The sequence below is a fragment of the Camarhynchus parvulus genome, chromosome 11 (assembly GCF_901933205.1).
Source record: "Camarhynchus parvulus chromosome 11, STF_HiC, whole genome shotgun sequence".
Classification (NCBI taxonomy): Eukaryota; Metazoa; Chordata; class Aves; order Passeriformes; family Thraupidae; genus Camarhynchus; species Camarhynchus parvulus.
Window position 1 is genome coordinate 2,962,190 of NC_044581.1, and position 143,791 is coordinate 3,105,980.

At 44.5% G+C, this 143,791-nt stretch overlaps 3 protein-coding genes across 4 annotated transcripts; 1 reads left to right on the forward strand and 2 right to left on the reverse strand.

Annotated features, from left to right (window-relative positions):
• Nucleotides 1–38,367: 38,367 nt before the first annotated feature.
• On the reverse strand, nt 38,368–46,621 carry LOC115907911. Its single transcript, XM_030956138.1, has 11 exons — nt 46,415–46,621; nt 45,592–45,726; nt 44,691–44,815; nt 44,358–44,426; nt 44,062–44,175; nt 43,251–43,366; nt 42,852–42,907; nt 41,439–41,491; nt 40,601–40,728; nt 39,903–40,059; nt 38,368–38,846 (listed from the first exon to the last, which is right to left on the reverse strand). Exons 1-11 carry the CDS (start codon nt 46,613–46,615, stop codon nt 38,759–38,761), a joined length of 1,242 nt encoding a protein of 413 aa, XP_030811998.1. The 5' UTR covers nt 46,616–46,621; the 3' UTR covers nt 38,368–38,758.
• A 4,355-nt stretch (nt 46,622–50,976) lies between these two features.
• Nucleotides 50,977–70,939, forward strand: ZDHHC7 (zinc finger DHHC-type containing 7). The gene is given in 9 exon segments (XM_030956183.1): nt 50,977–51,049; nt 56,411–56,496; nt 58,712–59,040; nt 61,635–61,759; nt 66,166–66,262; nt 66,517–66,598; nt 67,717–67,847; nt 68,848–68,889; nt 68,891–70,939. Coding segments are annotated over 7 exon segments (924 nt in total). The 5' UTR covers nt 50,977–51,049; nt 56,411–56,496; nt 58,712–58,728; the 3' UTR covers nt 69,026–70,939.
• A 3,667-nt stretch (nt 70,940–74,606) lies between these two features.
• On the reverse strand, nt 74,607–100,321 carry LOC115907872 (hepatocyte nuclear factor 4-beta-like). 2 transcript variants are annotated; one of them, XM_030956062.1, is made up of 10 exons: nt 100,207–100,321; nt 93,361–93,532; nt 91,423–91,517; nt 83,799–83,905; nt 82,642–82,797; nt 81,993–82,080; nt 80,937–81,089; nt 77,848–78,084; nt 75,804–75,917; nt 74,607–74,740 (listed from the first exon to the last, which is right to left on the reverse strand). In XM_030956062.1, the coding sequence occupies exons 1-10, from the start codon at nt 100,319–100,321 to the stop codon at nt 74,607–74,609; spliced, it is 1,371 nt and encodes a 456-aa protein (XP_030811922.1). The 2 variants fall into 2 exon arrangements, with proteins under 2 accessions (XP_030811922.1, XP_030811921.1); XM_030956061.1 differs by having other exon boundaries at nt 93,361–93,565.
• Nucleotides 100,322–143,791: the final 43,470 nt, after the last annotated feature.

The following is a 143,791-nucleotide window of genomic DNA, read 5'->3' on the forward strand; positions in this document are numbered from 1 at the left end:
ACAAAGCTGAGAACCTTCAACTGGGAACCTTCAGCTTTTTGGGGCCAAGCAGGCTGGAAGGTGAAGCAAGGCTTCCAAAGGGTCGTGAACATTGATTGAGTAGCTACATCCAAGCTGGGAGATGGAGGATTGACCAGGTGATCCAGCCACAGACTTTTGGGGTTGGATATATTGACTCGAGACATCCTCAAATATCTGAGGCACCTCCAAGGGGATGACAGATTCCACAGAGGATCTGTGAGAGACCCTTATCCCAAATAACATTAAACAGCCACGTATTGCTTGAGCCCTTTAATCACCCTCTGACCAAAGGCTGGCTGGAAATGTGGGGACTCAAAAAACCCCTAATGAAGGAGACAAACAGAAAAGACATGTGTCCACTGCTCAAAAGAGGAAAATGCAAAGGAGACACAGAGGCAGGAGGTGTTTGCTGTCACCAGCCATGGGGAAGGCTCCTCAGAGCAGTGAGGACCCTGGTAAGAGCTGTTTTGCTCAGTCCTCATTCAGCAGAAGCCTGCAGCTCCTCTGCCCTGCCTCAGAACGAGCCCTTTGCTTTGGAGCAGATACAACCCAAAACCCAAATTCCTCCTTCTATTTTCACGTCTGTCTGAAGAAATAATTTGAACCACAGCTACAAAAACGCTCTGGAGAAGTGGGCAAAGCAGCTGAGGAGCCTCTGGAGGATCTCTGCTGGCTTTGGGATGTCTCATGTCTGAGCTGTGACACGTTGCATCAGAAGGGACACCTTAGGCAATGAGTTCCTGTCCCTCCCCATTGGTCCTGTCCCCAAGCACTCCCTGGCCACGGGCAGGGATGGATGGATGGATGGATGGATGGATGGATGGATGGATGGATGGATGGATGGATGGATGGATGGATGGATGGATGGATGGACGGACTCTGGGCAGCAGATGTCAGGGTGTGAGAAAGTCTCCATTTGTCCAGCCAGCCTTTGAGGAAGCTTCTTGCTCATCCCACCCTTTCCACAACTCTGTTTGGACACAAACATGATTTTTGTGTAGGAATAATTCCTTCATAGCCAGGAAACAAGGCGTGAATGAGATCTTCTTTTGAAAAAAAAATATTTTTTTTTCTTTTTAGATCCTCGAGGCTGGGAATAGTCTCTTATTTCCCAGGCAGGGCTGTGAGGCTGGCATGTGCTCTGCATTTGCTCGAGGAGTTGGGCTCCTTGTGTGTGAGCAGGACTGAGCCCTGCAGGTTCAATTTACAGACCTTGGAAATGCACCAAGGCCTGACAATTCCCGGGCTTGTTTCAAGGGAAGGAAGGTGGCTTTTGGAGGAGAGCTGGACCTGCCAGGGTCTGAACACAGCTGGGACACACAGTGAGAGCCTGAAAAGTCTGGAACCTGTGCTCTGATGGCTGCTGAGCCAAGAAGTCCCATGGCTGGGACAATAAAAAAGCAGGAATGGGCTGTGCAGATGAATGCCTCGTCTTTGGGTTGTAAAATCCAAATGCTTCCCAAGTCACAAGCCCCAGCATTTAGCTCAGAGGTCTTTAATGAAAGGGATGAACAGAAAGCAGCTTCACAAAACAAGAAAAAATGGGATTTATATTAAAAGAAATACATCCAACAGCGCTTTTCAAATTTTTAAGGGCTAATTAATTTAAAAAATATTTTCATTACTATTTTCAGCTAATTACCATCTTAAGCTAATAAAGACCTTGGCTTCTGGGATCAAAGGCTGGTGCTTCAAACTAGGGCAAACTCCCTTGAAATCACAGTTCCCAAACACACAGAAGGCCAGGAAAGGTGAGCACCAGGAGAGCTGATGGGGGACACAGACCCATCCCCACCCCCTTCGCCTTCACCTGGAATGTGGGCATGCTCCACTCTGGTTTCCACCATCCAGATCCAGAAGAAATTCGAGGCTCTTTGCTGGCTGCTGTCAGCTGGACATTACTGCTCCCATCCTCCTCGTTAAGTCTCTGTATTTTGGCTCCCCAGGTCAGAGTGAAACATCCTTGGCTGCTGATGGTTGGTGACTAATTTGAGGTAAAAAGTCCTGAATAAGGAGTTTTCCACCCAACAACCTAAATTCCCCACTCTGGCACTGCTTCTTTTAGAAGTCCACTTAAAAACTAGATTTTGGGTTGAATCAACCGAGCAAGAGATAAAACTGGCCTGCCAGCTGGATATTTAATTGTTGTATCTGTGAAAGCAGTAAAGGACTAGGAGGGGGCAGGCAACGAGGGAGGAACAGAAATATCCTGGGATGGCTGGGAAATGCACCATTTTTTTTTATTTATCGACTCTGTTTACTTTAAAACACATCCAACTGGAACGCTAGGTGCAGACATAAAAATTAAAATAGAAAACATCCTGGGCCAGCCTCTTGGAGGATGCAAATTGGCATGGGAGTTCCCATGGCTTCCAGCACAGTCTGGGAACAGCTGCACTCCCGGTGAAGGCAAAAAAAAAGTCAACTCCACCACTGATTTTGTGAGGAGAGGGAAAGGAGGGAGATGAGGTCTCTAAGTGCTAAATTACGAGAGGCATGGTGGCTCTGAAGGAGAGCAGAAAGGAAGGGGAAGCCAAGGCAGGTCAAGGAGCACAGGTGGGCTCCAGATCCGAGCCGTGCCACGGCTTGCTGCCATTCCTGGGTGGTCCAAAGGTGCAGCCCCACCGAGGGCTCGTTGCTGTAAACCAAGCCCTCGCCTCCTGGACGTGCCATGGACCCCGGGGAAGCGAGTTCAAGTGGGGTCAGCAGAAAGAATACGGTCGTTGAGTGGTAACAATGCGCGCAAATTACCGACAGATCGTGAAAGGCGGCCCCAGTCTGGGAAAATGCTGGAAATGAGGGGGGAAAAGTACAGTTAAACTTCATCTGCACCAAAGGGGGTGTTGAGGACTTGTTTAAGTCTGTGTGATGCTCGTTGTTGATAGGAATAATCCCATGTTTTCTCGCTGCGCGGATTAATCCTTTCTGGAAAGGTCAGAATGGCTGGTGCAGGCTCTGATGGAGCTCTGAGGGGCACCAAAGACTCTTCAGATCCATGGGAGTGACTGCAAATGATCAGATCTGCAGCTGAAATTATGTTTTCCCTCTCCTCGACAGGCAGGAATCTCCAGGGAGATTGGAGGTGCAGAAAGATGCTTCTTTTTCTGCAGGAGCCTGGAGTGTAAATCATGGTTTAGTCCCATCTGGGCAATCCCCTCAATTTCTAAATAATTTCCTTTCTCCTAGCAAGTACTTCATGCTTGCTGTGGGGTGCTGGAGAGCTTTTTTCCCAGTGAATACATGGATTTTCCCAGGTACACACAATCCCATAGGTGCAAGACTGTGAAGAACCGACACCCAAAGTTCCTTTCCCAACTGGAGCCCCTCTGGTTTTTATGTTGGAAAAGCAGCAGATAAACATTTAAAATAGAACAAAAGATGTAAGAAATAGAATATTTACTTCAAAAAAAATCTCAAATGAAATTAGAATCAGCTCACATTTGATCAATTTTTCCTTTTTAACACACCTTTATTAGCTGAAGAGAAGAGCCAGGCGACTGCCTTGGCAATAATACTGTCACAGAAACACGCCCCAGTGAACCCTCCCTGAGATAACATCTTCAATAATCTTTCCACTGTTAAACAAACAGCCAGAAAGGAAAACAAGAGTGAATCCAAATATTCATTTCTCCCTAGCAGTTGTGTTTTTGGGAGTGGAATGGTTCTGGATGGAGGATCCTACATATGGCTTAGTTAATGGGTCGTGAGAGGAGCGAAAACCTTCCTAAAGAGGAATTTAAAGATGAGGGCTCAGAGAAGAGCCTTTCTTGTCATAATTTATGGGCTGAGTGCTGGCTTAAGGAATGCAAACAATCCCCAACAGACATGGCTGACATCCACTGACATCCATGGGAGATTTCTTTGGGCTGCCCAGAGAGAAATGCAGCAGCATCTGGTAGTGCCTTTAAGGAAACCATGAGCTGAGGAAGCGATTCACATTTCTCTGATTTTATTAGTATTGGCCAAATCTGGGAGTTCTCACCTAGACTTTAATTGGCCAAAATGTCTCTTGAAGGCAGCTGGAATTTGCCTGGGTTAGGAGTTCCATTCCAGCTGAAAAAGGTCTTCAGGACTGAACCCCACTGCCCTTTCTTGTACCAGGTGTCAAGAAGCCCCCACAAGGCTGTTCATAGCCAAGAGCAGGGCTCAAAGCTGAACAAGCACTGTGGCTGACAGGGAACAATATTTTCCCTTGCATCTGACCACAATTAGAGAGAGAAAAGAAGACCGAACCATTCCTAAAAAAGTGAAGCACAAGCAGAAATTTAGATGGAGACATCGCTGGGCCTGCCAACACCATTAAGAGCACAGATTCTGCTGTTTTATCTCAATTTCTACCACTTTATGGGATTAGGGAATGGTTTGGGTTGGAAGGGACCTCAAAGCTCATCTCATTCCAACCCCCTGCCATGGGCAGGGACACCTTGTGTCTATCCCAGGCTACTCCAAGCCCCAATGTCCAACCTGGCCTTGGACACTTCCAGGGATCCAGGGCCAGCTAAAACTTCTCTGGGCACCTGTGCCACGGCCTCACCACCCTCACAGCGGAGATTTTTTTCTTAATTTTCCACAAAACAGAATTTTGACTTATTTTGGTCCTGGAAGTAGCTGTAGTTTGGTGTCCTCCTGGAATCTCGCCTGAGATTTGGGGGCTATGGAAAATGGTCAGTAATGATTTCAATTTGATAAAATTTAGAAAGAAAAGGTTTTGGATGCTTTTTGGACTCACAATTGATGTTTTTAAAGACCTTTAAAATAATGATGAGTGCAGTCTCAGCTGCACTGAGCTTATTTCACTTCAAAGCTTGACCTAAACAACTCTTTGATGGCTTAGACTTCAGAATCATTTATTCACCCCCTATTTTTTTTCATTTCCCTATAGATTTTTATTACAAAAACACCAATGTATGTGTTTTGATTTAAACAGCTAAAACACTGGTTAACATTCATTATTTTAAATGGTTGAGGCTTGTTTTGCTAGGTTGAACTTCCCCTTTCTATGGAAAATTGTAGGAAATTAATAAAATGGTCATAATTTAGGCTGTCTAAGCTTATAAATATTGAGATTTGGGTGGCGGTTGTGTATGAGTGTGTAGGCACATTGGATGGATGGATGGATGGATGGATGGATGGATGGATGGATGGATGGATGGATGGATGGATGGATAGAGGAATGTGTGGGAATGGAGAAGAACCTTGGACACACTGGGAATTTCCTAGCAGCACAAGTGATAGGCCATTTTTCTTAAGAGTTTTATTGGGACTTTTTTTTTTTTTTGGCTTAGCTGTGAAAATTGGCAGCTCGCTGCATTTTCTGACGGACTGCTGAAGATTGGCTAATTAGAAATCATGTCTAATTCCAAGTCAAACAAGCTGAGGCCACTAAATCTTCATGGGATGTTTGTCTGAAATGTTTCAGTGAGCGCTAACGTTTGCAGAAAGAACAATATTGTCGATCCATGTTCACAAGTCCAACCCACCACTTGCTATAAAGCAAAAATAGTATAAAATTCTCTTTCTGTGAGTGATCAGTCTTCACACTCCTTCCAGGCAGGAAGTAGAGCCCAAACCATACGATTTGTTTGTTATTTGTGTAAGTGATAACACTGATTTAAGTGCAGAGCTGGCTTTTTAGCAAAGGTTTGGTGGTTTATTCAGTTTCCCAGCTGGGGTGATTAAAGGATTTCCCAAAGGCCCCAAAATTCAGTGATGCACCAGCCCCTGTAGAAGCCCCCCATCCTCCTCCTTGTCATTCAACAGGCTCCTCTGCATTTTAACAAGCACCACACCGGGGAGGCTGAGGACAGAATTTTGGCCTCGTTTCCTCAAGCTTATTAATTTCAGAGTGCTCTTTTACTAAATACACACCGTGGGCTTCACGAATCCACATTCCAGCCCCAGAGACCTGGTAGACAGTGAAATAATTTTCCCCAAAGATGTGCTGGGAGCTCCATAACTCAAACCAGGCAGAATCAGGTCTGACAAAGCCCGGGTGAGCACGTTGGTGCAAACAGAGTTCCTCTGGCAGTCAGAGCAGAGGACTCAACGTGCTCTCGTGCACCATTACTCACCCTGTGGTCTGGGAACCACTGGTGGTCCATGAGGCATCAGAACATGGCCCCAGAGATGATGGAAATGTCTTTGTTGTGTTTTTGTTTTTAATAAAAAAGGCACATTCTGAAACAAAAATAAATGAAAGGGGAGAAAATGTAAGCCCAGAGCACTTAAAACTACCCTCATTTTTATTTGGTTATAAAGGAAAGGCCTCACAGCAGCACCACACAGGAGGAGCCTTGGATTTTACATCCTGCAGTAGTGAGGTTGTCTGTGGATTAAAAGATCATGGAATCATGGAATATCTTGGGTTGGAAGGGACCTTAAACATCATCTCATTTCAGCTCCCTGCAGGGACAGGGAACAGGCTGCTGAAAAACACTCAGGCAGCAGGTGAGGATGAAGACTGGAATGCCAGAAGCCTTCTCCTTCTGGGAATGATGGCAAGCTTTCCAAATGAATAGGTGATACCATTCCTCATTCCTGAGTCCTATCAGATGTTGATTGTGACCCCATCTCCACTTTGGGGTTCAGGAGCTCTGCTTTCTTCCCACCACAGCTGCCCTTCCTTGCCCTGTCACTCTAGGTGACTTCTTTTGCCTCTGCTTGTAGTAAAATCAGGCCTTTTTAACTGAGAGTCACATTCTTCTACTGTTTTGGGGACTGACTAAATCATCCAAACCATCTGCAAATGCCTGAGATGCTGCTGGAAGGTCTCTTCCAATCCTGCTGCCTGAATCTCCCATCCAACACAGCCCTCAACAAAATAAATGCTGCTGGTTGAGAGGTTTGTGGTGAAATTCTGGATTTGGTGGGCAAGGTATGGTGAGATTATTGTGAAAACCAGCTTTGACAATTTGCATTTTCCTACAAGGAGACAAAATAATAATTTCATCAATTGTGACACTACCTGGATTCAAAATGGCACCACAGAGGGGGTTATCCTAAAACATTTTAAGGATGAAAAAAGGCTTTGGGTGAAAGCAAAGAGGGCAATTCTTTGCCTCTGAAATCAGCTATTTTTATTCCATGTGGAGACTGAATCCACAGAGAAAAAAACATCTTTATTTTCCGCCTGTGAACAGTTTGCCAGAATATTGGGAATATCACCCATTGTCTCACACCAGAACTGCTGGATTCCTTAGGCTTTGAACATCAGCATGACTTGAAAATGAGAGTAAAACGTCTGGGATTTCACGGCCACCACGGGGCCATGCTGAGGTGGCCTCGGAGCCCATCCACATTCCCAAGATGTGTGGTCTGTACCATGCTGGCTTGGGAATGCTCTTCGTGGTCCAAAATTTAGCCCTGAGCCTGTTTTATTTATCCTGACCATTTAAACCACTATCTCTTTTTGAGCGTGGCCGTTTTTTATTGATTGTGGAGATCATTATTTGCACAGTTAACTGCTCTCCCTTTCGTCCTTAGCTGTTTTTCTTATATACATATGAAGTGCTTTGGATCCAGCAGAGTTCATAGAGTACAAAGACTTGTGCTGCAAAAAAATATTTGCATTTCGCTCGTGTTCGAGAGAAAGGTCAATAAAATAAAGCAAGATGAGAAATCGTGGGGTGAAACACTGGCCCCACCATAGTCAATGGGAGTCTTGCCATTGCCTTCAGTGGTGGCCAGAATTTCACCCGTGTTGCCTCAGACATGGTGAATGACTCCTTTTTGTCCACATTTTTCAAGCCTTAGGAGGCAAATGGAACAGAAATAAATCAATATCCCAGCAGAAATGCAGATTTCACCTTGTCCTCTCTGTTTCTGAATCCATAAAACATAAATTCTGGGCAAACTTTGATCTGCGTGTTTGACTTGGATTTTTTGTTATTCCTTCGTTTTTCAGGAAGGCTGGCTTTGCAGAGGCTGCCTGGATGGGCTCTCTAGGTGGAACAACCTGAAATGCACAGAATTCTTAGGAGATGAAAGCATCCCTCATATAGATCCAGGAGTGGACAGGCTGTCTGCTGCACACAGTAACAAAGCCTGAAACCAGGTTGGCCCGGTGCCTGACACAACACTCAGATCTTCCCTGTGGCTTTTTACTCCCAGGGAGAGAGAGCAAAGGAACCAGCAGGGAGACCAGTGGAAATCATGGTTTGACAACATCAAAGAGCAGCTTGGACCCTGTCCTTCCAGAGAGAAAAAGGTTGCCAGCATCCCATGAGTTGGCTGACTAATAAGTGAAGTGCTGCCAATGCTCCCATTCAGGATGACTTGGGGGTGACCCACTGAGTGATGGCCACTGCCAGTGGAAGAAGTTAACAGAGGAAAAGCAGGGAGATAAAGAAAAATACTCAAGCAAACAGAGGGATTTGGAATGCATAGGAGCATGGGGGGAATCTGTCTCTTGGATCAGAGCTGTCTGTGTGAGTAGTGAGGTCAGCAGTGACTCCCTGAGAAGGCATTTGCAGCTTCTGTCCCCTGACAGAGACACTGGGGTGTGGTGCCATTTGTCTTGTCCACACTGGTCAGGGTAGAGGGACAACACTGGGGGAAGGAGGAAAAAACATAATTTATAAACCAGGAAACACATAATTTATAAACAAGGAAATACATAATTTATAAACCAGGATGGCCAGAGGTACATTTGCACTGGGGCTCACTAGGGTCAGCCCCTGCTCATTATTATAAATGATCTGGGGTTCCTTTATGGACACCAAGTCCCCAGGGAGGGCTGAGTGATTTGACTTTCAGGGCTGTGAGAGACAGCAATGACAGCTTGGGACAGCCCAGGACACCCTGGACAAGGAGGAGGGACAGGCAGCTGCTTTTGGGCAAGAAAAGATTTGGCGGCTGCTTTTTGGGTCAAGAACTGCTCACAGTGGATAGAAAACATTTTCTAGTTCTCCAGAGTTTGAATAATCCATAAAATGGTTGAAAAGTGTTGTAATCTTGAAGTTAATTTTCCAAAATGAGATGTTCAGAGGGATGTGATGATCAGGGTGGCTCCTGGGCTGCTGCAAACCGTTTTTCCTTCTGCTAGAGGTCAATGTAGAACCAAGGAATCATTAAGGCTGGAAAAGACCTCCAAGACCCAACCTTAGAGCTATCACCAGCCTGCCAACTCAGCCACAACACTCTGTGCTGTGCCTTTGAACACTCCCAGGGATGGCGACTCCACCACCTCCCTGGGGACCCTTTCCCATATGCTCTGTGCCCCCTGAATTTCAGCTCACTCTGAACAGCATTGCCAGACCTTGTTGTCTGCAAGCACAGCATTAAAGTCAACACCTATAAAAGAGGAATTATTTTAGCCACAGCCACACCTGTGGCAGCTGGGTCTTGTCTTTAGCTGGACCACTGGGTGACCAAAGCAATGGGGAAGGGGAGCTGCTTCCAGCTTCGCTGGATTTTTGGCAAATCACCTCCCTGTATTTCCATACCTCAAATTTTTGCCTTGCCTGTTTACACTGTCAGCTCTTCAGAGGGTTTTATGCAGCACCTTCTGCAACAGGACCCTGATCTCTGCAAAAGCCTCTGAACACCACAGGAACACAAATAGAGCGAGAGCATTTATCAAAACTTACAAAGGCGACTCTCTGTGCTTTGATTTAAAGCGTGTAAAATGAGTCTTGGAAAACATTCCTCCCAAGGAGCTGAGGATTCATGAACAGCAGGGCGGTGCTGGGATCCCTCAGCACCCACTGACTTCCAGCAGGATTGGCTTTCACCAAGAGGGCTGCACACAGGCATCTCACAGGACACCACAGATCTCCTTGCTTTCACTGGGTTTGCTTTTCTGCACCAAAAAAAAAATCAAAAATTAAGGGGCACAAAATGCTGAGATATTTAAAGAGATGATGATGGAATAGTTCAGCATCTTTAAAGGCTTGAAGTGCTTGTGGCTAAACTTAAATCTCCTCCTGCCTATTGGATCAAAACAGCCTTCAAATCTGAAATCAATGAATCAATTTGAATCAATGAATCTCCTCGTGGATTGAGAAGCTGCTCACAGGGGTTCAGCTCTGTCCCATGATTTTTCCACCACAGGTCCACAGGGAGCCACACTGATCTGTGGGGAGGTCAGGTGCTGAGAGCCAAGTTTCCAAACCCATTTGCTCTGAATTTCTCTGTCAAAGCTACAGAATCATGGAATCACAGAATGGTTTGGATGGGAAAGGCCCTTAAAACTCATCTGCCATGGGCAGGGACAACTTCCACCATCCCAGGTTTCCCCAAATCCTGTCCAGCCTGGCCTTGGACACTTCCAGGGATGAGGCATCACAGCCTCACCTCTGCAGGGCCTCACCACGATCACAGGAATGAATTTCTCTTCAATATCCCACCAAAATCTACCCTCTTTCATCTTAAAGCCAAGCTGGAGCTCACTGTCTCAGCTGGCTCAAATTGCAGAGCACAAGAAGGGAGAATGGCTTTCCAGCTTTTAAGCCAGGATAATTTGCTTGCTTTATTTTTATTTTATTTTATTGCAAAAACGGTTTAAATCAATCAAGTCACTCTTCAGAGTTATAGGCCTGCAATAAATCCTGGTCTGTTTGGACTCAATTTCTTATTAATTTTTTTGCCAAGCACCCCAATAAAAATGGATTAATTTAAAGCTATGTGGAGAAAATATATATAGAATTTTACAGCAGCTATTTCTTTAGCTGGACTATGGTTTTCTTGTATGCATGTTCGAATCATTAGAATGGCAATAAAAAGAACTGGTAATTGCACTGCCTGTAAAAAGTCATTAGACAGGAATGGAAATTTATAAAATCCCACAATTAATGGTAGATGAGTCCATACACACCACACATACACAGATGTGCTTGAAAAAGTATTAATATAGAGGATAATTTGGGATTTGGGCAAGGAAGGGGGCTTCTGTGAGGTTTAAATGAGTTATCTTCTAGCAGCCTTGAGTTGCCTAAGAGTCATTAAAAACTAAATTCTCACTGTACCATCACCAGACACATCCCTGCAGGAGATTCCTGGGCCAGGAGGAACGTGGGGTGTTTTGGGGTGTGGAAAAAGGGGTGCCCCACTCACGTGTGGAACATCCCACCCTGCAAAACCTGCTGGGTGGGAACTCCCACACCCACAGCAGATCCTAAAAGATGGATGGAGGAGTCACAGTTAGGGGGGGCTGTGCCATTTCTGTAGCCAGCCATAAAAACAATTTCTAATTTCTCTAAAATGCCCTAATTTCTCAAATTAACTTTGTAATAATAATGAATGCCAGGGCTTGACATTCATTGTCCACAGTCCTGAGCACTGGCTCGAAGAAGGGACAGCAAATAAACACTCCAGGCTTGGGACAATCCCTGTCTGCAGAGACCTGGGAGCATTTCTGACCCCCAGCGTGACAGCTGCTGCCCACACGGGCAAAAATCATCCCCTGGATAATCTGGGAGCAAACACCCCCTGGTCCAGGCTTTTGCAGCCTCAGGGGAATGATTTTTGTGCAGTGATGCTGCAGCAGGACCTCGCTGAGCCTCTGCCACAGGGAATTGCTGGAATCCTGCAGGGGCAGGTGATGGGAAACCGGGAGCAGCCACCCCTGGCCTGGGAGGGGAAAGGTGGGAGTTGAGCTGTGGGAAAGAAGAACCAGTGTCATCCCTGTTTAAACCCTCAGCTTCCACCTTTTCCCTGCTCAGGAAGGACAGGGATATACATTTCAGGGGAGCAGAGATGGGGTCCCGTCACCTCGGGGTTACACCACACACAGGAGGTCTGGGCTGGCCTTGATGAATGCGTGGGAAACAAAAAGGAAAACAAAAATCATCCCTCCTTCACTCAACCATCACAGTACAAAAGGATCGTTCTTAAGCTTGTGATTTAAAGGCATTGCCAATCCTTGAGGTCAGTTGTTAAATTTTAAAAGGAGAAGCAGCAGATGCTCGAAAGCTGAACAAGGGGGATCATTTACATGCTCAATTCAAAGGAAATTTAACCAAAAAAAGAAATCACACTTCAAGAAAAATAATCTCAGACAAGTGAGATATCCTTGCCAAATTCATTCAAAGGATATTTCTCCCCCTCCTATCAGCTGCTCTTGTATCCAAGGACAGCGATCTCTTCCCCTTTTCAGAAAAGCTTTGGACTGACATTTGTTTATAATATCTTATTAGAAATTACTAAAGTATTTTCAGCATAAGACCCAGGGCACCAACTCATCTTTCCTCACTGAAGCAATAAGCAGCCACTAAGGCTCGACGTGTTGGGCTTCCTGTTTACATCCCCAGATGGCAAATTAATGTCTGCTCATTCCTCCCGTGGATTAATCTCTCATTTTCCCACATAATCTGCAAATGAAGCCCAGATGGAAAGAATTAGCTGGAAATCTCCCCCTCCTCCTGACCACCCTCCCTGAAAAAATGTTGGGAGAGGGGTTTTGGTAGCACTGATTACATTGCAAAGTTGTTCAGTGATTCCTTAAGTCTATTGGAATCTCCCAGTAGAAATACAGGATTATTCTGCTGGTGTAACACAGCACATGATATATTAGGCTGTTCTCTGCTCACAAGAGCAGGGGTATTGAAAAGAAGCCATTGGAAATGTAGAAAACAAGTAGCTTGAGACTAAGAGACACTAATCCCAGCTCAGTGAATGCAGGGAAGAGACTTCCCAAGAGCAGACAGGGGACTAAACCTCTGCACCAAGCCCAGCCTGTGCAGACCATCAGCTCTTACACTGTTTAAATGTTTTTCACACTGGTCTGGCTGGATATGAGTTCACACTTGTGGGATTAAGTTTTTTCTGGTCTAGAGATGGGGTAATTGGGAGGTGTTTTAAAAACTTTTATTTTATTTTTAGTCTTATCTGAAGGGTGAGACAATACAGATGTTATAATTCACACTATCACAAACAGAAGCTATTTCCTAATAACAATACACTATTAGTGTTTTTAATTTGTCAACTTTTACTACACCATGTTATAAATACCTTAAAACAGATATAAAATTATCCCTTATACATCTTACTATAATACATCTTTTATAATTCTATTTCTCTAAAATATTTAATCTTTCTTTACAAAACCATCTTTTAAAACTTATTTCTATTTCCATTTCTCTCACAGCAACATCTATGCTATTCCATAACATCTCTAAATCAACGTTTCTTATATCATACAAATACATACTATATAAACCTTCTATCAAATTTTAAACATTTTCTACAAATCAGCAATATTCATACCTGCCTTATCAGCAATATTCACCACTTCCCGTGCTTGAAGCACATACCTGGATCTCTGAAGATAATGGAAAACGGCCTCAAGTTGTGCCAGTGGAGTTTCAGGTTGGATAATAAGAACAATTTCATCACTGGAAGAGTAATTAGGCAGTGGAAGAAGCTCCTTAGGGATGGAGACACCATCCCTGAAAAGGTTCAAAAAATGAGTAAAGTGGCACTTGGTGGCACAGTTTAGTGGGAATGGTGGTTTTTGTTGGAAGGTTGGACTGGATGATCCTGGAGGTCATTTCCAACCCTAATGATTCCATGATTTCATGATTCTTGGTGCCCTTTTCCATCATCCCCAGCTCCAGAGATGTTGTGTTGATCAAATCTTTAAGGCTGGGGATGTCCCACATTACGAGTTTTCTGCAATCCCAATTTTTCATGACCAGCTCCTGATCATCCCTTTGGGAAAAGCTGAGGCTCTGCTTCCAGAAGGACTTTCCCACCTGACAGTGGATTTTTCCCTGACTTGTGCATGGGAAAAACTCATCAAAGGGAATTAATGAATTAATTAACTGGAATTAATGGTCCAGCCTCCCCTCCATCCCATTCTACTGAAAGCCAAACCACAGGTACACTTATTTTAATCCTCAATTATGAAATTGCTCAAAGGAGTTGCTGGCACTGGAGAACTCTGAAACATTTCAGACACGTTGCCAACAATTTATTTTAAATTTATTTATTTATTTTATTTTTATTTTTATTTTATTTTATTTGCATGCTGCCACATGCTCTGAACTGCTCATGAACCTTCCCAAATCCCAGGCCATGCAGCAGCAGAGCAGAGTTTGGATCCCAAGTGGAAGAAATCCATGTGCCAGGGATTGAGCTGAGAGGAATTAAGCCAAGAACCCAAAAAGGTGGGTTTGGGTTTTATCCCATCATATTCTTCCTGCAGAAGTTGGTAAATTCCATGGGGAAATGGTTCTTTAATGACCAGGAAAAGCTGGAAGATCAGAGTTAATTGTCATGAAAATTATACTGTTTTTAAAAGCTTTTTATGTGGGTGATTTTGGAGTTATTTGGATTTTTTTATTTTATTTTATGAGCATTTTAATAATTAAAAATGTTATTTCTCTCTTTGAGTGCAAGTGGTTTATGTCAAAACAATTTCTTACCTTCAGAAACACCCCACTGTGAGGAAATAGACAAATCCCTGCGGGCAATGAGGAAAACAGATCTGAGCTGAAAACCAAATGAAAAATGAGAAAATGAAAATTATCCAAAATATAGACATAAAACCAATTTAATAATTATCAGTGACCTTTAATATTTTAAAAAAAGGAGAAAATAGCTAGAAAATGATAATGTTTGCAAGAAAATTTGCAATAAAAAGTCATCTCTCTCCCACTAAACATCAAGGTAGGACCCAGTGGAGAGTTCATTATTTCCCACCCACAAATGCTTTTTAAAAAAGGATAATAATAATAAAAAAAAAGAGTTACACAACTTCAGTGTGAGCTAATTGTTCAAGGAAACAGAGTTTCCTCCAAGACTGATAAATCCCACAGGCTATTTCAAACAACTGGGCAGTAAATCACAGAGAAGTGCTGGTACATTACACAATGAAATCAAAGTGATTTGCAGAACCCTAAATGTTTCTTCATTACCCTTAATCCTACACCATTAAAGTAACAAGGAACTCTGATAAGGTTTTCAGACAGTGACAAGGCAACAGGAAAATTATGGGCATTTTTATTTAAGGCATTTTCTCTTAGTGCTTTTGGTTTAAAACATAATGAAATATTGTAAATACTTTTATGAGGCTGTCATAAAAAACCTTAATGAACCTAAAACTGTGAGCTTTGTTAGAAGTTGAGAGCAGGACTGAGTCATGCTGCTACCCTGGATTTAAAACAAAAACAAAAACAAAACCAAAATGAAAAACAGAAGAATATTTTATATCTAATATGATTTTTGCATTTAGAAAATTTAAAAAAATAACAAGCCATTACTGTTCAGTGGCAGAGGGAACATATGCAGAATTTAGAGAACTAAAAACTAAGGGTTTGTAGTCAGTACAAAGAAGTGGAAAAAGAGTTATTTCCTTAAATCCCTGATGTCATTAGGACTTTTTGGCATAATATATAATATAATATATAATATACAATATATAATATACCATATACAATATACAATATACAATATATAATATATAATATATAATATAGTATATAGTATATAACATATAACATATATAATATATAGTATATATTATATTATATATAATATATAATATATAACATATACTACATAATATATAATAAATATATAACATATAATATAAATATAGGTTATACCAAACCTCTATGATATATAGACACGTACAGAATAATTTATAATGTGGGGGATGTGCTGGCAGAGAGATCATCCCTGGTTTTATATGACCTGTGTGTATGGATGTGGTGAGAATAAACATTTGTTGTGATCACTTTATGCTGCAGAATTAATGACATCTGAGCCAACATTTGCATCTGTGTGGAAGCACAGAAGCCCAGATTGGATTGGGTTGGAAAGGACCTTAAAGATCATCCCAGGCCATGGGCAGGGACACCTTCCACCATCCTTGGACATTCCAGGGATCCAGGGGCTTCTCCAGCCTATGTCACAGGGGAGAATTCCCTCCCAAAATCCCACCTAACTCTTCCCTCCGGCTGTTTGAAGCCATTCCCCTTTGTCCTGGCTCTCCATCCCTTGTCCCAAGTCCCTCTCCAGCCTGTTTAGTCTGAAAATGTGACACTGAGAATGTGTCAGTACCCGCAGGGAGCCATGGAGAGAAATTCTGAGCACCAGGCATGACTGAATGAAGCTGCTGGTTTGGAATGTTCACTTGCTGGTTTATTGGGGGATTTAACAGCTCCTGTGCTGCCATTTGCTCCCAGAAAACTGCTCACTTGGGGTGACGCTCGTTCCTCTGAGCCCAGCTGCTTATGGAGCGGCTGAGAGCAGCTTCCCTTTCAGCTGGGCAGGGTTTAAAGGTTTCTCTGCTAAAACGGAGTTTTTCAGGAGTGTGGGTGATTTTCTGCATTGGCAGGGGCTGCCCCAGGGGGGTTTGGTGTCCCCATGCCTGGAGGTGTCCAAGGATGGCCTGGATGTGGCACTCAGGGCTCTGGGCTGGGGACAAGGTGTGAGTTGATATTCTTGGAGGTTTTCTCCAAGCCCACTGATCCTGGGATTCTGTGCTGAGGTCTGAGCATCTCCTCCACATCAGGGCACCTCTGACCAGCCCTTGGGCAGAGCTTTACCTGCACAGTTTACCCAGCACCCCACTCGCAGAGCTGGGAACACTGCTGGAATTCTGCAGGACTGGATGAAAGGGCCCCAGTGCTGGTGAGGGGTGGCTGTGAGTGCAGCTGCTGCACACAGCCATAACTCACTGCTACCACTGAGCTCGCTGCTATTTATTTACTGAGTTCAGCCAGCAGACTCCAAAGTGATTTAGATGTTCCTCCAGATAAAAACAGCAGAGTAGTCGGGGTTTTTTTGGATTTTTTTTTACAAATCCAGCATTACATCAGCAACAGAAAGGGAGCAGAAATGGCTTGGGTGTCACTGGGCACGGTTTGGTCTTTCTGCTGAGCAAAGAGCAGGAGGTTTTACTGCTCCTCAGGCATATCTTTGGTTTGGTTTTAGCACAGAAAAGCAGACAATATAGGCATGAAGGGACAGGGGAGCACACTGGTGGGATGGTGACAGTTCTCTGAGGTGCCAAATAAAAAAAAAGTAATAAATGAGAGCAATCAAAACAAGGCAGGCTCTGGGGAGAGGCAAAAAAATCAATTACTAAAGGGAATAAAAAGATCACTGTCAGAGGATGACAGGAATTCCTGATATGAGGGATTTAGCAGTAAAGGACAGATTCCTTTGGTTTCTTCTTTTACTTGAAGGCAAAACATACGTTCAGTCTGATGAGAATTTTTGAACTTTGAACTCTGTGACCTTTAAAGCCTCTGAAAGAAATCAGAAGAAATGGCAACAAACAGCAGAGTTGGTCCCTTGGGTGCCTTTGGTCACACACCCACGGCATCCTTTGGCTGCATCCAGCACCAGTGGTGGCAGCAGCTCCTGGGGACAGACAGACAGACAGACAGACAGACAGACAGACAGCGGCCAAACTCTGCTCCCGTGCCCCCAGAGTCTGGGGGTGCAAAAACCCTCGTGGATTTTTAGAGGATTATCCTGGCATTCTGGCAGGGCTGATGGAATTAGGCTGGGGAGGCAGAGTGTGCTTTACAACAGACACCAGAAAAGTCACATTTTGCCCCAATTTGCAATTTTGGTTCCTCCTCCAGTTTGCCCAAGCGAGGTTACAACACTGAATGAACAACAGAGTGGTTTATGCCAAGGTCTAAAGCACCCAGAGCCATTTTACATTAGAGAAACCTTTAAATCCTGCCCAGCTGAAAGGAAAGCTGCTCTCAGTCACTCCACAAGCAGCTGGGCCCAGAGGAATGAAAGTGTCACCCCAACTGAGCCATTTTCTGGGGAAATGAGACCACAGGCCATGGTTTGGAGTGACAGGATTATTTTCTGAGCAGGGTTGGCTCCAGATATTCAATAATCACATGGAGGCATCCCTGCCTTAGCATCCCCATAACTGTAAGTGACAGAGATCTCCTTAAACCTTAATTTCTGCCAAAGGCTCAGCACAAGGAAAGGGAAGAGAGGAAATCAGAGAGAGCAAAGCCCTCACCTCTTCTGCTCTGGTCCTGGTGGAGCATTTTTGCATGGAGGAAGGAAATTGTGTTCACAACTTCTCTGGAGCTTGTCTGCTTCTCCCTACCTGTCCTGGGGCCTCATACAGTATAAAATAGTGCCATCTACTGAGATGTGTTAGCAGCTCCTGGGTACTCAGAAAAGCTGATTTTACTGCTTCCAATGTACTCATTTTACCTTGAAAGCTGATTTTTCTATCCCTTCATCACTGTATTAACTCTCCAACCAGGACCTGCTACTCCAAAGGTACTAAAGCAGCTGCAAACTCACCCTGGAAGAAATTATCCCAATGTTAGCAGGGCATTAAACCTACTGGTGTCAATGGGAAGTCCCTGATGAAAGGGCAAGGATACTGTGCAGGTCTGGATTTTCCTCTGTGGAGCACAGGGAGGTGTCCTGAGGAATGCAAAGAGGGTGAGCTGTCTGCAGCAGTGTTCAAAATCATGTTTTTGTTTTGTGAGATGCAGTGAAATCCTTTTTTTGGGGATTTCAGACACGAAGGAAACACCTGAAAGGAAGCACCAGACACAGAGAGATGCAGCTTGAGGTGCTCAGGTGAGATCTTAGAGGGAGGATAAAAAATCCTTCTTGGGAGCTGCAGAGCTGTGGAGGAGAGGCTGTGACATCTGTCAATTCAGGCATTTTAGAGAAAGCCACTTCACAGAGGAAATATTTCCCTGCTAGCTTAAAAACAGGGGGAAGAGAGAGTGATTTCCCTGGTTTGGAGATCTGTGGTTGGAATCTGCCAGTGTTGATATCGTTGGTTTTGGATCACACCAAACTTAGGGGTGTGAAAAACGAGACTAGCCCCAAGGGTAGAAATACTCAGAATATTTTCACATTGTTTAAAACTCACAAAAGCCAAACATGGGAGCAAACCAATGTGCACCGGCAGGCTGGGAGAGCTGGGGGTGTTCAGCCTGAAAAAGGCTCTGGAGAGACCTCAGAGCCCTTCCAGGGCCTAAAGGGGCTGCAGGAGAGCTGGAGAGGGACTGGGGACAAGGGATGGAGGGACAGGACACAGAGGACAGGGATGGATGGGAGATTGGGCAGGAATTCCTGGCTGGGACAGTGGTGAGGGGCTGGGATGGAATTCCCAGAGCAGCTGTGGCTGCCCCTGGATCCCTGGCAGTGCCCAAGGCCAGGCTGGATGGGGCTTGGAGCACCTGGGACAGTGGAAGGTGTCCCTGCCTGTGGAAACCCAGAGCACACAGGGAATATTTCTCTGTCTGCTCTGGGGTGCCCTGACCCCCAGGGCAGCACTGACTTTGACCCTCATCCATGGAGAAAGTTTCCCAGACTTCAAGATAGACTAAAATCCACAAAAGTGTGAAATAGATTATAGAGAGTAGTGTAGGTGTATCACTTGGTGAGAAATTGAGGTTTTGGGATTTTTAGTGTGTTGTGGATGGAAGCAAGATGGAGGGCACAGGGTGTTGCCCTGAGTTTCTTCTTCATGCTTCTTCTTCCTCCTTCTCCGTGGATTTGGGTGCCCAATTTTGTAATTGGTCAGAAAAGTCTGCGTTGCAGCTCTTTGGGATCAGTTATTGGGTTAAACGGGAACATAATTTAGGTGTCCTTTCTTAACTGGATAGTTCAATCTTTAAAAGACCTCGTAACAAGAGACAGTTGGCAATTTTGTGCCTTGCTAATGAAAGGCTGCAGAACTCATGGTTGTGAGACTGTTTTACTGATAAGAAATGATAAATACTTGAGTTTGAACATGAACTACTGTCTCAAGTGCCTTCAATCCAGACCCAGAGAAACCCACAACTGGGACCCCCACACCTGCCCATGGCAGGGATGGAATGGGATGAGTTTTGAGGTTCATTCCAACCCAGACCTCTCTGTGGCTCTCCATGGCTGCAGATCCCTGCTCCCCCACCCCAGCAGGCTGCGCCTCCCTGTCCAGACATCCCCGAGTGACAAATGGACCCCTGTAACTTTCCACTTGCCAGCCTCCTCCAGGAGGATGTGCCAGCGCTTGATTGCAGCCCGTTATCAGATCCCAGCGCTGGGATTTTCCCCTCTCCTGTTGTTTTTACGAGCAGGAGAAGTTGTTACAACCTTTATTTTACAAGGCAGCGCTGGCGGCCCGGCCCGGCTGAGCGGGGTCGCTGATTGCCCTGACTTCCCTGCAGGTATAAAGCTGCTGATTTATGGCAGGGGAAATTCGTATTAACCATAAATATCTTAATAAGTGGCCATCTGGGAGAGAGGGCAGGCTTTGGATCCAGCAAGGACTAATTGCTGTTTAATGGGCAGCATCTCCAGCACTGTGTAAAACAAAGCTTTTGGCAGGGGGTGTTGCTGAGGTTACAGAAAAGGCTTTTCATCTGCCAGGGGAAATGTGGCTGCTGCTCTCAGCTCAGTCCTGCTGGCCCCTGTCCCACAGGAGATGGTTGTCCCAAATTAAACACAGAGATTCAGGCCCCACCCTCAGCCATGTTCAGACATCACCTGGTTTTCCATCAGCACTCCTATGATGCTTTAAGTTTTGGCTTTTCTATTTTTCACATTCTGTGCTGCTTTAGTGCACAGTTCTGAGCTTCATTTTAGGGGATGGTGAACTCTGTGCACAGAGCAGGGAGACAAAACAATTCCTGCTCCAGCTGGGCACCAAGGACAAATGATCCAAATCTCAGCCCCAAGAGCACAAACACCGTGGGCTGGAGAGAGAAAAACAAGCAGGGTGGGACTGCCTGGGCTAAAGCTGGAATGGGACAATGAACTGCAAGGTGCAAATGGAGCAGAACTGATCCAAGGGAGAGACCCGCCGCATTTTGGGGCCATTTTGGTTCATCTTGGGTTCATTTTGGGGCCATTTTGGTTCATCTTGGGTTCATTTTGGGACCATTTTGGTTCATCTTGGGTGCAGCCCTGGCTGGGCTCTTGTGCTGCCCAAGGTGGATCCATGGAGGAGATCCTTTTAATAAATCCCTGCTTTGTTCTGTAGCTCTGCCCAGCCTCTGCTCTAGGGCAGCCTTCACAAGGCATCATCTGAGCCCTCCTTCCAGGTTCCAGGTGCCCAAAAGGAACCTCCCATCTCCCAGTTTCAGCATGGGAATGGAAACTGATAAAGCCTTGCTGATTTTTTGACATTTTGTGTCTCCCTGCTGCAGGGAGGCTCACAGGTTGTGTGATGCCAAGTTGGCACAGAAGGTGGAAGGTGGGCACTGGGATCCTGTGGGTTTTTACCCAAGCTTCCTGCAGAAAATGGGAATTCTGGAGACTTCTTGGATCTGTGTGACCCCTGTCCAAAAGGAGATGCTTCTCACCAGCTCACCCATTGCTTCTGCATTCCAACAGAAACCACTCCTTGGCCAATGTTTTATCCCAGATATCGACCTCCCTCCCCCTCCTCTCTTGAATCAGACTTCAAAGCCACCAAATCTCAGCAGCGCTTGCACTGCAGGGGGAGATAAATGACCCCGAGGATAATTCTCATTTTTTCACACAAACTCCATGGTTTTTGGTTCACAGGGAGGTTCCATCTGTGCTGCAGCCTCTGCAGAGCCCTGAGCCAAGGGAGCCCCTCAGGGTTTAGGTATCAATGATGATAATAATAATAATAATAATAATAATAATAATAATAATAATAATAATAATAATAATAATAATAATAATGAATCTGCCTCGATGTGGGAGCATTCCCAAGGATTTTGGGAGCAGCTGAGGCCTGGCAGGCAGCACTGCTCAGGTGTGAGCTGTGTCTCCTGCCTTTCTGTTCCAGATCATGATTAGGATCCTGTGCAGATGTGAGTGATGAGGAGACACAAAAGCAGTTCAAAGGTCTGGCCATTTCCCTGCTCAGCCAGGATATTTGATGGAGTGTAGCTGAAAACTTTATTAAAGAACTCAGCTGGTTTAGCACAACTCTTCAGAACTCTCTGAACCAAGGTGAAAACAGCTTTCTGCTGATCTTCCCTTTCCTCACTTCTGATTAACTTAAAAGCAAGAGCTATGAAATACTCGCTATAAATTTTTTTTTTTAAACCTCAAATTTAGTCTAAAGTTCTGGAAATAGATTACAAAAATATGGTTTGGGTTACTCATGGTACATGAGCAGTAGACACTGACAGAATTAAATCCTGGGAAAATTCCCTGTTAGTGGAAAAAAAAGGAAAAAAAATAATGTGGAGAGCAGAACATGGACAAGGCATCAGGTTTCTTTAAGGTAGTGGCCAAACACCAAGGAATAGGGCAGCTGGTGAGCTCTTGTGGAAGGTGACAAACACTTGCTGAGCTGTATTTATCCCCCAGCCCTGCTCCTGTTTCCCTCTCAGCTGTGCTGAGGCCAGGCAGGCTCCTGGAGGCTCCATCCCCAAACACCCCAGGGCAATGAACAAAAATTCCCTCAGGGTGTGGGGGGCTGCCCCTCCTGTTCCATGTCTCCTTTTTTCACTGCTTGTCACTCAATCCTCACTCGGCACTTCTGACTGGAGTATCAGTACTGACACATCAGTGTGTTGGCTGCAGATAATTGGAAGTGTTTGGGTGTTTAAATCCCCCCAGCATCACCCAGAAGAGTTTAACCTGTCAGAAGCTGATGGGGAAATTGCTTCATTCATCACCACGAGGTGCAGAACCAGCCTCTTCCTCAGCCACCTGGAAAAATAAACCCCAGAGCCACCGTGCCTGGCCCAAATCAGCATTTCCTGCAGGAATAGCAGTGCCTCACGCTGCACTCTGCAGCTCTGCTGGCTGGCATGGAGTAAAAAGCAGCTTTTTCACCTCTTCTGGATTCAGGATGCAATGCAGAACGTCAGCAAGCTTTGGCTCCTCTGAGTGTGGTGATTTTATGCTGAAGATGATTTACCTGCGTCAACAACCATCCCTTGGATGTCATCTTTTGGAACTGGAAGTGAGCACCTCACTTCTCTGCCTGGAATTTCTCCAGTGCACTTGCACATTTGCCTTTGGCAAGCAAAGCCACTGTGAGAGCACCAAGAAGAGAAATAAATCCCCCAAAGTGTGCAGGGTCCTGCTTCACGGCGCCCACACTTGTGAAAAACCAATTTCTGCATTTGTTGGGAAGGATGAAAGTTTGACAAGAAAGCCTCACAGATGTGTGTGCTTAGCAGAAAGATTTTTGAATGTAGAGTCTGATGAAGGAATAGAGATGGAAGCAAGTTTTGATATAGAAGAAAAGAATTGCTGAGCCAGTCTTACTGGATAACCAAGGAGGCAAAGGGTGTGTTAGTTAGAAGGGGTTTTAAGGCTTAGAGCAAAGATAAACCCAACCCAAACAAGATTTTTTTACTAAGCAGGAAGATAGCACAGGCAAACAAGTCAGCAAATGTTGCAAGTAGAAAAAAGGTCTCAGAATTTTCCACTGCAAGAAAAATGAAAAACATCTTCTAGCTTAAACTGTAATGTACCAACTTTTAGTGATTGGAGAACAGTAACATGAATATGGTAATTACAGAAGTTATGATAGGCTGTAGATAATAGTTAAGGTATGGATTGGTTCTGCTGTATTAAGATGCTCAGCAAAGAAAAGTATAGAATGCATTGTAACCTAAAGAAAAGTCTATAATGCATTGTAACCAAAACCAAAGGGTCTCCAGGTTTGCCTGCAGCTGGAGCTGACAGCTGTAGGCACAGGCTCTGTCACCCACAACCCTGGACTGCTGTAACATCTTGGATACAATAAACTGCATTTGGAAGAGCTGCCTGGAGTCCCCCATCTCTCATTCAGGGTCTCACATGCTCTGTTTCCAGCAGCACATTCCCAGTTGTTTCTGTGGGGGTCTGGGGGCAGAGGATCCCCCAGGGGACACACACACACACAGAGCCCATCGTGTGCTGGCACAGGGATTGGGGAAATGGAGGAGGAGGAGCTGGGACTGGGCAGAGGGAAATGGGTTTCACAAACAGGTGAGGAGAGGTGAAGCTCCAGCGGTGCTGCCTCTGAGCTCCACCTTGGACATGGACCAGGCTCCAGCACGGCTGAGTTTGCTGCCCAGAAACTCTGAATTTTCTCATTCTGTTGTGGTTTGCAGTGGGACAGAAAGTGGAAAACCACCTTGCCCAGCCAAGACAGAAACTGAGGGGTGGAGGTTTCCAAGCTGCTCTTAGATACATCCCCAAATCCATATCTCAGCCGAGCTGGAGGCAGCTTTTCCACACACGGCCTGGATTTACAGTTCTCTCCAGCAGCCTCTCCTCAACCCTGCAAGCCAGAAATGCCCAAGGCCCACCCAGCTGTGCCTTCACCTCCTCTGCAAACCTCACCACGCGTGCAGCCCTCTCCTTATTCTCCTCCTGGAAATAAATCTGACCTGAGGAATTGCAATGATAAATGAACGAGCAGATTCACTCCTAGGAGGAGTGGGAAGGGCTCAGCTTGGCAGGAAAACCCCGGGCAGTTGGCACATAAATCTCTCCCGAGTGTGGAGATGAGTGGCAGGCAGTGTCAGGGGCATTAACACCTCCCATCAGGCGTAATTATTCCAGGCTGTTCCCAGTCTGGGGGTCGAGGGGCATTTCAAAAACTCAGAGAGAAATCAAAGCCTGGGAGGTCTGTGGGAGCCATTTCAGGAGGCTGTAAATTTGATTTTAAAAGGAAGAATTTGGAATTGCATAAACAGCCAACCTTTATCCTAACAAAGAGTGGGCAGTTTTACATCAGCTTTTGCCAGTGATCAAATCACTTCTTGTATTAAAATAATGGTGAAATTCAAAATTATACGCACATTCCAGAGGAAAAAAAAACCCTTGGTAAGATTAAACTCTAACAGAGAATGTCTCTTCCCACATAAAAGCTCATCCCTTGAAACACAGTGAGTGGATTTTGATAAAGCCCATTTGCAGATGCTTTATTCAGACAAATCAGAAATGTTATCCACACAACAGACCCTTCCCTGCTCGTGGCCAGCAGGGAATTCAGAAGCAGCCAGCTCATGGAAGAGTCTCCCAAATAACAGCAAGGAGCAAAAGTCAGCAGCAGGGAAAGCTCAGCTGACAGCTGAGGGGGAATTGTCTGCACTGGATGTCCCCAGTTGAGGACAGGGCTCTGCTGCCAGGGTCCTGCACTCCTGCCTTACACCTGCACGTAGGGCAGAGCTCAGGGCAGGCTCCCAGGCCCCTCTGAGGTTTTGGGAAAGGTGTTCTGGGGTTCAGCTAAGGATAGCTCAAAACTGGCACCACTCCAGCCAAATACAATCCAATACAATCCTCATAAAGTCAGATATAATCAAGGACCTTTGTGGCTGTGATCTTGGAGGATGTGAGCTTCCATATGTTGGAAAACAGAGAAATGCCCTTGGGAAATCCCATTTTCAATGCCACCTTCTTCCTTCTCCTTTCATTGGTTTTTCTGGTGTTTAAAATTTGTCAAGACTGGGGATATTTCCTGCCAGATTACAGTTGACTTTATGAGAACATTCTGCCAAGGTGTGCAGGGAAGAGGGACTGGATGTCCATGAGAGCAATGGAAAATAATTTGCTTTATCCAGAAAAAAAATGGAAAATGGAAACAATTCTTTGCTCTGAAGGATTTGAAGGATGATTTCTGAAGAAGTTTCTATTGAGAGGTGACACAAAACCTGTTAGGGATAGGAGTGAAGTACAGGAGCTCCAGGCAGCAATTTAACCAGTGTTTAATAAATACACACCAAATAATGGCTGGTGCTCAGACATAAATGTTTAGATATAGGATTTAAAAAATAAATCTGTTTTTATTCCTCTTTTTTCAATTTGCAATAAGAACAAAAAGCAAACCCACCATGATGCCTTTGGTGCAAGAACACTGCCCCTCTCTGCTCTAACAACAACCTCTGTACACACCAGGGGAAATCCATCTGTTCCCTCAAAATCTTCCTGAGCTTTCTTCTCTTGGAGTGAGGAATGACAGAGAGGAGCCAGAGAAATCTCTGTCCTTCTGCAGGGCTCTTATCTCAGTTTCTTCACTTCGCTTCTGCCACATCTTTGCCTTTTGGCATCTGCAGCACCACCAGATACAAAAAATCTACATTTTTTAGTCTCCACATCCTAATTCCTCAATGCCAAACAAAACCCTACCCAGTTCAGAGACCACTTCTTCAACCACCAGCCTCCCCAGCTCTTGCTTTCTCCTCCCCAAGCCTAGGACAGCAATCTGGCTGCACTTAAAACACTTTGCTTCCCATCTTTTATCCCTTGGAAGGGAATGCAGGGGTTTATTACACTCTGTGATCTTATCACAGCCCTTGGCAGGGAATGGGGTGTCCCATGGAGGCTGGAATTGCACCATGGTATCAGTGCAAGGGCTCCCTTCCCATCAGGAGCAGATATTTATATTTATATTTATATTTATATTTATATTTATATTTATATTTATATTTATATTTATATTTATATTTATATTTATATTTATATTTATATTTATAGCTATATTTATATTTATATTTAGAGCTATATTTATATTTATATTGATAGCTATATTTATACCTATTTATATTTATATTTATATTAGTATTTATAGCTATATTTATTTTTATTTTTATTGTTATTTACTTATTAATTAATTAATTTGTTTATTTAATATATTTAGGATAGATAAATATTTATCCTAACTTTTTCAAGCCATGCTGGCAGTTGATTTCTGCACCAAATGGGAGATTTTCATGGAGTATTTATGAGGGTTTAAACCTACTTTGCCAAATTGAAGGTGATGTTAAAGCACACACTGAAAGCTCTTCCAGCCAAAGGCTGTTGGGCACTCGTAGAGCTCATGGCAGCTACAGCAAAAAGAAAATAATCTCATTTTTCAGTTATGTCTGTCATGAATTGCCCATGGGTTGGGTTGCCCTGTGTATCAGCCACCCATGAAATAGGTTTAAAGGCTGAAGAGCAATGCTGAGAAAGGAAAAAATGTGAAAGTTATCTTCTCTCAATGTGTTCAGCACTCCCAGGATCTGTTTATATGGGGGAGGACATAATTTCATGTTTTCCAGAGTACAAATTCACCAGGATTAAACACCATGAGCTGAACCCTTGTCTGAGGGAGGCCAACTCAACGCTGATTTACACCTGCCCAGGAGTTCATCCTCTGAACCAGCATTAAAGCCCTTTGAGAAAAATAAACCCAACAACAGCAACTTGTTCTATTAAATAATAACCATTTAAGAAAGAAGAAATAAATTAAATGATACATGGAGGGGGAGAAAATCTTCCAAAATCAAAGCTCGAGGGCAACGGCCAAAAAGAGCCGGTCTCATTTAGGGGCAGATGAAAGAACATGTGAGTTCAGCATGATGTCATGGCTGTTTATGCACTTAAATGGCCCTTTATCATCCAGCAGACACAAAATGACTTTCCAAGGCTCCCACTGGACGGATGGTCTCTCTCTGGAATAAATGTTGACAAGTTTTATATCAAACCGTCGATCGTTCCCAATTCCCGGCGCGGCCGTTCGAGCCCGTGATTAACAACCTCACAAATCTTATCTGCTCCAAAATGAGAGGAGCTGGGTTTGTTTCCTCCAGATTAGGGTCCAGGGCTTAACAACAGGAAAATTGCCTGCTGAGCTCACTCTGCTTTTGCAGAGTGGCACATGAAATTGCAGGGCCAGAAAACAGAACTTCAGAATGCGCTCAGCCTTCCTATCACAAAGCAAATAAGATACTCCAGGAGTGGTGATAACGCTGATTCCTGGAGCCTGGGAGCAAGGAATTGTTTGGTATCAGGCAGAATAGCTGTGAACAGAGAGATAGGCACTTGTAGGTTTCAATTCAAACACTAATTGGCTGATAAGATGTACCACGAAAAAATAATATCCAGCCTCAAACTTCCCGGTGGTTTGTCAAAAGTGGAATGAGAAAGTTTAGGGAGGGAGAGCAAAATGGGGTAAAGATTTGGGATTCCAGGTCTATGGTTGGCCTGGATACAGCTGATAGATAGTATTGAATAAAAATGGGAGAAAAAAGGGGAAAAAAAATTAAATCCAGATAGGCATTTGTAGGTTTCAATTCAAACACTAATTGGCTGATAAGATGTACCACGAAAAAATAATATCCAGCCTCAAACTTTCTGGTGGTTTGTCAAAAGTGGAATGAGAAAGTTTAGGGAGGGAGAGCAAAATTGGGCAAGGATTTGGGATTCCAGGTCTATGGTTGGTCTGAATAAAGCTGATAGGATTGAATAAAAATGGGAGAAAAAAGGGAAAAAAAATTAAATCCACCACTACCACATTTCTCCAGGCTTTCCCTGATGCCTGAAAATTATTTTTATTGTCATACTGGTTTGAAGACAGGACAAGGACAAGAACCAAACAAAAAGTGGTGTCAGAATTATGCAGGTCTTGAAGTTGAGCAGAGCAAGCAGCTGAAGAGAAAAAAATTCCTTTAAAATCTACTTCAAAATCCACTTAAAATCTGCACAATATGTAAAGTATTAAATAGGATATAAAGCATTCCTAGCACAGTTTGGGAAAACAAGAGCTCACCCTGAATGCAAACATCTTCATCCTTCTCTCCCCAGTTCCAACATTCCAACTTTGCACCTACAACCAAAACTACAAAGAATAATTTAAAAATATTGCCAGACCTTTCCCCTGCTGAAAAGGGGCAGAGAAGAATTAAAAAGGAATTTTTTCTTCCTGAAAAAATCAAAGAGTACTCAGCTGAAATACATTTGGTTTTCAGCACTCTGGCACATTGAAATTTTCCTGTGAAATCAAGCGCTGCTTGCCAAGATTTTAATTTATTTTTGAAATGTAGCTTTTTGTCCCAAATGGTCAGTGGATTTTCTCTTAAAAGAGCTCAGAGTTATTGCAATATTAAAAAGAAAAATTGCCTTTTTCTTGCACGTAGTGGGCTGCAGATAAGCACAGAGGGCTGAGCAACTCCTTAATTACCTCTCCTTAATATTAAATTCTTTGTCTGCCTTTAATTTCACAGCACTTTCATGCAAAGCCAGGGCGGTGGAGTAAACAGAAATTTTTCCTTATGCTTTTTGTTAAGTGAGAACATCAAGGGCCACCAATAACTCACCCAAGTGAGGAAAGGATGGAGCTGGAAAATGAGGCGGATCGTGGAAAAAATCGAATAATCTCTGTGGAAAAAGCAATTTATCCCCACACTGGCAGATGGCTACAGACAGGGGATTTGGGGATAAACCTCATCTCATAGGACTCACCTCCCAGGGCCTGGGCACAACCAGGTTTACATATTTCTCAGGGAAAAAAAATAGAGTTTTTTAATCAATAAATAAAAATTCAGTCGCTGATTTATTTCTTGTTTAAGAGTGGTGGGTGTGAACCACTGAACTCCCCCTGCCAGCCCCAGAAATGTTCAGAAAATCCCAGGTTTCTCTCTGGTTGATGGAAATTTTCTGCTTTGTGACAAAAAATGGGCATTAAAATTGAGGGGGAAAAGACTCAATAAATTGATGAATCTTAATAAGATGAGGAAAAAAACCTCCACATTCCAAATAATTTACAGTCAACGATAAATATACAGCAATGAAATGTAGTGCTGCTGGTTTAATTCTTCCTTTTCTAGCACCTTTGTTGTCTGAGAAGTCAAAATAGTAAAAAACCCAAATCCAATGTGAACTGAAATTATTTTTCGCTGCCAAACACCACTCCAGAATGCAAAAGTCCTAACAAAATATTAAATTGAGGACAAGGCAAAGGGGGTAAGTGGGTAAATATTTTCGATATTATTTGCTTGATCATCACTTGTAGGAGTGGAACCCATCTTTGTGTCACCATGGAATATATTCATAACCTGGAATGTAGTTATATTACATCCTATTATTATTCTATTATTAATACATTATATTACATGATATTATAGAAAGTAATTGCATTATGTTTTATTATATTGTATTTATACAATTTATATATTGTATTATATTGTATTGTATAATATGGTCTTATATAATATATGATATGATGCGATATATTAGTAATAATAATAATAATAATAATAATAATAATAATAATAATAATAATAGTAGTAGTAGTAAAAATTGTAATAAATTATTGGCAAATAAATACACTTATCCCTAAAACAGACATGTCACATGAAGGAAGGAAATGTTTGTCCACGAGAGGTCTCTAGAGCCCTGAAAATCACAGGCTATTTCCATGGATTTGGTGCTCCTGCTTTGAAATGACACGAATATTTGGAATTTCACGTCCCCTCACCATCTCATTGGGCTGTCCCCTCTGGATCTGGCACATTTTGGGCTTCCTCAGCCAGAGGAGGAGGAGGATAGATGTAGGCAAATGTCTCCAGGACACAAAAAATCCAAATTATCCCATGGCTGTGAGAGCTGATCAGGCAAAGAGCAGCCTGAATGGTTCTGGGATTTTGGGATTCTCCTGCTGTTCATCCCAGAGGGAAAAGGAATTTTCCCTGGTGAACACCCAGTGCCACTTCCTCCTGTCCCATCATTTGTCACCTGGGGGGAGAGGCCAACCCACACCTGGCTGCGCCCTCCTGCAACAGAGTAAATACAGAAATGACACTTTTACTCAGAACATTCCGAAATCACGTGAAATGCCATTTAGGTTGCATAATTAACAATATTTCTGTTTAAATCAGAAGCACAAGAATGTGCCAGATGTTTACAGCACAAACACTTTTATATGTAAATCCCATTTTAAGAAGACTTTATGAAACAAAGACAGTCTGGAAGCATTTATAGCCGATAATGGACACATTTGGAGACATCTTTGGAGAACCCATTCTCACAATTTCACAAATTTATATTTCTTGTCTAAACAATAAGCTGCAAACTGTTGGCCAGTCCCAATATTCCTGTGGGACATTGGCTCTTCAGTCTCAGTAACTTCACTTTTGAGCCCAGGTAAGATTAAATCCAGGCTCTGCATAGCATTGCCTCAAAATACAGCTCCTTGCTGAACAGCTGGAGCCTCCTCAGCTCCTGGGGATCCCTCTCGCTGCCCTCTCACCAAACACTAAAGCACAAGACACATTAAACAGCTCACCTAAAGGAAAAAGTAGAGTTTATTTATGGGAGTCTCCATTTCCCTGTGTTAGTGACTGGGAATTGCAGAGGGAATGAATGGAGAAGCTGAAGGGAAGATAAAAGTTGGAATATGCTGGGTTAATGCTGGGTTTACCACTTTTGAAAATTCCAGCCATCACTTTTGGCTTGGCCAGCCTTGGTGGCTCTTGAGCCTCATCAAAGGATGTCACGAGGAGAGCAGAATTCTATTTTAAAAAGAGGAATAAAATCAGTCGTTACCTCTCCTGACACACATTCCAGCAACCCCCTGCCACAAGCAGGGCATTAATCTCCATACCTAATACCTTGGCAGATTCCTCCTTGGAATTTTTGCTGCTTGCCTCCCAACCCAAGAATGGAAACATTTCCCTGAAAAACAAACAGAGAGAGCCTGAGAGCAGCAGGCCTGGCTGAGGGGGCTCCCAGAGCCCACCCCAGCACAGAATTCCTTGGATCTGCCCCCATGGAGCCTCCAGCAGCCCCAGGGATCTGGGCTTTGAACAATGAATGCCTTAAGTGTGGTTTTCAACTCTTTTTTTTTTTCTTTTCTGATTTGTGGACCATTAAAAATGTTCCAGCGGGGATACAGGATACCCTTTAAAATATGGAGATTTCTGTGTAGCACATGTGAACTCTTCTTCCTCACTCCCCTGTCATGGAGCCCCAGGGAGCTGCTGGAAATGCTGGCCCTGGGAGATCAAACAAACTGGGGGTCTGTGAATCAGACAGGAGAAACAAATCCAAGAGGCAAAGTCCTGGAGGAAACACCCTCTGGAGTCATTGGAGATGACAAATTGGAAGTGCTTGGTCTCAGGAGGCTGAAAGGGGAGAGACAGAGAAACATCCCAGATTCCTGGAAAGGGAAAGCAGCATCCTGGAGGTGAGGCCTCAGGTTTTGGCTTTTCTGTTTTTCACATTCTGTGCTGCTTTAGTGTGTGGGTCTGGGGTTCATATCAGGGGATGGTGAGCTCTGTGCACAGAGCAGGGAGACAAAACAATTCCTGCTCCAGCTGGGCACCAAGGACAAATGATCCAAATCTCAGCCCCAGGAGCACAAACACCGTGGGCTGGAGAGAGAAAAACAAGCAGGGTGGGACTGCAGGGGCTAAAGCTGGAATGGGACAATGAACTGCAAGGTGCAAATGGAGCAGAACTGATCCAAGGGAGAGACCCCGGGAGTGCTTGTGCATTTTGGGGCCATTTTGGTTCATCTTGGGTTCATCCTGGGACCATTTTGGTTCATCTTGGGTTCATCTTGGGACCATTTTTGTTCATCTTGGGTGCAGCCCTGGCTGGGCTCTTGTGCTGCCCAAGGTAGATCCATTGAGGAGATCCTTTTAATAAATCCCTGCTTTATTCTTTAACAGCCTCTGTTCCAGCTCAGCCTTCCCAAGGCATCAGTTCCAGCAGGGATGGGGATGGGGTGCTCTCTGCTGGGGTTTTGTTGTGTCAGCACAGCTCCAGCAAATGTGGGAGGCACAGAACACATCTGGGGCCTTTTCTGCTCCATTTGCACCTCAGCCTGCACAAAATCCTCACTCCTCAGTCAGTGGGAATTAATAAAGTGCCATGAATTACAGCTTTTCTAAGAAATATTGCTAAATAATGTTAGCAAATAGCATTGAAGTCAGATGGGGTGTGCGTGAGGATGGATTTAAGTAAAATAAAGAATCTCCAGCTTATGATTTGATATTTCTTCCTTGAGAAAGTTGGTCAAGTCCACGTAAAGCAGGGTGCAGAGTCACAGCTCATCAGTGACACTGGGAAAGCCTGAGGGACAAAGGGATGGTTAAAAATGGGTTTTCATTATCCAGTTTTTACCGACTGCAGAAGAGCCTCGAGAATCAGCAGAGCCTCAAATGTTCTCCAGAGCATCCCTAAAGTTACAGGAGCCTTTGAGGGGCTGAAATCAGGATCCAGCTGAAATCAAACTCAATAATCCCTCCCCAGAGCAGAAACATTTGGTGTTCTGGTTGAATCAGGACTGGTTATTCAAGGAAAACATTGTGTGAATGCAGATCCTGAGTCTTCTGTGAGCATCACTCTGTGTGCTTGAGTGGAGAGCTGGACTCCAGTGAAAATGTCCCACCCATGGCTGGGGTTGGAATGAGATGATTTTTAAGGTTCCTTCCAACCCAACCCATTCCATGGTCCTTTCCCTCTGAGACAAATGGAAAAAGTTGGAAATAATGTTTAAGGAACAATTTCTGCACAGTTCGTTAAGGTGAGGGATAACTGATCTAATCCTCACTCATTTCAGTGCTTTTCCATCCTCTGCAGAATACCAAATTATCCAGGAACAAGGTGCTCCACTGAATATCCATACAATGCTAACTGAGCAAATCCAGTTGAGACCACGAAACCCAAAGCCCAGCAGTGATGGCAGGGAAAACCTTGGCATTATCATCATGGCACATTCCTAATGTGCATGAAAACAGGATTCTTCATAGCCCAACACATCCAACATCATTTTTTGCAGTCACAGTTTTAACCATTTTACTGGGGGTGTTGCACAGCATTTACAAGGAGCATCTACGTGGGTCCTGCCAGGTTTCATTTACAGGTTTGACCATATTTGGGGTTTTTTTTGCAGAGTCTGCCCCCTTTTTTCACCTTGCCTGCTCTGTGTCCCACCCCAAGAAGCTTAAAGGCTGCTGTAGGTCTGGGCAGAGCCCAGGAGGGGCTGTGAGGAGCAGAGAGCAAGCTCTGGGGTTAACAGCTAAAGAATGCTGCTATGGAATTGGCCAGACAGCCTCTTCCCCAGAGCTTTCCCGTGGGTAAAAGGCAGATCATAGCTCTTCCTTCCCATGAAAGGCACTTTGATCTCCCTTGATGAAATGCTTGATGTATTTGGGGAGTTTAGTGTAATTGGCTGTGATGGCTCAGGGCTCTTCCCCATCCCCTGAGCTCTCTGTGCTGGGGTTTGTTCTGAGAGCCTCACACAGCACACGGCTCCTCCGAGTGCCCTGCAGAGCAAATTTATGGCTTTGGGAAAATCTCTGAAGAGATCAGTTCAAATCCTCCTCCTGCACCATGAAAAGCATTTTGTGGGGCTGCTCTGCCCTGCTGGGAGTCCAGCCCGTGTCGTCAGAAGCTGCCTGACATGTCCCATTATGAATTGCTCAGCAGTGTCTGCTGGGATCTATTCTCAGATATTTGGGCTGAGCGTTTTGTCAGCCCTGCTGTCACCACTGAGGGCTGCCAGCCCAGCAAAGCAGTGGTGTGGCACCAGTGTGACAGCAGAGCAGAACATTTCTCACCCACAGGGAGATGCACAGCTCTTACATCAGCATTTAGAAAAGAAACTCTTCTTTCCTCACCTCTCCATGAATTATGGCATTTATTCACAACGATTGTTTTGGTGTAGAAAGTCAGGTAAACAAGGCTATATCTGCAAAGTCACTTATTTTGCTAATGCAATAGGGGAAGGAAAACATTCCTGGCATTATGGTTTTATCAGCTTATAAACATGTGGGAGAAGCCTACGTGCCTTAGAATAACAGCAGGAACGGGAGTGGGAAAGGAAACACTGGGATCTGGATGCTTTAGTAAAGACAACCAGCAGCACAGCCCATTGGGTGACCTCACAGCTTTTCCCACTCCTCGCCTCTGCAAAACACGATTAAATATTCTTAAACCTGATTTTTATAATTAATTTTTTCATACTTTATCAACCACTTACCTAGCCCTCTCTCAAAGGGCGTTTAGGAGTGACAAAAGCAACAAAGAGTGGAATTTCCTGTGCTAAATCCAAAAGGTTAAAAAAGGTTGTTCGAAAGGTATCAAGTGTGCACAATTTGTGGCAGAAGTAAAAATTGAGAGCCATCATCTGGGTTTCCTTCTGAAAATCCATTTCTGACACCTACAGCAGCCAGCAGTGCCTTGCCAGTCTCTGATGTCCCAAGGGCTGTGACAAGGACTTCAGCCATGAACCCTCTCCAGGTTTATTGTGCCCAGGGCCATTCTGGCCTTCTTTGACCAAAGCACTTGGGGTCAGCACTTCAGACACGCTGTCCCATGCTCAGCTACCAAGAAATGCAAGAGGACATGCTGGCTGAGAATGTCACTCCGACTTTCCCTTCTTCATCTTTCTTGGAAAACGGGACAAAAACGTGACGTGCTGGGACATGTCAGATCTGCATCTCCACCCCCACCCCGTGGATGAAGGGAAAAAAAAATAATAATTCACCACTCAGCACATTTGGAAAGTCTCTCTGCACAGAGCAGACACCTCCAGATGTCTCCATCAGCGACGTTATTTATAAGAGCAGCTCGTTAGGCTAATTGCTCCTGGAGGGATTTAACTCCACTGAGGGAGCCTGAACAGGGCTCAACTGTTCCAGAGAATTTGCTGCCACTCCTCCCTTTGATTTACACCTCTCGTAAAATTTTATGGCCAGATTAGAATGAACTTCACTTGCACTATGGTTTAATAAAAGTTTTTTATGCTGAAGAAAAGCAAAAATCAATGTAGTAACTAATTACAGCTTCAACGAGGAGAGGAAAATACCTCAAAAGGGGGGACCCAAAAAGCTCCCCAGGACAGATCCCTTTGGAGACTTTGCTTCAGACACCTGAGCTCAGAGGCTGTTGGGAGAGCAACAGTAAAAAAGTCACATTTTAGGGAAGAGCAGTTTTGGATGGAGAAAGAGCAATGAGGGTTTTTATGGCAGATGTGAGGGAGTTGGGGTTCCAGTAAATGGGAGAAGGGAGTGAGCAGTTATCAGTCACTCTGGCTGGAATGTCTTTGAGTTATTTGGCTGCTGAGCACGTCCTTATGGAGGGAAAAGTCCACTTTGGAAATAATCAGTTGCTTTGCAGAGATAATTTGGCCATACAGTGCATTTCTGTTGATAAATTACAGAGCTCCCTGGGCTACACTTTGCTTCACCAACTGTAAAGCTGCAACATAAATCCAAACAGAAAAAAAGACTTTTTTTCTTCCTTTCTTTCTTTCTGCCAGTGAAATACAATGTCACTGAAAATGGCCTTTATAGCTGTGCTAGGAACACATGAAAAATTGCAAGAAGGAAGGAGAATAAATAAGCACGGTAAAATATTTACCATTCTAGACATCAGTAGCCAGGGCCAGATTGATGGGAAATGCTCAGTTTGGGGCTGACAGCCTTTAAATGACCTCTTTACAAGGCCTGAATCCTGAAATTCAACGTGCAGGGAGCTCCAGGGGGACGTGCAAGGCTTTGGTGGGAGCATTTTGCCGTGACAGCAGCAGGAATTACAGGTGCTCCCTCCTCCAGATGCTGGGAAAGCAGCTCATCCCAACCAGGCTCCAGCTGCCCCCCTTCATGCAGATCACATGCTGCATTTCACTTCTGGCCAGGGCTCACCTCCATTTATTGCTTTTTTGGCTCAAAATTAATGCTTTTGGGCTGCAGAAGCACTTCCCAAGATGGATTTTTCCGCTGAGAAAGGAGCCACAAGTGAAGGACCACTTCATATGGTCAAAGCGTGGGGCTTGGGAGATTTATTTTAAATTAAATAAGTTATTCCATCTGTCCTGGACACAGGCTTGCTCTAAAGCAATTTGAAATCCAGGGAGAAAACCCCCACAGTCAATTATTTCAAGTCCTTGGAGCTGAAATACCCTACCAGTAGTTCATCACCTGGCAAATAAACCTGCCAGCTCCAAACTTTATTAATCATTTTGCTGTACCCTGCTTGAACTTTTCCCAGCTGAACTCAGGAGTGCTCCAATTCTCCACCCACTGGTACCAAAAGAAACAAGAAGAGGACAAAAGGAGAGTGAGGAAGGCTTCATCTCTGCCTCGTCCACTGCAGGAACATGAACTTCCAGTAATTTGGGGAGACACCTGCCTTTTCCCCACAGCATCCCTACTTCTAAGCCCAATTTCTGGAATTTAGGAAATAGCCAGACCAATCCCTTCCTTGATGGGGTATTTTTTTTTAATTTTTGGCCTGGGCAGGGAATTATTTTTATAGTGATTTCCCAAACTGTGATTCCAGAGTCATAATTAACAATTTTTTCTCATAATCCACATGCTCTGACACCTCCAAAACCTTGCTTTATTATGTGCCTGTCTTCCACCTTCTAAATGTTAACATTTTAGCCTTGAAGAAATAAGTGAAAGGGAAAGAGATGACAAGAACTCCCGAGAAAAAAAGGAACAGATGTTCCTGAGATCATAGCAAAACAAGGCACACACTTAATAGGAACAAACTGTGATGTATAACATCATTATTTTCCTAACCTTTCTAAAATTACCTATTTGACTGATTTCTGAGGTGTAAAAAGAGGCATAAGGCCTTCCCTCCTGTCAAAGTACCATTGTCTGGAGAAATTTAGAAGCTCCCTGTTTCAGCACCTCGAGACCACGAGAGCCCAGACAGATTTAAGACATCTTTGAGTTTGTGCAAGGCTCACAAGAATGTGGCCATTAATACCACTGTAACTGGAGAAGGGTTTATGGAGGTGCAGCTACAATCCAAAGCTCTGAATCAGTGCCAATCCCAAAAGAAATGCACCCAGAAGTCAGCTTGGCTCATCCAGAGGTGCTTTGGGATGGAAGGAGGGGCACAGCACCTGCACCTGGTGGGCTGCAGCTCAAGGGCAGGAGTGCAGAACTGGGATCAGGTTAGAAATTAGGGAATTAATTAGGGAATGGGAATCTCTCACAGCTGCAGGAGGGTGCTGATAAAACCAGCCTGCCACAGCACATCAGGCTTGCAGCACCCCAGCCTTGTTCAGTGACACATCCCAAATTGGGACATGCATGTCATAAATGCAGGTGGAATAATTTTATATTCGTTTATCCATTCTGCAGAAAAAGCTGTTGTAGCAGTAAGCGTAGGAACTGCCTCAGAAAGGAAAAATTCTTTAAATTCTATTAAAATCTCTTCCTCTGTCAGCCTAAGCAGGGATTATAAAAACATACAGATGTGTACCCAGATTTCACTATTTTCTGAAATAGAATGGTGGTACTATTCTAATTATAAGGTGTCTTTCCTTAATTTCTCCTCTCCACACTTTCCACTTAACTTTTTTTTGTTGTTTTTACGTATTTTAAGTATGTTTAATTTTCAGTAATTAATGGCAAGTTGCATCTAGGCAGGGAATACCTATCTTGGGCCAGTGACTATTGTGGATGCTGTGGTTAATAAGGCACCTACAAGGAAATGATGAGGAATTCAGATCCCTTCCTAAACTGGATTACCAGACCCTGGCTTTCCTTCAGAGAAGGGAAAATCATGTTTGTGCCACTTATTTCACTGTCCATTAATGCTATTCCTAGAGGACACCTCATTTAGATGTGCTTGCTCCTGCTCCTTCCACTTCATGTTTTACACAGCCACAGACAAAACTATCAAATCAGTGCAGCTTCCTGTAACAGGTTTTTCCCACGTTTTAATGACTATAACAACCAGAGAGTTCAGAAATACACAGTTTTTATTTCAAAAACAAATCTGAGAGAAGAGAGGAGCTGCTAAATCGGGTCAGTGATCCACGTAGCCTGAGGTCCTGGTCGTCACGGTGGGGAGCAGCTGGAAGTTTAGGAAAAACACCAAGGACAGAGCATGGAATGATCCCTGCCAGTGCATTCCTCCTGCAATCAGACTTCCTTCAAATTGCCTCCAGACCACCCTGGTTAGCAACCACTGAAAGCTGCACTAATAAAAATAGATCTCATTTCTCTCCAAATCCTTTTATACCCTTGACCTCCCCAGCATCCTGTGACGAGCTCTACACTCAAACCAGTGCTGGTTTTTTGCAGGGAATTACATTTTTCTGGAAAGCTGCTGCTTGCTAACATTGCTGGGATGAGCCTGTAGATGATCACGAGGGAGAGGCAGCGGTGGCAGGGTCAGGTCCCTCTGTTCTGGAACCAAGCTGCAGATTTGGAACCGGCTGGGCGGCCTCGTCCCTGCGGGAAGAGCAGCAACGCTGAGCTGGTGTGTCGTGGAGAGGAGGAAGAACAACACCCCCACCCCTTCATTTGTCCCATGGGGTTGATTTGGGAGCAGATATGAGGTGGAGCCAACAGGAATTGTGTCAGCACTGCCAAGTGAAGGCTCCCTGGGGCAGCTCCAGAGCTGGTGGGGCTGTCTGGCCTTGTGGAACAAGCCCGGTTTGGGTTTTAGCTGAGGCTTTCCCTGCTGGGTCATTTCCTCCACCAAGTAGGTTTGGACAGCCCAAAAGGAGAGGGAGCAGAGACCTGGCAGCAGCTGCAGGTTCAAGTTCAGCCAGCAGGTATTTTGCACTTTTGGCCTGTTTGATGTGCTTTAAATATGTCTGGTTTTCGGAAGGAGCTGAGGTCTCCATCTGCTGAAAGTCATTTATGGCATTTCCCCTAGCAGCCAAGGATTAGTGTTTATTTTAAAAAGCAAACAAAATGTAAGCAACAAAATTTGCCTTTTTCTTTCATGAGAGCAAAGACTCCATATGGAAAAGGCTCCAGGGAAAGAGTGACAAACAGCACTTCACTGAAAAGGGAAGCATATTCTTTGTGGATGTAATTTTGTCCCTAACAGAGCCATTTCTGTGGGGATTTTCTGAACATTTATCTGTCCAAATAAATCCTTGAGTGAGCAAATTTCACCCTGTAAACTGCCTCAGTTTGGGGTGAGGACTCTATATTTTTATAATGGGACAGATTTTCTAAATAAAAGAGTGTCTAGAATGGACCATCCTACAACTCATAAACCTATATGGAGACCTATATAAAACCCATATAAACCTATATAACAAACAAATTATATGCTGCACCCATGAAGTGCTTCTGCAATTATTCCTTTTCAAATAATCTACAAGTGCTTCTCAACTTAATAAACACATTAAGCACTAAATGAGCAACGTTTTTTTACATCAGATAAAAAAAAATCAGTGCATTTATGCTTCAAATATCTGTGGAGTTGTAACCATACAAGTCAATATAGGAGGATAGGAGTTTTTTACCTCTTCTTGCCTGTCATTATTTTACCTGTAATAAAATTCAACCAGGCCCCAGCCTGGTGTTAACCCATTGAGTTGGAAATCTGCAATGCACTCGTGGAAAACTCCACTCCCTGTCAGGCCATTGTACACCACGGGGCAGGCCTGCTTATCCAGAGCTGCAGAAACATCAAAGCTCTTGCCACCTTGGAGAAGAGTGAAAAGGGAACAAAGTCACCAACTTTCAGTAGTATTTTATCTCAAAGCAATCCCAATATCTATTATTTTTGTTTATGGGGGTTTTTATGCTTTTCTGAAGAGTGATAGTTCTGTCTGCTTTGTAAATCAAATTAAATGATCAACTATATTTCCAGCTGAATCCACCTCATAAGATGTTCTGACGTCCCAAAAATGTGGAAATCCCTGTTTTGTGTGGACTGGCACAAACAGAATCTGTAACTCTCCCTCTGGAACCTGTGGCCCTGATCCTGCAGTGGACACATTTCACCCAGGACACACCACAACTATAATTTCATTTAAGCAGGGAAGAGCCCATGGCAGTAGGGTTGGAACCAGAGGATCTTCAAATCCCTTCCAACCCAAACCAAGATTTTACGGCTCTAAGTAGATTTCTCAGGGTGTAAGGTGATGCGTTCCCCAGGAATCTCACTGAACAGTCTTAACTCCACTGAAGGAAATGCAGGCCAAGAAATGAAGGCAGAGGCAGCTGGACTGTGTTGAGCTTACCAGCAGTAAAACTGACTCCATACTCCTCCTGGATGAGCCCATCCTCAGCCAGCTCAGCCAGGGAGGCGTTGGACCACTCAATGCCAGCCTTCCTCCCATCAGGAAAAAACACATAACCTACAGTGAGGCTGAAGGGGACAGGAATGCAGCAGGTTTCAAGTTCAACCAAAACTCAAATGCAGCAGAACAATGGCAGAGAGAATTGGGACTGCTCTGCCTGGAGAAGAGAAGGCTCTGGGGACTTCCAAGAGAGCTGCAGAGGGGCTTTGGAAAAGGCCATGGAGTGCCAGGATGAGGGGAAATGCTTCCCACTGCCAGAGGGCAGGGTTAGATGGGGTATTGGGAAGAAATTCTTCCCTGTGAGGATGGGGAAGCCCTGGCACAGGGTACCCAGAGAACCTGTGGGTGCCCCATCTCTGGAAGTGTCCAAGGCCAGGTTGGATGGGGCTTGGAGCAACCTTGGGGCCATGGACATTGCTCTTTAACCCTCTGGATGCAGAGAACACCTGTGAGCAAGGCAGGGCTCCTGTGAATCCCCCACTGCAGCTGGAGCCTTCTCAAACAGCTGGGAGTGCCCAGCTTGTACCTCTAAATCATCCAGACAGACAGACAGCTCCATCAGCCCGCAGCAGCCGAAGGGAAAGGAAGCAAGGGAAGGTGAAAGCTGTCCTTGTGACTAACTGCAAATGACAAACTGGGAGCAGGGAGCATGAGGGCATGGATGGAAATTGGGCCGTACAGGTTCAAAGCAGGAATTCACACACAGGTGTCCTGCAGAGCAGCTTTTGCCACCTCTGAGATGAGTGGTTTTAGCAACATAAAGTTCTTTGTCACTTACTGAGTTGTGGTAGCTGGCATGTTGATTACTGTTAAATGGGCTGCAGTCCCATCCTGCAAGAGAGAGAAAGAAAAAGCAGCCAGAGTTGTGCAGATTCATTTCTGAGGGTCCTTCACTGGCTGGACCAAGAAGACACTGGATAGAACTCAGCTTACGCAATGTGCTATGGCTTCATACTTTAAAATCCTCTGACTACACCTCCCATGAAAATCTGGCTGCAAACAAATCCAGGAATATAAACCAAACACATTTAGAACAAATTAAGGACAATGGGAACAACAGAAAGTCCACAGCAAGAGGACACAGGAGGGAAACAAAGCCTGCAAAGAAGTACAAAACTGGTTTACTATGACCACACTTTTCTGACCTGTATTCATCTATGTCTTGGAGCAGCAGATTGGGAAAATGTTTAGAAGGAACTGGAATCTCCTGGATTTACTAATTTCTCTTCCATCCTTAGGTCTGGACTCTTCATGCTCCACTTGGGCTGCTCTGAGGCAAATTTAAGCCTCCTCTGATGCTATAAATGTACAGACACTCAGGGTAAGAGGACTCCAAGCTTCAATCTGCAATAAACTTCTTAATGAAGTCAGCTGCCTTTTAATTAGGGGCAGAACAGCCACAGCCACTTTGAGTCTTGAAAAACTGGACAACAGGGAGAGGCTGGTTATACACATTGTGGTGCCAAAGCTCAGTCCTAGTAAAAGATACAGAGGCACAAGAAAAATCAGGATTTGTAGAGAATTGGGATTTTCCAAGCTGGGAGAAGAACTTTTATTCTGAATTTTATTCTGTAATGCTGCCTATAATAGAGAGTTTTGATTTATGCCTGGCTTGGCAAAGGAAATGCCTTTTCAGGAGCATCTGCTGGGCTTGGCTGGCAGCTGGCAGGGCCTGCCCTCAGCATGTCCCTGGGCTGTGTGCTCCCAAGCAGCCACAGCTCTGCCTCTCCCCCACGCAGCACAGCAGAGAATTATGGCTCAGCACAGGCAGAAATATTTGCTGACTGCTGTCATGAAGGCTTAGGATGCTTCAAACACCTCAGGCTTCCCATTAATGGGAATCAGCTCTGCAGCAACTCCAGGGAGTGCTGGGTACTTGCAGCAGCTGAGAATCTCTCCTGTAAAGCTGCCTGCCTAATTTTTCTTGAAAGAGCCAAAACAAACTGTTTCAAGTTATCAAACAAGTTTTGCTTCAATCAGTGTAGTAAAATCTCAGTTTTTACACACACAGCTCTGCTTTTGAGAGAGAACAAAGGCTCTCAACACTGATCTGGGTTAATGGTGCCACCAGTGAGAACTTTTGATGTGCACCATGGATGTCACCAAATCCTTATTTCTGGATACTTAAATATGCCTGAAAAGGTCAGAAAAAAAATCTGGTTAAATAGCACATTGCCATGTTAATACCTACTTCAAAGTGTGCCAAAATCATGACATAACGGCGAATCTCAGCCCAGTTCCGGACACCTGCAAAAAAAAAAAAACAAAATCCCCCAACCTGGAGTTTCACCATTCCTGGGAAATGTGAACTAACAGTACCTGACTTCACAATAACCTTCCTGGATAAAAAACATATCCAGTAATTGATAACATGGTAAGCAATGATGATCTTAGAGGTCTCTTCCAAGCTCATTATTCTATGATTCTGTAATGTATGTCCCCAAACCGGTGATGGTATTTCCTCTGGAATGTCTTCACTTCACGCCCAAGCATGGAACTGGTTATTTTAACAGGTAATCCTTCATCTCACTGCCCTGCCAGCTACACTGAGGGCATTCCCAAGGCAGGGAATTCTTTCCAGTGCTCTTACCATAGGAGTGGCTCCGAATGCCTTGCAGGGAAAGTTCAATTTTCCCAGAATTTTCTATTTCAATCTCTCCAACAGACCGGCCCCACTGCTCGTGTCGGAAATGCTGCTCCCTTTGTCTGGAAGAAAGAAAGAAAGGAGTGGGTCAGCACAGGCAAGAGCTCCAGCTCTCCTCAAGAAGACTCAATCTGATGGATTTATCTCCCAAAATGAAGGAAATTTCAGAGCATCTGGACAACGGCTATCCCAGGTTTTACACGTCACTTCTACATTTCCCAGTTACTGTTACATAATGAGACACCTGAGAATGAAAGAGCAGCAAATTCTCACCCTGACAGAATAGAAAATCACCCTTTGTTTGAAGAAGTGCTGGGCTGCCAAACAGCTGCTGCTTAGAACTCAGCAGGTATCACCAAAACACACACATTATTGATATACATAATTTCACACCACTGATTCTCATAATTTTAGCTCTCCAGAGCTTGTATAGTATTTTAAACACCCACTTCAGCTCCTTTCTCACAGGATTCTATTCATTTTCTTAGCTATATGTGGATCATTGACTTGGGAGCTGCCTAAATCAATGAAAACAGAAAGAATAAGAAATATTTCATGCTGAGGGTTTCACTCAGACATCTGTGTGTGCAGGATCCCCCAGGTGTGGTGTGGCACTGAAACCAAGAGCCACGTCCTTTATTAGAGCACTTCAAATTAAACCTACCTTCTAAATTCAACTATAACACACATCAGACCTTGAAGAGAACTGTAGAAAAAAATATTATTAACCCCAGAAGGTATTAATCTTGCCCCTCACTTTTTGACCCTCTGGAAGAGCTCGATGGTCCAAGGCTCCTGGGCTAAAGCACGAGCAAATGTGCTGGGGCTACTGTCAACATTAAAGTTAAAAACATCTGTGGAGTTCTCCCATCTAGAAAGAGAGAAGAAAAAAAAAAAAAGACATTATTAGCATTCAGCTCATACAAGGCCAAGTTGTGCACTTGCTACTTTGACAGAGGCAATCTTTGTATTTTATTGGAAAATTCTGATTTTTGCCATTTTAAATGAGCCATGAGCTTACTGTTCATCCCAAAGCAAAGATGAAAAACCTACTGCAAAGAGAATTTAACTGGTACAAGCTCTCCTTCCTCTTCACTCCACTGCTGTCTGTAGGATCCTTTCCTGCAAGGCAAAGCACTATAATTTTATATCACTCCTAAACAAACAACAAAATGTTTCTTGCATGTTTGGAATGGGAATAGAAGAATCTATAATACTCTACACCACCAGATGTATTTTCATTCCTTAAAAATCAGTGTTTTAGTTACCAATCAGCTTTTGGTTCAAGCTGGTTAAATTTAAAATAAATGAAATATATTTCCAGATAGTGCTGAAAAAGTCTCGGTTTTATGTGCAGATAAATGAAATTAGGGAGTGCTGCAGTACCTGAGTAATCCATCAAAATTTATCTTCCAGCACATTTGAGGCTCCAAGTATTCCATAGTGAGTCCTCCTCCACTCCAGATCTCTTTGGATTCATCTCTCACCATCATGTTTGGGTGCTGTGGGTGCTAAAAAGAGGAAACACTTTAGGAAAACATTTGCTTAATTCAATTGTGAGGATGCCACAAAGCAGTCTTGTTATTCTAAACATTACTAAAAACCCAGAATAATGCACATCAATCCTCTCCTTTTTTCCTCATATTCTCCAAATAGGATTTCTCCTGCTTTTTCTGGTCATGGCTACTTAGTGAAAGAGATTTGTGAATATAAAGAGAGTTGAGTGCAGAGGGATTTATGTCAGGTCTTCTCTCCTTCTTTACTATGTAGCCAGCTCTTAATAAAAAAAGAAAATCCTCAGGCAAGAATCTGATTAATGATATCTGATTAAGCTTTCTTTAAAGCAAGAATGAAGCAGATGTGCATAAAACTCCCTAAAAGCTTCTCCCTCCCTTTTAAAGAGGCAATTCCAAATGGTTTTATAGCATGAAAATTAAAAAAGGGGGGAAAACCAACCATAAGCAGAAAATGGAACTCATCAACCATGTGCTGCACCTGATTGGAAAGACTGGATGCTCAAATTCCTCCTGGGGGATTTAACAAGGCGCTTTTTAGAAACTGCTCTGCTTTGTGCACACTATGGGAAAGGGGAATGAGGGTCAGATCCTGCTGAAAAAGGGACATACCCAGTACTCTGACCAGTTCTACCACTGCCTTTAGACACAGCACTGGCGCCTTACTGGTGTGAAGATGCAGAGAACATACATTTTTGGCTTGGGATCCCATCAGAGGTTCAAGAAAGGAGTTAAGCACTGCTCCTGAACATCGCCCCACATCCAGCACTCACTTCAAACTCGCCTATCCCATCCAGCCTGAGGAAGAGCCACATCTCACAGAGGCCAGCGGGACGTCGGGCGAGGCGAGCAATCACAAAGCTCCTGTTGGTCTCTGCAAAGCCGGTGAAGTACAGGGAATCGAGAGCCTGGGGGAAGGGAAATGGATTTCAGCTCCAGCTGGGGGCAGGAAAGGGAGGGGACAAGGTCAGCAATCCTTTGTTTTCCATAGGCTTCTGCTCAGGGATCAAATTTTGCTTTCACTTTTTGTGTTTCATAGCAGGCACCCCAAGAACAAACAGGCAGCTTTAAAAGCAGCAGTGAAACCTTAGCCAAAAGAAAGGAGAGCTCAAAAAAAATGGGGTTGGGCACTGAGAAGTGCCAGGCACTGGGATGCAGGGAACGGGAGCAGCTGAGGGATTGCCAGGGGGATGCAAGGGCTGGAATGCAGAGGATGCAGTGGGGTGGAGGTGGTGTAGGGCCACGGAAGTTTGAGTCCAAAGGGGAAAAGGTGTTCTGGGGGAACGTGGGGATGCCGGGGATGGCAGTTCCAAAGCTGGGGGAATATGGGGATGCCAGAAATGGGAGCTCCAAAGCTAGAGGAACATGGGGATGCCGGGGATGGGAGATCCAAGACTGGGGGAACATGGAGAGGCTGGGGATGGGAGTTCCAAGACTGGGGGAACGTGGGGATGCAGGCGACGGAGCGCCAGGGGAACAAGGAGATGGGAGTGCCAGGGATGTGGGACACAGGGATGCCCGGCTATGAGAATAGGGTGTCGCAGAAGCGGGTCCCAGGGAAGGGGGTCTCAGCACCGGGGGTCCCGGGTCACTCACGTGGGGGTCGGCGCGGAGCGGGCGCGGCCGGCGCGGCTCGGCGGTGCCCGCGGCCGCTCGCTGCCGGCAGGCGCCGAGGCAGAGCAGGAGGCAGCCCAGGGCCCAGCGCTTCAGCGGCGCCCAGGAGCCGGGGGCGGCCGCTCGTCCGGCGCCGAGCAGCGCCAGCAGCGCCGCGGCCAGCAGCGCCAGCAGCGCCGGCATCGCGGGGAGCGGAGCGCGGGGAGCGGAGCGCGGGGAGCGGAGCGCGGTGCGGTGCGGGACGCGGTGCGGGACGCGGTGCGGGGCTGGCTCCGGCCGCCCCCAAACCCCGCCTCGGGGCCGCTCCCCGTCCCGGCTCGGATCGCGGTCATTTCCGCGAGGGGGAAGTTGGATTTGCTGGGTTTAGTTACTACGCACTCCAAGGGAAGTTCAGGCAGTTGTCCTGGAAGGACACTAGAGGAAAGCTTCTAGTGATGCGCAGCAGAAAAAGCGGGTGTTCGGCTCTCTTCCCGAACTCTTTGATGCAGATCGCTGAAGGACAGTCCGTTTAAGATTAAAGATATGAAATCAATGTTTGACAAGGGAGGGTGGTGAAGCACTGACACAGAGGTGGTGGATGCCCCATCCCTGGAAACATTTGGATGCAGCTTTAAGCAACCTGGTCTAGTTGAGGATGTCCATGGCAGAGGGGAGATGGACTAGATGACCTGCAAAAGGATGATTCCAAATCATATATTCTATGATTCTGTGGTTTCTGATCCTGTTTTATTGGGATCTTGGCATCAGTGGGTCCTTCTCTTGCTCCCAGTGCCAGCTTCAGCCAACAGGCAGCAGCCCATTTCACTCAAAGAACCAAAAACCCACCCACAGCAGGCACCTCAGCATCTCTTCAGGTACCACTGTAGGTACCATTTCTAGAAGCCATATTTTTGAAGGCTTTTGTCTAGCTGTGCAATAGATCTTTTTATTCCTTCTACAGTTAGCATTTAGTCTCATTTCCCTGCACTGAAACAAACCCAGCCTCTCAGGAGAGGCTGAAGTGCAGCCAATCTCACTTTGGAGAAAGCTGGGGCTCTCAGAACCTGGGCTTTCTTTGTCTCCTGGGTGTTTGGAGTCCCTGTTAGCTCTCCAAACTTCTCAGCAGATTCTCTGTTACTTGCAAAAACATTTATTGTGCATTTTTCTGCCTTGTTTCAACTGTGCCTCAGTTTGGTTTTATAACCACCTCTGCCCTGGTTTGTGTTTAATGGATCAGTGCTTATGGGTCTTTCGATTTTCTTCTCTGAATGTAACTTGTGTTTAATGACCTCCTGAGCTCTGCTGCTCCTTTTTGCCCTTTTCCCAGTTTGTCCTGATACTGATGTGCACTTACACTGCCTGTGTAAGTGATCATGTTTCTGTTGTTCCCTCAAAAGCTTTTAGCACTTTAGATGTTCCTTTTACCTTCTTAAAAAGGTTCCTCAGTTTTACACAGCTCCCCTTTTCTGAGACCAGGCACAGCTGTTCTGTGGTGCTTTATTGCTGTCCATGGGCCACATCAAATTAAAAGGAGAAGGGCAGAAGGCACCAGAGATTCAGACAATGAGGTTCAGAAATTAATTTCTGTAAACCACCAGTGCCTCAGCCAATATTGAAGGGGAACATCTTCAAGTTAAGCACCTAGAGCAGGCAGAGAGCCAATAAGGTTGTTTTCCAGAGGGTCAGAAGGATAATAAGGTTGTTTTCATACTCCAGGTTGTGCTGTGGAGGGATTGAGAACAGCCTGAGAGAAAGAGATGCGTCACAATGTTATCACCCTGCACCTGCAGCACGGCAGATGTGGCTCAGCCCACAGAAAGGCTGCAAAGGGAATGGATTATGAAAAACAGCTTTCCTTTTTCGCTAGAATCTGAACACATTATTGACACAAAGCAATAGTCAGTGGGGAAAGAGCCACACAAATGACAAACCTTTGGGACTTTACAAACATGCACAGAATTAAATCCTCCTCTGCCTGAGGTGGAAGGGGCTACAACAAATGACAGATTCTTCTAAACTCCTGTTTTCCCCAATGCAACCCATCAGCAGCTTTGCTGCATTTCCCCAAATTGCTGGAGTTCTCAAACAAATAATTTGAATTTCGATATTTGCATGTCTGAGGGGAGGAGAAATGTGAATATTTCATGCCTGATGTGTGAAGCATTCCCAGACTCCCCCTGAGTCTCCCCAGGCCACGGTGAAGGCATTGTGTGAATCTGTACCAGAGATAAGCTCCTTCCTTCCTCTCAGGACAGGACATGGAAACAATTTGTTTCGTGCCACCTTCTGTTTCCACATTTCTTAGGTAATTTGTTTGAGGGCTTGAAGTTATCTCTGGCAAACAATTTATCTTGGCAATATTATTTAATTGTGGTGGAAATGGGTTCCAAACCATCAGGACTTGCAGAAGAACCAAAGTCCTGGGGATGTTTTTAGGGTGACAACATCAGCTCTCTATGTATTGAAACAAGTCTAAGAGCTGCTCCACGTGTTCAGCAAAAATGTGAGGAGGAAAATACTCAACTGATTTGTTTTTAAGATCAGGAGGAAATCAGGAATCTGTGACTGATGCATGGTGCTAAAACACAAAGAAAAAGCAAGCTGAATTTAAGAATTTCTGATTAGCATAAATTTAAACTTCTGTATAAGGTCTTAAGCATCTGCAATATTGTTAAAAAAAGATGTCACAGGAGTTAACTTTTTTGTAATTCCTGGATAATTCTGGTACCTCATCCAGCCTGAGATAAAAAGGTAGTTTTCTCAAGGGCTACATTCACTGTAATTTAATAAAAAATAATAGGATATTATTTTGTTTTCATTTTTATTCCTGCATAAATAACATATTAGTTACATTAAGGAAAACACCGAGGGAGAAGGCAGATTTAGAAAACGATCAGCTCTTATGATTTTGTGTCTATAAATATTTACATAATTACATTTGAATAGCAGAGACATTGGCATAGACAAATTTCCTTTCGTATGTGCAACCAGCTGTTGGGAAATAGAAGAAAATATGCAAAATCAAGCTTTTCAGAAGTCCCCAATATTTCAGCACAGAAAAGGAGACAACCAGGCACATGAGCAGTTGTATTTTATTCACTTATCAGCATACAGCACCCTTGTGCACTGGCTGCCCGTGTCCCACTAGATGGTGGTCATGCTACAAGAAGAAAAAGGATGCAGGAGCCTGCCTGAGCTGTCATTCTTTCTGACATCCTTCAGCATTTTTAATTTGTTTTAAAAATCTCCTCAGCTCGCACACTGCACTGTTTGCTGCTTTGCCTGTACTTTTTGAGCCACCGGGTCTGTATTTTTCCTAATACACAGTGGGAAATCCTGGATGAGTGTCATATATTTCCATATCAATCAGTTTAACTATTGATGTTTAGGCACAGTGAACAACTGCTGAGCATGCTCTTGAATTAGGTGCCAAATCACATTCCCGAGGCTCTCAGGAGTGAAATCATAGAATCACAGATGGTTTGGGTGGGAAGGGATCTTAAAGCTCATCCCATTCCACCCCCTGCCCTGCGCAGGGACAGCTCCCACTGTCCCAGGCTGCTCCAAGCCCCATCCAACCTGGCCTTGGGCACTGCCAGGGATGAGGTACAAGTTAATGAGGGACTGTAATGGAATATGACCACGAAAATATGTGTAGACATAAAGCAAAAATTCTTCATGGAGAAACTGAATACCCACTGCCTCTGTGTTTGGCTCTTGCAGGGGCAGGCTGATGTCTCCAGCTGCAGAGCAGGGACCTGGAGCTGCTGCAGAGAGCCCAGAGGAGGCTCCAGGCTGATCAGAGGATGGAGCAGCTCTGCTGGAGGAAAGGCTGGCAGAGCTGGGATTGGAAAGGCTGGGAGAGCTGGGGTTGTTCACCTGGAAAAGTGAAACTTTAGTGTGACCTCATGGCAGCCTTGCAGCGCCTGAAGGGAGCCCAGAGGAAAGATGGAATGGGACGGTTTATAAGAGCCTGGAGTGACAGGATCAGAGGGAATGCCCTCAAACTGACAGAGTACGTTTGGATTAGATGTTAGGAGGAAATTCTCCCCTGTGAGGGCGGGAACACCCTGGCACGGATTGCCCAGCGAAGCTGCGGCTGCCCCATCCCTGGAAGCGTCCCACGCCGGGCCGGACCATGGCGCACCCTGGGACAGCGGGCGGTGTCCCTGCCGGTGGCCGGAGTGGGACAGGAGGATCGCTGCCCTCCGTGCCCACTCCATGAGCGCGCTGCAGGTGCGCCTGCGGGGGCAGGGGTGGGACAGGAGGATCGCTGCCCTCCGTGCCCACTCCATGAGGGCGCCGCAGGTGCGCCTGCGCCCTCCGTACGCGCTCCATGAGGGCGCTGCGGGTGTGCCCAGCCCCAGCCCCAGCCCCAGCCCCATCCCCAGCCCTGCCCTCAGGGCCGTGCCAAGGGCGCCCCGCCCGGCGCGCCTGCGCGGGGCCGCGTGCGCGTCCCTTCCGCCTCCCGCGGAAGCGCCGCCCCCGCCGCTTCCGGGATCCTGCGGCTCCTCGGGAGCCTCGGGAGCCGCGGGCGCGGTGGCGGCGGGCGCGGAGCTCCAGCGGCCGGGGCCCGGCCCCAGCGCCCCACCGCGCCAGGGCAGCGGCGCCGCCACCGCCGCTGCTGCTGCTGCCGAGGTAAATCCGCTGGCGGTCCCTCCCCGCGCCCCTGACGGGTCTCCGCGGCAGGGAGCGCGGTGGCCCCGGGAAGGGCGAGCGGGGAAGGTGAGCGGGGCTGAGCTGCCTCAGGCCGGGCTGAGCGCTGTGGGCGCAGTTCGTGGGGGGTTTCTGCGTCTCCTGTCGCTTTCCGCGTTATTTACACCCCCAAAAAAATAAAAAATTATCCCCCGGCAGCTGTGGGCAGGAGCGCGGCCGTGGCCCGGTGCCCCAGCGCGGGCGGTGCGGAGCCCGGGCCGCTGCCGGGGGAGGCTGAAGGGCAGCGGGCACCTCCCGTGTCTGCCTCGCTCCTTCCCGGCCGTGCCCTGCCGCTTGCCCCGGGGAGTTCCCCTGGTTTCTGTGCTTCTCCTTTGCCTCATTTCCAGGAGGGGAGAACGGCGCTTGCAGGAAGTGGGAATGCAAATAGCTCTCAAACGAGAAGGTGGGTTGGTGCAGCACGGCGTGTGTGTGAGCTGTGCCGTGAAAAAAAAAGGGATTGGGAAATCACTGGCTACTTTTTGTACTGAATATCCACTGGTGTGATGGTATCGGGATGCAGAATTACAGTGATGGAACTGTTTGCTTTGCTGGAGACATAATTAGGTTGAAGTCGCCGTGACTGTTCACATTAACAGACTTAAATTAGCTCTTTTGAAGTGAATACTCTCTGGCTTTGAAAATTTGCAGATAAAAAGGAGCCGTACTGGTTCATTAGGAGATGAAGCTGATGTGAAATTTTAGTGGTTTGAGATTAGAGTTAAATAGCTGAGATCTCTTTGTGGCTGAAAGGAATTGGTAATACTTTTATTCTCTCTAAATACTCTATCTCCCTTCTTGGTTTTCCTTTAGCATAGTATATTTTGTATCATACAGATCTGATGATTTCGTTTTTTATGCCTTTTATGAGGGCAGAGAACTTTTAAGGAAAGTGAATTGATGGAATTTTGCAGTGGTTGAATGGCTGAACATGAAGAACATAGAGGAAATATGAGGAACAATTGAAACAAAGGGTTGAGCATTCCTCTAATGAATATTGGAAGTTGCAAGTGAATATAGTTTGACCAATAACATTATTTTTTGTAACCTGGGAAGAAGAATCACATGGACATGGATGTGAATATAATAACTAAGATAAAAATGTGCTTGCCAGGTTGATGTCACAGAGCAATCACTGTGTGTGATACCTGAGCTCTCTTCAGTGGAGTGTGAGGACAGAGCATGCGCTGATAAATGCAAAAATTAGAAATAAAAAAATCACTCTCTCAGGTAGGATGTGATCCATGCAATTGCTGTTGGCAAAAAGGTAAAACTTTTTGCTTTCACATGCCAATGTTGATATTGGTGTGAGCCTGCAGCCTTGTGGGGTCTAATCTGAATTTGAGCCTGTGGCCCCGTTCCAGAAGAGGCAGAAATCAAAGCCCAGCCACAGATTGTGTTCGTGTCCTTCTCGGGTGAAGGTTGTTTCATCCAGGAGCCTTTTGTCCTTGCTGCTGTACCCGGTGAACTCTTGGTGGATCAGATAGTGTTCTTTGCTGGGCAGCAAAGTCCTGTGTAATTTGTTTTCTTTGACTTTCACATCTCAGGGTGAAAGATGTGTTATTGAATATATATCCTCTTGAACATCTCTGGTGTTACTTTGTGCTTTTGTTAAAGTGATTTGGTATCATAAATCTATTCCATGTCTGATAACAAAGCTTTGTAATACTTCATATAAACATGTGTTCTGAATCCGTGCATCAGGGTGTTTTCTTGCATTTTTAACAACTTCTTTTACTGTGAATTCTCATTTCTGGGTTTTGAGGATGTTTATAAAGATGCTGCTGGCATAAATCATAGAAATGGTTTGGTTGGAAGGGACTTTAAAGATCATCTTGTTCCCAGCCCCTGTGGGAACATCTTTAACCAGATGGGATTGCTCAGAGCTCCATCCATCCTGGCTTTGAACAATTCCAGGGATGCAGGGGCAGCCACAGCTTCTCTGGGCACCTGTGCCAGGGCCTGCCCACCCTCATAGGGAGCAATTAATTTTGGATATCTAAACTAAATTTCTTCTCTTTCAGTTTAAAAGCAGACATAAGTAGTTAGATGATCAATTTCCCAATAAGACCTTCATAGTTATGCTGAAGTATTTCTCTATACTTAGGAGATTTAGAAGCAGCACATCCCCTTTCCACAGCTGGAAAGGAGCAATTCCAGTGTTTCATGATGGGCTGGCTTAAGGAGAATTGTTAAGCAGCTTGAAATTGACTTGATTTAATACATATTAAATACGTACTTAGTGACTATTCTCTTCAATGTGTGCACACAAATAATCTCCCATTAATTCTGTGTTCACTGTGACCTGTCCCTGTGTGCCTGCAGGAGAGCAGAGATGGACCAGCACAAGGAAAGGGTTGCAAGGCATAAATGGGAAATCCAAGAGATAAACACTTAATATATAGTAAGAACAACAACAAGAGGGTTTTGGAGAGATGGTGAGCTGTGCCCCTGAGCATGGATTTGGGATAAGTTGATGGTAACACTGCAGGGTTGTGTCATGGATCTCCATCACAAGTTATTCCAGCTGCTCCTCTCCAGAGCTGTGTGTGCTGTGTTAAGGACATCCCAGTTCCCAAATTGCTCAGAGGGTGGCTGCTAGACCAGTCCCTGGAAAAGAATTAAAACAGCCACAGCTGGCTTTTTAAATGCCTTTGCAGCTTGGCTTGCCTGGATCTGTAATGAAAGGAGGTGATTCTTCTAAATGAGACATGACTCTGTGCAGACATTATCTGATAGATATTTATCTGTCAGCAGTGCGCAGTCCAAATTGCCCATGGGTGCAGGAGGAGCTTTGCCTGCTTGGTTTACTTCAAACTTCCAAGTTCCTGGAGTTAATGTTTATGCTGTAACCTCTTAGGGAGATTACAGGGCTGTACTTTTGATTTGCCTCCACTGCTCTGCTTCCAGAGCATTGTATCCTCTAAATCCATTGTATGTAAGTGCTGCAGGATTATTATTCTAATGTGCAATATGTGTTGGTGTCTCTGCAGCTATGGAGAGCAATCAGAAATGTTGAAATAAAGGCATTTTCTTTTTTGTGTTAGCACTGAAATGGGAGGAATCTTAGGAGCTGTCCGTTGTGTAGCTTGAAGGAGAAGGCAACAAAAAATATTGATGCTTTGACAGCTGATGGATTTTTTTAGCCTGTATATAAATTCTTGTTTAAAAAAATTACAGAGAAATAAGCTTTTTCTTTTTTTCCTACAACAGTGCTTTTCTATTCATCCTCAAAAAACAGCAGGGAAAAAGACTGTTCCTAACCCTGAAGTGCCTGGTTTTTTAAATTTAATTACTAGTTCAGGGGCCTTATGATACAATTAGTTGTGTTGTCATTTGTCTTCCTAGTGCCCTTTGCAACCTTCTTCCACTAAACCCAGTGATCTTACAAGGCCATCTTTCTGGTGATCGTGAGTTTATAACACAACTTCTTCAAAAGTTGTTTGTGTTTTTTTGTTCCAGTAGTACATCTGCATTTTAGACCCGAGTTTCAGTACCAGTGAGGTGCAGGTCAGATGAGAATTTCAAATAACACCTAAGAGTGGAACAGGGTTGGGTCAGGTTTAATATAACCACGTGTGCAAACATAACACTGGGCATGAAACACTGAATCATTTGGTGTTATCTTCTGGTGCTAAATAAAGATTTGTACAAGGTCAAATTAAAAACTGTTGCTTGATGTATTAGAGGTTGAAGTGTAATGCTTTGCCCTTTTGTACTCAAAGAGTAAATTTGGTTAGGACAGGCATTGAAGCAAATAAATGAAGAGTAGAGGGAAGCTGTGAGCATCTCAGTGGGGATGCTGAGCTCTTCATAAAGGGAGAGCTTTCAAACATCGATCCTCTTCCCTCACAGGGACGCAGGTGTGGGCAGCTGGGGAGGAGAAGGAAGGGGCAGATCCCATGGGAATGCCTAAATCCATTATCCCTGCAAAGCTGAGCTGAGGGGACACTTGCACATAAACCAGGAACTTGTGAGGCTGTGCCAAACACAGATTTTGCACAGGATTGCAGTTGGGATTAGGGGCTGACTGAACAAATCACGTCCCTGTCTCGTCAGTGAACTCTCCGGGAGCAGCTGATGGCTGTGAGCTGAGTATTTCACCTGCAGAGGCTGAGGGTGTCACTGCCTGTCATCCCCAGCTCCCCACGGGTGGGTGGCACTGCACATTAATGGCACACACTCAGCCTGTCTGCTCTGTCTCTGCTCTGTCTCTGCTCAGCTGCCACCAGTGCCACCTCGGTGACAACTTAATGGGTGTGCATTTCACAATATTGTGAAGTTTAAGGAAAGTCGAAAAGCTTATTTGTACAGCAAACCACAAAGCAATCACAGCTTCCTGCACTGGTACAGAAGATAAGGGGGGTAATTTTAAGCTAAAAGAGGGTCAGTTGGGGTTTGATAGCAGAAGTTTTTCACAGTGAGGGTGGTGAAGCTCTGTCAGGGATGTCCAAACTCAGGTTGTTTGGGGCTTTGGAACAACCTGGGATAGTGGGAGATGTCCCTGCCTAAGCTAGATGGTGGCACTGGGGGACATTTAAAGGTCCCTTCCTACCCAATCTATTCAATAATTCTGATATGTTCATAATGAACATTTGCATTACTGTCTAGTCTTGCAGTAGATTGTTTGGGTTCCTTTAAATAAGGTAAGAGACTTCTCCTTTTCAATTCCCCTTGAACTGGAAACATTTGAAAATGGGTACTGAAGAACTCCACAGTAATGTTGTGTTTGGAGTATCTGTTTCTAACAAGCTGCTTTCTGAAGCTTTTCAAGAAAGTGACTTTGTATTTGCTGTGGCTCTGAAATGTCAGAATCCTTATGTTACTTTCAAAATCTATTAAGTTAACCTTGCAAATAAGATTGATTTCCACGTATCAAAATTTACTTCAAATAGATAGAGAATAAAACCAATGAAGAAGAAAACCCTAGGTGCTTCTTTGGGCAGCTTTAACCAGACAGCAATTCAGGCCCACACCTCTTCTGTTCTCTTCCCCAAATAGAAATGAAATGCAAGGTTCTGTGCTGCAATCCTGCTCCAAGTGCCATGTGGTGATTTCCAAAAGTCAACAGCCAAAAATGTCAAGGTTTCGAGTACCAGGTTTTCTAAATAAAACACAAACTTTTCCATTGTAGCTACATGCAGCAAGTTTCAGAGTGCTACTATTGATGTCTATCATTCTATTATTATTCTATTCTATTATTCTGTATATTATTCTAGTCTATTATTGATGTCTATTATTCTTTGTATTTAACAATATTTTCCTGGTGCAGCTCTGCTAATCAGTTTGTTGGTGATGTCTTTGCAGATTACATCAGACATGACTATGTGAATAACCAGGGATAAGCCAAAGGCAGGACAGGATGTCAGAATAAGATACAAAACATTTTTGAGGTATTTGTTTTGTTTTGGATTTCTTTTATTGTGCTAAAATATTTTGTTGTCTTTAAGAATTTTAAGCAAAATAAATGCAGTAATTCTGTGCCATTCCATACTTAAAACATTCCTTAAAAGTTTTAGAAGCCCTTTTTTGATGAAGTAATAATTGATTTGCATGGTTATCTTCATGTTTCAGCTGCTAATTATGTATTTTTATGACACTGAAATTTTCTTGACCACAGGGGCTGGTGAAGTCCCAAAATGCTATTGGACTTAATTGGGACAGATTGTAGTTTTAATTCTGAACATTAAGAAAGATCAGGATAATTTGAACTGAGTGAAAAGAGGGCCATATTTAGGTTAAGCTTAAATTACTTTTAAGGCAGATAAAGTTCATTCTTTCCTAAGGTAATTTTCTAGTGTGTGACATCTTCATCCTTGGCTTAGCAGCTGCATTCTGGTGAGAGAGAGGAATTTTGTCCTAAAAAAGCCCGATGTGTGAACAGAAAATACAATTTACCTCCTAGAAATTGTAATAGATCCAAGCAGCAGAGCTGAATTTCAGTTTGTTCTGTTCCACAAGCAGAGAATGTGTCCTTCAGACGCCTCACAGTGTCCTGGGAGCTTCCCAGCTATTTTTGCAGTTGCTTTCACATCTCTCTGCTGCATCTGCATGCATTTATTTTCATTTCTGGTTTCTTGGATTGGTCCTGCCTGGATTTTCTGGGCAGAATGTGTTATTCTGATTCCTGACAAAGAGTTTTTAAAGGGTTTAGACAAACACAGCTTCATCCAACACCATCTCAGTGCCAGTGTCTTCACCTGGTAATGGTCACTTGGACCATTCTAGAGGAACAAAGTGATCCTATATTCAAGGCCTTGGGATGGAAATTGAAATTGCAGTGCCATAATCCCTACAGTCATGTATAGGCTGCCATTAATAAGGGGGGAAGAGGGAGACCTCTGTGTGCCTGTCATAAATCAATAGAAATGCTTTCAGGTTTCTCTCAGACATGGCCTTTAATAGCAGGAATCAATATGATTTGTAGAACACAGTATACTTTTAAACAGCAGGATATTCTTGAGGCCTAATGTTTAAGCTTCAATTTGTCTCCTGTTTGTTGATAGGCCTTCAGTTCTGCCATTCCATGTCTTTCTTTGGGAGAGATGTCTGGAAAATAATTCTGTTTTCATGAGGACTGTTGAGGCTTCACGTCTGGTTTTTGCTCCACGTTGGAAGGACAACAAAGCCTTAAAAGAGTTTCGTGAAATTAAATGAATTAATGTGTTCTTTGAAATTCTGATTCATGTAATCTATTGCCATGTTCATTTAACCAGAACCATTTGTTTCCCTTAAGGTTGGGCTGATCTGAGACCATTTGATAAGTTATCCAATAGATCTTTGTAACAAGCTTGTGGTTTTTCCAAAACAATAACATGTTTTGTCAACAAATTTAGCTGCTTTCTGACTTGCTGTGTTGTTTGTTGTGAGCAGTGTATTAGAACAGCTTTATTTCCATCCTGGTTTCTTTCTACTCTTCCCTCACTTGCTGGAGCAGAATGAAAAGTCAACAGTCTGGTGCCGTAATTTGCTGTTTTCAGAGAGACACGAGCTGTAATTTAATGAAGACTTTGCCATTTTAGCTTGAGATAAAAGAGAGAAATTGAATTTTTGACAGAAGAGGAAGAGTGGTTTATGAGCACAGCATGTTGGAAATGAAACCAGTCTAAAATCCCTTTGTCAGGCATTGAAGTTGCATGTTAGTGGTGGGTTAACTCTGGCTGGACACCACCAGAGCTAGTCTGTGTGTCTCTCTCAGAGAGGGGTGGGAACATATTAAAAATGGCTTTTGGGTCAAGATAAGAGCAGGAGAGATCACTCAGCAATTACTGTGACAGGCTTGACCTGAGGAAATCAGCTTAATTTATTACCAATGACATCAGAATAGAATAATAAGAAATAAAAGTAAAATAAGAAACAAACAAACAAAACTAAAAACAAACAAAAAAACCCAAAAGCTTGAAACCTGCCCCCCCTTCTTTCATATTCATCTTCCTGCAGTCAGAATCGCTCAGGTGTCAATCAGAGAGAATCCCAGCTCGATTTTGAACTTGAACATGCTTTATCTCCCAGAAACAAAAACCCAGAGCCAGCTGTACTCGATTTCCTCATTAATAATTAATAGCAATGATGATGATGATGGTGGTGATGGTGTGTTTGTCCCTGCAGGGCAAGGCCAGCAAACCATGCAGTCATCAGGGCACCGTTTCCGCGATGTCGAGCACCACCCGCTCCTGGCCGACAATGACAGCTACGACTCCTCCTCCTCCTCCTCGGAGGCTGACATGGCTGACAGGGTCTGGTTCATCAGGGATGGCTGTGGCATGGTCTGTGCCATCATGACCTGGCTCCTGGTGGTCTATGCAGACTTTGTAGTGACTTTTGTCATGTTGCTGCCTTCCAAAGACTTTTGGTACTCCGTGATCAACGGGGTTCTCTTTAACTGCTTGGCAGTGCTGGCTCTGTCGTCACACCTGAGGACTATGCTGACTGATCCAGTAAGTATCCAAGAGTTCCTTGGCATTGGATTGTCCCCTCCATCTGCACAGAAGTTTGGAGAAATCTTCTCCTGCTGGGAAAAGTGGTGTTAGAGGCAAAAATCCTCATGTTAGATTCAAAATCTTCGTGCTAGATTCAAAATCTTCGTGCTAGATTCAAAATCCTCGTGCTAGATTCAAAATCCTCGTGCTAGATTCAAAATATTTGTGTTAGAGTCAATATATTGTTAGATTCAAAATCCTCATGTCAGATTCAAAACCCTCAAGGTTTTGATGATACCTGTTCTTATCAGAATGGTACCTCTACTTGTCCTGTTACTCTATACCATAGAGGAACAGTCAATATAAAATTTATAAAAGTGTTGGACTCAGAAAAAAAGCCAGTAAAATATTACTCCAGGTCCTGAAGTAGCTAGTAAAGTTTAGTCTTCTCTGTCCTCATTTTTCTTACTTTTTTTTTTCATCAGATTTATTTTCAAAATTTGTACCTTCATCCTTTTGCATCTCTTGAAATGCTTCTTCCCATTTGTGGCACATGGAAGATCTTTTAGGGGTGGATGTGCTGCAAGACCTCAGGCACACTTGGCATAGTGGAAAAACCACTGTCTCATGTGATTCCTGCATTTTTGTCTTTGAATATTTAGAGTCAGAGAGAAGGGAGATTTCAACTGAACGCACATCAAAGGGTTGTAGGTGTAAGAGGTCTTGAAAGTGCTCATTTCTTAGAACTTTTACTCCTCAAGATTTCAAGAGATTAAATGGTTGAATTTGTAGTAAAATCTATTACTATTTTTATGGAATAAATCTGGGAAAAACATCTATTTTCTCCAGATTTTTGGAGACAAATGGAGATTTTTCTCTGGTAGCAGTGTATAGAGAAGCATTCAAAAACCCAACAGGGTGTTGTAGTTAATGATTTTCTAGATCTTTGATTTACTTTTGTCCACACCCAGTGATGAAATATCACAACTTCTACAAACTGTGACAGCTCGGAGAGTTAATGGTTTAAGGATTTATTGCTTATAAATATGAGCTGGTAAAACTGGGTGTCTTTCTAGACCTGTGGTGTTTTTTATGATCCAGACTGAGATGAGTCACTGCTTTTTTCCTCCATTCCTTTCGTGCTGACTCCCAGAATGGAAGGTGCAACTGTGTGATAGAAACTAAGATGAAAGGAATGAACTGCCTCAAAACTCGTGTGAATTAAATTTACACTTGTAACTATAAAAAATAGATTTTTGCTGGCTGGCTGTGACTGTGAAAGATGTTTTTGAAACAGAGTATATTTTTGTCAGCAAAATGCTGTAAAGCATGGTCTGAGGTTCTGATCCTTGTGGCAGGTGAATAGGGGAATGTGAGATGTTTGCACCAAATATTAACTGGGGTAAGAACGTTCAGATTGCAAAATCCAGCTCAGGTGTACAACATGTGTTGAAGGAAGTCCCTGTGTACCCCTGTGAGCACCTGGTTGGGTTTGAAGCACCACTCAGCCACAGAGCTCACCTGGAACAGGACCTGGGCTGTGTCTTGGCCAACACAAACACAAATTTATTATTCCAGGCCATACTTAACAAAAATTCCCCTGAGCAGAGGGGTGTTTGGCAGTGGAATCTGAGTTCCTGCTGGCTTCTTAATTCTGTCCCAGAACTTCTTAAGGTGTCTGTGTCAAGTGCTGATGTTGCCAGGGAGTTTTTCTGAATGAGAATTAATTGTAGAGTGTTGCAGTTGGCTTAGGCTGACCTGCAGAAGGCTCTCCCTGTGTGAAGGAAGTGCTGACCTGGAGCAGTTGCACAGAAAGGCCACCTGGCTGTCACATCTCAGTTTGTTTTGCAATCACTTCCCCTCACAGATAAGGCTTTATCTCCATAAATGAGCAGGGTGACAATGATGCTGAATTACTTTCTCCTTACTAATCCAAATTTAGATCCTGATCTCAGGATGCAGCTCTGTGATAATCAGATCAGAGAACTAATCACTAAAAGTTAATTTCTTTTCCCAATCAATTTCTTTTTAATCAGTTCCTTCAACTCTTTACCACAAAGCTGCACAATAAAGAAAAGTAAAGAAGCCAGTGCTGGTCCTGCTAACAGTGTCCAAGCTAAGGATTTTAGGGGGAAAAAAAAAGACAGTTCTCAAAAACTTGGGGCAGGTGGTTAAACCCTGGCTTCAGAGAGTTGAAATAACATCTTTCAAGTAGTTGCTGATTTAACTTTTGTGGATGATTTGGCCCATTAATCAAATGCCACAAGAAATATTCAGGGTAACTCCTCAGCAAATGATGGGCAGTGCTTGTATCTGCAGGGTAAGATGTGTCTCCCTCTTCATTTCTGTGGGCTGGTGACAGGATATTCTATGAGAATTAAGCTAATACTTGGCCAGAGATGAGTCTTGCTGGAATAAAGCTGAATTTGAGGTCAAGCAGAGGTAATTTATTCATTTGGAATTGATTCTGGCTTATAGCAGACTGGCTTTGAATAAATGAACTTATTTCAGCAATTATCCTGAGGTTACTGGTATGAAGTCTATGAAATGTATTTTTAAATGCTCTCATGCCATTTAAGAAGCTTTTTCTCCTCTAATTGAAATGATTTCAGGGGGCTGTGCCCAAAGGAAATGCCACTAAAGAATACATGGATAATTTGCAACTGAAACCAGGAGAAGTGATCTACAAATGTCCCAAGTGCTGTAGTATCAAACCTGAGCGTGCACACCACTGCAGGTATGCCAGAGTTCCTTCAAGAGTTCTGTATTTGGAGGCCTGGAATAACATTCCTGTTATTTGTTCATTTTTTCCCCCACAAATTTCTTTCAATATCCACTAAACTTTGAAATTCTTACATTGCAGAGCATTTTGTAAGTGTAATGTACAAAAAATGACTGTGGATGGAGGGAGAGAAGCAAGAAACTCTTTAAGATTTTATTACAATAACTGTGCTCTGGTGTCTTAAATAATTTTGATCAGTGAATATCTTTTCCTGTACATCATTCCAGTTATTGTGCTGTGCTGTGGGTAATGCAGGGCAAAGAAAAGAATCTCAAATTTCTGAGGGAGCTGATTTAAGAAGTGACTCCTGCAGTCTTAAATGAACAAAATTTAGAGGAGTTTAAAATTATTACTTTGTGTCATCTCTTCTTTGCAGTGCATTTGAAGTTGTATGTGAATTGGCAGATTATTTTCCCAAAGTTGCCTGAATAACTGGTTAAATGCACTTCCACTTCCTGAAAATCCATTTGAATAAGGACAGAAATGATGATCATTTGAACTAAACATGCTATGGAGGAGATAGTAAATGCATATTTGTAATTCTCAATCCTTGGAGTTTTCAGGCACTGTGGGAATGCTTTTGTAGTGTTTATTGTGTGCCAGTTGAAAATAGCTGTGCCTGCATAATCAGGGCTTACATAAAGATGCAAATGCTTCTGGTGGCTCTCTAGGTGTGGGGAGTGATGTGTGTTGAATTGTGAGAAGTACTAAACTGAAATCTCTGTCTTAGTGCCTGTCAAAAGAACAGAGCAGAGTCTTGTCAGGACTCTAGATCATTCTGGAGCTTTGTGGGTTTTAAATTAAAAGCCTCATGTGTGTGTGTGTCAGTGCTCAGTGCTACGGCTGAGAAGCTGCTCCCGTTTATAAATACTCAGCCTTGGCATGGAGCTCCTGTTCTTCTCTCAGCTCTGAGTGGGATTTTGGATCTGGAGTGTGAAGGGAGAAGTTCCATGGATAAACAGGGGAGGATGGAATGGTCTCCAGTTGCTTTGTGTGTGCTTTAGGCTGGCTTTGCTCAGGTGCACATCCTAGGGCTGCCTTGCTGTGCAGGGATGCTGCTGCTGCTGCTGCTTTGTCAGCTCAGGAGTGCTCACTGGAGGATGGCTGGGGGTGGAGGCAGCACAGCTGCTCCCAGAAAATCCCTGGGGATCCAGGAGAGCTGTGCAGTGTTCACAGGGCCTGGCTCTGTGTGCATGAGGGACAGCTGGGAGCCCCTGCAAAGATGGGCTGCATCTCACTCCTTTTGTCATCCCATATTCAGGTTGAGACCTTGCAGGTATCTGTGGAAAGCATTTCCCACATCCTTCCTCCTGGTAGAATTTGCTAATTTGGAAGGAGCCCTAAGTGAAGACATCATCTGTTGAAATACTCCAGCTCTTTTTCTGTCATATGTATCAGAGATCCTGGAGCTCAAATGCCTTCTTTAGAGCAAGAATTTGAGCAGCATTTATTTTTAAAGCAGAGCAAGAATGGATAATGTCTGTGATAAAGCAAATACCTGCTATTTATATTTTCAGAGTTGTTTTTTTTCCCCAAGTACCTGTTTGGGGATCCAGCTTTGTCTGTCTTAGGCATTGTTTTAATCCTTTAATCCTTGATCAAATATTTTACTTAAGGGCAAAGGAGTAATTTTGAGGCTTGCTCAGTGCATCCCTGGCTCCACAGAATATCTGAAAGAGAAATCCAGAGCCTGAAAGTGTTGTGAGCCTGCTGTCATGTTTTTCTCAGCAGTTGGATTTCTGGTTTAATTGTCTTTGTTTCTGTTAATTTCATTCTTTGCCTTCAATTTATCACTGCAGGAGTTTACCCAATAGAAAAAGGGTTTGTTTGATTGTGCTGCCAATTTTTTTATTGGTTTGCAAACCCATTCCAAGGACATTAAAAGGATGATCAAGTCCCAAGTATTTAAAGTGGCAATTTGCTGATAGAAGAGGCTTGAAAATGGAAATTGAAGCTGGTTGCTGTTGGGAAATACTTACACTCAGAGAGGCACAGTGCATGTTTTCAGTAGTAAATTATTAACAGAAGAGACTCTTAGGATGTAGTTACGAAAATTGTTGTGCAACACTGCAACAGAAGTTCTTTTCAGGAAGAAAAATAGTTTCATAATACACAATTAGTGAGGGGGAAAAGAGCAAGAACCTTTTATTTACAGCTAAGCATCTCTGAAATAAAGTGATGCAATTGAAGTGATGTTTTAGTGAACAGTTAACATTTTCAGCACAGGGAAGAGCCCTATCCTGAGTGAATGGGATTTCGTTTCCGCTGAAGGAGCTCAGCTGTCATCATTTCTGCCTGTTCTGAGTGCCTGTGTTTGTGTGTGGGAACTGGTACTCTGAGTAAAGTCACTGACATGTTTCCACCAGGCTCCCAGGGAATATCTGTTATCCACAGCCATTTCTCTTGAGTCTTTAGCTGTGTCTTTCTGAATGTTATCTTTGGCGTTCAGAGCTGTAATTGCACCTGCCTGAGTTCATGGAGCAGCAATTCCAGGCTGGAGGAGAGACTTTCCTCCATCCACAGGTGCTTGTTCTGTTTGCTTCTTTCTTCTGAACAGCCCTGGGTGCAGCTGAAGGAGGGATTTCCCCAAATTCCTGCTGCATAAAAAGGAATAAAATACAGGGGATGGGGTAGGAAGAAGGCAGAAGCACTGCTGGAAGCATTGCTGTGAGATTGTTGGTGGGAGATCAGGAGTGAAGGCAGGGTTCCAGATATCTGAGCTCTTGTGAGAGCTCTGTGTGGGCTTGTGAGAAATTCTGAATGAGCAGAATCGAGTCCTGCCCACCTCACATCCTCCAGCTTTCAGCTTGATTGAGCCTGGGTAGGGTTTTACTCAGCACTTCGCATTAATATTGCTTTTTAGAGTGCTGGCATAGATTCTGTGGCACATCAGGAGCCTTGTCTGGTTGTGGTACTCGGGGAAATGAGAGGCTGAACTTGCAGGCAGCAAGGAAATTCTTTGGAGGAGCCTCCTGAATGTCTCCTCCTGAGTGATACCCACTTTTCCTGCCCCAGAGAGTGACTGTGGTGTTTATCTGCTTTTGGGATTTTCACTGGTATTTAAAAAGTCGTTTGCAGCAGAGGGCGAATCATCTTTAATGTCCACAGAACAAGAGGCAGGGGAAATGTAGGGGCTGGGTTTTGATAGCCCAGAGCAAAGGCAGCTTCATTTGGGATTCTTCCCCATAACCTCTACATGGTGGGTTCTGCCTCGTGCTGAATTACTTTAGAATCATACAAATGTGACAACTTTACAATTATTTTCTGCCTCAGAGCACTGCTTTCACCCCACACCTCCCTCTTTGTCTCTCCAGTGACAGTCACCCGGCTTTGCATTGTGGTTTGTCACTGCAGCACTTGTAGGTACCACACCTAAATCAGCCTGTGTCAAAAACAAAGGGGTTTCAATAACAGTGCCTGCATTTTTTAGGCTTATTTGGCTTGGTGACTGCTGAAGTGAAAATGTTTAATATTCTGGATATTCTGTAGGAAAATCTGGAGCACTGAGTGTGTGGTTGTCTTAAGTACAAAGCTGGGAAAATGGAATATCAGCATTGCTCAAGCTATTGATTTATGAACAACTACAACAGATGTTGCAACTGTTTCATTTTTGGTGTGTAATTCTTCATATTTGGCTGCAGAACTGAGCCCTCTGCTGCTGTATGGCAGATGTAAAATGGAGTTATTGGAGCATTTCTTTGAATTCTGTGGACATAGCCTTAACTCCAAACTGGGCAGGAACAAGTGAACCAGCAGAGAACAGGGGTGTTCAAGAACTCATGGACAAGTAGCTACTTGATAAGTGCTGGATATAATTTCAATATTTGTCTTTCCTCTTGAGGAAGTGAGGTTTGATACTCTAAGCTGTGCTTTGGTTGAGATTTTTGATTGCATAAATTTAGAATTTTATGGCCGGTTGAGACCTCAAGAGTGACAGTTTCTCCCTTGAAGATGTGAATTTCTTGGGTTTCTTCTTATCCACAAGCAAAATTTACAACTTGAAATCCTGTAAAAGTGAAATATTCACTTTATCTAAAAAACTTCTCCAGAAGGGAAGGGTCTTATTAATACTGAATTTGAGAGTCTTATTAATACTGAATTCAGACACCTGAGCTGCAGGTGTCTGAAGTTCTGGATTTGTTATATTGTGAGGACTATTTTATGTACACAGTCAATTTTGGAGCACCCAAAAGCTGAGTTGTGAGAGGGAACAAAGAGTTTCTTAAAAGAAATGCAAATAAAATCCCTGTCTGCAGTTTGTCAAGAAATATTTCAGCACATCATCCTGTGACCACTGGCTGTCCTTGTTTCTACATTTCAAATACAATTTCTCAGCAGAAGTCTCTTGTCCTTTTTTCCAGTATTTGCAAGCGATGCATCCGAAAGATGGATCACCACTGCCCCTGGGTGAACAATTGTGTGGGGGAGAAAAATCAGAGATTTTTTGTTCTGTTTACGGTAAGTGAGCGGCAACAGCAGCTTGATTTTAGTCTGAATTTTCCTTGGTTATGACAATTTAGGTTGTGCTTGGTGAGTAATGGCTTTAGGGCATGATTGTGTTGTTAGATTGGGTGGGTTTGTTCCTTCTGTGCAAGGGATTTCTACCCACATTCGTTTTAATTTTGTGCTGTTGTTTCAAAGTTTCTTTTTCAGAGTTTTGCTGTGTTTTATGCAGTGGCAGTGAGTGAAATGATGCTGTCTCTTGTTTGCAGATGTACATAGCCCTAATTTCAGCTCATGCTCTTGTACTCTGTGGATTTCAGTTCTTCTCCTGTGTCCGAGGGCAGTGGACTGGTGAGCAAATAAATACTTAATATTCATTACCATAGTCCAGTAGGTATTAGGGAAAAGTCATAGCATTCCTATTTTAGTCCCATCTTTCAGTGATACCCTTAAAACATTTCAGATCTGTTTATCCATCACTCTCCTTTTCCTTTCTGGGTTTTTCCCTCCCTTTCCTTCAGTCATTCTCTGTAAGAGCTGTGCCTGTCAGGGACATTCTCACTCCATTTACACTCAGTAGTTATTTACTACCTCTGTAGTAGGAAGGAAACTGAGCTGGTCCTCAACCACCTCAGCACTACATCACCTAAATCTGGGCTTTGTGTGCCCCAGCTCAGTTCTGGGAATGACACCTGAAATTTAAACAGATTTCTCCCCCTTTCCATTACTGGAGCTCAGCTATGGGGCTCCTGCAGAAAGGAAATTCCCTAATCTATCCCAGTTTTTTTTTAATTTAGGCTTCTGGCTTGTGTTTCTTACTGTTCCCAGTGTGGAGGAGCTCATTCTGCTCTTGTGCTTTTGCTATATGAAGCAACAGGGAAACCTCTGTGATTTTTATTTTTTTTCTGAGTATTTAATTAAATGGATGGAATCTTAGAACTTTGCTTTATTTGAAACATTCACCTTCTTGTACACTATCCCTGTTTGAATATAACTGAGTTAATCAGGTGATCAGAGGCTCTCCAGAGATGTGTGAGGCAGAACTTGATTACTTTGTGTGGAGAATTTAAATAAAAAGAGTAATAAAGCAATGGCAGCCAAGTGGAACATCTGTGTTAGCAAGTCAGGGCTGACACTGGGGATGGTTTTATAGCCTCTGTCATGCAGGAAGCTCCAAGCTGCTCTCTCATGTGCAGTTCTGAGTTCTTCACTCCCCTCATGTGCAAACATTTATTTGATAGCCTTGAAATCCTGAGGCAGGATTGCAGAAATAGTTACCACGTGCTTTATAGGAAGCCAGAAGTGTTACTTCCATAAAATTCTTTATTTTCTTGATCAGCAAATAAAGCTGCTGCAAAATCAGAAGTTTGTTTTAAATGTGAAATATTATTTCAAGTGCCAGACATGTAGGACATGCTCTGTAATTTGCTGTTGGGTTTTTTTGTAACCACAATATTTCATTTTCACAGAGTGCAGTGACTTCTCCCCACCTGTAACTGTGATCCTGATGATCTTCTTGTGCCTTGAGGGTTTTCTGTTTCTCACTTTCACTGCAGTCATGTTTGGCACCCAAATCCACTCAATATGCAATGATGAAACGGTAAAGACCTTGACTTTTTTGTGTTCTGTAACATTTATTCTGGGAAGATGTGATTAGATGTGGTTTTATTTGCATGAGGAGAGGCTTTTATTTCAGAGAAAGCTGCAAAACTTCAATTGTTCATCATTTTTATTTTCTGCACTTGGGGGAAGATTGGAGTGGTTTACTGGGGGTTGCTTTCTAACAGAAGTTCTTGCACTATTTGCTTTTTTGACATTTTGTAATTTGGTTTAAAAATGACAAAGGATGCAAAGCTTCTGAGTTAAGGTTTGACTTTCCCTTCTGAGCTGGCACAAATTCCTGCTGGGTGCCATGGGAAGCATTTGCTTTTCTCAGGTTTACTCTGAAAATCACTTTCACATCACTGTGATACATTTTATCAGAGGATAAAACAGAGTTTGGGCCATTGGCTCCCTTGTCCTTAGATCTGCAGTGTCACACCTGGAGAGAATAATTGCTCGGAAACACAAGGAAATAGAATCCCGTGACTGTTCAATATTTTCTCATGTTTAAAAGTGTATTTCTGTACTGAGGAGTAAGTGCAAAACAACTGGTAAATATTGAGCCTTCATTAGTGGGAAGCACAAAAAATGACCATCAAAATAATGCATTTGGGAGAGTAATCCTGTCTCCAGTAATTGTGGAGCAGGAGCCTTATTGTCTGCTTTCATGAACTGAGTAAACAGCTTGTAGTGTAGGATATTGCACGTGGGTCCATCAGCTTTTCTGGGATTTTTGTCTTTTAGCTTGAGGGGGAAAGAGATAGAGATATCAACCTTCTTGTGCATATTTTATGTTCTAAATCTTCTGCCCTGTATCCACAGGGCTGAAACACTTTCCAACTTCTCCCTTAATAATTAATAAATAACAGTAAGAAACGAATCAGCTGAGGAACAACACAATGAAACAACACAAGAAAAATGCAAGCTCGGTTTTTACAGCCGGGTTTTATATTAGATCAAACTAAACCTTGGACATCCCTGCCTGTGTTTATTTGCAGGAGATTGAGAGACTGAAGAGTGAAAAGCCAACGTGGGAGCGCGAGGCTGCGCTGGGAAGGGATGAAATCTGTTTTTGGGGGCCAGCCCTCCCTCCTGTGGATCAACCCCTTTGCAGGATTTCGCATCAGGAGACTTCTACTGCGAGGGAAGAAAGGAGGACCTGAGTTTTCTGTTTGAGTCTAAAGATGCTGGAACTTGCAAGAATCCTATATAGTATTTATTTTGGGGCCAGAGAAGGCTGTCTACATATAATCTGTGACCAGGTGAAACTGATATCAGACATTTGCTTGTAGCAAGCAGAGTTTTCTACGTTTATTGTCACAGACATCTCATTAATTCTGAGACAGGAACTGGATCTGCCATGATCTTCACAGCAGGATAAGCACGTGGTCACACTAAAGAAGCCAAATGTTGTCATGCTACTGTAATTTATTTTCTGAGATTACTTCCCCATTTTTTTGTTAAACCCTTTTTATTTGATAAATGTCTGGGGAATTATCTGTGTGTTTTTATAACGAGTCTAAGTCCTTGGATGCAGTTGTCAATCATTAGGAGGAGCCTTCTGGTGGAAGTTGATCTCCAGTGAGACACAGCCTTCATTCTCAGTCCAGATTTCAGGGGATTGTGCTTTGTTCAGTTCTCCATTCTCTTTCAGCTTGTCCTGATAAGCAGAGCTGTCCCTGTGTGTCCCACACATTCCTCACGTGCAGATGCTGCCCAGGACTGGTGCCCAGCACTGTCACACCCTGCCCAGTGTCTGCCCAGGCTCCCTAAAGCATGGCCTGGGTTTGGCAGTGCCCATCCCATCTGGCATTTAGGGAGAGGCTGAATTTTCACCGGCTGGGGGCCAAATCCTGCCCTGGGATGTGCATTTCCAGTTCCTCCTGCTCTGATTGCAGAGGAACTCAGGTGTGGACTGTGCAGGGATGAGTGGGACCAGTGTCCTGCAGTGTGAGGTGACAGTGAGTGGACAAATTGGGGGTGATTCACTGCAAACACTTTGTCCTTGTAGGGTCTTGCTCTGCCCCTTTTTCACTGTACAGACCTTTCATAGAGGGAAAGCTGTTCATGATCCCTTGGACAAAGACAGCAGAGAAAGAGGCAACTTCCCTCCTTTCTCAAGTCCAGCACATCTTAAATGTAGAAACATCTGCAATATTCTTTTGAATTCAACCATTTCCAACCAAAACTACTTGGAAGAAACGAGAGCAATATAGATCTAGAACTGCTTTATGTGGGCCTGACAAACAACAGTAGTGCTAAAAAACGTTCATAAATCTGCAAGTAATGAAATACAAGCTGCAAGTAATAAAAATTCAGCTAAAAGTTGATTCTTTAAAAATGACATTTAGACTATTTTTTGTATTATTGTTGACCTGTAAATTACTGACCATATAAAGGATAAAGCAGGAGCCTTGATGCATAGCTTGAAATCGTGCCTAGAAAGTAAATAGCTCCCTGTTTTGGGACTTGCCTTAAAATTGTCCTGTTCTTGCTTTTGCTCAGCCAGTGGCACTGGTGACCTGTCCCACCTCCAGCAGCTCAGAGCTCTGCATTCCACCCTTTGTGCCCTGCAGGAGCTGTTTCCTTTCTCAGTGCCCTGCTTCTCCATCTCTCCGTGGCATCCTCATCCCAGCTCCACCAGTTTCTGTTCCATGGGGTGGCTGAAGGCACTGAGGGATCCATTTCTTGTCTGTGCCCTGTGAACAAAACTGTGCAATACTTTGGGGTATTTTCACTTTGCTTTTGGGGGAGGGTGGTGGTGTGGAATGCTGGAGCCTTCCTAGGTGGAAATCCACTGGAATTGCAGTCCTGTGAGCAAAACTGAGGGGGGAGCTGGAGGTTCCACAAGATTCTGTGCAGATTCAGTTGCACACCTTAAAGACTGGGGAGGAAAAAAAGGTGTCTGGCTTTGTCCTGAGGCTCTTGCTGTGTAAATTGTTCAATGGGAAAATCAGAAAATAGCACTCCAGGTGGTTGGACCCTGTGACTTGGCAAATGTGTGCGTGTGAAATCCGGTTTACTCGGCTTTTCAAATCCTTACCTTGTAATTTTTTTTTAATGTAAAAAACAATAAACTAATGAATTGAAGTCTTAGTTGATTAACTTCTCTGCATGTCAGGTTTTTTTTTTACACATATTTACGTTGAAGCAGCTTCAGGGAAATAGTCTTGAATCCTTTGGTTTGTAATTAATTCATATTTATATTAATTAACTGCTCCAAATTAAAGAGGTTCCTTTGCTTATTAAGAATTTTAAGCTACACTCCTTTAGCCCTTCTTGGGCATTTCCCTTTTCTTCATCCTCTGGTGTAGTTGCTTATTTTATTATAGAACTATGGAATGATTTACATGGGAAGGGACCTTAAAGCTCATCTTGTTCCCACCCTGGTGAGTGGGAAAACACTTCCAGTCTGAAAACTCACCTCAGTATTCCAGCCTTTGCACTTCCAAGGAATTTGGGATAAATACAGGTTTGAGTTGCCAGTTTTTCTCTGCAAATGTTGGATTTTTCCTCTGTTTCTGCAGCTTCTGGAGCAGAGAGAGTTCTGAGCCTGGAGAGCAGCAGCTTGGGAGTGTCCACCCAAACAAGGGGGAGGAGGAACAAATGGCAGGAAAGGATGGGGAGACTCAAAGCTGTTCACTTCCCCTTTGCAATAATTCTAAAAAACACTTTGAGATATTTTCTGGGTCTGTATCACACTGTACTCTGATGTTTCTATGCAGAAAAGAGCTCCAAATCCATGAACACAGACTTTGTGCCAGTGCTGCTGATGTTTTGGAGCAGGTTAATGATTTGGTTGTGTTTATGTGTATTTTAAGGAAGTTTGTTTATTCTCTGAAGGGAACAGACATCCCAGCAGATGGATCCTGCCAATTTATCTCCTTTTTATTTTCTTGTTTAATTTTTAGTAGTAATGTCAGTATTGTTCCAGAAATCCTTTCTGAAGTCTTGGACTTAGCAAGAATTCATTTATGGATTTCTTTATGCCTGTCTTGTGCAGAAATGATGAATTTCTATAATTGTTCTGCTTCTCTCTGTTGGCTTCAGGCCCAATACTGTTGGAGAAAGAAAATGGCTTAAGGGGTTTTGAAATACAGAAATTGGGCTCTAAAATTATTCTGGAATCTGTTAATAACACTAAAATGAAGTGCACCAGCATTGGTTCTGTATATTTATTATTCTTTTCTGAAGAGGGTTATAGGTCAGTTTTAATTTTAATGTGGTTGGTGCTTCTTCATTGATGAGATTGTTAATTTTTTATTCTGCTTCTTTCACTTAGTCATGGTTTTTTGTGTTCTGAGTATCTTTTAATTTTTTTTCCTGCCTGTGTTCCAGTAGCACATCTGCTCCTGTCCTGCACTTCACTCTTGTCATCCCCAACCAGAGCCCTGGAAATTACCCAGCAGGCAGCAAAGCAAGCACAGGCTGCTTTTTAATAACAGAAACAAAACTTTGCACCTCCAAAATATTTCTGCAAGTTCTCCTTATTTTATAGTGCAGCATAAAGTTAATACTGGACCTACATTCAGTGTTAAAGATACTAAATGTTAGAATTGGCAAGGGAAGGGATAACTCAGAAATATTTAGGATTTTCTTGCCTGAGATGCCCCATTCTGATAAGTAGCTGGCACCTGACAAGGGAAATATTATTAAATGATGGCTTTGAACCTCTTTTGTTAACAAAACCATGATTGCAATAAAATAGTCACTTGCAAGGTGTGTTTGCATGAGAATATTGGTTTAATTAGAGTGGGGTTTGAGATGGGGGAGCCAGAAAGATTCACAGCAAAACTCTCTATTTTGGGCCTTTATCCAGTGAATTATTGTTGCTGCAAACCTTCACCAGACCAGCTGAACGCTGGGGGCTGAGTCTGATCTCCCCTGGTGCATGGACAACTTTATTTTCTTCTTAGTTTGTGAATTCCATCGGTATCCAGTGGAAGCCAGGCTTTGTAGCCAGAGGTGATTCTTTTTAATGAAAAATACGAAAAATAGATATCTGTATTGGAGAAATCAGTGGAGAACCTTGGAAACTTGGTTTTGAATTCAAGGAAATAAGGCAAACTGTCTGGATGAAATACAAGAATATGGAATTTATTTCCTCCATGGATTTATTTTCTTACCATTAATGAGTATAAATGTACATTTAATGTCTGGAAGAGGAATGGGATGGAGCTGCTGGAGGCACTGGAAGCAGTGCTGGCTCAGAACAGTTGCATCTGTCATGCAGCAGGAATGCCTGCAGTGGAACCTGCTCTCCAGATAGAGCTGTTTCAAATCAGGCCTATCAGCATAAAATGTCAGCTCAAATTCATCAGAGGCAGGAGAAAAACAAAACATTCTGATCCAGGTGAAACTCGAGCTGCTCTCTGGTGGCTTTCAGCTCTCTCTGGTGCTGCAGAATGGCAGTGCTGAAATTCCCCTGCTGCTGGAAGTCCTGATGCTCCTCCCAAGTTCCCTTTCAGGGGCTGGGATTGTGTTTCCTCCAGCTCCAGGTGCTTCCTGAGCAGCTCCAGGGGCTCCCCAAAGCCCCTCTGGGCTCCACCAGCTCAGCTTTGCCATCAACAGGGAGGGGTGGCCCGGGAATTTGCACAGAGGGTTGGAACCAGGGATTCTCCATCGTGTCCCAGGGCTCAGGATGGCCACTCCTGATCCCTCAGTGGCTCTCTGGTAGAGGTTGGTGCACAAATGAGCTTAGGTTTTGTGGAAATCTGATGATTTGCTTTGTATTAAGGTCCCATTCATTCAAATCAACTCCATAGCACAATGGCAGCACTTTGGGAACTCTTGAGGCTGTGTAGTCACCACTGGGCTTATTTAATTTGTTGTTGAACTGCTGATTAAATTTGACATTAAGGCAGAAGCACCTTGTTTTAAATACAAACCCTTTTTATGAAAAGTGGCTCACAGACTTGCCTGTTCCTTTTCTTGGCTAATTTAGAGCCACGTTGCAGTCATTAGAAAGAAACACAAAACTACAGACAAATCACATCTGTGTACTGGGAAAAGGTATTTTGGGGCACTTGCTTCTTCCAAAAAGGTTTGCAGGAGATAACAAGCAGGGTTTGCGATAAGTCAGCCTTGATTTGGGGTTTACCAGAGCAGCAGCCACGGTGAGGCAGAGATCCTTGCTGCTGTTAGATGTGCTCACAAGGTAGAGCCCATCCACTGGCTCCCAAATGGACTCTGGATATACTGGAAATTATGGAAAAGAGCAAAATGTTGGCATTCCTGTTCATAAAAAAGAACTGGGCAGCATTAAGTGTCGGGACAAGGCCCCTGTGGGTGGAATAAGGCCTTGGAATTCTAAGGATTGTGATGATATTTTTCCTAAAGCCTAACAGGAGAAATGGGACTGCAATTAATTAAATTTGTGCTGGGAATAGAACTTTTGATCCCAACTGAGGCCACGCTGCGCGCACACAGGAGCTGTGCAAGGCGCTGGGACGGATGGGGACAGCGAAGGGTCACGAGCAATGGTCACAACCCCTGAAAACCCAAAGAGCTGCCAGTCCTGGCCCTGCTGAGGAGGGCAGCACCCCAATCCTTGTGCCGTGGGGGTGTTCCTGGTGGGAATTCCGTGCTGGGGCTCCTCTGCAGGCCGTGCCTGTGCCGGGCTCACAGGCGGGGAAGGGCGGGAGCGGCGGCGGCGGGCAGGGGCGAGCTGTGCTTGGCCTCTGCAAAGAGAAAGGGCCCGGTTCACTGTCAGCACGGATGCCACCGAGCTCCCAGCTCCTCCTTCCTCCTCTCCCTGTCAAATCTCCTGCTTGGGCATCGCTGTGTGAGGCAGCAGCTGCACCACGGCGCTGGGCCCTGCGCTAGAGCCTAGCTTATAGTCTTCACTGCCTGTGCTGGCAGAAGGAGATGGAAGGGATGTCTCAGGAGAGGCTGTGGGAGAGAAAACAAACAGAATTAACGTGGACTTGGATGCTGTTCAATGGAAAGCAGCAAACCATCCTGCAAACCCCAGAGCAGGAGCCTGGGGGATCCTGGCACGTCCTTCTTTCCTGGCTTGTGAGGAGGCACAGGACGGACTGGCAGGCATGGACCAGTTCTCCTCAGGGTTTTGCACTTGGGGAATGCCCCCCAGTGCTTTTCAATCCTTCATCTCCTTGTCAGAGAGGAGCCTGCAGCCCCACTGTACCTCCTCTAATCTCCTTTGCTGGAAAGGGGTTTAAAAGCTAAATAAAAGCCATTTAAAATACATGATGCCAACATTTGTATAGCTGAGAAACAGCAAAATACACCACGGGAGGTAAATGATTGTAACTGGCAGAGGGAGGGAGACTGTGAGTACAGGACATTGTGGTTGTTAAATTCCACCTCCTGTTCTACTTTTCCTTTTCCCACAGCCTGGTCCTACAGGGGATAAATGCCTTAACCCACTGCCCAGCAGTGCCCAGGGTGATTGAGGATGGGCTTGGATTCAGGTCCTGTTGTTTGGCAGCAGCCACAGGGAACTCCTGCTATAAAGAACCATCTGTCCTCTATTGTGGCATCTCCCAGAGCTGCCAGATCCATAGAAACACACAATCTTGATTTCTAGCCCTTTTTTCAGCCTTGTGTTGTTTTAGTAACATTTAAACCCCCCCCCTGGGTCATGCTAGCATTAAAAACCCTAACTTCTCTTTGGAATCATGGAAAGGAGTCAGCCAGGGGGGCTCCGAGCTCTGATTCCAGTGTAACACTTAAACACATATAAATAAACTTAAATAACTAAAATAAACTTACATTTACTTCAATAAACTTAAAGAACTTAAATTAAATTTACTTTAAATAAATACATAAACTTTTTAAATAAATAAACTTTTAAAAAATAAATAAAATTTTAAACAAATAAATAAATAAACTTTTTTTTTCCCTGAGCTGTGTCTGCTACCCAGCTGTGCTGACACTAATGATGTAAATAATGTAAAAATGGGCTGTAAATAACATAAAAAGAGGGACATACGGTCTGGAGCAGTGTGGATCACAGAGGTCATGTTGCTTTGCAGGACATGTCCTGGCAGTGGTTCCAGGTTGAGGCTGGGAGGTGCTGACTGGTACTGGAGATCAGCAGAGTTTCCTGCAGGTGGGATTGGGAAGAGACATCATTCCTTGCATAGCTCCCCACAAGACGCTCTGGGCTAAATCTTTTTCGTGCAGAGGATGTGGAAGACCTCTGTGAGTGAAGGTTAATGGCTCATCTTCGCTTCCTTCCTCTGCTCTCAGCCTCTGGCTGTGTAGGAGCAGCCCCCTGGGATGTCTGGGCTTTCAGCTGCTCTCCAGCTGCCTGGGGTGTGTCCCAAGTGCTGCTCTTATCTGGGTTTCCCATAAAGTTAGAAATTTTACATGTTTCCAACAAAAGATGTGTTATCTTCCTTAAACTGCCTCCAGCTGGAGGCCTAAGTGGAGTACCACACCACAGAGGGGATCCTTTGCTGTGAATCTCACCAGATTTCCAGAGCTAGGCTGGAAAGAAAGGCTCTGGGGTTGGACTGGAGTGAGAAGAACCCTTCAAGCTACAATTCATCAAACGGTTTTGGTTGGAAGGGATCTCAAAGCTCATTTCAACCCCATGCCATAGGCAGGGATGCCACCCACTGTCCCAGGTTCCTCCAAACCCCATCCAGCCTGGCCTTGGACACTTCCAGGGATCCAGGGGCAGCCACAGCTGCTCTGGGCACCCTGTGCCAGGGCCTCCCCACCCTCACAGGGAAGAATTTTTTCTCAACATTCCGCCTAAACCTTTTCTCTTTCAGCTTAAAACCCTTTCCCTCCATCCTCAGAGAATTCACAGAATGGCCAGGTTGGAAGAGACATTCAAGATCATCGAGTCCAACCCAGCCCCAACACCTCAACCACATCCAGGCTTTGTTAAACACACCCAGGGATGGGGACTCCACCACCTCCCTGGCAGCCATTCCAGAACTTTATCACTTTTTCCTAATATCCACCCTATATTTCCCAAAGAGCCCAACCCCACCTGAGCACAGCCACCTTTCAGGAGCTGTAGAGAGTGATGAGGTCACCTCTGTGTCTCCTTTTCTCCAGGCCAAACACCCCCAACCCTTTCCCTGCATCCTTCCCCCCAAAATACTCCCAGCAGACACAAAGCCCTACAACAGCTTTGACACAGCCCAGCTTGGCTACCCCTCCTTGGGAGGGCTTTGTACTGTCACTGTCATATTTTCTGAAAAATCCCTTCGCCAGGATTTCTTCTCCTGGGAAGCTGAGAAGCCTCAGAGAAAAAGGAAAACAGTAATTATCTGATTTGCTTCTCCTGTGTTTTGCTGCTTTGGAATGTGGTTGGAGATTGTTGATCCAACACATGAATTGTTTTGACTTAATGACCAATAATGGTCCAGCTGTGTCGGGACTCTGGAGGGAGTCACGAGTTCTCATCATCATTCTTTGTATGTACAGCCTTCTGTATCCTTTCTCTATTCTTTAGTATAGTTTTAGTATAGCATAATAATATAATATAATGTAATGTAATGTAATGTAACATAACATAATATAATATAATATTGTAATATAATATAATGTAATGTAATATAATGCAATGTAATATAATGCAATATAATATAATGCAATGCAATGCAATGCAATGCAATGCAATGCAATGCAATAATATAATATAATATAATATAATATAATATAATATAATATAATATAATATAATATAATATAATATAATATAATATAATATAATATAATATAATATTGTAATGTAATATAATGCAATATAATATAATGTAATGCAATGTAACGCAATGCAATGCAATATAATAATATAACATAAAAATATAACATTATATTATATTATATTATATTATATTATATTATATTATATTATATTATATTATATTATATTATATTATATTATATTATATTATATTATATTACATTATATTATTATATCATATCATATCATAATAATTTAGCCTTCTAAGAACATGGAATCAGATTCAATCATTTCCTCCCAACGACCCCAGAAAATACCCCATCCCTACCTCCCAGCAGCATCTCCTGCAGCAAGCTGTCGATCCTGGCCACTCCAAAGAGCTTCACAAACTGCACCTGCTCGATCATCTGCCAGGTGATGCTCTGCAGGGGCGGCAGCAGCAGCAGGATGTCGCTGAAGCGGCCCCGCGAGTCGTACTGGCGGTCGTTGATGTAATCCTCCAGGTTCACCTGCACCTGGAAGCGCATGTTCTTCACCTTGCCCGGCTCGCTCAGCCCTCTGCAGTCTGGCACGGGGGGAAATGCAGTTAAAATTGCTGCCCTGTTGTCCTAGGGTGAGGTTATGGTGCTTGTATCGCCATTCGTGTGTTCTGGTTTAGGGCAAATTTGGGAGAAAACCTCCAGAAAGCAAACCCACACGGCCCCTCCCCACAGCTGGTTTGGAAAGGATTCCTTGGAGAGAAGTGGAAAGAACCTGTTTATTTAACAGGCACAGCACCCCCCAGCACACAAAATGAACAATCCCAGGTGACACCACTCTGTCACCGCTCTGAGAAAGATGACAAATTCAGAAAGTCTCTCCTGGGGGTAGTCGCTCTGTTATCAGTCCCTCCGGTGCTGGGGCAGCTGCTGCAGCCACAAGGTGCAAACTCTGGGTGTTTCCCACGTCCCAGTCTGGAGCAGGTTTGAGTGATTCCAAAAAAGGGAAAGGAGAAACAGTCCAGGAAAAATTCAGACTGCTTAGCTAAACTAACTAATGAGCAGAAGCAAAAAGCAGGAGAAAAGCAAAAAGCAAAAGCAGCACCATGTACTGCCCTGTCTGTGTGTCCCGCCAGCTGTGGGCGAGCGGCTGATAGCAAAACAAAACAAAACATTCACTCTTCAGAGCCAGTCTTGAAGGCACAGAACATGATATCCAGCATTAACAGAACACACAAATGGGGATACAAGCATCACAAGGTCACCCGAGGACACCTGCGCAGGCAGATGTTGGTCTGTCAGGCAGTGTGATGGATGAGTAATTGGATGCTTGACTCTCACAATTAAAAGGCAAATATCCTGTATGTTTGTTAAGAGAAGTTTTATAGATTTATATTTGTGTTTTACCCCCTTGTGCTGTTATCACGGGGTGGCCTGATTTTGGGTTTGGGACATTTGGGAGGGTTGGCTTGTTACTGTGGCATTCAGAATTTAAGGAAGTGATTCCCACCACTGGACAGCAGAGAAGGATTTGATGGACAGAACTTTGGGTGGAGCTAAAGGGTTAAAAGGTGACACCTCCACGGGTCTGGTGAAGTGCTGGCATTTAGAGCCTCCCACTCCTGCCTCTGCTGCTATCTAAACCTGAGATTTCTGGATCACTGCACCATTTCCTTCACTGTCTGCAAAGAATCCACAGGTAGTGATCCTAGCGCCACAATATTTTCTCTATTCAATTGAATAGAGAAAAGTCTATCTGTCTTCTGTTGTATCTTTGATGAGGTTTTAATAAACCTTTCTAAATTTTTGGAAGTGAGTAGCATTCGTCAAAGGCAGGCTATTTGCAGGGAAAAGGATGAGATGGCAGTGATGCTCTGAGAGGGTGTCCAAGATCAGCTGGCAGGCTGGGCTGCCATTGCTTCACACCTCACATGGAACAGGGAAACAGTGAGGGGAATTGGAGGGAAAACAGTAATTGGAGGAGAAACAGTAATTTGAAGAGACTTTGAAGGGAAACTATAAGAAAATATGAGCTTGCTTCACATGGATGTGTCTGCCTACTGCCATTAGCAAAGGGGAATATTTAGAAGTTAAAATATTTATCCTTCTAAGGAAACAGCCTGGAATTTTCCCCTGAAAACTTTGAGTCACAACTGCCACCACTAAATAGTGCCTGTATGTTGTCACTACACTGGCTGCAGCATCAGGTTCTTGTCTTGCTCTCCTGTCTTTGACCTGTGGTCAATCCTTTTTTTGAAGGACCACTGGTCCAGCTTTGCTTAAGCAAATAAATTTGTCCCTGGGTCGGGTGAAGTGCTGGCATTTACAGCCTCCCACTCCTGCCTCTGCTGCTATCTAAACCTGAGATTTCTGGATCACTGCACCATTTCCTTCACTGTCTGCAAGGAATCCACAGGCACCACATTTTGGGGAATGTAGTGCCAAGAGATTAGATAGAGTGGTTAACAAATGTATTAATGTGTCAGCACCAAGCTCCGAGGACATTCCTGCTCGTTAGCACGGATGAACTTCACTCCACACTCCCTCCTTCCAGCTGAAACCTCAGCACCTCATTGTCACATTGATTTAAAGCTGCACACTGATCAGCTGAGAAGGTAATTTGTCAAAATCACTTTGATGAAAGGTAATTTGTCAAAATCAGTTTGATCCCTCCTCTGTTCACATCAGGCTTTGGTGAGCCAAAGCTCACGATGTTCCTGAAACTCCTGGATCTTGATTTTGAATCAGCGAATACAGCAAAACCCCCAGTAATTAATGGATGATACTCTGATTTCTCCATGCTAAAAGACAAGAGGGCATTGTCTGGACTTTGGGATTGTTCTCCCATGTCCTCCCTGAGCTCCAAGGAGATACCCACTGGGACCTGGGTCGAGGTGGAGCCCCCTGTGTTTCTGGAATAAACACAACAAAGCTTCGAAACAAACTGTTTTTCTCTGTATGTTCCTGTTCTCCATCCTGTGGATCAGCCCTGCCCTGGGTTTCTGCTGGCTTCCAGCAAGACCCATTAGCAGATCCCTGATATTCTGGGCACTCTGAGCAGCCCAGCTCTCTGTGGTTTCTGATGGTGCTCTCTGGACTCTTATGGATGCTCCACAATGCTGCTTGTTCGCCTCTCACTGCTTATTATACATAATTAATGCAGGCATGTATGTCCTTAATGATCATTCCTGCATTTCAGGCTGATGGGCTTTCCCAAAGCCAAGCTCCTGCAGCAGCCAAACTCCTGCAGAGCCTTGAACATCAGCCTGGCTGGAATTCATACTCTGGAATTGGTCACTCCTGCCTTAAACCTGCGCTGCTGAGCATTGCTCATTACAGCACGGGCAGGCTGAGACGTAGAGCTGCTTCCAAGGGGTTTTCCAGGATTTGGAGAGCCCCCAGCTGCTGTGCAAGTCCTGGCAGCCAGGGGGAATCTCACCTGGGTCAAAGAAGATGATGGCTTTCAGGCAGGCGTACTCGTTGTCATCGATCTGGATGTCCCGCAGGGGCTTCACCAACTCGTCCAAGATTCTGGTGGCCACACGAGCGATTTCCAGCTCTGGGCAGTGCATTGGGATGATGAAATCATTCCCTGGGGAAGACAAGAGGAATTCCCCATCAGGTTTTGGCTCTAGCTCTGGTCTCACCCAGCAGTTCCCTGATAGTCCCAGTGCTGTTTGCAGCAGTTTCCAGCCTGCAGGTTTATAATCTGATCTGAGAGAGAAACAGGGCCCAGATCTCATCCCCGGGTGCTCATTTATCTCACCCACACTGTGCACAGCCTGCTCTGTGTGCTGCTCTGCTTTGCCCTGTGTTACATCCAGCATCTGTTTGTAAGCAGTGCTGCACTGCTTTAATTTTGGTTTTCTTTTCTCACACAATGTTATCCCTCTCTCTTTTCCTTAATGTGAAGCTTTTAGGGTCAGTATTCCCATTTTTCCAAGAACAATCCCACCTGTGGTGGAAAACACCTTTTTTCCTATAAAATAATAAATAAATTGAGAAATAAACAATTTTCCTTTTCCTATAAAAGGAAACACCTTTTTGCACTGTAATTTTTAATAGACATTTCTGCTAAGTTTTTAAGTATCTATACCCAAATACCTCATTGCTGGGGCCTTGGCAATTTCAGGCACAAAACCAAGACAACCCCATTTGAGATGCAAACTGTAGTTTTTAATAGACATTTTTGATAAGTTTCCAAGTATCCAAATACCTCATTGCCGGGGCCTTGGCAATTTCAGATACAAAACCAAGACAACCCAGTTTGAGATGCCATTTAAATCCTGGGGATTTTTCATCCATAATTTCAAAGCAGTGAGGGAACAGTTACAAAAATCCCGGTGAATTTACTGGTTCCTTTTTTCCTCCAGCACTGTGTCTCCACCCAGATGCGCAGCCCAGGAGTGCAGAGGGGGTCTCAGGGATGCAGAATGCTTGGGAATGACTTGGGAGGGGTGAATTGTAAAAGCAGGAGTGTGTTTCACTACCTTACCTAACAGCAGGAAATCAGTGTATGGTATGGACCTCTTGGCTACCCCGAGGAGGAGATGTTCCCCTGCGTGGGCTCTGAGCAAGGCAACCTGGAGGAGACAGAAATGAGATTCCATTGGAAAAGCAGAGGATGGAGTGCTGAGCTGTTGCTGTTTAATTAAGCCCCATTTGGTGTTTGCTTAGGTCTGGCAGATCTACAGATAAAGTTCTGTTCAGGGCTAGAAAATATCAGTGTATCCTCACTTTGAGAACTGCTACATTCATGGCAAACTAAATGAGAAGCTGTTTTTAACTAAAAGAGCAAGGAGGGGCTTTGAGTAATTTGAGGTCCTAGGAAATAATCAGATTCTACATTCAATTATTAGGTACCAGTAAAGGCAAAATCAGAACTGCCTTGTAATTCAGAACTGCAGCAGCCTGACACAAACAGAATTTTTTGACTGGATCTTTTGCAGGTTGGACTGACCAAATCTATATTTTGAGGGACTTTGGCTACTGAATTTATTTTTAACTGGTCCCTCTTTCTCTCCTGTTGTTTGTACTCTGCAGACAGTGATCTGTATGTTAATGCCAGATTCTCCCATGAAAAGCCCAGCTGGGAATTCCTTCCAAAGGCACTGGATTTACTGGGAAGGGCCATTGGGATTTACCTGGTCGTCGAGGGGGAGCTCACAGAAGGCTGGGATGTATTTTGCCCATTCCACCAGCACCAGGAGCTGCTGTTTCATGGATTCACACACGTCGTTGATGGTGGCAATCTTCTTCATGGCAATGTCTGCGCTGTGCACGGGGCTCAGGGGTAAATACTGAAAGAGAAACCAGTTTGGGCTGTGTCTGCACCAGTCCAACGCTGTTTTATCCCCCTCCGCAGCAAGGGCTCATCCCTGAGGAGATGATCCCGTTGTGCTCGGACACTTTGGGCTCAGCTGTGTCCGACTCGCAGCCCATGGAGCAGCTTCCACGAGGTGGTGCTCAGTCCCAACACACACCCAGCCCTCCTCAGCCTCCTTCGCCGCTCTCCAGGACAAAAATCAACATTCCCATTTCAGCAGCACCGTGTCTCAGCTTCCCACCAACCCCTCCTGCCAGCCAAGGGCATGAAATGCATCCAGCTTTTCTGCCCCAGGTTGCTGTCAGGGACCCAAAACTGCTTTTTTTGATCTCTGCAGGGCTGAGTGGCAGGGAGAGGGTTAAAAACTACAATTTTTGAAAAGGAAGTGGGCTCATTGCTGCATGTAATGTGCAACATCTGGACCCCGTGTTTCAGTGGGGAAAGGGTGTTTGCATAAGAATTTAAAGGACGCTCAGGGTGAAATTAATGGTGGGGCATGAAATAAAAAAGCAATCAGTGTCAGCTGAAGCCCAGTGGATTTACTCACATTATTTTTCTGCCCTGATAAAGGAGTTATGTGCAAAGATACAATCAACCATGACTGGAATATTGTGTTCAGAGCAGGACAGAGTGCAGCGAGGAAGGATAAAATTCTGTGTGAATGAAGTGAGATTTTAGGGGTGCAGCAACAATTTAGGCTGGGGGAAGAGGGGACCTGGGCTCTGCAACATCCCTCAGCCCTTGGAATTCCAGCTTTCCATCTCCCACCAAAGGTGCATCTGCTCCCTGAGGGATGTATGGCCTTGATAATGGATTTTTTCCTGTCTGCTTTTGGATATTTTGCATTTTCTTCCCTGTGGGTTTGTGCAGGAGCCATCCAAGGGCAGAAAAACCATCCAGGCCTGGCTGGTTTAGCAGGCTGGGGTTGCTGGGGGCCATGGACCCGTTTGGAGGGGCTGTCCCCACATGTCCTACCTGCTGTGCCATGGCCTCAGCCTGGGTGAGGATGTTGATGGAGAGAGAGCCATTGTCCTCATAGCTGCTCCTGCGGATGCTGATCCTGTCACGCTCGTTCTGCACGGCTGGAAGGAGAGAGAGAGGGGCTTGTGTCAGTGAGAAAATCCCAGTGCTTGTGTGAGAAACTCTCAGTGCTTGTGGCAGTGAGAAAATCCCAATGGCTGTGTGAGTGAGAAAATCCCAATGGCTGTGTGAGTGAGAAAATCCCAGTGCTTGTGTGAGAAACTCTCAGTGATTGTCCCTGTGAGAAAATCCCAATGATTGTGCCAGTGAGAAAATCCCAATAATTGTGCGAGTGAGAAAATCCCAATGATTGTGTGAGTGAGAAAATCCTAGTGCTTGTGCCAGTGAGAAAATCCCAATGGTTGTGTCAGTGAAAAACTCCCAGAGCTTGTGGCAGTGAGAAACTCTCAGTGACTGAGTGAGAAAATCCCAGTGCTTGTGCCAGTGAGAAAATCCCAATGATTGAGTGAGAAAATCCCAAAGATTGTGTCAGTGAGAAAATCCCAATCGTTGTGTCAGTGAAAAACTCCCAGAGCTTGTGGCAGTGAGAAACTCTCAGTGACTGAGTGAGAAAATCCCAGTGCTTGTGCCAGTGAGAAAATCCCAATGATCGAGTGAGAAAATCCCAATGGTTGTGCCAGTGAGAAATCCACCCCAAGCAGTGGCTGCTGCTCCTTGTGGTCCCTAAACAGGAGTGGATGGGGCTTTGCTCCTGCAAGAGCCTCCCCTGCGGCTGGGTTTGGAATAAACAGGCTCTGGGGAGGGGAAAAGGCCACTCCAGAGGGAGAAGACCAAGCACCAGAGGGGGATGAGGCCATGTGAGGGTCAGAGCAACACCCATGGGGGGTTTGCTGGTGCTACTGGATTTGATGCAGCTCAGGGGGGATTTGGGGGTTTGGTGTCACCTCTCTCCATGTGGCAGCGCTGGAGCCCTGGCCTTTGTGCCCCTTTGTGCCATGGCTGCGCTGAGGGCTCTGTGCTGAGCTCCTGATGCAGCAGGGAGCTCCTGGGGCTGCCCCTCACCTCATGGCAGGGCTGGGAAAGCACCCCCTGATGCCACCTCCGAGCAGCCTTGAGTGTCCCCTTTCCCTGAGCTGGTGACCCCAGGGGACATCACCACCCCAGGGCAGAGAAAGAGTCACTGCACGAAGGAAGCTCGAAGAAAAGGAAGTTTAAATCCCCCTCAGAACCATTTCCTCAGTGTTGCCCATCACACAGCTGATTTCAGCCAGCCTGTGACACATGAAGACAGCAGCAAGCCGGGGTTTGTCACCAGCCCTGCTGCTGCAAATCCCTGCTGGAAACCAGCTCAGAGTCCTGAATCAGCAACACTACCAACCCTGGACACACTGCAGGGACCACAGCGGAATGAAGATCAACCCAGAGCCGGACATGCCATGGTGAATTGGGAAAAAACCACTGATTTTTGAGGCCCATTCCACCCCTTAAACCATCCTTCCCCCTGAAGCACCAGCCACATCCATCATGCTCCATCAGCCCTGCGCAGGGAACAGAAGGCAGGGATTGCACTTCAGCATTTATTTTTGCAGCAGCCTCTGAGAGCTGACTCACCCCCACTGCAGCCATCGGGTGAAACAGCAGCAGGGGAAAAAATAAAAGAGAATTTCAGTTTAACCCAAGCTGGTTTCAGTGCTGGTTTCACCCTCAAGCCCTCTTGCCTCTGTCCAGCAGCTCAGGGCTGGGGAAGGAGCCTGAACACACTCAGTGTTCTCCTGGCAGCTCCCAGATCTTGGCTACAAACAGCTCACAAAGGCATTTGTCACATCCCTGAAGCAGAGGGAGCAGGCAGATTCAGCATGTGGCGATAGGGCAGCACATCCCTCCTCCTCCATGCAGCAATCCCAGACAGATTTCACTTTATTTGGGGTAAAATGACTCAAACAGAGCTGCCAAAGCACAACTCACTCTGTGCTTTAACCCCTTGGGTGCAGAACGCTGGGGGTTTGTCTCAAAAGTGGCCAATTTTGGGAAGATTTTTCCAGCATTTTTTTCCCCTTTCTGCAGAATCAGCAGAGTTATTTTGCCATCATTCTTTTGAGTCTTTGCCTCGCTGCTGGGTCTTGTTTTAGAGCGTCAGGACTCATCCCTGGGAATCCATACAAAGGAAAAGACGTGGGCACTACTTTGCACAGTTTGAGGGAAGGTGTTTTTTCCTGCCAGCTCGCATCCAGCCACTGCTCTGTTTTCCTAACCAGCCTCTGATGAGGGGCCAACAAAGCAAAAGGGCACAAAACAAGCCCCAGTGACAAAAATCAATGCCTCCCCTTATCAACAGGGTTTATTTTCCAAGATCTGGGGCTCAGCCTTGCTGTCAGTCAGGATCAGCCTGTGGGGAGCTGACTTTGTACCTGCATCCATTTCTGAAAGGTGCCACGCACAAACACATCCCTGGAGCATTTTCAGGCTGGGGACACTACAGAGAGGCAATTTGTCATCAATTTTAGAGAAAAAACAGCTTTTGGGAGGCTCTGCTAACCCTGCTCAGACTGCAGCATAAGGTGCTCTGGGCATGAGGGGTCAGCCTGAAGGTGAAGGTGGTTATAGGAACCACAATCTTGGCACTTCATGGGTTTTACTGAACCACCAGAAAGACAAGTTTTGCCTTTCCAATCAAGCTACTCTTTTGATTTTCTGTAAATCCTACAGTGCCAGGCAGACCTGGTCCCCCTGACAGACTCCTTTAGGAAGCCTCAGCCTGTTTTTCCCCCGAGTATTTTTATGGCACATATTTCAGTGCTTCCCTCATGCTCTGATAAGCTCAATCTTCCAGTGCAAGTGGATGGTACAGAGTGACTTTCTCAAGGTGATTTGGGTGTTATCTCTGAAAGCACCCAAGATGTGATGGAATTAGATACAAAGGGGAGTTAATGTTTCACCTGCCACAAAAATTAATCTATTACTGTGCAGTGATTATATTGCTGTATTTATTGTGTTTGTGAACGGGAAGGGACAGGTCACTCCTGGTGAGGCCTGGGGGTGCTGGGCTCAGCTGGGATCTTGCCTTTGCTGTCAGTAAAACCCAACAAACCTGCAGGAAGGGCTAAAAACCCAGTGCTGGATCCCTCTGTCTCCCAGGGGCTGCTATTTCCAGAAGTGCTTGGCAAAATCTTTGCTCCCTGTTTCTTTTCCCTTCTCTGCACATTCCCAAAGGCACAAAACGCCACAAAGAGCCACCCAGCCCTGCAAGGAGTCCCCAGGATGGTGCTGGGCAGGGACAGCCTGTCCCTAAGCTGGGATTTCCCACAGGGAGAGGGGAGAGAGGGCAGAATGATGCTGGGGCCTCCCTCCAGGGAATTGTCCCTGGCTACAGCACGTCCTGGCAGCGGGAAGAGGATGGGAAAACAAACAAACCCTCCCTCGGAAGGGTTTTCTGTCGCTCTGAGCAAGGCTGGACACTCTGCCTCCAGCTCTGGGCAAGCAAACAGGGGCTGTGGGATTGCAGCAAGCCCCTGCTTCCCAAACTGTTTGTCCTCACTGCCTTGCCACGCAGGGCCAGAGTGGGATGAGGAACCTCCAGGGAGCCCAGTAAATGGGGCACAGGGACTGGCTGGGAGAGCAGCAGACCAGTAACTTTCCACTGCAAATGAGGAGATTCCAGCTTTGCCTACACAGGAATTACTCTTTCCATCATTATTCCACTGAAACCAGCCTCAGTTAATGGTGGTGGGGTTGGAAATGTAGTGATAAATGGCGCAGAGGGAGCAGGAGGAGGGCAGTCCCTGCGTGGTGCACTCACCAGTGTTCCTGTCTTCACCGACAGATTTACTCCTCCTGCTGCCTGATTAATTTATATCCACAAATAATCTTTTTTTTTTCCTGAGCTACCTCGGATTTTGTAGGTGTGGTGTGTTTTATTTGCAAATAAATCCCAATGGTACACGTACATTTAATCCTTTCATGGGCTTGTGGGCTGATTTATGACTACTGAAGGTAGAGAAGATCCTTTATCTTTTCCATCCTTCTTTGCAATAAACTGCAGTCCCAGCATTCTGAAAGCTGGCAAAAGAAATGTGCAAACAAAGGTATGAAACAAGATAGAGGCCCTGTGAAGCACTAATAAAACTGTCCTATAAACCTGTCCAATTTCACAATAATGAAGAACAGCCTCAAACCCTCCCTCAAACACTCTCTCCTCCTTACTGTTGCAGCAATAAGTGATATAACATTTTTTTTTTTTACTTCTGCATAAAACTAAAGAAGTTCATTCACATTCATAAATTACTTGGAAGGGGATGAGAGGTTAAATATTAACCCCTCATTTTTTTTCCCCCCACCAAAAGCAAGCTGAATCCTGACAGTGCAGTGCTGGCCTTTCAAAAGCCTTCCAGGTTATCAGGCTCCATGTGAGAGGAGATGACCTGGCTCACTTGAGAAATCACACCCTGCTGATTTATTCCAGGTTAAACATGATCTCAGGGAGATGCTAAAAATAGAATCCTGCTGTTTTCTTTGGGTGTTTGAGTACGTGGTGTTCTACTCAGCCAATGATGCTGCAGTGACCAAAACCCTGTCTGGTGGCATTGTGCCAGACAATAGAGATCAAACCTTCTGAGCCAACAGAGGAACTCGAGGGAACAGCCAGAAAATCCCCAAAACATCCAGAGCACCCTCTGGCACAGCCCCAGCCCAAGAATAAAGGAGTGAATCTCCTGTAGAAATCTTAGATCCTGATCACAGAGCTGTTTAGGACATGAGGGGTTTTTGTTCAGGCAAGGCTTTCCCTCTCCCCTCCTCCTAAATTAAATACTTGTTATTAAAGTGAATTATTGATACCAAAAATGCAATTGGGATAGTTCTGAGTGAACTATTTTCTAGGAAATCTGGGAACTGGACTTTCCACAAAACTCAAGTTTTGTCCCTTCCCTGCTCTCATTAGTGCTGATGGAACCTGGATCCCATCTCAGTTCACAAGCCTCTTGTGGAGGGCAGTCCTGTTCCTTCCTGAAAATAGGATCAAATTCAGGCTGTACAGACAAGGCAATCTAAAGATCAACAGGTAATTTTCTCAACCATTCCCTGGGGAGCCTGTTCAGTGCCCCACCAGTCTCTGGGGGAAGAACTTTTTCCTAATATTTAATCTAAACCTCCCCAACACAGTTTAAATCCTACAGCCCCAGGCAGATCTGCTCACCATGTAGCTGAGGTATTTGTATTATATGGGTTTTTCTTTAGGGAGAAACTTCCCTTATACCAGGCTACACAGTTCCTTGTAATTCCTTATCCACTAGACAAGTTTCCAAAAGGGAAAAAAAAAAGAGAGAGAAAGAAAGAAATATCCAAACGCGTCACATCACATCTCACAACACATGAAGGCTGGGGAAAGAAAAAATAAAAACAATCTCTCTGGATCCAAAATTCCCGTTTATCAGTCAGTTCTGCCAGGGAACAGCAAGTTCTCCAGGCTGAGCACACAGGCACTGAGCAGTGGGTCAGTGGGGCACGGCGAGGGTGACACAGCCCCGCTGACCCCACCCCGGGTGTATTGTCACAGCCAGCCTGGGAAAAGGATCCTTTCCAGCTCCTTCCCCTCTGCCGTGGATAAACAATGCTACTGCCACACCCTGGAAACTCTGACTGCCGTTATTAGGGCCGGCCCCAAAGGAATGTGCCAAGGAAAGAGGGTTGTGCCAGTGCTGGGACACAGAGTATTGATATCATCACTGCCACCTCCCCAGACCAACCCCTGCACGCTCCAAAAGATTCTGTACAAATATTTGGCCACTCCAATAGTGCCCCGTCCAAGACATGGCTTCTCCTTCTCCCTAAGGCTTCGCAATGCTGTTTAATATTAATCTAGAGCCACCCAAAAGCAAATAGCTGTGTTCTTTTTGTGCACACAATTGTGCAAGAACTTTTCTTTCCCAGTCCTGCACATGTGCTCGGGACAGAGCTCTGGTCAGCTAAGCTCATTTCTGCACAGCAGTTGCTCAAGGTGCTTTAAAATCTTCCTTGCCAAACACAGGAGCGTTTTCCGAGCGCACAACCTGACTGCAGTCATAAAAAAGTTTCAAGGAATGTGACGATGTGGAACATGAAATGAGTCATCTCCCATCAAGCTGCACTCAGTGATGGAGCCATGAGCCAAGGTTTTATAACTTTTACCATAAAAACCTATAAAAATCATGCTTCGGCTCAAAGAATAGATCTGATAACGAGATTTCAGCCTTTCCAAGCAGTGCAGTTTGCTGCCTTGGCAGTTGGCTTGATCCCATCTAGAACTGACCAAATGAGCTTCAATTTTGTCTTTATTAATTTGAGCACTATTTGTTTTTCCATCTGCTGTATTTACTCAATTTCTCCTAAATTAAACCAGTCGGCATTTTTGCTTCATCTATGATTTATGCCAGGTTTCAAAACACCCTTCTTCTCCAGGAAAACATATGGTCAGAACAAGGGAAAAGATCATTTAATCACCAGTAAAATCTTATGAATTACCAGAAATCGACAGCAAATTTCCCCTTGGGTTCAGTGGGGCCACAGTGTCACCCCTTGGGTGAACTTGGTGACACAGAAAGAAACTTCCAAGCTCCTTTCTACCTCCCTCATCTTTTAGCTGCCTGTGGGTTGGGGAACAGCACAAATGAAGGGTGAAGAGTGTGAAACAGCACAATGGGTGAAGAATGTGAAACTATCACCCAAGAACCTGCACCAACCTGGGGTTGGGCCCCCAGTTTGTCAGGCACTCAGTAGACAAGGAAAATCACAATAAAACAGGATCATCCACACTCTTCCAATGTGCAGAACTGGACAAGAGCTGTGGTAGATCCCAGACTTCCCCAGGGAAGCTGCATGTAGGCACAGGTTGACAGAAATGGGTGTTTTCTTGCAGAACATCAGGCACTATGACAGTATTTCCTTCAGAAAGGGCACATCCTGCTGGTCACTGGCACCCAAACCTACAACTCTGCTCCTCCTCAGTACAAATCGTGGGAAATGCAACAAAAAGTCTTGGCCAGTATGGGATTGGCCCTTCAGTGCTGGTGCTGGCTCCACCAGCAGCACGACCAAAGTGTTTTGCTCTGAGTCCTGTCCCCTGCTGGGGTACATGAGTCAGCTGTGGGGGACACATGAGTCACCCTGCTCCTGGAGCTCTGCCCATGCCCTGCGCCATGCAGGAGAGGCTCCCACTCCTTCAGGCTGTACCTTGCCCTTGCACGCAGCTACGTGAGCATCAGCTGAGCCAACCAAACCGCCTGAGGCAGCAAACTGATGGCATTTATGAGACTGGAGGTGGCAGATCCTCGCTGAGATTGGCACAGGTGGGATTAGGGGTCATACCAGTGGGTATGGAGAGAGGAAATTGCCATTGTAAAGCACTTAGGGACCTAATTAGCCCTGAGGAAGCTCATCCCTTTCCCAGGACTAAAAGACCAGCCTCACAGGATGGGTGAATAACGTCACTGGGCTCTCATTGTAGATAAAATGGCAACAAAAAATATCTCTGTGACCCACAATCATCATCTCTGAGCCAGTGCTGCTGCTGCTCCCCACCATGCTCTGCAGTGGAACAGGGCCTAAGACAGCGGCAGGAAGGCTGGAAATGTCTCTTTGCACCCACCTTCTTTCTTCATGCCAGCTCTGAAGCATTTCTTCAGCCTGCAGTACCTGCACTGGTTCCTCTTGTCTTTGTCTATCACACACTGTCGGTTGAACCTGGGAGGAGATGGGAAATACAACATGGAGCAACCATCTGCGACTCCCTCACCCTGAGCAGCCCCAAATACAGCCCCTCAGCTCCTCACTGCATGATCCTAGAGAAGAGTCAAAGGTTTGCCAGAAATGGATTGAATCAATGTTGGCTTGGCCCAGCTCCTCCTCTTCCCCACCGCCGCTCCTTCCAGCTGGGAGCTGCAGACCACCCACCCTGCAGGCATTGGGATGGTTTTGGCCATGAAAACATGACTGTGACTCCAGTTGTGCTTTTGTAGGAGCTCCATCTCCCACGTCCAGACAGTTTTTGGGTGTTTGGCGTTGGGGTTTGTCTGGTTTCACTTGTTAACTATTCTATGATCTGCGTAGAAAAAACGTTAAGGGCCACAAGGCCTTTGGGTCTGCGGCCTTGTTCTGAGGCCCATGGCCTCCCAATCCCTCCTCCTTTCCATGGGGATTTAGGAACCCTTGTGCAGTTCCAGGGGTGGCCCACACAGCCTTGGCAGCCCTCCCCATGGAGGGTGAAACAATGGAAGGGGAATCTTCATGCAGAGAGGAGATGACGTGGGACCATCAGGCTGTAAAAGCTGAGGCACTTTCCCAGACTGGGAAAAAGCCAAAGGTACAAAAGCCCAAAGACTTCCAGAGGAATTCACGTCTGCCATAAGCAGAGCTCTGAGCTGGGCTGAGCTCACCAAATAAGGGCTTGCACACAAGCTTGGCTTCAATGCTGTGGATCTTCCCCGAGCTGCCAAATATCACAGAGATTCATGGATTCCTGGGGAGAGGCAGCAACTCTGCTCCCAGGAGACCGACAGCTGAAGTTTCAAATAAACCATTACAGAGCTCATCTCCTCCTGCAGGAATCCCGCAGCTCATGGGATGGTGACACCTCAGGTGTCTTCCATGTCCTGGAGTGATAAGGGCACCAGGAACATTTTGAACAAGTAGGGTGACTCGCATTGGAAAAATTTGGAATGCCCTTAGAGGAGGAAAAGCTTTGGAAAAGAAAGAAAACTTCCAGGTTTTAACTGGAGATGAAGGGCTTACGTGTATTGAGGTTTGGGATTTCTTTCCACTTTCTCCTGTGCGAAAATAAATGTCATTTTTCCTAAGTCAATCAAGATAGCATCTTTATAATTTATAGCCTCCTTCTGGCAAAAAACCCCTTTCAAATGTATACCTGTGTGCCAAAGTGGATGTGAATCATCTCTGGTGCACACATATTTCTCAGAATATTCATAAAATCATCACTGATAAGTCAGTGTACATAATTTATTGTATTTCAAAACAAGAATGGAGAAGCTGTGAGAGGGCTTTGGAGGTGACAGATTCCTGGATGCCTGTTGTTCTTCACCAGGAAAAACAAGAAAGATGAAATCTCTGGAGCTTTGGTCCTTTGCCACCTTGGCTTCCCCTTGCTGGGCTGTGACGAGGTCATGGTGTCACTCCACACCCAGTGTCTGTATTTAGGTATTTTACACATCAGTCAAAACTCAGGTTTTAGGTTAGACTGGAGGATCTCAAAGATCTTTTCCAACCTAGTCCATTCTGTGGCCTATGAGTTTCCCTCCATTCTCAGGTCTTTGATTTTCCCTCAATTTACCCCACGAGGAAAGCAGTGATGCCGAATTCACTCCATGCACCACAGAAGGTCTCAGGGCCCAAATAAGGTAGGACTGAGTTTAGAGATAGGACTGAGTTTACTCCTTATAAACCAAACTGCAGTGCTACTGGTGGCCTTCACAGCATGGCAAATTGGCATTTGAGATACAATCCCTTGATCCCAACCCCAAATCATTTCCCACATAATTCGCATTTGTTTTTAATTGCCGAATTTCGGTACCTGCAGGAGTAGACGTGGTTCTTGCGGACGCTCCTCCTGAAGAAGCCTTTGCAGCCGTCACAGCTGGAGGCCCCGTAGTGCTTGCCAGTGGCTCTGTCCCCACAGATGGAGCACAGGGAGCTGACACCGTTGGGGAGCAAGTTGGTGTTTGCTGACTCGGCTGCGATGGCCTCTGCGGGCACAGAACGGGCACAGTCAGAGCTCCCTGCCTTGGAAACCTGCCACTGGGATATTTCATGAAAAATCCCTTTGCCAAAATATTTTCTCCATGTTTTGCTGCTTTGAAATGTCATTTAAAGAGTTGTTTACCCAGCATGTGAATTGTTTTTAATTAATAACCAATCACAGCCAGCTGTGTCAGACTCACTGAGTCTGTCACGAGATTTTATTATTCATTCCTTTCTAACTTTCTATTGTCTCCTTCTCCTATTCTTTTGGTATAGTTATATAATATAATATAATATAATATAATATAATATAATATAATATAATATAATATAATATAATATAATATAATATAATATAATATAATATAATATAATATAATATAATATAATATAATATAATATAATATAATATAATATAATATAATATAATATAATATAATATATCAGCCTTCTGAAACATAAAGTCAAGATTCTCATCTCTTCCCTCGTCCTGGGGACCCTCAAACACCACCACAGAAACCTCTAAATTTATGGTCATGCTCTTCCCAAGATCAGCTCCTTTCTGGTATTGGTGTTTTTCTTCCTCTAAATGATCAGAGGGATTTCAAGCTGCATAGCCCAAACTGCTCCTGAGAATTTATCAATTATCACTGCTTTCCTGGAGAGATATAAAGAAACCTCACTTGCATGTGAGTTTTATGTTTTTTGAGGGATGGGGAGCCACCTTCTCAATGAGATGCCTGGAGAACATGGTTCAAAGCTGGTCTCCACAGAAGCCAATGGAAAAAAAAGCTCATTAACTTGAATAAATAGAATGCAGAGAAGAAACAGCAGAGGCAGAAAGGATGAACTGCTTCATGCCCATGTCAGAGGTGCTGAAGATAAAAGATTGCTCTTGAGAGCTCCTCTGCAGCTGGAAGGCAGAGACAGCAGCTCCCACAGGGATCACTTTGGCTCTAAGTCTGGTCCCTCCTCTGCAATTCTCTCTGAAGAGGCTCATTGCTTTCCTCTAGAAAGCAACAGAGGTGTGCAGGAAGATCAGATTTCTAAATTGGGGACCTAAAATTAGGTGATATGAACACCCTCTGTCATGTCCTCTGTTTGCACCCACTCATTTGGGGCAGGAATAGCCCTGCCCCTGTGGGCACACACTGCTGAAAACTCCCCTTGGAACCTCTCCCTCTGCCCTAACCACCAGGCTTGCTGCCCTCTCAGTCCTAATCTGAGGCACAGCTTGGGGAAGGAAAGGACAGGAGACCCTTGCAAGGAGGGCAGCTGACAGTGTTTGTGTCTCCCCATCTGTTTGCAGAGCCTGGCACTGGCTGCAGGATGATTTTATGAATTTATCACACCTCTGGGATGTTCTGTGCTCCAGGGGAGCCCATCTCATCTCAGTGACCTCAGAAAAGTCCCTGGGACGAGGCACACCCTGATCTGTCTCTGGGGTGGGACATCCTCCCAACAGAGGAGGGGAATGCTCAGCTTAGCAGTTTCTTAGAGAAAACTGCTCAAAGGGGAGGAATTGCCACCTGATCTGCCCAGAGAGAGTTTTCTAATCCATAATGCATAAAAACAGCTCTGGGTAATCCACACACAGAATATACAGACAGAGAATGAGAGAAGGTTATTTTTGTGTGTGAATACACATAAACAAATTATAGTGAAAGTATCTGCTGTGCAACAAAATTTGTAATCATCCCCTCCCCCCCCCCAAAAAAAATAGCAAAGCCAACAAAGCTTAAGTTTTTCAAAAACTCAATAGTTTCTTAGCTAAGACTGAGACTAAGACATTTTTAGCCAAGATTTCTCTAATGCAAAGTTCAGACTTCCTGTCACCTCCTAAAATAACCTTTTTGGTCCATATTCACCTTCTGGTGTGTGGATGAGTAAATAAGTGGGTTGCAGCAAGATGGGAGCAACATGACAAGAACCAAAAATCATTCCTAGGTCATAATGACAGGAATTGAGATTTGCCTCTTCCCAAATTCTGTGTCAGATTCTCCCAGCCCTGACATTTGTCAGGAAGTGACACTTGGGAACATTGTCTATGTCGGAGATGTTTAATGGCAATTTAGGTTGATTTTAAGGGTTTTTTTCCATTTTTTTTATATTACTTAATAACTTAGTATTAAATGAACAGTACAGAATATTCCTTTGAGGATAACTGCAGAACATTTGGGCATCTGTTGTTCCATCCATTTTTTGAAGGAGCACGTGACCATAAACAAATGCACTGTGTTGGATTCCATTTTAAAAATTTGCACAACCGAAATAAAGATAAGGAAGCCAGTTTCCTCTTCACTCCCCTCATGCTTTCTCTAGACTTCAGAGGAATCAAGCCAAGGTCAAACAGCTTAGGTGTCCAACAGACCCTTCATCCAGGACCAGACTGCAAAATATTCCTGATGCTGGAAAGTATTTACTCATCAGAAAAGACTTTATTTCCTTTTGTATAGGATGTGAGAATCTGCTTGCTGTTATAAGGAATAAATTAATAATCTGGCCTTAAACCAGGTATTACTGGAGAAGGAACCATGAGCATTGTGTGTGTGAGGGCCCTTGGAAATTAGCAAACCAAATTTTGCCCTCACTTGTATCCATGGAAGCACAAACAAATCACCAGGGTGGCTCTGGGTTAGGGCAGCCCCACAGCTAAAAGTTCAAACCCTGGGAGGGAGCCACGTGTCCTTTCCAGCTGAATTGGCTGAACAGAAATTTTAACAAATAAAAGGAAAGCCCTAATCCAGAATGCACATTAATCATGATCACAATTTTTAATTACGAAGTCCTGTCAACCAGCTAATGATGGGCTCCAAATGAGAATTAGCTCAGAGAAGAGCAAAGCACAGCTGATATCACAGGCACCAGGAGACTCTCTAACACAGCTTTCAAACCTCCCCAATATTTGGGTTTTTCCTGGACTGATCTCTGTGAGGAAAGGCAGAGGAAGGCCAGGATCCCTGGCAGCACAGTCCTCTGCCTGCCTGGGAAATCTGCTTTGTGTGCTCCATCCCTGCCTGACACAGGGAGATAACCTGAACAGCTCCTGTGCTGTGCCACGGTGCCTTTGAAATCTCCACTGCAGAGATGCACTTGATTTTGTTCTCCAGGAATAGACCACAACTCATCCTGACTTTGTGTGGCTCCCAGGCTGAGCTGAGGCCCTGCTTGTGGCCAGACCCCTCACTGGGGCTGCCCTCAGCTTCACTGGCAGAAATATCTGAAGCTGGTTTTTGAGTTAAATATAATATTTTTTAGTTATATATAACTTTTTTGTTATAGATAATAAAAAATAATAATATGATATGATATATGATATGATATGATATGATATGATATGATATGATATAATATAATATAATATAATATAATATAATATAATATAATATAATATAATATAATATAATATAATATAATATAATATAATATAATATAATATAATATAGTATAATATAATATAATATAATATAATATAATATAATATAATATAATATAATATAATATAAATATTTTTATAATTTTTGAGTTATATATAATCAGTGTGCAAACTGGGATCTCCCTACGGCTGAGAAGAGCACCCAGTGGCTTCCCCAGATTTGGGATCAGCCAAGTTCACAACTGAAATGCGCACAAATTTTTTGGTACCTACTGCCTCTGTATGTTAATCATTGTCTGTCCAGGGCTGAGATGATAATGCCAGTTTTACAGTGATAAGAAATGACACTGAGGATGTTCTCATCATACCTGACTCCTGCACTGCTTTTCCTTTCAGTTCCTTTACTGGCTACAGCTCTTCTAGATGCACATTGTAAAAGAGAATTGGCTTGCAATACTTTCCAGGGTGGCTTTTATCTACCAGGAAATCCAAGTTTTTGGTGCACGTAATTTGCAGTTAACAAATCCCCAAATTACATGTGCTGGGCTAGAATGTGAAGAGAGCACAAATGTGGGTTTAGGGCTTGAACACACACAGTGAACTCGGTGCCAAAGCCGGCATTGTGAAACCTGTACACACAAATGTAGGGCAGGAGGGGGTTTAAACCTTGGCCACGTGCAGGGCAGCCTCTTTCTACATCAGCTTTTAGCAAATAGAGGAGTTTTTGAGATATCAAACCTAGCTGTGATTTAGTGACCCCAAATCCTAGCGGAATGATGATGAAGGTGCTGTTCCAGGCGCTGGAAGCTCCAGGGATGGGAAATCACTGCCAAAACATCTCTGGTGGCTTTTGCACGCTCTGAACTGGGTCAGACTGGGAAAGATTTCACCAACCTCGTGCCAGGGCCCCAAGGATCAGTGTGGAGTGTGGGGCTAAGGCAGGACCATGAGCACCACCCTGGCAGGAAGTGCTCCCCAACTGTCCAGTGAAGAATTGGGGCTGCATTGCAGCAATGCTTCACATCTTCACCAAAATGAGACAGCTCTGACAGGGGTGTGAGGGAATGGCCATTAACCACACATAAAAACTGAGAATTATGGGTTGTACGGCCAGCCAAGGTGAAGGAAACAAATTTGTGCAGAATGGGAAAATTTCTGCTGCTACAACACATATTTCACATAGGAAAGACAGAATTAGTAGTGATTTTGGCTCCTTTCTTTTTGCCATTCTTTCTATTTAAACCTTACATATTTCTTATATCACTCCCATAAAGTGTTCTATTCTTTATTTTGAATTAATCCTAAAATATTTGGCAATTTATGAGCTATTTGAAGGTGGAAAATCCAAAATACATATCTGGGCAAATCTCAGAATGATAGCAGCTTCATGAAGAAGAAACATCTAAGCACAGGAAGTACTCCACAAAATTATTCCACCCAAAATTTTGATGAAATAGTGTTCTGAAGAAGGAAAGAGTTGGTTTCAAGAAAGAAATGACCTTATTTGAAAATATTCCAATTTTCACTTTTGGAGTTGTTCAGACAATAAGAAACTGCACTGAGTCCACCAAAATAAATATTTCATCCTTTCCTGTTCATGTTTATAGAGGGCAAAGCTGTCATCATCTAGTAGGGAAAATACAGATGAACCTTAGGAGAGATATAAGCAATCTTAAAAAAATCCAATATAGTTATAAAAGGTACCTAAAATGAGGTGGTTTTTTCTTGAGTCTAAGAAATTTTAAAATATTTCTGAAGCCACAAGGAAACAGTGATTTTGAATTACCTCAGGGGACTGAACTCAGCTGGACAGCAATAGATTTCCATGCATGGCCATTTCATGTATTTTTTGAAGTTATTTTTACAAATGGTAGAGAAGGACACTTACCCAAGACAAACAAGCTAATTTCAAAGCAGCTACTTCCCGAGAGAGCTGGTTAGTCATTAACAGCTAAACAAATAACACAATACCGTGTTCGATAAAGTTCAGAAAAAAACTCAACCTGTCAGTTCTACTGCGTGAATCAACAGAGAGCCCAAACAGACACTGGTGGTTCGTTTACAAAATTATATTGAATTTCGGGGAAATTTCTGCCGCTTCAAAAAGTAAAAAATATCTTGTTGTTCAATGGGAAGTGGCAAAGCAAAACATCTGTGTTAAATGACATTTCTGGAGTAGGATGAGAGGTGGAAAGCTTTCTGCAAAAATAAGATCCAGTCTAGCTGGAGCTTACAAAAATTATATCTTTTGAAAAACCTTGATTTGGAGACAGCCAGAGTTTTACAGAAGGCAATTTTAAATTCAAGTTCCTTTGGGCCTTTTAACTTTACATGTCTCCTGACCTCCCTCCAGGCCCTACAATAATATGTCTAATCATTTTATATTGTAGGTGATATCCCTACTGAAACTCTGATTTCTTTTGATGAGCCAGTTAATGAGCAAATGTGAAAATCCCATCTTAATTTCACTAAGCTTCTTAGCAAATTAAAAGCCTGCCAAAACTCTCCGAAGGGATCGCTAACGCCGGAATCTCATTCAGCAGCACGATTGGTTTCACGCAAGATGACCAAAATGCCCTTTATTTTTACACAGCGAGAAGTTGATTTCACAGGATGGAGTTCACTTTATGTCAGAGTACTTTTGACTGCAGAAAAACTAAATCCCGCACAAAGCGATTTATTCCTGTGAACCAAGCGGAAGTCTCGGCGTATAAACACTCCCGCCTCCCAGCCAAGTCCTTTGTGCCCTAAAAACTGTTGGACCATCTTGGTAGCCAGAAAAGGAATACAAAGCTAGCAATGGTTTGGATATTTGTTTCTCAATTCAAGTCCCCAGGACCAACTTAAACAGGGCACACGGTCATGGACAAATGCCGTTTGGGACGACATGTTTTCCCGAGGATTAAATATCAACTGAGGTCGTATACGGGAATGAACCACACATTTGAACGAGAAACATTGGTAATAACTCCTCTCCTAAGCAATACAGCAGGATAAAACCAGGGAATGCCATGAAGATCGCTACCAACACCTGCAAAACCTGGTGGGCTCTTCAGGGCATGACAATCAGCCCGCCAATGAAAAGAATAACCCAAAAGAATAACTCAAAACGGGACTGGCAAGCAAAGGGGTCATGTTTCAGCCCAAACATCACCATGGATGCAACAGAGGTTGACAGGTCAGCTGCTTAAATATTACCCCTTCCACCCTTTGCTCCACACCAGCCACCAGCCTTTCCTCTGTGTCCAGCTTTACAGAAAAACTAGTGGAGCTTATTCAAGAGAAAACGAATAAAAATCTCACCGGTGTTACTGGGGAGCACGCGGAGGTTGTCGAATTCCAGCATGGTATAAGAGGAGTCCAAGGAGTCGACATAGTCTGGCATATCCATGTCCATGATGGACTGACAAAGCTTCATTATTACTTGACAACAGCAAGGGAAGTGGCAGAAACAGCCCCGCTGTCAATCACGGCCAAGGTTTCCTCTGCAGAGAGAGACACCCCGCTCCTGGCGGTGACAAATCATTACCCAGCTCTGCCCGCAGTCCCTCCCCGTGCCAGAAGAGAAGGGACGAGGCCAAACCCTCTGGCACAGTCCCCTCCCTTCCCGGGGTGCATCTCGCTCTCTGGCTCCTGATAAGGTGATGTAGATAAGGCCCAGGCTCAAACGCCTTGGATTGCATCTTGGGGTCAATACAGCAGCATTTATGGCTGCTCCTGCACAAACATTTTGAGAAGGGCTGAGGAGAGGCCGTCACACAAATGTGTCACTCTTCCCAGGGCAGAGTGGTCACATCCAGTCACCAATTGTCACCTTGCTGGCCTACCAGCCCTTGGGGGAAGAGCAAACGGTGTCACTTGAGGCTCGTGAGGACAATAAATCAATGTCCCGAATGAGGACCAGTAAGGCAGGTCAGCATTGAGAACTTGAGTCATTTCCGTGAGACACCACAGTGCTCACACCTTGAGTTGCCCTGGAAGGGCAAAATGAGGCTTCACTCACGCCCTACACATGGTCTCACCCTGCTCCATTGGCAGAGGTGAGGTGGAGGAGGCGACTTCCACCCACCACCCTCCATCCCTCTCACCTGTGTCTTCCTCCCGACTCCAGGCAGCCCCAGTGTCCCAGAGCTCCCTCTGGGGAAGAGCTGGGCTCTGCTGGTGAGTTGTCATCGTGGAAGGTTCCAAACAATGGCAAATGATGGGAATGGAAAAGGCTGGGAGGACAGGGCAGAATCCCCCACAGATGTGTGGTGTTACATTTCATGCTGACCCACGCCTGGCTTTTCTGGGAAACGTCTGTAGTACAGAAATTAAATTCCAGTTTTTCCCCCACAGGCCCATGGTGTTTGGTCTGGTGGTTTGGTTTTTTTTAATTTACTGAATTTTACACAAACCAGCTTGTTCAGTTTACTGAATTTTAAACAAAAGTTCTTTCCTTGTTAAGGCTCATGAGCTGTGCTTCAAAAGGCTGGAAATAAAAGTCAACCCTGCAAAGCCATGCAGCTTGGAGTGATTGGTTTGTTCCCACTTTGATCTTCCAGATGCCCTCCCTGACATTACAGTTCCCTCTCCAGTGACGTGGTTCTGTGTCAGAGGGTCTTTCCTCTCCATGAGCTGTTCTGAGAGATCCAGGTCAACATCCTGTTGAATCTGGAGGAAAAGAAGAGTTCTTGAGAAACAGGGAGATGTGTTGCCAGAAAAGGAGTCTTGGCCAAAAGGATGGGATTGCCAGACTGCCTGAACTCTCACTGAACCGAGGAGCAGGCCAGCCCCAAGGATCCCAGCAATCTCCAAACAGAAAGAAATACTCTAAAATCTGAGTTTTTAACTGTTTTAATTATACTAATTTGATTTAACCCCTATTTCACTTTTTGTTTTAATACCTTTTTCCATATCCTGGGGCTTTACAGTGGATGTTGCAAGGGGTTAACTCTAGATAGGCTTTTCCTCTATAAAGATTGGGTGTAGAAACTTTTAGCTTTACTTTCTTATCGTTTCTGGGAAATAAAATAATTTCATGTGCCATATTTTCCTTTTCCTTCTTTCCCTTTTTAAGGACGTGTTGTAACCAGTGGTTCACAAATGACTCCTTGCTTAGATAAGACATTATGTTTTTATCCTTGGACTGTGCCCCAGGCTCCCAGTAATGCCAGCATCAGCTAAGTTGGGATCTGATTACTTGTTCTTGCCTTCTTACTCAATGTCAGCCTTGATTATGCCCATTAATCTGGTTGGTTTTTTTTTAAACTGAGCTGTGGGCACCATCCTGCCTGATTCTCAGCACTCTGCTGTTATTACAGCAAGGTTTTTCACATTTCTACAGTTCTAGGTTTTTGGTTTTGTTTTTGGTGGGGGTGTTTTTGGTTTTTTTTAATGTATTTCTCACAATTAAAATAGCCATTTTGGTATTTATCAAGATTTTGGGCAGCTGTGGCTCAGAGAGGAGAAATCTGGGCTCCTGCCTTGATCTTGTTGGCTTTAGAGATCTCTCAATGTTTTCCATCCCTCAGAATGATGTGAGGGTCGAGGATAATTTCCAAGGAAAGTTGTGGGATGAGGATGTGCTTGGACAATTTTCATTCTGGGAATGACAAAAGGTTACAGAGCAAATTTCGTAGTTCAGGACCAGATTTCAGCACCACATCCACACTGATAATCAGGACTGACTTGTGGAGGGTGGAGCTGGAGGGACAGAACGTGGCATTTGTTCCAAACAGATGTCAGCACCCTGCTCCAAACCACTCCAGCACAAAAGCAGCCCTGAAGATGGACAAAACCCTGCTGAGGTTTGGGCAGCTTCTTCTTTTTCCTTCCCCTGCTTTCTTACATCACTTTCTGAGCCACAGCTGCAATTCAGTTGGGACCTGCTCAAGGCTGGGGCTGAGTTTTATCAAAATCAGGAGAAATCAACTCACCCAGAGGTGGCCTCACACCTCCTGAGCTCACTGTGAAGTGACAATGAAGCGACAGTGGCCCAGCCAAGAGCCAGGAATCTCCAGTTGGTTTCCTATTGCCATGATCCAAGCTGAGAGAGCAGCCAGGGAGGGGGGAAGAGAACTCAGATCTTTCCCAGACCACAGAAAGGGTGGATTTGAGTAGGGATTTGTGAGGCTGGCCAACACTTTGTGCTGAGACACCTTCCAGGGGGCCTTCCTTGGGTGCTCAGGCATTCACTCACCTGCACAGGCATCTTAGGTGGATAACCAAAGGCAAAACTGGTATAACTCAATCTTCCCAGTTTGGAAATGGACGTCAATCCTCCTCCACATGGACATAATCCTCTTTTCAATGTGTTTTCCATTGATTCCTGCTTTGACTCTGAGGCTGGATATAGCTGGAGGGTGCAGGGGTAAGGGGAGAAGGGAGAAAGAACCAGAGTTAAGTTTAATAAAAATAATATGAGCGTTCAAAGTTCGAGCTCTGGGAAGGAATCAATGTGGATTCTCCCGTGTGAGGGCACAGGGCAGGCTCTGAAGAACACATGGAACCAATAAGACAACACATTTATTCCTAGAAATAAAACTCAGGTGCTCTTGGGAACGCTTTTTAGACAAGATGAAGTGCAGCAAAGATAAGGACACTTTGATTGATTAGGAGAGAACACAAAGTACTGTGGGCAGGGCGTCAGAAATAACATTTCTTTGGTGAGGTAAGTGCTGGGGGAAGATGTTTGCAAGCCATGGATGCTGCACATCCATCTCTGGAGGCTGATTTTAATGGAAAGTAGCTCAATGCTGCATATGGGGAGAGGTGTCTGAGAGACTGAAACCTAATGAAGGACTTGTTTGGTATGCAAAACGGTGAGGCAGAAGTCACTAAATGGATTTTTGGAACAGAAGTTTTCTTCTTTTATTCATAGAAAGCCATTGAAAATCCCCTACCACTGTTGTGAAATTTCCTCTGTCTGAAATGCAGCAATAATTACATTTTTGTGAACTTGCAGGGTTCAGGAAAAGGGTTTTTATGCAGTGAGCATAAATCCATCAATGATCAGATGGTTCTCAGAAGCAACACTAGCCATAATATTACCTACCTGGACAGGTGGTGTCGGGATAAAAACAATAATTTAAAGACAGAAGGCAGCAAGGCCCTTTTATGGGTAATATATAATTAGAAACAGCATGCTTCTGACATTATAAGTAGTGTGAAATCATATCCTTAACATGTAAAATCATATCCTTAACATGTAATTACCATGGCAGACATTTCAAAATTATCTAGAGCAGATGTCATTAAATCCAAGCTCCCTCCTTTCCTGGGTGCAGTTTGATATTTGTGATGCACTAAACAGCAAAAATCTTCTTTCCATTTTCAGGTATTTCTATTAAAATGAAAATTACATTTCTGCAAGTTGTGACCTCCACTGTGAGGGTCTCCTTGTTCTTCCAGCTGTTACCTGCTGAAAAGATTCTGTCTGTGTAGTGATTATTCATAAATAAAAATAATTTAAGAAATTTCTGAAGTCCAGTGATGGACAATGACCTGATGGACATGGGAGAGCATCACCCATCACGCAGGAGAATGGAGAGGAGAAAAAAACCAAAAAAATAACAGGACCTTCACCTCCTTTCTCTCCAGACAAACTTATTTGGCTTTACTGCTGCCAAACACGTTCATTTATCATTTACTCATTTTGCTTTAGAACAATGAGGTTAGCTCTTACATAACAACCCTTTGGAGTAAATAGAAACTTTTGCAAGCTCCAGTCACTATGCTGGAAAAAATCCTTTACAACAATTTAAACAAACAAGAAAAAGAACAAAACAAACAAACAAAAAAAACCTCCAAACCACGACACCCTTCCAAAAAACCCCACAACAACGAAAAGAACAAACCCAAACCAAGTTTAAAAACCCTTAAAATCTCTTCCCACCAGGTTGGAATGATGGATTCTGCTCTTTACGCACTGTCAAGTACAAATCACCCAGAGACCCCCTGCCAGCAGTGACTTCAGGCTGGCTAATTGGTGAGATTTGCGAAATTCCCACTTATTGCACCGAATGTTCCGCACAGACGAAAACTGACTTGGATTTGGGGAATAACTCTAAGATGTTTTACATTTTTCTGATGACCAAAGGTCAGGCTGATGACTTGTTCTTTCTGAGTTCACTTAACTTTTGTTCTTGGCTGCAGAGCACTTGGCCAGGGCCGGAATTTCGGAAGCACAAAGGGCTCCCTTTGATTTCCAAATGGGAAGAGCCTGGATTTCAGCCCTGTTGAGAAACAGGAGCTCCCGCTGGGAATAACAACTGGATTTGCAAAGAAGTAGCCACAGGTCACTGGTGATTTAGAAATAAATTCCCTTTTTTTGGACACCTGAGTGAAATCTGATTAAAACCTCATTTCCCTTCTGTGGGGTCCAAGATCTTTTAAAAACCTGTCCCTGCCTGGAAAAGCTTCATAGCCAACACCTGATGCCTCCATGCAACAGTTGGAATTTCTCTTCTTTGTTTTCCGTAGGCAGAAGTAAATTCTCAGAAATAAGAAATGCCTGCAATATTTTTGAAAAAAATAATTATATTTTTCCTCGCATTAACAAATACTTCTATCAGTGGGTATTCCTTGAGGATACTTCAGAGGACTTCTTTTCCTTTCTGGAAAGAGATCAGCTGATCAACACTTGAAATAATTATGGAAAAACAGGAAAAAGCTTCATTTAATACTTTTTTTGTGGAAAAAAATTGTTGGTTTCATTTGTAATTGAACTTTGAAGTTCACTGAAGGGAAGGCAATTAAAATATTTAGTAATGGACAAAATTGAAAGGACAATAACAAAACATTTTGGTTCTTATGTTTTTTTGCAAATGTTAGGCATAGTACCAGTTTCTGATTCAAGTTTGGGACCCTTGGCAACATTTTAAAACTAAAATAAAAGTTATGTCCCAAGTAAAAAACTGACAAATTTGTGGGAACATCACCCTCTGAAAATTTAAGAGTTTCAATAGAGATCATGTCTGGCACAATCAACTCATGAAAACATCAACTTTTTTCTGAAACTCCACATCACTCACCAAAATTATGACAGGATTTACTGGAATGAATTTATATTGTGTTCCACAGGTGAGATTTTAGCAGTATTTCATTCTAAGGCAGGGAAATGTTCTTTTTCCAATTATTTCCTACAAAGAGAGCAAGCTTTTCCTAAGCTGGGCTTACATGGGAAAATCCAAACTCAAATAACTGCAAGAGTCTGGGCTGAGCTCTGCTCCATCTTGGAACAATCCATCCCAAATTCCTCCAAACTGTTGACATATCCAACACTGACTAGAAACTGGAAAACACAGCTTTGGAATATGCTGTCCAGAGAACCAAAACATGGAGAAGGAATCATAAAATAATCAAACTTCCATTTTTTCCCCCTCCTTCTCCCCTCACTGCCCTCGGGATGAGTGGTTTCCATGTGTTCATCCAGATTTTGTCAGTCAGAGAACCACAAGGTTGCCTCAGAGAGCCCCATCACTCGGTCACCCTGATTTTCACCATCTCAAACTAAGATTTCACACATGGATTGGAAAAAATCAGTATCTCTGCAAGCCCTGAAGAAAAATTGGCATGTCATAGAATTATTAAGATTGGAAAGGACCTCCAAGATCACCCACTCCCCCAGCACTGCCAAGCCCACCACTACCCCACGTCCCCACATGCCACATCCACACACTTTTTAAATCTTTGCAGGGATGGTGACTTCACCATTCCCTGGGCAGCAAGTCCCAACACTTGATAACCCTTTCCATGAAGAAATTTTTCCTACTATCCAATCTCAGCCTCCCCTGGCTCAGCTTGAGGCTGTTTCCACTCCAGAGGGTGATTCATCCCAAACTCAGGTGTCCAAGAGGAACTGACCTCAGAGGAACTCCACATCACTGCCAACCTCCCTCCGCGGAGCTCACGGGCAGTTTAGGTGACTTCCACTCAAATTTTATGGAAGGTGAAGTTACAGAAGATAAACTCCTCCTGCCAAGAATGAAAATGACACACGGAGCCATCAGGAATCAGGTTGGATTCCTCCACCATGGGTGATGTCGGCCCCTGATTTAAGAAAATTAGCAAACTGCAAATAAATAAATAACAAGGAGTAAATAGCAAACAGCTAATAAATAAAAAATATCTAATAAATAGCAAATAAATAGCAAATATCCTGAGACAGGGCTGGCAGCAGGGGAGGAGAGAGGAGCCAGGGAGAGCATTACCTCACCCGCTGTAGCTGGAGTAGGCATGGGACTCATCTGGAGCACTGCACAGCCTCTGGGCAAGATTTTGGCTTTTCCTGCTGAAAACACAGTTTAGTCAGGAGTGAGCAGCCTTGAGGAGAGTATTTGCTGTGACTCCCATGTCCCCTGTGAACACCATTCCTGCCACCCCGAGCGTTTTCGGCTGCGGTGTTGACACTTCTTCAGCTCTGTCATTAGCTCAGCTGAGGAGAGAACAGAAATGCTATTCAAGCCCCAGCTCCAACGTGGGAGGTTAGGAGTGCAAATCCTTGCCTTGCACTGAAAACATGATGAGTGTTTTATGTTGGTGCTGTGCTTTCTATTTTAGGGAATGCCTTTGTTAGGTTACAAGCCCTTTCCTAGCACATAAAGCACCATTTTTAAGGGGTTCTTCTATCACAGCTATATTCATTTATTCTGATCTGTAATCCCCCCACAAACCCAAAAATTAACCCAGGACTTGGGGTTTGACTTTTATCTCACAAATTCCTAGTTCTGAGTTCAAAAGCATTTACCTCGTCCCTTGTTTTTCTTTTGCATTTTGAGAGCTCTGCGCTGGAATCTGGATCCAGTTCGCACACAATGAAGATTCAAAAGTCACCCAAATTCACCTTTTTCCATTGTAAGATTTTTTTAAACCATTCTCCTCAGTGTCTTCACACTGTATTTTTGTTTTATGAGATGAACCAACAGATTGTATTTCAGAGAATCACCAAGAGTGGGTTGACCTTTGTGATCACAGAATCATCAGCAGGTTTACAGTAAACTGAACAACACTCCTTCCAGGGAAATGAGGCAGCATTTCTTGGGTAGTTTTGATTTCTGGGTGTAGTTTTGATTTCTGTTTCTGTCCCCCCGATTTCCTATCTTTGCCATTCTTCAGACAAGTTAATAACTCAGGACAAAGATGGAATTCCTCCAAAATACTCCTTTCAGTGTTGCCTGCTAAGTAAACTAAGTGCAAATATAAAAATTTCAGAGAGAAGACAGACCACTCAAGAAAAGCCAAGACAAAACCCAAAGGTTAAGTCCATTTTATCTGCAACAATCCATTATATATTTGCACATCTGACCTTGCAGCTCATTCACACACACAAACGTTTTGTTGGAGCTCAGCATCAGGGTAAAAGGGAGAAGTCCTCGACCAACATTTTAAGTGTTCTGGAGAAAAACTTTCCATTTCTGCAGGGAACTGGAAAGCTGAAACAGGCACAAACCTAAATAAATATTGATTTTATTTTTTACATGATGGATTATCTGAAATGTTTGTTGTGTTGAAATTGAGGGGCCTTGTTCATCTGTTGTTCATTTGTTGGAGAGGGCATTTGGTGATAGAACAAAGGGGTGATGGCTTTAAACTGCAAAAATTTAGGTTTAGATGGGATATTAGGAAAAAATTCTTCTTTGTGAAGATGGGGAGGCCCAGATTGGGTGCCCAGAGCAGCTGTGGCTGCCCCTGGATCCCTGGCAATGCCCAAGGCCAGGCTGGACAGGGCTTGGAGCAGCCTGGGATGGTGGAAGGTGTCCCTGCCCATGGCTGGGGAGGGAATGGGATCATCCTTAAAATCCCTTCCAACCCAAACCACCCTTCATACTCCAAAATGACAAGTTATTTTTAAAGTATGTGGGGCAAATTCAGAGACAGATTTTCCCTTCCAAAAGATTCTCCCCCTCCAAAAAGGCAGTGCACAGACATACTGACGTGTGGAAAGATGCTTTTCATGACTTTAAATTGAAGAAGTTACTGTAAACATCCAGCTATATTTTCCCCATAATATCCATTTTTGAACACTTCAGTCTCTTCCAGACTGTCTTACTCATAATTGCTGCCCTCTTAGTGGGTGTACCAAAAGCAAGTGACTGTTTGCCAAGTGACAAACACACATCTCCAAACCCCTGAGCCTCACAGATATTTTCAGGAAGCTGTAACCCCTGATAAATCTTTGCAGACCACTGAGATGAATAATATTTGTGGATGCATTTTTGAGGCTGCCATAGAGGAGAGGTATTTGTGGCTGTGGGCTTTGCCACTCACATGGAAAAGTATGTTTTCCCTATATCCATCCTATAGGCTATATTTTGCACATCTGCCTTTAATTAGAACCATTTCATATCTTCAGGAATATGTGCCATCAAATGAATCATTTAGAAATTGGAGTTAACCAGCAAATTATACACTCCTCTGTTGTTTTTTTTTTTTCATTCATGAATTGCCAGTGTCAAAATTCCCTCAGGGCAGAGTTTTTAGCAAATCTGGTGAGCCCAAATGTATGATAAATGTCACAGGATCAAGGAGGGGACAGATCAGACCTGCATTTTTACACCATACACCTATTTACAACAGCTATTTTCCCACTGACACATGGAGTAACCTAATCTCTGTCCTCCTCCTTGTTTGGGGTTTCTCCCCAGATATTTCAGGAAAAAGGATCTTAAATAGTGGAGGAGCTCTCCAAGCCAGGCTTCATTTCTGATTTCAGTGATGTTTAGAGCATTACATGGGGTTGTTATTCCATGGTCCCTTGCTGAAGCAGGTCACTGTGGCCTCCCCTGCCTGCCAATTACATTTTGCTCCAGGCCAGAATTCTGCATAAAAACACCAATGAATTACTAGCAGAGAGAAAAGGCTCTTTATTGCTCTTATTTATACTCAGGGGATGGGAGCTCCCAGCCCAGGTGCTGCTCAGAACAAAGAAACATCCCTGCTGATAACAACTGCAGCAGACAAGAGGTGAGGAGGAGAAGGAAAAGGGAAACCAGAGCAGCTCAGTCCCACATGCGCATCTTCCCCACCAAATAAAGTCACTGCATTGTGAGAATCTCTCAAATCTGACCTCACTGCGTGGAGTTTAACCAGCTAATTGTTTTAATTAAAAAGGAGCTGATCCACAGAACTGATTCACCATGAAAACAAGAAAGAATGGAACAACCACTGAAAATTATTCAGCAACATCTCATGAGCCAACGGAGCCTCCATGAACTCAGAAACGCCATCACCAAGGACTGGAACAATTTCTTTTTGGCCTGAATTTCATTGATGGGTATACAAGGCATATATAAAACAAATTACCTGTCACTCTGGAACTCTGTTTTCCCAATTTTACACAACAGCTCATCTCATCTTTCTCCTGGCCATCTCCAGCCTTGCTGCTTTCTTCCAGTCAGGACTTTCTAACTGGCATTGGCCCCCAGGAATAACAACCAGCCTGGGAGCCACAAGCAATTTACACTCCACACTTGCAATATTCTCTTTATGCACTTAGGTTTTGGACCATTTTTCTCTCTAGAAGGTTATGCAATGCTAATTACATTGATTTTTTTTTTCCAGGAGAGTTGATAGAAACACATCCAAAGGCATATTTCCCTAGGCAATAGCCTGCTTTAATAAATTCTGGTTGCACTGGAAATATTTGTATTCTAATCTGTAAAACAGAGATTAGGCAAAAGGTCCTAATATTGCTTAAGCACTTCAAGCCAAGAAGGAAAACCATTGTACTTTAAATTAAACATGTGAGTTTCATGTCATTCTAAAGGGGGGGTGGATACATTTCTTCCCCAAATTATGTTCCAGTTGCATATTCATAAGGTTAGATCAAGATATTGAGAAAATAACCAACATTTGCTGTGTGCACAGCAGGTGACACACCAATGGCATTGCTAAACCCCACACTGCTGATCAAGTGTATTAAATATTTTTGCAGAAATTTAATCTAATCCTTGCCTGAAAAATAAATCCCAGACAAGAGCAATAAGGATAAGAGGCTTTCAGAGAAAGCAGTATTTGCTTAGGCAAGATGGATAAATTATGGATAATTTATTATTAAAAAATGGATAAATTATTATCGATAAATAGGGAAATCCACAAAAATGCTTCAAAAATTATTTTTGTGTGTTATCTTAATGGACAGATCCATAGACATTGTGATAATCTGTAGACAACCAGATTTAGCTACTGGACAATTTATGCCAGTAAGAAATACCCACAATTTAGGGGGGAAATCCCTTCTCTTTCTTCTATGCTACAGCAGCAGCACTGAAACCAGCTCACCTAAAGCAGGGTTATTCTGGATTTACCATCATTCTGGACATTCTCTTGCAATTAAACCCACCTAGAGCACAAAGAAATCCTGCTGGTAACACAAAAACCCTTTTGCTTCATTTGTTCTCAGTGTTCAGCAGCACAAGGACACTCAGCATCAGCCATGGACACCCTGGCGAGCATGGAAACATTTCCTGGTGCAAACAGAGCTTATCCAGCACCAGATATCAGCTTGGCTTGGCTAATTGAACAAAACCCACTTTGAAAACCCTGATCAAGCAGTAGAGGAGATGCTCAGGCTTTCCTCTTACTCCAGATGGCAGCAGAGATGCTGACTCACCCAGCAGAGCTGCTCCTGGCGTATATTTTCTGCACCTTCAGAGCCAGGGAACAGCTTCCCCCTGGGATGGAACAGGGCAGAACCCAACAGAAAACACAACGAGGGAGTCGGGAGTGGGTTCTGGATGCTCCTGTTGCTCCTGGCCACCTCCTGCCCTGCTTTCCACACATGGTGTTTGCACAGCCTCCTTGCAGAAATCACTTGTCTCCAGGCTGCAGCATCAGAGAGACAAACTGGAGGAGTATCCTGGAAAAGGAGGAATGGGTGATGTGAAACAGATGTTTTCCCTTAATTGCTTACTGCAGAGGCAGCCCAGTAACTAATCCACCTGCTGTGTTCCCACCGGGGTAATTACCCACCCCCGTGCTCCCAGCCAGCTGAATTTATGTTTTCCATGCCTCATTATATCCATCTCTGCCCAACAACATGGCCCAAAGTGCTGCACAAGTGCCACACTCATACAAATACCCATCTCCTTCTTGCCCAGAGCAGCTGTGGCTGCCCCTGGAAGTGTCCAAGGCCAGGTGGGACATTGGGGCTTGGGGCAACCTGGGATAGTGGAAGGTGGATTGAAACAAGAGCATTCTCAAGGTCCCTTCCAACCCAAAGCATTCTATGATTCTGCAGCTCTAGGTACAGAGCTAGAGTATTCTCAGTGAGTAGAGGTATTTTCAATGTTGCTTAGATATAGAGATTCACATGGCAAGCAGGGTTTTCTAGAGACTGTGATGTTAATTAAAAATAATAGTATGGTACATGTGAGAGGAGAGCTTCCCAATAAATCACAGCAGTAAATCATTCAGGTCTGAAATCCCTGTTTCTTCTAAGACCTCTTTTGTCATAGAAGGAGCACACAGTGAAGGTTTCTGGATATCCAGGTGATGTTAGTGCTGATTTTTAACTTGCTCACACATTGCTGTTCTGAGTCACATTCAGCACAGAGCAACAGTTGGTGTTTACCCATCATTTTCCCCAAATATTTCAAGATTTGCACTCAAAGGTGCTGTTCAGTGAGAAGAGAAGCCCTTGGTAGTGAGTTCTGATCGTGGTTACCATGCAATTAACAGTTACAAAAAGTTAATTGAATGAAGAAAAACAGAAGTTTCAAGGGATCTCTGCTTCTCACCTAGACTTGGAAGCAGGGGCAGCCCAATCCCCAGTGCTCCAAGAGTGGGACTGGATCCTTCTCACTGCCAGAGGAATTTGACTTTGATGGAGTGGATGGTGCACAAGTGATGGGAGGTGAAAAATTGTCACTGACTGGACTTGATAGTGCTGGAAACAGAACGTGACCCGAGCTCCAAGCCTGGTTCTGCTCCTCGTTAGCACAGCCTTCATCTCTCCTTCTTTTCCAGGGAGCTGCTTATTTCAGAGCCTCAGGCAAGAGCCAGCACCAGCTGGAGATAATTTAGTCCTACTTCACTAATGTTGATGTCTCTGGATTTAATATTGGCTTTTCTGGAACCCTCCTAGGGCTCTTTGGCTTGGCGAGGTGGCTCAGGTAGTTATCCTGAGCATAATATTTTGTTAACCAAGAGGGTGCAGATCTATTTCAAATACAAAACAGGAATCTGCTCATCCAGGACTAACAGAGCTCCCCAAATCTTCCCCTGCTGAATGCTCAGCAGCCCTCAGCTCTGGGGAACATCTTCAAAAGCCTTTCAGGCTTAACTAATGCCTGCTCGAGTAAGACTCCAAAGCACAATGAAGCTCTCAGAGAGAAAATCCAGTGGCTGGAGAGATGGATGTGGATGGGAGTGGATGTGCTGGGAATGCAGAGAGCAGGGGTGAGCACTGAGCCTTGTCAGAGGGGTCACCAAGGGCTTTGCTCAGTGGAAGAGGCATCCAGGTGCAGCCAGAGAGCCCCCAGAGCCCTCCCCATGGCTCCTGGGAATGCCTGAGCCAGGGTGATGGCTTGGGAAGGCTGAGCTAGAACAGAGGCTGGACAGAGCTACAGAATAAAGCAGGGATTTATTAAAAGGATCTCCTCCATGGATCCACCTTGGGTAGCACAAGAGCCCAGCCAGGGCTGCACCCAAGATGAACCAAAATGGTCCCAAAAAGGAACACAAGATGAACTCAAATGGTCCCAAAATGGTCCCAAAATGAACCCAAAATGGTCCCAAAATGAACCCAAGATGAACCAAAATGGCCCCAAAATGAACCCAAGATGAACCAAAATGGCCCCAAAATGCACGAGCGCTCCCGGGGTCTCTCCCTTGGATCAGTTCTGCTCCATTTGCACCTTGCAGTTCATTGTCCCATTCCAGCTTTAGCCCCGGCAGTCCCACCCTGCTTGTTTTTCTCTCTGCAGCCCACGGTGTTTGTGCTCTTGGGGCTGAGATTTGGATCATTTGTCCTTGGTGCCCAGCTGGAGCAGGAATTGTTTTGTCTCCCTGCTCTGTGCACAGAGCTCACCATCCCCTCATGTGAGCTCAGACCCACACACTAAAGCAGCACAGAATGTGAAAAATACAAAATCTAAACCCTGAGGCATCAAGGGGACCTGAGCAATGGCCTAGGGAGGAGCTGGGAGGGAGCCCAGATAGAGCAAATTTTGAGAAGAGCAGACAATAAAAAGCTGAGGCTCACCACAACAGCATTTGCTCACACCCTTGTGCCTGGGGACAGGCACAAACCCACGAGCTGGCATCCCTGGCAAACCAGAAATCCAGAGGGAGATTCAAACATTGCCCCTTGCCAGACTGGCCATGGAACATTGTCCTGCCCTGTTGCTCCTGAGCTCTGTCCAGGGGTGTTCCCAGCCTGGTGTTTCTCTGTGCAGGATGATTTGGGACAGAGGGACATCAGTGATGGAAAAGAGATCCCAAATGTGTCCCATCAGTGCCATAAAGACCATGTTTGCTATCCCAGGAGCAAGAGAAAGGAAGGGCACAAAGAGACTGGAGGAACCTGTAGGTTTACAGTAACTTTAGTTCACCAGGCTCCCCTCAGTCACATCCATCAAAGCCAAATTTAAAATACCTTTTTTGCTTTAATTTCCAACTGTTCGGTTGGATGCCTGCCTTGCACATGGGTGTGGTGGGAAATGTTGGTGTGATATATATCACAAACAGAGGTTTTCCTTCAAGCCTCTCAAAATCCCATCTGTTTTATCAGTGGCTGCTGTAACATCCAGCTATTTATGCAGGTAACTGCAGTCCCATTGCTTGCCAGTGGCATGGAACAGCCCTGCAATTAACCCAGCAGTTTTGATGTCTGCAGTAATTGTACCCTGCCTCCTCTTTCATGAAGAGAAAAAATTTGCTACAATACTCAAGATAAAACAAATAAATCCAATATAAAAGCCCATCTAATTGAATTAAATGAAAGTAGCCTCTCAGACTGCCCTTTCTGTGAATCACATTATCTTTGTGTTTACTGTCTCTTTGACAGGAGACTAAATGATCCCAAATTTTATCAGAATAAATCAACTAAACCAAAAAAAAATCCCCTCTAAAAAGGACAGACGTTCTTAACAGTCATCTGGAACAGATTATTCCTCTCCAAGTAGCATTGTTGATACTGAAAGTGTTGTAACAATATCCTTTTCTAATGTGGTTCTGCTGTGGCTCCATCCATAATAAAACCAGTCAGTGCCAAAAAACCCACTTAGCATGACAAGCTCCCCAAAACCTGGATTATTTGTATAACACTCTGATTTGATTTTCCAAGCTCCATGATCTGATGAAATTTCTTTTAATATTTTTAAAGGAGACCAAGGAATGAGCATCACCTACTCTGGGGAAGTGTTTTTTGTTGAACCATACACCCTCCAAGTCCTTGTAAATCCCAAATGTCACTAAAGAGAGATGGAGGCTGGAAATCAAAACCATTTTCCCTGTTTCCAGCCTAGTAAAGCTTAAAATAACTGCACCTTTTTTATTTTCTTGAGTATATCTTGTCAGCTGTGCAGCGTGGCTGCATTCAAAGGTTACAACAGAGAAAGCAGAATGTATATTAGTCTCATAAATGATGGATAAATGTCAATCAAAGAACACCACCTTTACACCAAGATACTCAGAAAAATCCAATAATATTGAGGGCACAAAAGGAGACAACCGAAACAAAACTACCCAGCAGAAAGAGCTGAACACTCACCATTTTTTCAGCTCAAATGGATAAAAGAGTACTCTGCCAGGATCCCAAATAAAGGCATTTCTACCACATTAGTGGTGGTCAGTGCTGGGAAGATACCTTCTCTTCCTAAAAAACCATCTCCACTTCTGGCACCTCACAGATATTTGTGTCTCATTGCCCAGCACGTTTCTGTCCCAAGCCATAAAGAAGTGATCAGGGACAGGGAGGTGAGGACTGCAATTCCCTAGGAAAATGGCATTTAAAATTAAAGAAGTTCTGTGATTTTCACCCTATATTTTCCTTTTCCCAGTGCTCACTCACTGATATATGATCTGTTCCCATCCTACTTACACACCTCAGTTTCTCTAGATGTACACGTTCATGGTTACACCAAAAACCAGTTATTCTTCAAACTAAAAGCTCTTCAGAACTTCATGGGGGAAAAACAAGTAAAACAACATCACCACAGAGCCTGTTAGATGCTGGGCATTACCAGTTCCAGCTGTTCTATCAGCCAAACACTTCCAAACCATTTAGCCCAGAGCAGCGAATCTCAATGAAAAACTGATCAAAAAAAAAAAAAAAAAAAAGAGAGAAAGAGGGGATGAGAAAAGTCAGAGGCACTTCAGAACTTCTTTGAAGTCTTAGTCTGCTGTTCCCTGAGGTCACTCAGCCCAAATGCCATCCCCTGGCAGAGCATGAGGAGCCCTGGGTGCAGCTCTGCATTGTTGGGGAGCGGAGCCCGCGACCCGCGAGGAGCCACAAAACCAGCCAGCCTCTTCTCTTCTGGCAGCTGCTGGGACCAAACATGGCTTGGGGTCACAACAGGACCTGGGCTCCCTCCCTCCAGCCCTGCCACCCTCGCTGGGAGCCAGCTGGGAGCTTTTCTTCTCGTTCTCTTTGTTGTCTGTGCTGCCCGATAGCAGAGGTCCTGCCAACCTACAATTAGAAACAAGAGCTGTGCCTTTGTGCTCTGCCTGCCCAGAGATAGGGCAGCAATTTATGAAGCCAGCATGCCAAGGACTTGCCAGCAATGTCAAAAGCAAGTTCATAATAAATTACTCTTTTTGGGGCACTTCCTTCACTTGCCAATGGAGGAAAAGCAAAGAAAAATGACAAAGAGCCCCTCTCGTTTCCTCCAGACAACTGTGATTTATTACAGGCGAAACAAAGAGGATTCCAAAAACATTACTGCTATAAGGGAAGGTAACTCAATCTCCAGCAAAAATAAACAGCCATGTTTAAATAAACCTTCTGAGAAGTGCTACTGCTCTTTTCCCTAGAAATTGGGGGAGCATTTCTTTGCCCTGATATTGTTCTGCTGTGTGAGACGCTGACCCAGGGATCTCGTCTGGTTTGGGCGGCCTGGTAAGTCATCAAAGGATAAAAGGCAGAGAACAAAGGGGGAAATAAAAGTATTATGAGCTGCAGCTGAAGTGCCTGACAGATGTTGGGTGGCTGCTTGTGGGAACTGCCTTCCATCTCTGGAGCAGAGGGCTCACCCCTGCCACTGCCCAGGCTCCTGCTCCTGCTGGGGAAGGGGTGGGATGGGCAAGGTCTTTCCCCAGTACACCACCCCAGAGGCCACTGGTCAGTGGTTTGGGGACTTCCCCCAGCTCTCCCATCAACAGTGAATGCAATAAATCACAGCAACACTTAGGTCACATACCCTGCGAGGGTCCTCACAGACTTCAGAGCTTTCAGCAGCACCAACCAACCCAAGAACAGCCTTCCCATGGCTCAGAGGACAGGATCCAGCCCCTCTGCACCGACCCTCTCCAGACCTTTTTCTCTCCCTAGTGGGAAGGTTAAATCCCACCTTGTTTCCTCCTCTCCTGCCTTGGCACCAGGATGGCACATTTCTCAACACAACCAATAGAAGTGGGTTAATAAAGAGTTTGGGAATACATGCAGATCTTCAAGAGAAGCCAGGTCATGGGCACCCAGCCTGGAACAGCTTCTGGAGAGATGGCATCCACCTTGCCAGTGGCTGAAGTCCTGCCTTCCCTCCTTATCACACACGCAGCACCCCAGGCTCCGCTGGCGTGATGTGTGAGCATTGCTGTGCTCCCCAGGGCCCTTGCACAACCCCAGGGATTTACTGCCCCACTCAGTGTGATGCCAGGCACACCCTCTGCCTCCTCTGCTGCTGGCCTTGCTCTTTGCTTGACTTCCTTATGCCAGAATCGCTCCCTAACTAACACGAGCAATTAGGAAAAGCCACTGCAGGAATGTCAGCCCCGTTCTCCCCACTGAGATAAGAGATGATTAATGACACCAGGCAAATTAGTCATACAGCTGCTTGGGTCTGTGGATCTCTTACATGCTGTGAACACATCAGACTCAGGGTGGAGTTTTTTCTTATTGAGCTTATTGTGCTTTATGAAGCTCCTCAGCAAGAGAAAGGTAATTAACCAGCCTTTTATACCACACTTAAACTAGTAGGGTAAAGGAGAGGGGAGAAAAATAGCAAGACTCATATTTATGGATTTCTGTGATGATGAAAAGGCTGGCAAAGATAATTTATGAATTAATAGTGATCTGAGCTGCTGTGGTCAGCTGAGAACAAGAGCTTGCCCGTAGCTTCAGGCAAAGCAGGCAGGGTTAAATCCCTGAGGAGCCCAGGCAGCTGGGACATCCAAAATGCAGAGCAGGCAGAGCTGCCAAGGCTCCAGCCCATGGAGACAGCAGAATACCTTGGCCCAGGCTCCAAAATAGCTGGCATGGGAATCAGGGAGCTGCTGGCCAAGAGAAAACGCCAAGGGAATAAGCATGCCTGCATCCACAGCCTTGCAGGAATTGGGTGCTGGCTCCCAGTCTGTGCTATCCATCCACAGCTGGATAAATGCCCTGAGACAGAACTACAGCCCTCACCTGCTCATTCAGTGCTGGAGGAGTCGCCTTTGAGGTGTGGGACATCTCCCTTATCCTTGGGCCAAGAATTCTTCCTGTATTCCATGCCCTGGTGCCAGCCCTTGCCTCTGTGGATGGCCATGCTCTGGCTCAGCTCTCAACCAACTCTCCAGACTGAGCTCTGTGACTTAAAAGGCTTTGGGAACACTGTCTCCATGTAGCCAGAGGCCTCTGGAGAAGACAGGAAATATGGAGGAACGCTCATGGTCCCAGGATGAGAATGAAGAGATGGACGCCTCTGTCTCTGCCCCACATACCCTGAGGGCAGTGATGGTCAGCTTGCCCAGAACCATCAGCAGAAGGGACATTCTGCTGCCCCAGGAATCTCCGGGTGGAAATGGAGGTGGATTTTCAGGGGCTTTCTAACTGGGCAGCAAGCCAAAGAGGGGAAGAGTAAGGATCTGTATTTTGGACTGAGACACTCTGAGCTAAACCACAATCAAGCAACATTTTCCATTGGTGACTTCAGGCCTCCGTGCTTAAACTGTCTGCCTGGGACACCCAGCCCATCCAACTCTGCTTGGGACACCCAGCCCATCCAACTCTGCTTGGGACACCCAGCCCATCCAACTCTGCTTGGGACACCCAGCCCATCCAACTCTGCTTGGGACACCCAGCTCATCCAACTCTGCTCCCCCCCCCCCCCCCCCCCCCTCTGGGGGCGAAACTCAGTCCAAACTTTGAAAAATAGCTCACCCAACTGGGACACCCAGATCATCAGCCCAAGCCCTTGTGAGGCAGGAGGGACACCTGAGACCCTCTGCAGAGCTCCTGAAGAACACAGCCTGCACAAATAACCCTGCAGGGGAGCTCCATTTCAAAGTGGATTGCAGTGAAAATAAAACACTTCAGCGCGAGGTGTTCTTTAAAGTACATACCTGTAAGCATGTGTTGTTGTGAGCTTTTTTGTATCATTTTCCAGACTGATTAGCAATGGATCTATTTAAAAAAATAAGATCTTCAGAGTGGTCAGGAAAGCCCCACCTGAGTCATTTTCTCTGGCTTCTCAGCCTGGGCTCCTGTGGTGTGAATAGTGTCACACGTCCTAATACAGCTTCAAAGGAGACTCTTGAAAGAACTCAGAAACCACCACCATAAACTGACTGAGAGAGTTTTTTGAGAAGTATTTTAACAAGTCAACTCAAATACCTTTCAGTGAGAAAGTCTCTCAAACTCTCTCACTGACTGCAGGGCTTTTTTCTTTTCTTTTTCCCCCATGGGACAGTTAGTTTTATTCCCCCCCCAAAAATTGAATACTTACACTTCTGATCCCTGTTCTTTCTGGCAGCTTTCACATTTCCATCATTTGGCAACACAGCAAGGATTAGGAGGTTTCCTGATGTCCTCTTCCTCCCTGAAAAAGAACACATGGCTGACGTAAAGTTTGTGATTTTAATATTTGGGCACACAACCAGTGGGGATCTCTCACCTGCTCTGTTGTCACTTTTTGTGCTTTGCCTGCCTCACTGATCTGACAAAATGCCGTGCCAATGGAACAGATTTATATCAGGGAGGATTTATCCTGGAAAGTAGGATCCTCTCCCCATAAACATTCCCTGCTTCTAAGCCTGGGGAAACACAGCATGGAGGCCCTAAAAGGGAGAAGGAAACAGAGGAAAGAAAACACCACAATCTACCAGGTAACAGGCTATGATTTGGCTGGATTGGTTGAAACAGGAAGCATATCCAGGTTATTGTGAAGGTTTGGTACCTCCTTAACATTTTTGGTTCAAAAAGTACCTCTTGGTCTGGGCCTTTTTGGGCAGATCACCACAGAAAAGGTGAATGGAAATCCACTGATTGAGGATTGTGCATTTGCACCACTAAGAGATATCAGGCAGCCATAAAAGAGCTGTAAACCAATATTTCATATCTGGTCACACCAGTAGCCATAAACAATTTGTGATACTCTCACGTGCCTGATCCGTGACACCTTTTATGGCTTTATCTGCAGATTTCCTCAGACCTGGAAGTGTCCAAGGCCAGGTTGGATGGGGGCTGGAGAAACCTGGGATAGAGGAAGTGAGAAAAGGGGATTTGTAAAGAATTCTCCAGACCTGGCAGAAAGCTCACACAGCTTTGTACATCTGTGTGCAAACGCTGAGATAAGGTGAGCTGATTTAGGAAGGCCATGGAATGGAGATGATATTGTTGGGAGAGAGATTGAGCAAGAAACAAGTTTTAGTAAGACTGAGAGATTGAACTAGAAACTAGTTTTAATAAGTTTCAAAATATGCTCTTACAAAAATATGAGATATTTTAGAGAATTAGATGTGTGAAAGATGCATTTTAGTGGGGCAAAAATACAGGTGATTGGTGTTAGGAGTAATAGTGTGTCTCACTATTCATCGAGACTGATAATGGAACAAAATCTTTTAAAATGTCTCTCAGTTACCCCAAATCTATAAAAACTAAAAAAATACCAACAAGGAAGGGGTCCCTGGTCATGGCAGGGGGTAGAACAAGATGAGGTTTAAGGATGAGGTTTAAGGTTCCTTCCAACTCAAACCATTCAGTGATTCCATGATATTCCCAGTATCTGAGCACTAAGGGTATTTCTCTACAACCTCAGGAAATTAAAGCTGCCTGAATAAACCTGTGTGTCCCACCAGCCAGGTTTCACAGCATCACGGAATGCTGGACCCACCATGGCAAAGGCAGAGCTGTGGAATTGGTGACTGTCTCAATAAATGCTTCATACCAAGCAAAGGCTTCAAACCTGCGTAAAGACTCAGGCAGTGTCTGCTCCCAAATTACCTCATCCTTGCATTCCCACCTCCTCCAGGCCACTCTTCAGTCCTGCCCCTGATGGTCCTGTTATCCTGTTAGTGTTTAAAACTTCCATCTTCTCAGCACTGCCACATTTTTAGTAAATTTAAGGGCACAGGTATTTTTTATTTTTGCTGTTTATGAACTGATGGAAATTTAGATTTCCCTGGCAGCTGAGTGTGGGGTTTGAAGCTGTAAAATTTAATTAAACCACTAAAGGAGGCATAAAATAGGACTAATTGTTGTGCCCCAGCTAAAATTAGCTTGGCTGACATCACCTGGGCAGCAAACAGAAAACCAGGGAGATCCACACATCTCCCACACTTGGCTGGAGACTTTGGTGCAAGGAAAGACAAACTCCCCACTGCCCTGGATGAGTCTGTGCCCTCTCCACATCAGGAACAAGGACATTAAAGTCTCTCAGACCTGTCTGACCTTGAGGATGACCTTTCCTGTTTAATTTGACTGCCCTAAAACTTGGGAGCAGAACTGCAATTTCAAACTGGTAATTACTTGGCAAGTAAATAAACTACAGCAGTGCTGGACCCTGAAAAGTTAAACTACCTTGGGAGCTTGCATTAAGTACTTTATTCATACTTGTTTTCTACAGAAAGCCTCCAAATTTGAATTAAAACAGGAGAGTCAGCAGGAGGAAAAAGTGCAAGCTAAGTGCAAGCTATTTCTTTTGCTTTCAGTTGATGCATTTAGGACAAGAAGCCAAGTGGAAAATATTAAATAAACACTAGGAAATCCTAAGGTTTTGATGTTTCATGACAATTGTTTTCAGATGGACAGACATAAAATAATCCCACATCAAACTGACTGTGTCTGACATGCCTGCCACCAGGTATGGTCCAAGAGGGGCAGATATAGAGGAAGTGGTGAAAGGGAGGATAAATCATTCAGCCAAAACCCACTCCCAGTTCCTCCAGTCCATTCCAGTGAGCTCTGAGGGTTATTAACACCCACACCTCTCCACTCGGTGGTGTTTGTCAGGATTTTCCTGCAGCGGCATTCCTGAAAGGTCACTACTGACAGAAGCATCCTGCTGTAAAACCTGCCCTCAGACACCTGCAGGACAAACTGGTTTTCCAGCAAGATCCGAAGCTGGACTGTGTCGCAGACATCTTTTCTGAAAAATCCTTTCCTTAGGATTTTCCTCCTGAGAAGCTGAGAGGCCTCAGGAACAAAATGTAAACATTGATTATCTGCTGCTGTGGAATGCAACAGGTGCATCTGTGATTGGTCTCATGTGGTTGTTTCTAATTAATGGCCAATCACAGTCCAGCTGGCTCAGACAGAGAGTCCGAGACAGAGCCTTTGTTATCATTCTTTCTTTTTCTATTCTTAGCTAGCCTTCTGATGAAATCCTTTCTTCTATTCTTTTAGTATAGTTTTAATATAATATATATCATAAAATAATAAATCAGCCTTCTAAAACATGGAGTCAGATCCTCGTCTCTTCCCTCAAATGAGACCCCTGTGAACACGGTCACAGGACTGGGCAGGAGGATGCTGAGGGTAAGATCTGAATGAGGAATTTGTGTTGCTCAGAAGCTCAGGGAGGTAAACTGCACTCAGATGACACCACCAGAGAGTGACACTGCCACAGCTGCTCCTCCTGAAGGAACACCAGGCAAGAGTATTCCCACAGATCCCATCAGGTCTCTGGTGCATGGAGAGGTTTTGATAGCTCATGGAATGGCACCCCTGGAGTTTTTCCATCTCTGGAAGAGATTGTTCTGAGCAGCACTTGGGAATGGCAGCATCAAGCTAAACCTGTTCAAAATTAAGAATCGACCTGGAGGAGCTAATTCAGAAAGGGTGTGAATTCCAGTAAATAACAATGGATATCAGTATTCCTGTCCCTCACAGCTGCAGCAGGAAAAAGCCAAGTTCTGTCTGCTCCAGGTCATCTGTTTCAAGACATCCAGGAAACAAGCTACACATGAAGTTGGGCAGGACACTCAGCCACTGAATTCCATCCTGGAGAACAAACAATAAGGAGAAGGAATTTCTTGCCTTGCCTTTCCTGAAATCTGAACTCCTGTTAACCAGCCCTGTTGAACAGCAAACCCACGATCCCATCCCACACAGTATCTCTGGATTCAGCAGAAGGAAACCTGGGATTTTGGGATTTCTGTCTCCAGAGAGGTGCCCCCTTCTGCCATGCCAGCCTCAGGACACACCACAATTCCTGCTCTCTACCACAGCCCTTTGAGGAGCAAAGGAAGACATTTCTCCAAGATTTCTGTCTTCCAGGAATGAGAACATAAGACCAGATCTGCTCACAAGTTTCTTCCAGGGGTGGCAAAGAGAAGGAGAGTTGAAAAGGCAGGAGCATTTCTAGTAGGTGAGGTCCCTTCTGAAAAGTCCATATAACCCATGCCAGCATTACCACAGCTTGCACTGAATATTTCCTTTTAGCAATGAAATTTAAGGCTGAAATCTGAGCTCTTGGGACCCTGGTTACTTGAATGCCACAACCAAAACTCCGCTCTAGACCTGCTCTTTATTTATTCATATATGAAATATGAAACATGAAATGTCTGGGCAATATGAAGGTTGAAGCTAGATGACCTTTAAGGTCCCTTACAACCCAAATCATTCTATGATTCTATGAATTATGAAAATTTGAAGTTGCAAGCAAAATTCTGCCCATGCTCTGCAGGCAGCCTTCCCTCTTCCAGCTGTAGAAAAACAAAATTCTCCATGAAAACCTTCCCCTTCCATTGCCCTAACTGTGCTTGGAGCCCATCTAGCAGACCACTTCTATTCCCTTATTCTGGAATTTTCCTTGGAAGTTCAAGGAGCTTTTTGGAGCACAGAGTGGCTCTTTTTGCAGTGCTGTGGACAAAACCAGCCCCGTGCCTCAGCAATCTCCTGCAGGACATCCTTGTTATTCCAGCTCCTCCACGGGATGGCAGGATCAAGAGAACCACAGTGGGTGTGAAGGACGAAGGTCTGCCCATCTAGCAGAACACCTCCATTCCTTTATCCTGGAATTTTCTTTGGAAGTTCAAGGAGCTTTTTTGGAGCACAGAGTGGCTCTTTTTGCAGTGCTGTGGACAAAACCAGTCCCGTGCCTCAGCAATCTCCTGCAGGACATCCTTGTTATTCCAGCTCCTCCACGGGATGGCAGGATCAAGAAAACCACAGTGAGTTTGCAGGAAGAAGGTTGGCCACCTAGCAGAACACCTCTATTCCTTTATTCTGGAATTTTCTTTGGAAATTCAAGGGGCTTTTTGGAGTGGCTCTTTTTGCTGTGCTGTGGACAAAACCAGTCCCGTGCCTCAGCAATCTCCTGCAGGACATCCTTGTTATTCCTTGTTATTCCGTGGGATCAAGAGAAGCACAGTGGGTGTGAAGGAAGGAGGGGGTGCCCTCCAGCTCTGCTCAAGGATGGGTGTTTATTGCTTTCCCAAGAAGATAAAGCTGAGCTCAGTCCCTTTCGTGCCAGCGCTACTGAACCATTCTTATTTCCTGTATGTGGAGGTGGAAATGTCATGCTTCAGCCCTGATTTCTGCCTTTTTTTCTTCTCTTATTTTGTGGTTTCCATGTGCTAAAAGTGCCTGGGAGATGTGTGCTCTGCAATGGGTGAGAGGCAGCTGCTTTTATGAGCTCCCAGCCCCTGAGCAGTGCCAGCAGTGAAGGTGTTACTGGAGGAGGTTTTATTGCCAGGATTTCTTCTTTCTGCCTCTGGGGCTGAGGCACCACAGCAGATGGTTAACACTGCTCAGAGCAGCAGAAAAAAACCCCTCAGAGCTCTTTAGGCTGTGTTAAAATGGATTGGTGCACATTTATGACTGCATGGGATTTTATCAGAGCACACAAATCTTGGGTTTCTGTCCTGGTGCAAACATGAGTCTCTTTCTGTCTGCTGCATCTTCCAGGAGCCAACATTGGCACAAATGACTCTCTGCCAGTTCCTCCCTGACCAGACCAGCAATTTAACCCCATTTTTAAAAGGAACACACTGGTTTTAGTCTCCATTAGAGCTGGGGCTGATTACCCTGGGCCTCTGCTCTTCACAAGGGCAGCAGTGACATCCAGCAGCCACAGAGTCACCCAGGAAGATCCATGCAGAAAGCAGCTGCCCAAAATAAGTTCCAAAGCCTCAGTTATTGCCCTGGAACACATGGGAATAGTTTAATAAATCTGAGAAATTTTGTGGAAGGGAGAGCTGGAGGGCAAAGGCTCCGAGCCAGTGTAAGAGCTTGAGCAAGGGGCATTATAATGACATTAATATTTATCATAATTACATTAGTAATTGTACTCAGGGAGATGATTTCTACTTCTTTTGTGTTAGATACAAAAGGTAGATTTCAGTTTATCTGCTTCCAATTACAAACATCTCTAATATGACAAAACCCTCAAGGCACAATAGACATCCTATTTACAGATAATTTCCCCAGAGAATGATCCACATTTGTACCTTCAAAAAAGCAATTAAAGAGTGTCTGTCCAACCAAATATCATCTCACCTCTGACCAGCACACAATTCCTCTTGGTGAATCCCCTACAAACCCAATTTGGTGCAATGGCAACCAAGAATTGTCCCAGATCATGTCACCCTTTTTAGCTCAGGCTGTGTTTAACAAAACAATTGCCATAAAGATTTCAGATATCCTAAAGCTGAAACAACTCACTGAGCTACTGAGTGAGAAAAGATCAAATGAAAAAAAGATGAATCTGGCAGTATGATTTCGTTAAGATGCCAAACTTGCAGTGGGGACAGCAAAAATAGGAAAAAACCTCCCAAGAGCTCCCCAGTGCAGCCCCTGCTGCCCTGATAAAATGGGAAATCATCCAATGGAGCAGGAAAATCGGAGACTGATGTCCTTTCTTGCAAACTTACAGCCTAATTACAGAAGATACAGGGAGAGTTGACAGCTCTTCTTGACAGCAAACCCAGGAACTCAGGAATTCCCAGCAGAAATGACTGCACTTCCAAAGCCATCATGTAATTTAAAACATCCCTTCAGATATGGAGTAGGGGAAAAACTTCCATGAGAAATAGATCAGGGACTTCTTTTCATTCCCTGCTTCTTAGAACTTTCCAATGAAGGGAATTTCTTTTTTTCTTTTTCTTAGTTTTTAAAATATTGTATCTTCTCAAACGTGAGAGTATTTTATCTAGAAGCTTGATTTTCTACAAATAGTTATTACCAAAAAATAATAAGGGAAGAATTGTACCTAATTTCTGGCTCCTTTAGTTCCTTTCCTGGGGTGATCTTGCAAAGTGGTTTACACATCCCTCAGCATCTTCTCCTAGAAATAAAATAAAATCAATAAGCAATCTGCCCTTCAGGGTGTTTCTTTTTAAAACAAGACCAGAAATAACTCCACTTTTGCCAAAGCACTTCAGAAACATAAAGCTCCCTCCAAACCGAGGTGAGGTGCTGAGGGCAGAAATAAATAGGAGGGTGTTAATTGCAGTGTAAACATCAATCAAATAACAGCTCTGGGGTTGCCAAAGTGTCACTGGTGAGGAGCAAATCTGGTGACAGCAGCAGCAGCAAACTATCAGCTGAGGGATAAAACCACGAGGTGTTCCCTGGAGGATCCTGGAGCTCTTGGAGGGACACCCAGGACACCCCAAAAGGTCTCAGTGCCATGGATGCATCCCCCAGCTGAAGTTAAACCACCAGTAAACCAGTCAAACCACCAGGAATTTCTCTTGGTCCAATCAGGAAGATTTAAATATTCCCCTTTTTTTTGTTGTTGTTTCATTTTGTCTTGTTTTGGGGCGGGGTTTTTTTGGGGCTTTGGGGTTTTTTTTGTTTGGTTTTTTGGCTGTTTTTTGGTTTGTTTGTTTGTTTGTTTGTTGGAGGTTTTGTTTGTTTGTTTGTTCTTTTCTTTATGGCTGGAATTGCTCAATAAAGCCTTTGCAATGACAGAATGTCTATGGGGAGAAAAGAAAGTTCTGCCTGTCTGTCCCTGGCAGGACAGAGGGACACTGAGCAGCCACCATGGCTGGGAAGTCCCTGCATCTTCTCCCTGTCCTCATCCCCAAGTGTAATTCCTTCACCAGATAATTCCTCCACCTCGGGCTGAAATTCCCTGTGGCAGCAAGCCAGCCCTTCCCAGGACCAGCAGGTTCAGGGCTGTGGGGATGGAATCCTTTCAGGAGCCACGGAGCAGCGGGGCAAACTCCAAACTCACTTCCAATCAGAGACGTTTCGAGTGAAACTCTGATTTTTGCAGTGAAATATTCGCTCCTAGGGAAGGGGAGAGGGCCTCACCATGGCCCCATTGGGAGGCCAGGCCAGAGACACTGCTTGTTTGCTGAGGCACATCCTCTTCCCATCCTACCCTATTTTCCCTAAAATAACTCAACCAAGCAGTAATTCATGGTTATTGACTAAGCTATAGAAAAATCTCAGGGGAATCAAGGAGATAAATGGCCTTTGGTTTTCCATAAATAGGGGTGATGGAAACAGAGCCTTTATGCTGCCTCAGGCAGTGCCAGGAGGGTTTGCAGCTCCTCTGCAAATCTGTAGGATTATATTGCTCCGTGCCTAAAAACATATTTACACTGGGAACAACAGGCGGGGTGGGAATGGCACTTTTTATACTGACAAACCACTGGAAAATAAAGTCCTTGATAGATTTTTTGCACCACGGTGAAAAAATAGAATTTAGGAAGACATAAAGGCACATGAACTGACATTAATAATGGTGAAAATCTCTGGGTTTTTGGGCAAGTGTCTTTCCAAAGCAGCTCCTGGTTGTGCCCACCCTCCTGCAGCTCCAGTCTCCCCCATTTGCTCCCTGGGGGAATGTGGTGCTGAAAGGGCAGATATTGGATCTGCCCCACCTCTTCCCTGCTCATTTCTATTTTTCTGGGTAATCTCAGACTCTTCCAGCTGGGGAGGCTGTTGGAGCGAGGTTAATTCTATTAAACACAGCTGCTCCTGGGGTTTTTTAGAAGATGGGATTGCTGTTGCATGAGCAACCCTTCACACTTGTTACTACAGCCTTAACCTTCCTTTTAAACCCATTGATTACAGGCATAAAGGGTGATGATTTCCCTGGAAATGCAACATAATTCCTGCCATCAGCACTAGCAGCACAGCATGGGGGCAGTGCTTGTGGGAAATAGTAAAGGTAAGAAGATTTTTAGAAAGTTGGAAAAGTAGGTTTTAGAAACAGAAGGAGCAGAGAAATTAGAGCTAGCTGCAAAATTTGAAAGTAGAAAAAGTTACATTAGTACAGCAAGCAAGGACAGGAAACAATAGCTTGAGTTTTAGGCTTGGCTGAGACAGGCCTTAAAACTGCAGAAAAATATGCTTGGCAAGATAGTGGAAGGTTTTAAACTTAATAATGAAGTACTGTGTATTGTTAATAGAAAGAAGACAAACAAGCATTGTGTGAAGCAGGTGTACGTGCGCTTATAGTAACCAGCTAGAACAATTCCAGTAACCAGCTAGAACAGTTCTAATAACCAGTTGGAATAATCTTGGTAACCAGCTGGAACAATCCCGGTAACCAGCTAGAACAACTCTAGTAACCAGCTAGAACAATCCCAGTAACCAACTAGAACAATCCCAGTAACCAGCTAGAACAATATTCTGGTAACCAGCTGGAACAACACTAGTAACCAGCTAGAACAATCCCAGTGACCAGCTAGAACAATATTCTGGTAACTAGCTAGAGCAATCCTAGGAACCGGCTAGAACAATTCTAGTAACTAGCTAGAACAATCCTACTAACCAGCTAGAACAATATTCTGGTAACCAACTAGAACAATCCTGGTAACCAGCTAGAACAATCCTGGTAACCAGCTAGAACAATCCCAGTAACTAGCTAGAACAATTCCAGTAACTACCAGGAACAATCCTAGTAACCAGCTAGAACAATTCCAGTAAGCAGCTGGAACAATCCTAGTAATTAGCTAGAACAATCCTAGTAACCAATTAGAACAACCCCAGTAACCAGCCAGAACAACCCCAGTAACCAGCTAGAACAATTCCAGTAATTAGCCAGAACAATCCCAGTAACCAGCCAGAACAGCCCCAGTAACCAGCTAGAACATTTACAGTAACTACCGAGAACAACTCTAGTAACCAGCCAGAACAATCCCAGTAACCAGCTGGAACAATCCCAGTAACCAGCCGGAACAATCCCAGTAACCAGCTGGAACAATCCCAGTAACCAGCTAGAACAATCCCAGTAACCAGCCAGAACAATTGTTGCTGGCTGTAGTGAGCTGTTTCCACCTTTCCATTGTCTCAGCCAAGCACTGAGGCTGAAGCTGCAGTAACAGCTCAAGGAACATCTCCCAGCTGTCCTGTCCTGTTGGTGAAAAGAACAAAATCCTCCCCAACACGGTGAAAAGTAAAGAAACCTCCCCAACACGGTGAGAAGTAAAAAATCCTCCCCCTGGGTTTGGTGCCAGGATGTGTCACAGCCCCACCTCAGCAGGTCAGACTGAGTTCAGGTGACATCTGCACACCTCTGGGTGGTGACACACGGGCACCACCCTGCCAAGCCCTCTGCAGTCACCTTCCCCAGCAGCAGCAGAAATTCAGTGGGTACAGGAGGAAGCAAAGCACACCCTTCCTGTCCAGCAGCAAAAGCAGAGCTCCAGGAGCAAGAAGAGCTGCAGTTTGTTGGTTGTCAGCACTGATTCATGCACTCAGCCTGGATGTACATCAAATCCTCTGCTGGAAAAGCAGGATTAGTCATTGTTTCCAGAAAAATACAGCTTGCAGCAGACACCACAATGTATCTCTTTTCTTCTGCAGTTACTCATGCACTTATTACTTAACAGTCTTGGTTGGCGGATTCGAAAAATTCAAACATGAAATTAATTATAGTGCTCATAAATTCCTCTGCTCCTGGACAAAACCTGCACAGACAAAGCAAAGGCTTTGTCTGCTCTGACATGGCAGAGGGATCAGGGCTCTATTGCTTCTTTATGGGGTTGCACATCATCCCCCAAGGAAAAAGGGTCAACCTTTCCCCAGGAGAGAAAGAAAACCTTGGCATGAGGGCAGGAAACACTTTGGGTTTTCTTTTTCTGCGCCATCCCTCTCCATGAGAACATTTGCCCTGTTCCCTGGGCTGGGCAGGCAGAGTTTTAAATCCAGATTTCAGCTGTAATCCTTTTTTTGAGTTAGTTTCTGCTGCCCTTCAGCAGGAAAGCTCTTCCTGCCACTGGTGGCGTTTATTTGTCATGGCTGGGGCAGAGGAGAGAATGGAATCACACATATATCCATTTCTAAGAAAGGCTTTTAAAGCTCTCCAAGATGCTTTTCCTCCAAGTGTTCCTATGGTTCATCTGCCAGACCACCAGCCATGAGGCACTATCGAGTGTAGCAGCTCTCTGTTATTTTATTTATTCCTCCGGTTGGAAACAACCAAACCTTGCTAGAGCTGCGTGGAAAAGCAGGCTTGAAATATTAGGGATGTGTTAGGAAAGGAAGAGGATTGTCATCACATAATTATAGGCAAAATTATCTTTGTATCTGTCATTGCTGCCATTTTTCCTGGAACACCATGGAAGGAAATAAATTTATCTTAGCTGAACTAGATACCCACACCACCTTTGCTTTCACTGCTGCTGGACTTCTGTATTGGTTTTTTCACTGTATTTTCTGACAGTGTAGCTAACAGAAAACAGTGAAAACGTAAAGATTTTCACAAATTCTAAAGTTTAGGATGCTGTGAGCTCCTGGACCATGATAAACAAGTGCAGAGCCACCAGTGTCAAGGCCAAACCCCATCTCTGCAGGGAAGGAGACACTGCAGAGACCATTATTTCATAAATACCTGCCTGTTTCCATAACTCTTGGCTGGCTTCCACTCACACACATTTTGCAGACACATTTGACCATTTTCTCTGCCCAATTTAGAGGCTGCAGCCATAACAGCTCTCTGGAGCATCACTTTTGGATAACAAGCTGTGACAGACCCAGGGAGACCAGCAGGAAAAGAGGTGAGTCTGTTATGGAGATCTCATCCCTGCCCAGGGCAGCCTGCTGCCAACTCAACATTAAATCTGCATTTTCAGCTCACTCAGGTGCCTTGGAAAGGCTTCTTGGATGAGGGACAAACCACAGGAGTCTCAGCACATTTGGGCATTGAGAGCACAGTTTGCTGCAAAGGAATAATGCCAAGAAAACATCTGGAGTGATGGACAGCTGAGTGGCAGAGATAATCCAGTCCTTAAACCACCCCCTGCTTTAAAATGCAAAATATTCAAACACGAAGTTACTCTAAATGTGGACTTGCATGGAGCAGACAATACCTCTGCTGCCCTTTTTCTTGGTGATCTAACCCAGGTAAAGTCAATGATTTCAAGGAGAAACTCAAAATGGAGCTCTTTTCTTCACCCTGAAGGATCTACAGCTTTAACTGGATAAGGAAAAAAAAAGACAAGAAAATTAACAATGTACAAAGAAATACAAACACTTCTTGGGGAGAACAGGACTGGGGAGATTTGTAAATGGTATTAAGAGAGGATTTGAAGGAAAGGAGAATATTCGAGGTAGAACAGCTGTCAGGGAAATGAACTGAAAAGATTTCTTCCTGCTGTGGAAAAGGACGTTGGACCTTTGCTGGAAAACAGAAATTAAAACAAAGAAACTTTTGTTTTCAAGCTGTGTCAAAAGAACTTTGCCAGCTTTTGACAATCTTTTGTGGAAAAGGTTTTGGCAAATCCCACGTGAGGAGAGGTGAGAGGACAAAGGAGAGCAGGGGTGCTGGGGTCCAAAGCCATTGCTGGGGACAGCAGTGATGAGCTGCAGGGGACACCAGGAGGAGTGAGCTCAGTGATATTTGTGACCCACAGCCTAGGGTTTTTTTTTTTCCCCAGCTTTTTTATCTTTGGAGTGTAGAAATTGTCTGAATCCCTCTCTTTTTGAATTTTAATATATGAGTTGTCCCCACAGCTGCTGTTTCCAGCAGCTCCACAACAGGCTAAACTCACACGTGGAAGGATGCAACACCCCACAGGAAAGTAAAAAGCAGGAAGGGACTCATCAAGCACTTTGTTCTTTGTGACATGGAGAAAAAAAGGTCAAAAATCCAGCTTTGGGGGTATCTAGGTGGGGTTTTCTTTGCTGCTTAAACCCCATCATCAAAGCAACACAAGGACCAGAGGAGACAACAAAACGGCTCCTAATTGCAGGGATTGGGTGCAAAGCAGGGACAGGAGGCCCAGGCAGTGTTTGGGCTGCTGGAAGGAGCAGTGTGGAAAGGCCAGGCTTCAAGAAATAAAAAAGAGAAGACAGACTTCTTCTGGGAGTGGAGGGAGGTGTGAGATAAATCAGTTCTGCCTAAAGAAAATCCATAAACTGCTTCCCAGGTCGTAAAGAGAAATATGCTGCACATGAGGAATTTGTTCTTAGCTTTTCTTCAGCAGAGGCCTGAAAGAAGTCACCGTCGTTTTTATAGAGAGAAAATATTTTAACAAGATGTTCTGTCCTTGAGCAGAGTCCTCTTCCCTGTGCTGTGGAGCCCTTGATCCCCAGAGCCAAACATGTGGGACTGGAAAAGCAGCTGAGGCACAGCAGCCACCTCCCTGCAACCCCCAGAGCCAGCAGGAGCGGCTGGAAATGGTGCCTGAGGAAGGCTGAGCTACAATAGAGCTACAGAATAAAGCAGGGATTTATTCAAAGGATCTCCTTAATGGCTCCACCTTGGGCAGCACAAGAGCCCAGCCAGGGCTGCACCCAAGATGAACCAAATTGGTCCCAAAATGAACCCAAGATGAACCAAAATGGTCAGACCAAAACAAAAATGGTCCCAAAGGCACAAGCCAAATGGTCCCAAAATTCACGGCGGTCTCTCCCTTGGATCAGTTCTGCTCCATTTGCACCTTGCAGTTCATTGTCCCATTCCAGCTTTAGCCCAGGCAGTCCCACCCTGCTTGTTTTTCTCTCTCCAGCCCACGGTGTTTGTGCTCTTGGGGCTGAGATTTGGATCATTTGTCCTTGGTGCCCAGCTGGAGCAGGAATTGTTTTGTCTCCCTGCTCTGTGCACAGAGCTCACCATCCCCTGATATGAACCCAGACCCACACATAAAGCAGCACAGAATGTGGAAAATAGAAAAGCTCAAACCTGAGGCCTCAGAACAGGCTTTGCTCCTGACAAACACATAAACCTCTGCTCCTGAAGCAGCTCCCTGTGGGAGCAGGAGCATCTCAGGGATGCTGGCTCCAGGTGTGTTGGGCACTGGGTGCATCTGCCAGCCCATCTCCAGTGTCCCTCTGCTGCTTCCCCCGAGTTTGGAACACAAGATCAGCTCCCAGGACAAACTAGGTGTTTTTCCATGCCTGGAATGCTTCCTGCCTCGCTGATGAGGCAAGATTTGGATGGAATCCAGGCAGTGCCCTCCAACCACCATCACCTGCAGGGCTGCTGCACCCAGCAGGGATTAATTATCTGGGCAGAGTGCTGTGCCTGCCCTTGCCTGAGGGACAGGAGATGGGTCACTGTGCCACCAGGCTGTGGGATACCCTGCCTGGATGATCCCAGCAGCATCCCTTCCTCCTGTGACTCAGCCTCTCCTTTCCTGCTGCCGTGGGCACAGCTCTCAGCCTTGCAACACCCCACACATCTCATTCCCCTTTAGGGAAGAATGGCCTGAATTTCCACATTTCAGGGCAAGCTGGCAAAAAGAAGCCACATCCTGTGTGAGTCAGGTACAACAGCCTTGTGGTTCCATCCTGCTGAGATGTGACATCCTGGGCAGATTCCTCCTGCTCCTGCAGATTCCTGCTGCCCCATGCCCAGGAAAAAGCCAAGGCAGCCCTGTCCTAGCAGCCTTAGTCAAACCTTTAAGCTCTTGAGGGTTTTGGAAAGAAATATAAATATACTTGTGCTTATTCAGAAATAAATAGAGATAAACAGGGTGTTTTGCTTCTTGCTGGTGGCTTTGACAGGTGCAAGGCTTTGGGGTGGCACAAGGTTGGTGATGGGACCCATTGGAGGCAAAGCATCAGCCAGGACAAAATCCATGGCAAAATTTGGGCAAAATCCACGCTCCTCTCCAAGCCACAGCGTTCATTCCAAGCCCAGTGTAAGGGTATTTTTCTTTCCAACAGCTCATGATTTGTGCTAAGTTATTGTTGGCTACTCTGCATTTGTAGATATTTTCACATCTGTAAGGCTGTAAAAGGTGACATTGATCTTTCTGTGTTTCTGTGGGTGAGATTATTTTGGAAAAGGCACCATGTAGGTGTAGGATAGGCTTCACCTCACCCTTTAATCATGTCAAAACTCAGGTGGTCAAAACAAAAAAAACCACCAAAACAAAAAGACAAACAAAAGAAAACAAACAAAAATCCAAAGAAACAAACCCAACAACATATATACATAAAATATAAATATAAATATATAGATAAATTTCTGTAAATAAAATATAAATATAAATATAAATATATAAATATAAATATAAATATAAATATAAATATAAATATAAATATAAATATAAATATAAATATATAGATAAATATATAGATAAACGATATATATAGATAAATATATAGATAAATTTTTGTAAATATAAAATAAATATAAATATATAAATACATAAATGTATAAATGTGAAAATAAATTTATATAAATATAAATATAATTTATACCTATAAATATAAATAAAGCTTATAAACATAAATAAATTAAAGACCCAGTTTCAATTTTTGAATTTTTGAATTCTAGGGATGCCAGCCTTTGTTTATAGCCATCAATCTATAAAGCCAAAGCTCTTGGAGCCATTTTCACCAAATGATGACCAAAAGCAGGTCAAAAATGACAAAGTAAATGCACTCTGACTGCAATATGACTTAATTTTAACCAGCAGGAGTTTCAGGGGGATTAAAAAAAAAAAAAAGAAAAGAACTTGTTGACATGAAGCATGTGGAGTCACTCATCCAGCATTGTGTAAGGGCTGTAAATCTGCCTGGAAATGAGGCATGAAATGCATCATAAAAAGTATATCATCAAAACTAGAAGATCAGCTGAAAATTTATGGTAGGTAGCTTGGGGAGAGCGTACATGTCTGGGTTTTAAATCAAATACAGCTCTTCAGCTGTATAATCCGGCAAGCTTTTGCACAGAACTCCTTTTTCTCATTTCCCCCTCCTCGCACCGGCTCTCAGCAGTAAAATCCCCACACTATTTTCTGTAAATTCAGCAATGAAAACTCTGTAATCTGAAAGTCAATACCAAACCTGCCACAGCAAGTGAGTTACAGCAGAAGCATCACTGGTTTAAACTTTGGGGGGAAATAAAGCTCAAAAATGAAACAGAGGATTTGTCCTCTCCTGCAAAAAGTTCTGTTGGCTCAACTAAAGCAGCTCCCCATTCTCCTCATTACTTTAAGATGTTCTTCTGACCCCCATAACCCCACTGTAATTATCTTCTTGGTGTTTCTGTTTCTTCATCTCCCCAAAGATTATTATTGTCTCTCTGTGACCAGATGAAAACCAGATGGGGAGGATAAAGGGGACAGATGAAGATTTGGGTGTCTACCTGATTTCTGCTGTGCCTGGTGAGTATGGGCTTGCATGATCAAAATTAAAGCATTCAATTACTCTCTAAAGCCTAATAGAAATTGCTCTTTTGGTTTCACTGTTGTGCCAAGGGAGTGGGGATCATGATCCTTCCAAATTACAAGGCCAGAGGTTTATCTCACCTAAATTCCTCTGCTCTACAAACCAGCCAACAAATCGCCCAGCACAAATCTACAGGAGATCTCTTAATCTCTAATCATCTGTCAAGGAAAGGCTGCAGAGAGCAATGGGGGAAAGATTCTCCTGCCCACTGAAGAAACACAAAATAAGATCAATCTCTAAAACAAACCAAGCTCATATTTTCTCTGATATCTCCTGCAGCTTCTTGGTTGTTTTGTTAATTCTAGAAGATGAAGTACTGAACCACAGTCCTTACACACGGAGTAATTCATGCCATATATTTATACTACTGAACTGTTTAATCTTAAACCTATTGCAGTCTGGGATGCACTGAAGGAACACAAAATAAGAGCAATCTCTAAAACAAGCCAAGCTCATCTTTTCCCTGGTATCACCTGAAGATTCTTGTTTTTTCTGATAATTCTTGATAAAGTACTGAACCACAGTCTTTACACCTGGAGTAATTCATGCCATATATTTATATTATTGAACTGTTTCATCCTGATCCTTATTGCAGTCTGGGATGCTCTGTGCCTTCCCCTGTTTTTTGGAGCCCTGGGACCCAGCATTGTGCAATCCCCCATTGCTGCAGCTCTGCCAGTTGTAGTGGAAAAGTTTGAGCAAGGAAAAAAATCTCCTTGGCCGGACACCAACCACGCTCCTCAAAATCAATGTCAGAGCTTTGCTGAGGCTCAGATTTCGTGGCCAGCAAGAGCTGCTGTGGCCCAGATTTGCAGCAGGCTGCTGTGACCGTGTTCACAGGGGTCTGAGGATGAGGGAAGGGACGAGGATCTGACTCCATGTTTCAGAAGGCTGATTTATTATTTTATGATATATATTATATTAAAACTATACTAAAGGAATAGAAGAAAGGATTTCATCAGAAGGCTGGCTAAGAATAGAAAAAGAAAGAATGATAACAAAGGCTTGTGGCTCAGACAGAGAGTCTGAGACAGCTGGACTGTGATTGGCCATTAATTAGAAACAACCACATGAGACCAATCACAAATGCACCTGTTGCATTCCACAGCAGCAGATAACCATTGCTTACATTTTGTTCCTGAGGCCTCTCAGCTTCTGAGGAGGGAAAGTGTCCCAAGGACTGGGAGGGCTGTCACTTGTCTGCCTCCCACCATGTGGGGATCCTCCTGAGTGCTCCACAGCTGGAAGCATCCCAATTTTGGGTGAGGAATTCCTTGGGAGAGCTCATTGCAGCCCTTTGAGGGAAAGCCCCAGGTTTGCGATTCCTTTTGCACAAAATAAAGGCATCAAGCCTGACTCTGGCCTGAGCTTGGCAGTTTGCCTGTGGAAAACACAACAATATGTAACGTTCCTCGTGCCAGTGGAGAGCCCCAAAACTATTTTAATTACTGGTTTTTGGTAACTGAATCACAATAGAGAATTCAGTGGGGCATTTTTGGGTTCTTAACTCACAGTCCATACATTCCTCCTCCATGTCCTGGGGAGGTGCTGTAGCCAGGATTATTCTGGTTTGGAGACACTTAAAACCAGTTTAGGGGTAGTCATGGCACACTTGCCCAGACCTAAGCAAACTCTACCCAAGATTCCCTCGAGCTTTTTTGGTTGGTTTGAATGGCTATGAGGACCAGGAGCACCTTGCAACTCTGAGCCCACAAAGAGCCACCTCAAGGTTCCAACAACCACTTAAAGATCAGCAGAAAAATTATTTTGGAAGGATCATGGAAGGCATGACAGCTTCAAAAAACTAAGAATTTATATGAAAATATGATGGTGGTGGTGAAAAGGAGCAGAGAGGGAGAGCTGGTGCTCTGTGCCCCTGCCATCAGTGTCAGAGCTGTGACTGCCAGGGCAGCACCTGATGTGCAGAGAGCAGAGCACTCAGCACCAACCACCTCTCCCTTCCTTCCCCTGCTCTCACAGCTTTTGGTTTTAAAGTTCCCGTGCCCCTCATTTTAACTGATCACAGCCAGCCAGGTGTCCACAGGTTCCCCTCGGATTGAAGTAAAAATCCATTAAAAAACCAAAGCACAGGAGCTCTCCAGAAATGAACCAAACCCCAAGGAATTACCTCGATGCTGTGTCCCAGGGAACGCTGCCTCTCCCCCCTGAGCATTTCTCCAGCAGCTGGTTGGAGCTGCTGGGAGTGATGCTGCACTCAGCCCTGGGCTGCCTCCAGCCCGTGGATTCAGGAGCAGAGTCAGGACACCTGTGCCTAAAAGCAAAACCATCCAAGTCTGCTTGGATGTGCTGCCTGGGAGAGATTATTCTTTTCAGATGACAAGGAACCATTCAGCCCTGCCCATCCTGGAAAGACAATACTGTATTTCTTACAAGAACTGGGATAATAATCCCTGGCACAACTCAGGACATTTCTTTGCTCTCCTGAAATTCCCCCACCCTGAGTTTACAGCTGGTGCATTAATCTTTATTCCCCCTCCAAAAAAACCACAAACTCATCTCCTGCTGCCTTGCCAGTCTTGTCTGTCTGTACAGCCCAGCCTGGAGCTACAGTGCTGAAGGAATGTGCTGCAATGCTGAGCCTTGCCAAGCCTGAATTTGGATTATTCCGGCCTCTCCAGGCCTTTAAAAATGGATATATTTTGCTATCTACTCCACTTTCCTGATGGGAGCAGCTCTGCAGCAGGCAGGAGGCCACCAACACCCCTCAGGGTGTGAATGTGGAACTAATTAAAAATTAAATAAAGCAGGAACTAATCCTGGTCTGCTTTATCAGAGTCAGGGTTTGGGCAGACCCACGAGCCCGGTCTGGGGGTGTTTATAAAGGAACAAGGAGAGAACTTGCAGAAGGCTGAGCTGGTGTTGCACCAGGAAGGGTTTTACAGGAACAGGGTGGGTGCTGTCCCACTGCTCTCTGGAGGTTTCTGGATCAGTCTGGGGCTTGGCACAGATAAAATAATCTGAATTATGTTGCCCTCCACCTTTCTGGGAGTCACCCTGGGCTGTCTGGTCACTGCTGTTGGGGTAAGGATTGAAGAGGAGACTCTGCAGGGACAGCTCTGGGTGTCTGTGATGGAGGAGCTCTGGCCACAGCCCTGCCCCAGCGGGGTCAGGGGCTGATCCTGCCACAGCAGAGGGTTTTACTGCTGCAATATCATCACAGCATCAATAACCAGGCAAACAGAAAACAGCTCCATTTATGACAATCCAAAGCGACACTCTAAATCTCAACCTATAAATAAATAAATCTCCAAATAAATACCCTTGAGGCCATTACTAAGATACACCCTCTCCACCTCAGGCTTTTTCTAATGAGCAAGAGTGCAGGCTTTAAATAAACCTGGCTCATGCCAAGCTTTGCAGCCCAGGGGCTGGAGCACCCAGGCCAAAAGGCAAAAATCAGCCCAGGTACATCTGAACCCCTGCAGGCACTGAGCAAACAGCTCTGCAAGCACAGGAGCTGGAGCTGTTCATCACCAGCAGGGGCCAGGAAGAAGTGGAGCGACCTGTGGAGCCAAACTCCTGTGGCTCTGACAGAAATCTCAGGATATTCCCCTTCCAGGACCCGACACAATGGCTGTGTCTGGCCAGACACGGTGCCTTTGAGGGATGGAACTCCAGCTCTGTCTGGGCAAGGAGTCAAACTCCACAAACCTCCATCCAAGCCTCACACCTGATGGCACTTTGAGCCAGTCCAGACAATCATCTGGAGCTTGTGCTCTGCTCCTTCCACCCTGTCCAGCTGCCAGCCTGCCTGTCTTCTCTCTGAGAAAGCTGAGGGGATAATGCCAGCAGATATTTCCAAAAAGAAAAGGAATCCTCGGGAAAAAAACAGGTTTTAGGCAATGTTAGACTGATGAGGAGGTATGAGACCACATGGCTGTCAGGATCCTCCAAGCCCCAGCTGGAAGAAGTCATTGTGGGCTCTAATGAGGCTCTGGTGGGACCAACTCTGACTTAAAAAGGACTTCTACACTCATGGAATCTTCTAAATACATGGAATCACCAAATGGTTTGGGCTGGAAGGAGATCACCTAGATCCAACCGCCTTCCATGGGCAGGGACGCCTTCCACGAGAAGGAATTTCATCAGGTTATTCATGACCTCACCCAGCCAAGCTTTGAAAATCTCCAAACAAAGGGGATTTCACAGCTTTGTTCCAGCATTTGAGCACAGCTGAGGGGCTCCTGCATGGTCACAGCATCATCATTCCTGCAGGTTCTTACACAGCTCCATTCCACAGAGGCATCAGCACTGGCCACTGCTCCTAGGGGGACAGAATGAACTGAAAATTGAAATGAAGCCTCTGTTGATGGACTCAGAATATCCAGAAGTCAGAAATATTCTGGTTTTTTTCATGGTGACTCTTGTCATGGTGGTTCGTTCTCCAATATTATTGCAGTGTCAGGGTTGCTGCCATCTCAAAATAAGGCAGAAATCCTGAAAATCACTAGAATTGCCTTAGACACAGACCTGGCCACTCAAAATGAAAGGAGCAAACCACAATTTCCCTGGTGTCCCATTAACCTCGGAAATACATTAAAAAAGCTGAAGTCACAATTCAGGAAAAAATTATTAAATTAAATCAGCACCTAAATTGCTCCTGAGGAACCTGCTCTTGTAAACCCTGATTTGAGCAGAGATTCCCTTCAACCTCAAATACCCTGTGTGATTTTCAATAATTTCAATAACTTCAAATAATTTTTCACATTGTTTTGAATTTAACTGTAATGAAATGTGAATTTATGTGCATTTATGAAATGTAGCATTACTGGGGAACTTGTTGATGAAAATGGAGTAAAGTTGAGAAATTTTTCAATTATATTTGATGCAACTCCAAGGCTGATGCAGAGATTAATTTATTTTTTTATGGATTTCTCTGCATGAGCTCCTTAAATCCTCTGTTTACCAGTGGGGCTGTTATACTCATACTTGTTTTCTTCCTATCAAAACCACACACCTTCTTTATTTAATTTACTGCACCAATTGCTGGAATTGTGCAACTCCTGGGGATTCTTTCTAAAGCCTTCAGACAGATGACATCCAACAGGGAAAAAAATAAAAAAGCCAAAGGAAAAACATTCAGAGAGGAAGAACCTGAAGACTTCTACACCTGGCTTCCAATTTTTGGCAACAGCAAAACCCCAAATTTGCATATTCTAACACCATCATTTTGATAGAGATTTGGAATGAGCATCCTTGGTGTCCCGACACGGAGTTTCCAGATGAAAATATTGCCTGTTAAAAGAAGGACTTTGAGGTGGATAAAATCTTAAAACTTAGACTTGGGGTGCTGGGGAGGGATGGAGGCTGAGGGAAAGGGAACATGGACATGGAGAAGGATTGGAAAAGGGAGAGGGAACCAGAGAGGGACTTGGGGTGGTCTGGGCATGGATGCACACACAGCACTGGTGGAGCTAAAGGACATCACCTGCCCCGCCTTCTCCTCCATCCATTTCAGTAAATTTAGGCCCAAAAATGCCAAAAGTCCAGAACACAAACCCTTGTGCAGCTCAGCTGGTGGGGAGGACAGTTTGCTTGGAGAGGAGCCAGGGAGGAGATGACTCACAAAGGTCTCCTCACTCTTGGGACAGCTGTAAGGAGGAGCACGAGGCACCAGCCTGTCCCTGAAGATAATCCAGCCCTAGAACTGGGACAAGGAACTGGGAATAACACAGACAGGCTCTTCCTGGGGACAAAAGCCAGAACATGCTGATTTATGGCAAGAGGAGGAGGGATTTATTTTTATTATCCAAGCCAACCTGAATCACTGTAGAGGCAAGAGATCAAAAATAAAGACCAGGTCCACGTCCTTTCTTGGTTTAACTGCAGTCACTCCAAGAGGATTTTGTTTGAACAAGGGTTCCTGATGTTATGTCTGCACTGAAAAGAAAAAAAAAATATTTTTCATTTCAGTTTGGTCAAGCCCCACGAGCTAACCTGGGCTGAAATAGAGGTGAACAGAGTGCAGGAGCAGGAGAGGGATGGAGTGGGTCAGATCAAAGGTGCTCGGGGAGGAACACCCAAGCACAGGAAGCTGTGAGTAATTCCCACACCATACCCAGCCTCAGGAACCCGCAGCTTTAGGGAGGTTGGAAGTCACAGGTCCCAAGCTGGAGATGTTTTTGAGCCTCCAACCCTTCACACAACAGCAGAGCCCCCTCAATACCCCACAGAAATGAGCTTCTGGGTTGGAGAATGGGCTGTGGCACAAATCCCTGCCCCTCAGCTGGCTCAGACCTGCTGTGTGGGCACCCCAGCTCCTGCAGGTCACAGCAACAGCCCAGAGGGGATTTGGGGTTAGCGTGGGGTTCAATTAAAATTGCTGAATTTAGTCACAGCCTCTGTTGGTTTTCTTTCTTTCTTTCTCTTTATCCTTATTTTCATTGGAGATAATTAATATGAATTGGTTAGCTGGCACTAAAAGCATATTTTCTTCTTTCTGCCTTAAATTAAAACAGAATCAGGGGGTAGGCATGAACTAAGCCAAGGACCCAAACACACTCCAGGCTTAAGGAAAGCCCAAGTTCCAACCTAAATTTTGTGCTTGAAATCAAGGCAAAAAACATTTCAGTTTGGTGAGAAGAGTTTCTTAGTCTACAGAACAATATTTTATCCCATTTTTTATTTTATCTGAGCATACCTGACTGCAACAAGGATGAGTGATTGTTTTTCCCAAGGCTCCAGTCCCAGTAGTATACATCCCTTCATTTTTCTTCCTTTTTCCTAAAGACTTTTGGCAATAATTTTCACCTCTGGCTCCTTGCAGCCTATTTTGTATAGGAGGGCTCAGGACATGCCTGGCTGCACAAAGGGGTCACCCTCCAGGTTACTGATTAGGAAATAGTAGGGTTTGTCAACATCTGGCCCTGACAAACTTTTAAAATATAAATACAGATGGTTTTATTTAAAAGGTAAAAGGTCCAAATTCAACTCAAGGATGAAGCCTGTTTTCTTTCCAATCTCATTTTTTCCCCTGGATGTTTGGTACGCTGTGTTCCGTTGCTGTGAAGTGTAATCACATTTGTATAATAAAACATAATTAAGAGAGGGGAGCATAAATTGGGAGTTCTTTCGTTTTGTGACTTGTTCAAGAAATTTCTAGCCCAAACTGAGTAGAATTTGTATATGTCAAGTATTTCTGAGAGCTTAGTCCCATGGTAGGAGGGAACACAAGCCTCAGTGAAGTAGAATAAAGAGGATGACTTCTCTAACTGCTGCTTCTGTGGACTAGAGAATAATTCCCTTCATCCAGTTTGACTCTGGAGTCTGCAGCTGAAGCTCTCTTTGCATGAGCTCTGATCCTGTGTAATTGTGCAGCACCTCAAGTGCAGATCCCACTTTAGCAATTCCTGCCCAGGCAGAGATCTCTACCCCAAAAAATACAAGTCAAAGCCTTTACAATCCATGCCCATGACTTTTCTCTGCATAAAAGCTCCCAGACCAGCAGCAGGGTGCTGAATCACCAAAGAAAATTGCACAATAAATTCAGCGTAACAAGAGCAAGCTCTCCACCAAACCCATCCACAATCCACGAGGAGAACCCAACATTTGGCTCTCAATAAACCCTGTGATCAGGCACCTGAATCCAAGAAATCACCAACCTGAAATCACTTTCAGTGACCTTTGGATGCTGCTACTTTAAAAATACCATCTCATGCACTCTTTGTGCCCCAGGGCTGATAACCCAATGAACCCATGGATGGGTTTATTTATCTTGTCATTTATTTATTTACCTTGTCATTTCTTCCTGTTTTGCTGAGGTTTCTCATCTCCCTGTCCCTCACAAAAGCAAAGAGATTCACTCGCTCTGTGGAGTGTAATCACATCCATATAATAAAATATAATTAAATAATGGAAGCATAAATTGAGAGTTCTTTCATTTTGTGACTTATTCAAGAAATTTCTAGCCCAAACTGAGTACAATTCATATTTGTTAAGTATTTC

Bases quoted from the DNA above. Each gene is read 5' to 3' on its own strand.
- LOC115907911 (XM_030956138.1), bottom strand. From the start codon at position 46,615: ATGCCGGCGCTGCTGGCGCTGCTGGCCGCGGCGCTGCTGGCGCTGCTC. The intron at 42,908-43,250 runs GTAAGAGCACTG...TTTTTTTTGCAG, and splicing joins CATTCGGAGCCACTCCTATG to GTGTCCGGAACTGGGCTGAG. The intron at 40,060-40,600 runs GTAAGCTCAACA...CTCTTCTCCAAG, and splicing joins TGGAGTCAGTTTTACTGCTG to GTGGCAAGAGCTTTGATGTT.
- LOC115907872 (XM_030956061.1), bottom strand. From the start codon at position 100,321: ATGAAGCTTTGTCAGTCCATCATGGACATGGATATGCCAGACTATGTC. The intron at 81,090-81,992 runs GTAAGGTAGTGA...TGTCTTCCCCAG, and splicing joins CACTGATTTCCTGCTGTTAG to GGAATGATTTCATCATCCCA. The intron at 74,741-75,803 runs GTATGTCCCTCT...TCTCTCCCACAG, and splicing joins GATCCACACTGCTCCAGACC to CCTCTCCTGAGACATCCCTT.